The sequence below is a fragment of the Eleginops maclovinus genome, chromosome 23 (genome assembly GCF_036324505.1).
Source record: "Eleginops maclovinus isolate JMC-PN-2008 ecotype Puerto Natales chromosome 23, JC_Emac_rtc_rv5, whole genome shotgun sequence".
Lineage (NCBI taxonomy): Eukaryota > Metazoa > Chordata > Actinopteri > Perciformes > Eleginopidae > Eleginops > Eleginops maclovinus.
Window position 1 is genome coordinate 3,784,542 of NC_086371.1, and position 144,179 is coordinate 3,928,720.

General features: G+C 42.5%; 2 protein-coding genes and 1 long non-coding RNA gene across 6 annotated transcripts; all 3 read right to left on the bottom strand.

Annotated features, from left to right (window-relative positions):
* Nucleotides 1-8,333: 8,333 nt before the first annotated feature.
* fat4 (FAT atypical cadherin 4) lies at nt 8,334-109,981 on the bottom strand. The gene is given in 18 exon segments (XM_063876904.1): nt 8,334-11,408; nt 13,701-13,962; nt 18,043-18,260; nt 20,295-20,419; nt 20,851-21,030; nt 21,875-21,960; nt 25,991-26,298; nt 26,696-26,800; nt 28,311-32,660; nt 32,934-33,184; nt 35,532-35,712; nt 48,116-48,290; nt 49,821-49,982; nt 49,984-50,744; nt 53,112-53,462; nt 54,062-54,323; nt 59,936-60,067; nt 104,635-109,981. Coding segments are annotated over 18 exon segments (14,919 nt in total). The 5' UTR covers nt 109,738-109,981; the 3' UTR covers nt 8,334-9,501.
* A 2,097-nt stretch (nt 109,982-112,078) lies between these two features.
* LOC134859302 (uncharacterized) lies at nt 112,079-119,036 on the bottom strand. The gene is made up of 4 exons (XR_010165074.1): nt 118,987-119,036; nt 117,128-117,254; nt 116,717-116,798; nt 112,079-112,467 (listed from the first exon to the last, which is right to left on the bottom strand). It is a non-coding gene; the product is annotated as an uncharacterized LOC134859302 (long non-coding RNA).
* A 16,894-nt stretch (nt 119,037-135,930) lies between these two features.
* On the bottom strand, nt 135,931-141,968 carry LOC134860172 (asialoglycoprotein receptor 1-like). Of its 4 annotated transcripts, none has more exons than XM_063877022.1 (9): nt 141,862-141,968; nt 140,964-141,073; nt 140,670-140,728; nt 140,135-140,221; nt 139,850-139,951; nt 138,366-139,730; nt 137,771-137,913; nt 137,567-137,676; nt 135,931-136,911 (listed from the first exon to the last, which is right to left on the bottom strand). In XM_063877022.1, the coding sequence occupies exons 4-9, from the start codon at nt 140,205-140,207 to the stop codon at nt 136,776-136,778; spliced, it is 1,929 nt and encodes a 642-aa protein (XP_063733092.1). In that variant the 5' UTR covers nt 140,208-140,221; nt 140,670-140,728; nt 140,964-141,073; nt 141,862-141,968; the 3' UTR covers nt 135,931-136,775. The 4 variants fall into 4 exon arrangements, with proteins under 4 accessions (XP_063733092.1, XP_063733093.1, XP_063733094.1 ...); XM_063877023.1 differs by having other exon boundaries at nt 140,670-140,731; XM_063877024.1 differs by lacking the exons at nt 140,964-141,073; nt 141,862-141,968 and having other exon boundaries at nt 138,366-138,450; nt 139,261-139,730; nt 140,670-140,754.
* Between the last annotated feature and the right edge of the window lie 2,211 nt (nt 141,969-144,179).

A 144,179-nucleotide genomic window follows, 5' to 3' on the forward strand; every position in this document is an offset into this window, starting at 1 on the left:
GTATATGTGCAAACACCTTTGTGTGTCTGTGTGTGTGTGTGTGTGTGAGAGTTTATGTACGTGCTTCACACACACATTCACACTCTGGCAGCGGCACGCAGGCGGGAACACTAGGGTTTCATAAACATCACAACAGGCAGGCTGCTCAGAAATATGTGGTAATTACATACAGTGCAGAGCAGCTGTTTCTGTGTTTCATAATACGGTCGCTGAGAGAAGACATCAGCGTTGCATTAGTGCGGCTTGTTGTGCCCCGGCTGTAAAATAACTGGGAAAAGACAACAATAGCAGAATGTGAAGCTCTATCTGGTTCCTTCAGAAAGGGGTAGACTTCTTGTTTGGACTGTGCCATTGTTTTTGCACCATGTATCCCAGTTTGAACTAAACAATTATGGGACAAGTTGGAGGTTAAGCTTACTTTGATTTCAGGGTTCATTCAATGACCGTTGAAGGTTAGATGGTTGGACCCATCATCATAACAGGATTTCCACAATGGATCTCAGGTTCCTTTGTTTTTAGCTTGAGACACTTCAATGCACATCATCTTTGAGAGGAAAGTCTAAGAAGTAAATGAGATTTTGTGCAGAAGAATATTGTCACCTCCTCACTTAGTTTTGTTCCAATTTTGCTAGAAGATAAGTCCACAAATAAAGCGTCTCTTGGATTGGACAGCTTTAGGTGCTGCAGTGCTTGGAGGTAAATGCTACAGTAAAGCTGAAGCTGACGGCACTGTGGTGTGTTGGTTTACCAGATATTTCATCATTAACCAAAGGAAAAATTGACCTGATTATGCTGCTTCATAGGATTTAGAGGATCAACAATGTTATTAGAAATCATATTTTCTTATACATGATTGACTTTACCTGATTGTATGGCAATCCCTTCAATATAGTTAACGGTTTTAAAGGTTTAATATCAACCTCATGATGTTCAAAAGTCAGAGGATAACCATGGTCTTTAGGGTTCATCCACTAAAGCCCGTGGACATCTGTGTTTCATGGAAATCTATCCAATTGTCGTAATGTAGACCATGCGAAAAGTTCACCATACAAGGAATAATCACAGTAATAATGGGATTATCTTTGGGAAGAAGTATTTCTTGAAGGCCGCTTTTGATTTAATCCAATATTTGTGGTTCTAAGGCAACAATATAGAAGGTATTTACATCAGTTTCAGCTCCGAAATGTTTAGTTTTGTGGTTTGTTATGGGACATTACCACCACCAGATGAAGCACCATGCACCATGAGAGCAGCAATCCGCATATAAATAAATAATAGGATGAAAATGTATATCTGTAAACCTGTGTTAACAACGCAGGATTCAAAACATCTTTAATCATTAAAAAGCTTTGGAAACGTTCGATCAGATGCATCAAGGTCTTTGTTCAGCATTAAAGGAAACACAGTGTGTGGTTAAGTGAGGAACTTTTGAAGTTGTTTGTTTACAGTGAAACTCCACTGGGTACCTTTAACAAGCATCCGAGTCCCTGCTCGCTGCTGCTGCTTGTTTCTGCGCTCTGATCCTCTCAATTTCAATTCATCTTTATTGTCCCTGCGGGGAAATTCTCCTTGTAGCCAGATGCATTAAAGCATATAACACAAAAACAGAGCCTAATGCCCGACTCCAGAGTGGAAAAATCCTGCTTCCTTCATCCATAACGCTGCACTAAAGTACAAAAGCATTAACGATGTTCTTCTGTTGGTAAGAAAATAATCCCTGACACAGTTAAAGTGGTCGGAGGGAGGAGAAGGAACAAATAAAGCTTGGTATGAAAAAAAAACATGTGTCTATTGTGTGGTTAACGTGACAGTTCAATTGTTTTGATATTATATACATTTGAGGTAAGGTATCCCTGTCCTACATTGCTACATCTGCACACACTTTTTTCCGTCTCCAGTTGACGGTCTTCTGATTGTGGTTTGGACTGAACAATAACAACCACCCTGAGTTCATCACGTATGTTTGTTATGCTGAAGTAAGAACCTGGCAGGAGTACCAGCATTGTTTTCAGTTCTCGGTAATCTTCTCCCTAACTCAGCACAATAAAATAAATGCTACTGTCCAGACTGAAAAAGTGGACACGAGTCCACAATAAACCGCAGTAATCCTCAGGAAATGTGTGTGTCTTTAGATGGAAACACACAGCTCACCTTAAAAGGGGCCCTATTCTGCTCATTTCCAGGTTCATATTAGTATTTGGTGTCTCTCCTGGGACATGTCTCCGTGCTTTAATGTTGAACAAGCTCTTTATTGTTCTCATACTGCCTCTTTTAACCCTCTGTCTGAAACCAGAGCCTAGTCAGCTTTCATTGGTTAGCTGACCTGCTCTGTTGTGATTGGTCGACAACTTGGAGATTTGAATCTCATTGAGATTAAAAATCTCTTTTCCAAGAGAGTCCTCTGTCTCTGTCCTGTTTCTTAGCCTATCACGTACAATGTGTTGGAGCGCTAGCCAATAGAAGAGCACGTTTTACGTAGTGATGTCACCATGTTCCGGAAGTAAACAAAGGAGTCCAATGGAGGTTTCAATTTGGAGGGAACTATGGGATTTTAGCCTTTGCAGAACATGTACACATACACAAAAACTATACAACACACTACAGGAAAGGGAACCCCCCCCCCCTCAAAAATTAAAGGGCTCCTTTAATGTAGAACAAAACCCACTTAATCACAGTGGATCATAAATGGACAAACTTTATTTGTCGTCATTAAAAGCCACACAATTGCAATATTGAAGCATTTAATTTATGTTCCTGCGTTACCACTGCAGTTGAAAACAATCAAGATGTTGATGCAAGTTGCAGAAGAGCAATTAAGTAATCCACTTCCTCAATCAAAGACCAATCTGGACTAATCATGGTTACAATATCTTATCCTGCAATCAGGAAGATAAAGCTTAGACTTAAAGCTTTAAACATAATTGCTTACCCTTATGGTTTTTAAATTAACTTTCATACATTGTAAAAAAAAAAAAACAATTTCACTCTTTCTTCTTCATTAAACTGAAGTTGAGGTCTTCAGAGTGGCCGTTCCAGCACAGCAGTGGCTGCAGGAACAGTAAACATTTAGAGAGCCAGTCCTCCCACACCAGGCATATTTGGCCACATGGAGACTTCTGTGTGTGTGTGTGTGTGTGTGTGTGTGTGTGTGTGTGTGTGTGTGTGTGTGTGTGTGTGTGTGTGTGTGTGTGTGTGTGTGTGTGTGTGTGTGTGTGTGTGTGTGTGTGTGTGTGTGTGTGTGTGTGTGTGATGTTATATTCTGGTCTTGGGGTTTTGGCCCTGCCTGTGTGATTTGCTTGTTGACCATCATTTATGCAATGTTTTTGTGTGCAAAGCCGCGGATCATGAGTAATTCGTAGCAGACCCCCTCTTCAAGACGGCTGCATGGAGCTGTGGTCCAAACTGAACTCCAGTGTGATTAAAGAACCGCTGTCACAGAGTTTAAAAGTTGGATAAGAGATGAATCCAAGTGTCCACCCTCCGGATGTATGAACTGGACACTGCATGGACAATATATACATACTCTGATGTGCCTCAAGAGCTCACCATTTTCTTGTCAAGTCTGTTAAAGATCCTGGCAAAATGGGGTTGATTGCACTTCAAGACATAATTTCAACCCAAATTACAAAACAGAGAACCATATCATAGTCTGGACCTTTTGTTTCTGGGGTTTTTGTTTTACGAGTTCACAAAAAGAGGGTGATTCAAGAAACCAACACGGAAAATGAGGACTCAAATGAGTCACAAATACACTAATGTTGCAATTCATCAGCCAACAAAAACGTTTCACTTGTTCAAAAATAAGATAAGAAAAGCAGGCAAGCAATCATACTTTATATGGCAGAAAGCAGAACACACACAGGGCTGGGAAAATGAGGCAAAGTAAGTGTTCCCTCACTGGTTTGTATATATGCAGAGGCTGATGAATAAATGTGGAGCAGGTGTGAGACAGGTGAGTGTTCAGGTGTGTGGTTAAATACAGCTCACTGAGGACAATCGGTGGCCAGGTGAGGAATAGCAGGGTTTAAAATGAGAAAAGGTTAGTGCTGTCTTTCAAAAACACTGATCAGAGCAATTACACACAGAGTCTGGTGAAAATATTAACCCAGGTGTCATAATAACACCATAAATAAGTTATATATTTAGATTATTAAATGATAAACATATATTTCATAAATGGGTTCAAAGGATCATTTTTGGGGGCCACAACAAAACCTTGAGCCATTATACCTGTTGAAATTAGCAAACAATTAGTATGTTGAGCAGATAGGATTAACATTTGAAGTTGTGATCCCAGACAGCTGGCCAAATAAATCCATTATTTCACTTTCTCTTAAGCTCTGTTTGGTTTTCGGCAAACCCTGAAGGGAAGCGTCAGGCTTTAAAGAAGCTAAACCTTTACTAAGAGCAAAGTTAGCTACTTGCTGCTTACTAGCTAGTAGCTATCTTCCCTTGTCTGTAATTGCTGTGCAGGTATCTCAAGAGAGGGTTTTAAATCTGTTTAGATAAAGACAGGTTAATGTGAGCAATGAGGCTGTCACAGATCAGAAGAGCCAAAAAAAAGCAAAGCTAAAAGATGCTAAAATGCTACGTTGGGTGTTAGTTCACCACTGGTTTTGAAACAACAAGCTACCCATTTCACACAACTGTGATAAGGAACTTTTTATGATCAAAACTTGATGTTCTGGTTACTATATTCCACCTATAGCCTACTTCTTCTGCAAACAGTGCATGCAGGTTATCTAGTTCATCCCCCTGTGTTTTATTTGTCAATGTAGACAAAAGCAACATCTGCTTTGTCAACGCAACAGAAACCAGTGGGACCAACTGGGAGAGTCCTTTTCTTTCCCAACGTAGCAGCAGTGCTGCAGGTTTGCCAAACTCACAGCGAGCAAACCAGCTCTTTAGTCAGCAGCATCTCCCCGAATTAGAAAACAAAACAAAAGTCAGAAATCGCTGAAGCAGCAGAATGCCACACGTGGGATCAGAAACAGATGTGCAGCCTGACAGAGCGACTCCCTGACAGCCCGGTGACACCCGAGCCAGGGGTCGCACGATGTTGTCTGTTTAGCATTCATCATACACTTCTATAAATGTTCAGCTGCTTGTGGCAACCAGAGCCGCGCTTTAACCAGAGCCCCTCCACGCTGGAATCAAAACCGCAGAGTTTAACGTTCGGAGACCAAGAAAGGCGCCTTCCAAAGATGGGACAGCAATCTTTATCCTCACACACACACACACACACACACACACACACACACACACACACACACACACACACACACACACACACACACACACACACACACACACACACAACACACACAGCACACACACACACACACACACACACAGACACATCTATCTTTCTCTTTCATTTCCCAACAGCTCCGGTTCGCTGGAGCTTTCATGTGCGTTGAAAGGCACCGGCTGGCTGCAGTACACACAGCATTAAGGAACACTTATCGAGGACGAGCCCCGCAGCTTTAATGCAGATGTGAGAATGGAGAGCGGGGCAAAGAGTCGGGCGATAACTTGTGGAGCGATAATGTTGATTCAAGTGTAAGCCCTCAGACGATGAACTGGCTATTCGTCCATCAAGTAAAGGAGTCATAAGACTTTTCTAATGAGGGGAAACACACTGAGGCGATATACTGTACCGTGGGGAGAGGTGTGAATACTGTGACCCCTGACATCTTAAAAAAAGGGATGTATGCCGTTTGATTTTTATATCCAGAGTGCTGCGAGGTATGGAGGTTGACCGTAATGAAGGCGAGAGGACATTTGTAAAAGGATTGAATGATACTTGAACGCTTTAGCATTATTTGTAAGGTCCTCTGGTTGTGATTTTAATGGGAATTACTGCTTTTTTATGGATTGATAATGTTCCCTTCAAGGTAAGATGACAACATGTAAAGTGACAGAAAATGAACAACACTTTTTAGTGAGAAAGATGAGCGAACAATCTCAACTGAAGGTCTACTAACACATCTATATTTAATGTTATAATGGATTTATTTTTCTGGTCCTTCTCTTACAAATTATGTTCTTTGACCGTGTTTATGCATGCACCAAATACACAAAGGCAAATTCCTCTGATGTGTTAACCTACTTGGCATTAAACCTGTTTCTAATACTAATACTGATTCTGATCCTGATAAAAGAGACATGTCGGGGCTTAAAAGCACCAGAAAAAAAGAGCAGTTGACCTTACCAAAGGTCAAGGAAGATTTATCAAATGGTTAATGGTTACCTGTTTAACAATTTAGTTTAGACCTCTTGATTTGTCCCTTTTTTGTAACGACAATAATAGGATGACAACATGGAACTTGAAGGAGTGCAAAAGCACAAAAGACCTTACTTATTATCTCCTAAAAAACTTCCAAAACAAATAGAAAGGCTACTGCTACTCACCTACTGTCCACACTGTTCCTCCAAATACTATTGTGAGTTATTTTTAAACAAGTTGCACAAGACCTTCTAAAGCTCCTTAGGTGTGATCCTTTTATTAAGGTCCCTGACTGATGATTGGCCGGCTCGGTGTCTAAGGGAACCAATGAGCAGCATTGAAGGACCGCACAGGTGGAAAACAACTGTCTTGTTAGCAGCTAAAGGGGAACCAGGGGAGGGAGAGAGAGAGAGAGAAAGGAAAACAGGAAGTGGCGCCAGGGAAGCCCATCTGGTGAAGCGGAGGTTTGACCTAAAATCTTTCACAAAAACACCTTTTTTTTTGTAGAAGATCTGCATTTTATAGTGTTTTTTAATTAGTTTGGAGGTTTTGTGGAAGTTCACTCTGCTGTTTAACACACATGCACAATCAAAAGTCGCTTAACACCAACACATGAGAGCGAGAGTGAAACATGTGCTTTGTTCCAGGAAAGAATATGCTTTTAATTATGAGTCATTTAAATGAGACTCGGGAAGGCGCTGCAGCTGTATGAGGACACCGAGGCTCAGAATAATCAATCTCTATAAACAAGCTTTTCAGGAGGATTTTTTGTGGGAGGAACTCTCTGTTTCAAGGAAGTCACTCACAGCTCAGTGCCACATCCTTTTATAAATACTGGGGGAACTCTTAAGTCAACATGGAAATCATCTTAATGGGAATTATGTTTTGATGACATTTGTGGACTCGGGAGGGGAAACGCGTCAGTGGGATGTCCATGGGAAAACCAACGCTGCTTTTTTCGCACCTTCATTGGAGATGAATGCATCCAGTGTGGAGATCTGCAGAACACATTATGGCTGACTTATTGGCAGCTAACTTTTGGAAATCACTTTGCAAACATCTATGAAGCACACACATGATAACTCTGCTGCAGCATTAGCAGTTTCTTTTGTCATTGCTCACTGAAACTGCACCATTTGCGTCGACAGGAATAACAGAAGTTGTATTTTTCTAAAGGCCGAGTCCTATAATTTAACATGCAGCGTTCGCACTTAAGCTAAACACTGTGATTAATCCTTAAACACATCATAAGCCCTTCTGCCATTCGGTGAAGTCCAGCAGCCGCCTGGACAATATCCAAAAACAGCACTTGTGGGAAAAAAAGAAACCCCCTGCCCCCCCCTGCCCAGATGAAAATCAGGAAGACAGATTCATGTCAGTCCTCATGAGTGTTTTACATCCTACCCTGATGTGGAACAATGTCCTCTCTGTGTATACAAGCCTCTCCTGCGTACCTATAGGGAAGCTGACTGATACGTCTCAGTCACAGCAGACGAGATGCTGTGAGGTTTATTTGAATCCATCTCCTATTTACTCGCCCCACCACCCACACACACTCTCATTATCATTGCGAGTGTTATTATTATCCCAGCATCAGCGTGGTACGGCCTTCCCAAAGAGGCTCCGGTCAACAGAGCTCTCTGCATGAGCGAGCCCCTCCGCCAGCCCGGACTTAATTTAACCAGATTCAGGCTGTCACTCTGCGCCGGGTTCACGGCTCCCTGCGTTTTCTCTCGTGGCCCCTCTCCCCCCGATGACAGAGAAGATAAGCATGTTGCATACCGAATCACTGAGCTATGACAAAAAAGAGGTTCTGCTCAATAAGCCAGATGTAAATAATTGTTGAAAGCAATATAGGGCCCTGCGTCTCGGAGTCAGCTTGATGTTTTGCTTGGCCGAGACAGAGATGTCTCAGTTTCGTTCGGGTCCTGAAATGCCTTGTTTTGCTCAGACCCGGTTTTATTTAAAGACGGCACAGAGTGAGCCTTGAATATTAAATACCTTAGCACCCAAAATATTTAGGATGGGGTATATTCTGAGCTGACCATTTTTAGAAACTGCCAGCGCGTACATGCATCTCAATCAGTTTCAGAAAAAGTGAAAAGATTTTAAATAAATACTTTTTTTATTCTGTTATTGGCTTTTTACAGGTACAAAGCATACAGCATGTTATAGTTTTATCAAAAGTGGAAAATACTGATGTTACATATGTAACAAATGTAAAAAATAAGTCTTCAATCTTACTTTCCCCGAAAGTAAGAACATACATTTCAGCATATGAAAATATCCATAAAAACACAGCTTAAGTAATTTAAGTTAATAAACAGTACAAAAATGTAGAAACCATACATGTCAAAATAATGGACAACAACAAATGACTCCATGATTTCTCATGAATTAAAAAAAAATGTACACAAGTTCATAGTGTTTTAGTTGGGGTCATGTTTATAGGACTCATACATCATCATTAAACGCTTGGCTGGTCAGAAAATCTGTGACAAACAACAGTATCCCGCCAAAATCTGCTCTCCTCCTGAATGAACTCAGGCCAGAAAAACAGAAGAGGAAAAGTCTGAACTGAAATCCTCAAATGTCTGTAAGGCAGGCGACTTTATTAATCCTCACTCTTGGAGCGTTTAGCCAGTCTTCTGTGAGAAAACACACCAGGGCGAAGAGAAAAAGGGATCATATATGGTTGGGTCCGCCATACCGTGCGAGCTAACTTACACACCGAGGGGCCGTGTCCCGTCACACACAGGTGCAGGCAGATCAAACACACATGTTTCCTTTTAAGTAAATTAAAAATTGACCCCTAAAAAAATGTTCTTCCTGTGAGTGTTAATATTATCTAGCGTCTTATCTCTCAGGTGCGAATGTGACAGAAATTTCAGGAAAGGAGAGGCAATGTCGGTAATAAAAAACAGAAATGTTTGATCAAGATAATGTGAACGGAGCTTTGCTAATTGAATTCAGGCATGGATTTCTTTTTTTTCGCGAGCCATTCAGGGTCAATGGATACGTTGTAATGAGGCCACAGAGACATGAATGCACAGTTGACTTTGGACCTAGAAAAGACTGGTAAACTAAACCAAGGTGGCTGAAGACAAAATCTGTCATGTTACAGGTGCCATTTTTCTGCCTTACTGCATTGAAAGTCGTCTTGTGAATAAAAAAAAACCATGTAGTCCAATGTTCTCTTGAAATATACAGTCTTCCTTTTTTTTTTTAAATGGAGAACATCACCATATTCTACAACAGCGTAATAAATAGTCTCATACATATTGCTCAGCTTCTCCTTCGTTCAGGATGGTCACCGAGCCGTCCCCACTGTTCATCTCAATGTCTCTCGCTGACGCGTTCTCGGGCAGCAAGGCTAAGTCTTTGAACACGTCCACATAATGTCCAAAGCCGGGGCCCCAGTTCAACAGATTGTCCCAGTTGAAGCCCCCTGGCTGCTGGCCCAGTCTGTGGGGCAGCGTGTAGTGCTGCTCAGTAGGAGGCATCTGGGGAATGCCCGGCCCTCCTTCTGCCCTCCGACTCGAGTACCGCCTCTGCTTCAGCCGCCCGCCGTAGTCCTCGTCGTCGGCGTCGGACTCGTTGACTTGCGACAGCTTGGGAACTCGGGAGCCGTAAGACACTGGCTTCTCCCGGTCATACTCCATCTCCGAGCAGGTGAAGGAGTCGTGTGAGTCGCTCTCTGATGACGACTCCGGGGCAGGGATGCCGTCAGCGGGGTTGCGTACCCTGGACAGCGGCCTGCGGCAGTCCTCCTCTGAGCTGGAGCGCCCGTGGTCCGCGCTGCAGATGCTGGGGTTGCGCGGGCGTGGAGTGTTCAGCCGCTCAACTTCCTCGATGGACAGCCCCACAGGAGGCCCCGTCTCCAGGGGGATCTGCTCGATCGGCTGCTTGAGCCGGCTCCCGGGCCTGGAGGTGTGGCCGTGGCTGGCCATGGTCTGCGGACTCTTGCTGCGCCTGCCCAGCCGGGTGGCGTAGTTGAACATGGGTGGGGGCTGGCACATGTCATTGTGCAGGTCCAGCGGGCTGCCCTCACGCCGAGCCAGGTTGAGCTCTCTGGTCGGAGTGTTTCGGTAATAGGAGGAGGGCTTGTTGAACGGGGCTGGGGAGTGCCTGGAGAGAGGGTTGGGGGTGGGGCAGGCTGAGTGGGAGTGGCTGAGCGGGGTGGACCTCAGTGCTTGGGTGTACTGAGGCTGGTAGGTGTAGCTTGTGGCTCCGAGGGGTAATGGAGACTGTCTGGCGAAGCCCAGCGGGCTGTGTCTCTGGATGGAGAACTTGGGCGTGTGGCTGCGGAACTGCTTGTAGTGCTGGATGATGTCAGCGTCTGACGGGGCGATGCTGCTGGCGTTGTCTATGTCGTAGTGTTCAATATCTGCCTCTGGGCCGTTACAGGGGGCGCAGGGAGCACTGGGGACGGTCTCATTGTTGTGGGGAATGTCTGTTTCATCGTAGATCAGATAGGGGTTCTCCCTCTCAATGATGTCCGGTTTGGGGTTCCCTTCTGGTTGTTTCCGTACCGTCATGTCATCACCATATGGCGGGATGTTATCCGGGTCATCGAACGCTACGTTCTCGCTTCCCTTCTTTTTCTTCTTCTTCTTCTCCTTGGGTTTCTTCTCCTTGGGTTCCTTTGGCACTTTGGTCTTGTTGCGGCCCCGGCAGTGGTTGCACAGGATCAGGCTGAGCACCACCATGGCGAGGACGGTGGCACAGCTGCCAACGATAGCGGGCACCGCCCAAATGGGAAGGACCATCGTCTCCGCGGTGGGGTTAGGGCTGCAGACGAACCCGCCGTTGTTGGCTGACTTGCAGACATTGCCCTGAGGGCACTGGACACCCAGACACGCAACCAGGGTCTCACAAGTCTTGCCTGTGTAGAACTCGGAGCAGACGCAGGTGAATCCTGAACGGGGGTCCGGTACGCAGCTGCCGTGGTTCTGGCAGGGGTTGGAGCTGCAATCACCGGGCGGCACACACTGGTAGGTGTACCATTGGTTGACACACATCAAGCCGTCCCAGCATGGGCTGCTCTCACACAGGTTGGGACCCCTGCAGCCGATCTTGACCGAAGAACTGGTCTTGGTTAAGGTCACCAGGCTGTGGTCTCCGGTATATGGCAGGTTCTCCCCGTTGTACTTCACATAAGCCATGCAACCGTCGAAACCTGCGAATGAAAGAGGGATTAAGTTCAGATAACAAGAAGCAGACACCAGCAGCTGAAAAGGACATAACATCGGCCTGGAGGGGAGTCATTTCCGATTGCCACCAGACTAATTTTCAAAATGTCTGCCAGAGCTGGATCGCTTCCTCGTAAATAGGAACTGGGAGCTATACTCAGAGCTAAAGCTATTCTGTTTAGACGGGTAATTGGTTCAAGCTTAGGACCAAAAAACACATATTCAAACAATCGATCGCTGGCCAATTTGAAAATAATACAGAAAATCTTCGAGCAGAGAATCCATCGTCGGAGCTTTTTATCGCTTCGAGACACACATCTGGGTCGGATGAATGTCTGTGTGTATAATTCAATCTTTTTCTCCGTGTGATGCCCAACAGCACTGCCTCGCCGGTGAATTCAACCCCGGAGCAGATTAAATCCAGTTGGGCCTTTTTCATTATCTCTTGAAAAATGTATACAAAACACAACAGTTCAGACACACACTGATCATCTGAAGAACCACAGGATTTCATGTATGAACTGGTCTTTATAGTTAAAAAAAGACCAGTATAGTGTTAGGTGAGTTTTCCCTCCCGTGACATTTCTAAACGTTACTGTGTTTCATTACCTCCCTCTGGAAAGCCTCTCTTTCACCTTTTCCAAACTGTTTCCAGCTCATGCTCGAGGACATCTGATCTGTGATTTAGGTCTAAACTAAAATAAGGAGTCTGTGGAAATAAGACCAAACAAAAAAAACACGAGCGGACGTTCCGAGACAAAGTCAAATTAAATCAAGTTCAGTAATTTTGTCCATAAATGATATTCTGATAAAGAAACATTTATGTAACAAATGTAAACTCATAGCAGCTAAATCTCAGCAGCGCGGAAGAGAAACAGATTTCAGGGCCAGGTTTTTTGTTGGACTGCCACCAAATATGGTCCGCAGTTTGAAGCAGCAGACTATAAATTCATTTGGAGAGGGGAAAGAAACGGTGTGTCCAGGATTTATAAGGCTCAAACGCTGCTCCGTCACACACTAGTGCCGTACGTGCATGTGTACACACTTTAAGATACGCTGAAGAGGTTTCCATACCATGCTGCATTAGTAATATACAGAAGGTAAGGAGTGGGTGCTTTAGCATTTGTTTTGACACGTAAATACACATGTACATTCACACACATACATGTAAATAGAGGGTGCAGGTGCAAGACTATCATGGGTAGTTTTGAAGTGTAATTATGCATTATACTTACTGTTTTGATCAGTTATAATGTGAGTAATGGTTCAGTGAGTAATGTCCAGCATTAATGAAGTATAATAACACTTCAGGGTTCTGTCGAAACCGGGTAATTTCTTTTATAAATACTCCGAAAAATATAAACATCTTGTCAGGTGTCTGGTCAGAGACAGAGACAGCTTACGGAGAATAAATAGGGAATGGATGTCCGGTGGGTCTGCCGGGGGATGAGTGGCAGGCAGCAGGCTGACACTGAGACTGAGATTTCTGATCCTTTCTTTCACTCTCCTTTTTCTGGAGAGGAAGTAAAGAACCGGAACTCTGGATTTATTTCTTGTTTGAGGCATATCTGACTCAGCAGCTTTAAGACATGAAGACATTATTATTTTCTGCTTCTCTAATGCAGGATTTTCACCGGAAAGTGGGCGGGGCGTAATTTTGGCGGGAAGTGATGTCAGCACCACATGCTATATTTTAATAGAAAAACTGAACTGAACTATAAATCATTTAAAAAGTTATGAAAAGTGTTTTGAAAGTTGTTATAAAGCATTTTGCATCTTGATGAGTGCTTATAAGTAGAATTATCCAATGATATTTTAATGATTTCTTTTTAATTGTTGACGTTTATTGATCAGGGACAAATGCATTGAACATGATTTCATATGAAATATAAAACAGATGTCAGGCATACCCCTGTCCCTGGTGTTAACCAAAATCTGTTATGAAATCTTTGTCTTTGGAGAATTGAATTCAACAAACGTTTAATAAACAAGAAAGTATGTTAGGTTAGATTTCACAGCATCAGAAGGAAAATTTCCCTACTTTGTGTCTGATTGCATCATTTTGGGTCAAAAACCTCAAATATTATAGCAAAATAGCTTCAAACTTTATGATACGTTGGTTCAGAGGCCTGCTCAAAGAAGCCACTGCCTCTCGGGGATCAAACTGGCAACCAGAAGTGTCTCAGCACTCAATAAAAAAAAAGAAATGACTTGAACCCCTGACCCCCTACCCTCCTACTCCTTAACCCAGACACATAATGAATCCTCTGTTGCCTCACCTGCTGCAGTCTTCTGCTGAGCGGGTCCGGGTGGGATTCCTCCGAGGGAGAAAGTCAGGACGCCGAGGCCTCCGAAGTCCTGCGTGGGGTGCTGGATGAACCGGGGATGGGCGCCGTCCACCAGCAGCACCGTGGCCGAGCCGTTCTTCAGCAGATGGAGCGTGTGCCACTGACCGTCCGACAGCACGGTGTCGCCCACCGTCCGCTCCACCTTGCCCCCGACGCCGGCCTCCGAGATGTAGTGGATGTTCCCGTTCCTCAGCTGGGAGAAGGGAAACAGATCGTTTAAGTGATGTCTGGATGTTAATATCCACTTTAAACTGCACATCATGGGCTGGAGAAGACAGCCGGGAGATGAATCTGCAGCTTCTTATAATTAATTTCAAGCGTTTGATAGTTAATGTTCTCTGAGGAGAGTCGCAGGGTTAAAAATGCAGTGTTTTAATGCAATGAGTTATCATGTCAGCATCAATCACGAGCGATGAGAGGAAGTATTCTCCCCGCAGAACTACAACCACTCTGCGTTCACAATCTGATGTTGAGGTCAGAGATCGAAAACAAAAATGCAGCTCGACGCTCATAAATCTTCCTCCCGGCGGGACGCGCCGCACTAAATCATGTTCTCACAACTCGTGTGCAGCTGATGTTATTCAGCCAGATGATGACCAGGAGCCTGCTGACAACAAATTCAGAGGAAACACGCTCATTCAAAAACGCCCACTGGTGAAGCCTCTTTCCTGAAGAGAGCGTCTTTAAAAGAAATTAATCAAGCTCACTTTGGCACGGGCAACAAATTTGCGGCTTACCGTGCGTATGGTAATCTCATATGTGTACTCCCTGTTCGATGGAAAAGTAATCCCCACTCTACTCCCCTTTTCAAAGACACAAAAAAATCAGCAATGATAAGTAGCTTCCGGAAGAGCTGATTTAAAATGGAAAAGCGGAAAGTCCCCAAAGCCAAAGAAAACCTGCTCTCAACCTGGAAAACCAATCATCAAGTTTATCTATTAAACATCTTTAAACACGCATGTTTTTTTTTACATATCAGTATATGTAGTCCAGACTCTCAACAAATGTACATTAGGGGTACGTTTTCCCCCGCGTCTGCACTTTGTTTAGGCGTCATGGTACTTGTAATACTTCCCCGAATTGTTTAGGAAGCTGTGATGGCGACTCAGGCTCCGGAAAACAAATTCATAAGAGAGGAAAGGCTGATGCTAAAGTGGGAAGGGGTCGCTGGTGATGAGGGCGGCGAGGGTCTAAGAGGGAAAGTTGAAGAGGATGAATGAGCGCTTAGGCCTCTTTGGGAAGCTGCCCAAAATGGGTCAGGGGGAGGCGGGGTGAACAGGATGAGAGAAAAAAAGGCCCACAGAGTTAGCCTAACGTTAGCGACAGATTAAATATGCTAATGTTCAGTTTTCAGATTAATATTTAGTATCTCTCCCGGGACATGTCTCCATGCTTTAATGTTCAGAAAGCTCTTTATGTTTCTCATACTGCCTGGGCTGCAGCACCTCTGTTCACCCTCTGTCTGAAACCAGAGCCCAGTCTGCTCTGATTGGTTAGCTGGCCGGCTCTGTTGTGATTCGTCAACTGTTAAGTGATGTCCCGCCCCTTAGCCGATCACGTACAATGTGTCGGAGCGCTAGCCAACAGAAGCGCCAGTGATGTCACTATGTTCCAGAAGTAATTTTTGCATTTGCATGCACAAAAGCCTAGACTTTCATTGTCCCCTGAGGATGAAGCTTACTGACTTGTGATTCCTGAATTGTTTTCTACTTCCTCACAATTTAAAATGAGTATTTTAGAGTTTTAAATCACCCATCAAGCTTAATATTTAATATTTTTAAGAAGGTATTAGGTTAATATAAAAGATGGATTACATTTTTGTCCCAACTGGTTTGACTTCCCCTCCCTTTTTCTCCTGAATGAAACTGTCCTCCAACATGAGCATCAATTCAATTAAGATGTAGTTAAACATGTGGTCCAGTCTGCTCTGATTGGTTAGCTGGCCGGCTCTATTGTGATTAATAAACCAATTAGAGTTGTCCCGCCCCTTAGCCTATCACGTTCAATGTGTTGGAGCGCTAGCCAATAGAAGCACAAGTGTTACACAGTGACGTCACTCTGTTCCAGAAGTAAACAAAGGAGTCCAATGGAGGCGTTTCATTCGGGGGGGGGGGGGACCATTTACATGCACTTGACTTTACTTTTATCACACAGGAAAGGGAAAACCCCAAAAAGCATAATAGGGCCCCTTTAAAAGCAAAAGCATGCAAGCAAGAATTCCTTATGTTGGTATCAGCTTACTGTATGTTTGCACACATCACGCTCTTAAAGGCCTTCGGTGATACAACACATCATCTGGCAGCCATATTGCAGAGCCTCTGCTGTGTCATTTCAAACAAATGGATGAGCCAGAAATGATTTGTGTCTTGGCACCAGAGGCAAATCACGATCATGAACTAATTATAACTCACACGTTTCGCTAATGAGCCGTTCCAAGTCTGCGAGTGCGGCTGGTGGCGGACGCTTACATAAACAGTTGTTGCTCTGATAAATTAGCGGGGCCAATTAGCTGATGCCAAGCTTAGCTGAATTGTAATCATAGTGCTTTTAATTTAGGGAAAAACCACTGTCAATACATGGGGACGTGTGTGGCTGAGTTTGTTTGTGGAGTTATGTTACTTTGGTGTTTTAAAGGGAAAGTTTGGACACAAAAAGTCACACAGTAACAAACAAACCAACCGATGGATTCAGAAGTAAACCAGCAACTCCTGTCTTATCTTGTCAATGGAGTTTGGGGATTTTGAAGAGAGCAGACACAACAGCTTAAGCTTACTGATTGAAAAGGCTGTCTGACAGTTAGGTAAAGCTGTGAAAATCTCCTAAATAAAGCCACAAATTGACTTTTTTAGGTGACTCAAATAGGTTTTGCTGCTGTCCCCGAGCCAAAGCCTTTATTTTCCGATTATTTCTCCAAAATGGGAAGTATCACACTGACTCTGAGTTAAGTACAAAATCCCTTTAACACCCCACACATTATTGGTGCTGACCCTCCAAACAGAATAGTTGAATGTGGTCTAAGCTAGACTTGTGGTTGGATATGGGATGTGCATGCAACGTTTCTTTTGGACCTTGTGTGATCTATCTGGAGGAAAATGGCCTTTTGCTTCACACAACATTAAAATAACACTATAAAACTGCTGAGGTCAAACAGCAGGGACCCTGCAGGTCGTTGGCAGGATTTACCTGGACTGACAGAATAGAGTATTTTAATGTTTCAGCAGGAAGCCTCTTTTGATCCGCTGTTGGCTGTATTAAGTTGCTGTTGTGTGCTGATAATGCAAACCCCAGACTTCCTGCCATGAACACTTGCAACAGTTCAGCGACGTTTACTTCCCTCAAAGGCTTTTATTTTGAAACTACTGCCTGGGGTGATGTGTTGCATTATTCAGAGGTATTCACAGCAGCGCTTCTGTTAAAAATAGAGAGCATATGGAAGTATTGGGACGTACATAGTGATGAATTTACCATGTGACTCATTAAAGCGCAGTACAGACTGTATACTGATTATCAGCGTTATGTAACCAAGTACAATTACTCAAGTACTGTATTTAAGTATTTTCAAATCTTTTAATCCGCTCTATTTTGTAAGCAAATATTATTATTTTTCACATTTATTTTACAGATTTAGTTTCTAGTTACTTTGCAGATTACATTATAATAAAAAATAAATCAGTATTTATAATTATTTATTAAGCCAAGCCGATTGTGTATAAAATAAATTAAGCACACCCTAACTTTACCAAGTGCAACATTGAAGTTCTGAACATATTAAAGCATGATAATAATAATAATATTATAATCATTATTGTTATTAATAATAATAATCATTATTAATATTATTAATAACAATTATTATTAATTATTATTATAATATTAATACCATAATATAAACTATATAGGGCTTATTCGTTCCATTCTGCACGATGAATACTTTTACTTTTGGTACTAAAAGTATATTTTGGTGCTCATACTTTTTTATTTAAAGACGATTTTGACTGTTATAATCGAGTATTTTTACACTGTAGTATTTCTACTTTAACATACTTGTTGACATTAATTTTGCAAGGATCGTGGAGTATTATAACTGTTATAGTTGTATTTCATTACAATCTTTTAATTATGCATTTAAATATGTTTTGATTATTATAATGTGAGTTACTGTTTGAAAATAAGGCCAGTATCCAGCTTTAATGGATCTTAGTACTTCTTCTACCCTGCTGTTCATAGGCAGAGGCAGCAATGTTAAAATGATTTGATAATTCCTCTCCCTCACCTTCACAGTGGTGTAGTTGCTGCTCTCCTGCACGTGCAGCAGAGTGCCACTCTTGCTCCGTGTCCTGAACTTGACCTCCAGGCTGCTGGGCAAGGCGGGGTCAGAGGTCGGGCCCTGCAGGGACTGCCTCAGGAGGACGTCCCGCTTAGGGCCCTGCTTCAGGGAGTAGTCCAGACGGCCGGTGCCATCCAGGGATAGGGCGGTGTCTGCTGACATGTCTGCGGGAGAAAAGATGGAGAATACACTTAATCCTTTTTCACAGAAGGCTGTTAAACTTGTACTTTTCCTCTTAACGCGGAAATTATTTTCCTAGTCCGAGTGCCATAACCACTAACTGGTCCTTACATTCTCACAAGTGGTTACAAATATGTTCCCTAAGTGGAAGAGACAATGAAACTGTACTCGCCTCAGAGTTTTAGGAGCTTAAGTGTAAATGTAATCCAACACATTTCTGGTCATTGCTTGATGAAAAATAAAGGGTGTGAATTCAAGTTGTGCTTATTGGCTGGTTTTATACATCTTTTAAAGTCACATCAAATCACTCTATTTCCATTCAATAAAGGCTATGTATGCCTAAACAAATACACTATGAACTGTGTTTATCTATGACCAGTTAAAACCTATTATTGCTTGGTATTACTCCTCACTGTATACAACTCCTTACGGAAACAGGAAGTGAACTACCATTACCATTTCCTTAATTTCATATTCATAACAGACTATGTTTTTCTGAAGTTAAAATTCAAGATTCAGCCAAAATAAAAAGGTTTCTTTAAGATATTATACGGTAGAGTTCATAAACAGTATATCCAGAAAACAATCCTTATAATTTTTGTTTCATACGATGTTAGATCAACCCAAAAAAGTAAGACATTTGCAGCCATTACAAATATAAATGAAGCACTAAAACAAATATATTTCAAATGTGAATCAAAATAACCTTCTAAGATGTATTTAAATCCTCAATTAAACTGAAAATATATGTTTTGTTTCGAGTATTAATGTAAAATGGTTGATGTTTTTAATGTTAATTAGTGCCCGTCTCCTTCTCCCTCCCTTATAATCTGTGGAATAAACTGCACAGAGCAATATGAAGCAGAACCGTACGGTCACTGAGTTTGCGGCTGGATTCAAGATGACGCCACGCCAGCTTTGAAAATGTCAAAATTGCTGTGGCAAAATCTGTTTGGTGAATCAGGGGATTTTTACATCTGTGCAAATACTTTGGTGGACAATGACACACACATTTGTGCTGCCGAGTAAAAGCTGCATATTGAGTTGGGTTGGATGAAACACTTTAATATGGCGCTGATGTGTTGGAGTTCACAAAATGGACCTTTATTGTGAAAATCCATCTTCTCATTGTTGTCAGAATGAGATAGTACTTAACCAACCAGCCCTGGACAAAGTTGCAAAGCATTAAGCAGCACATTTTTGCTGTAATGCAGGGATAAGCTTTGCTAAGACACTGACTGATGGGTAAGATTTACATCATTCACTGTAACCACAACATGAAGATGACTGGTTGGATCTAAGGCATGGCACTGGCTTAACATTTTTTACATTTCTCTTAGACCTCATTGCTTCCTTCTGTGGAGAGGATGTTCCTACTTGTCGTTCCTTGCACTGTTCTTCCTGGCATGTTTATATTTTGCTTTTCTGAAGATGAAACACATTTTGTTAAAGGAAAAGTTCTGTGATCATCTTTCATGCCTTGAAGCAAATCAAAGATTCACCACAAGCTCAAACCCATCGCTGAACGGAGACAAATGAAGTGCAGAGATAACCGGACCTACCGTTAATAATAAGGTTTCAAAATAAATGTGGTACTGATAATTGGTAACATAGCTAAGCCTAATGTAACACCTCACACAGTAGCGTCATTTTGGCAAACTTCAACGCCCCATTTTCGGATGTGGAGTATTTATAAATATAATAAACATTTATATATTTTGCTTTTGGATTCAAGACATAAGACAAAGCTTGTTTTTTTTGTCTTGTTTTTGTACACTTTATGTTAAAAAATATGTTGTAATTTCAACAAAGTAGTCAATAAATAGAACGTAGAAAAAAATATGTATTTATAAAATAAAATACACAAAAATGTTGAAGTAAAGCTGCAGTGATGTGGTCTATTTTATTCTAAATGGTGCAGTTTGATGAGTCATGAGGGAAAGATCATAAATAATCATGATAGAATATTCCTTAGTAAGTGCAGACTCAGCAGTAAAACTTCAAAGGCATGTTCTTACATTTCTCACAGAATTTGCCGGTGAAGCCATCCACGCACTGGCACTGCTGCCAGGACCAGCGGTCCAAACAGGTTCCCCCGTGTCTGCAGGGGCTGGTGGTGCAGGCTCCTTCCAGTCTCGGACATCTGCACACACAACGACAAAAACACAACGTCAGTTTGACAAGGCAGCCGCACAGTCTGCAGCCGGGGGGTCCGCTGCAAAAAGAAACTCAGAAAGAAAACGGGGCAGATGAGCCTTGATTTCTCTCCTCGTGCTGCAAAACATAAAGAACCCCCATAGAATTTGCATATTAAAAGATCTGTTCTCGCCTCAGTATTCACCAGCGGGACAGAAAAGGAAAAAAGAAATCTCCGGAATTCTGCAATTGGTTTCCCCCGTCAAAAATGTGTATTATGAAAAAACGTTTTAAAAACTCTTGAGAGGTTTGGGAGTGTGAACAGATGTCCAACAGCGAGAGTCGACAAGGTTAGAGAAGACGGACAGATAGGAAGAAGAGGGAGATGATGGAGGGGTTGGAAGAGGGATTAAAGTGGGGGGAGGGGGCTATGCAGACCTGTCAAGGATGCCCCGCGATGCCAGCGCCTGACTGGGCTCCAGCGGGCGGCCGTTGACGGCAAACTCCATGATGCAGCCCACAAAGTCGTGGGTGGCGATTTGACCACGCCGGTGAAGGACGGGCTCTATTGACCTGACGCCTCCGACCGAGAGCCTGTTAGGCTGCACGTCCAGGATCCTGCATACACACACACACACACACACACATGAACAGAGGCACCAAGACTTAAATGCACGCAAACAAATTACATATGCACAAGAATTCAAACGCGTACAATGCATTCAAGTATGCACGCACACACACAAACAGACACACACACACTTCCACAGAAAGGTTCCACAACAACATGGTCCTGAGACCCTTACAATATAAACCGTCTGTAGACCTCTGTGCCCTTTCTTCATCTGCCAAATCTCACACAAACACACACACACACACACTCACACACACAGTATCAGGGCTGTGAGTTTAAAAAATGTTCCATCATACTTGCCCCTAATGTTCTTATAAATAACTATAAAGGACTTTTGACAGCCCCTAAGCATGTTCATATGAAAGCATTTTAAAATGATAACGCTAGTCCTTTGATTTAGCTGAGAAGTTTACCTACTATTCTCAATATTTAAACTTTACTCTCAACGTTTGACCCTTCAATTTCATTCTCCAAATGCAAAAATAGAAACAAATCTTCCACCTCTCATTTTCTGCTCTACTTGCCTTACTTCTCTTCCATTAATATTGTCTCATGCTACAACATGGGGTAAAATAAAACCCTCAACTTTAACAGAAGAACAATTGTTTCCTTCAAACTTTCCATTATTTTGCCAGACATGGACAATTTCATTATGCATTGAGTTTTCCAAGCCTCGGACCTTAAACTGTCAACGCTCTTTCAATGTATACATTAGGATCCTAGAAACAGAACATCTGTGTACTGCATGTGTGTGTGTGTGTGTGTGTGTGTGTGTGTGTGTGTGTGTGTGTGTGTGTGTGTGTGTGTGTGTGTGTGTACATTTCTTACCAGTCTGTGTGTACTGCCACATTGCTCACAGCACAGTAGCCTTGTTCCTGGTCATCACCACACAGGTCCACGGTCAGTGATGCAGCCTAAACGATGATAGAAACACACACGTATGTCACATGTCAGAATAACAGCGGTGAAGTCGGTCAATTATTCCTCCATTCAGACTCCTTTAAAACAAAAACTATTTCTGGTAGACTGTGGTTGACAGTCCCTCCATTTCACCATCTTTATAATCAGTGTCATGCGTGAGTGTGTGTGTGTGTGTGTGTGTCACTTGTGCTGGTTTAGTTCAAACATTGTCATGGTTCTATTCCAGATGTTTGACAGAAAAAAATCGAACTGGAAAGTCAATATTTTTGAGGAATAATGGAGAACATGCTCATTAATCAAAGCAAATGAAAACACACACATGGTGTTGGAAGGTGGGTTTTGTTACCGTTTGATGGAGCTATGCTAGCTGTTCCCCCGTTTCCAGTCTTTGTGCTAAGCTAAGTTAGCTCTGACCAGCTAGCTTTGTAGTGGTATTAAAGCAAAGGAACACAAATGGTAACAAGAGATGATAGGTGACTGTAGTTATTGGTATATGAAGCCATGCTAGCTGAGTATCCAGCCTTTGTGCTAAGTTAAGTTAGCTGCTAGTGGTAGCTTTGTAGGCCTATATGTAAATACATGTGAGTGGTAAAAGCCAAAAAGAACAAACATTTTTAACAGTGATGTTAGCTGGATTTTGTTATCCTTGTATGGAGCCATGCTAGCTGGTCCCTGTGTTTCCAGGCTTTGTGCTAAGCTAAGTTAGCTGTGAGTGCTAGACTTGTATACAGCATACAGACATGAGCGTGGTATTGAAGCAATGGAAAACCAACAGGTAACAGAGCTGGGGTTTGTTATCCTTTTATGAAACCATGCTAGCTGAGCATCCAGTCTTTGTGCCAAGTGAAGTTAGCTGCTAGTGGTAGCTTTGATTTTAGCATACAGACATGAGAGTGGTATTAAAGCAAAGAAGAACAAACATATTTAAAAGTGATGGTAGCTGGATTATGTTATCTTTGTATGGAGCCATGCTAGCTGTTCCCCCTGTTTCTATTCTTTGTGCCGAGGTAAGTTAGCTGTGAGCGCTAACTTTGTATTTAGCATTAATTCACGAGCGTGGTATCAATCCTCCATTGTTACTCTGTCAGAAAAACAAATTCAGATTGCTAAAAAAAAATATTGAAATGATCCATAAACATTGGGAATGGTCTGGAAAAGACAAAGCGTGCATCCATCCACTTTCTGTAAATGTCACAATGAATGACAGTCACAGGATTCGCACATGCATTTGCATTTTAATGCTTATTTTTTTGAGGTTGTGACAGCAAGACTAGATTTAAAAATCCTTTGAAAAATGTTTTTGTTTGTTTTTGTGTGCACATCTTTTATGACTGAAAACCTTTTTTCCAGACCGAATATGTTCTTATGCACGGCAGCATAACTCTCACTGCAGGGTCTCGCTTCAACCCACGAGGGGCTACTTCAACCGCTACAATTATTCCTCCCTGAGTATTTGTGTAACTAAGCCCTGTTGTTAGTTTGAGCTTTGCCCACCAAAAGGCATGTAGGCCAATTATTTTTCATCAATTCATCAAAGGGGTTGATGGGAGACTGGCATAAAAAAATGCCATACACTACAGCAAAGCATTTCCCATTTCCCGTTAATGGCACTAAAGCTTTTGTCCAGATGTGGGTTATTCTTTTGCTCCCTCTGTGTTCTGAGAGGGAACGACCCTACTAGGAAGAAAAGAAATGGGCTGGTGAGGAAAATGTCCGGAAAATTGTGTGAAAGTGTTGAAAAACCGGGGCAATCATGCTCAACCTCTCCTGGATCTTAAGTAAACACGGACCACACCAGCCCGGATCTCCAACACAAATCATCCAGGGGAGCACGACCCCTACCAAGCGCACACTCATTCAGACACACACTCCCAGTACACTTGAGTCACACTTGAATCAGACACATGAACACGTATACAGAGGAAGAATAAAGCACACATAGTGACAAAAGCAAGGCGAGGAACAACCAGACACATTTGTCTCAAACAGTTTGGAGACTTTTTAAAGCGCCATAAAGAACGTCATATCCACATGAACATTTTATTAATGTCTTTCCCTGGGATCAAAGGGACTCAAGCCATGACTTAAATACACTGCAGTTACTGTCAAGTGTCTCACTGTAGTGGAGAAAACATGAATCTCAAGGTTCCTCTTGGAAATGAATTCCGAATGTAACACGAAAAGATGAGGAGTGTGCTTTTGTCCTTGGCTAACATCTGAGAAAATATGAAGAAAGCGCCACTGGAGATCTTTGTATTTCGCCATGACTAATATAATGGACAGACCATAGCATCGCTCTTTGTTGTGGTGCAGGCACTGAGTAATGACTCTAAGGCATTAGTTTTCAGCTTATTTCTGGGAAGAATAATACAAGGGTTGATGATTAGCTGCCAATGCTAATCAGCTACGCCGAGTCCTAATCTGTCAAACTACATTTTGCAAACTTCGTTTAGAGAAGAAGTTGTTGTTTGTTCCTCCTAAGACCATCATTTAAAAAAAACAAAAAACAAGCAGCTGGGCTCTGGCTTGGAAGTTCTCATCTGTGATCTTTTCTAGTTAGTTACAGTCACATGATTTCTGTTACTGTGACACTAATTGTTGGTAATGTTATTTCGCCCAAATGTAATTTAGTGTTTTCTTTCTCCCCCCCCCCTCAGTCGTGCAGATAGAGGAATAGATCGTGATGCTTCTGCCCCCATCCCACTATATTAAAAGTGCATCATTATTAATGTTATTAACAGTATTGCTCTTCTTCTGCACGTATTTGTATATTTTTGTCTTGAAGTCGGTGGTGGAGACCAAAACTGAGTTAAAAGGAGAGTGAATATTGGAATTTCATTGGCTCAACATGACCCAAAGTAAAGGTCAATCTTATCTTCACCTGCTAAATATAGAAAACTGTCTGCTTACACAATCATCATATCAACTTCTATAATATGATCAATTTAGCTGCTTTACTCCTGGATTCTTGCAAATCCAAAACTGATGCCACAAAAATAATTGGCATTCATATATACATCCATTATTTGATACTTGGTCATACTGCTTTATTATTCCTACTGCTGTGAAACTCATTGTGCCTTGGAAAGTTATGTGTAATTTATTGCATTTGACAATTAAATGGATTTGGACTCTGATTATAATTCCAATTGTAACAGTATCTGTGAACTCTTCTGCTCCCTCTGATTACTTGGAGCCTCCGCAGTGAAGCAGTGCATGACCGTGTCTGTGGTTTCAGTCTGCTTTTGACATTGGCTCAGAATTCAGGAGTCAGGAACTGAGAGCAGACCTCAAGCCTGACCACCGAAATGACCCACAGCACCTTCTGCAAACACAGTGATCAGGTTCACTTACACCGCCCGAGGGACTCGCCACTTGAGTCACGACACACTCAGATTTTTTGTCTCTCTCTTCAAGAGCCCTTACATTGCCACCACTGCATTTGATTTGCAGGGCAATATACGCGGACAGACTCTCCACGTTTGCTGTATTCCTTTCCATCCCATCACTCTGCACCATCTCAAACCTGACAATTTAACGATTTTACCAGCTTCCTATGAACGTCTCGGTGCATGGTGGGAAATGACAGATTTGAAGTCCAGCAGGAGAGTTACATTATAGAAGCTTTGACAGGCCCTGCTTGGATTTTTTTCCCCCCGTCTCTTTGCTTGCCACTGTATTGCTGGCAGGACGAAGCCTCTCATTCAAAGCACAGGAGACAGAGTTTCAACCTTCAGGGCCATTTTGGATCCTCGAATTGTAAATCACAACGAGCACTAAAATATAATTACAAACCTTGCAAACCATAAGCTGAGCTACCCATGGTTTGGGGTAAAGTTTAATTATCATCTGATGGTGTAAAGGAGAATATAAGGCCAAATGTGGAGGCAGGTTTAAGCTATAAAACACAGGACCTAAATGCTATAGATAGTGCAGCAGACGTCAGTCCATACCATGTGGCGTTTGTTTAAAGAATGCAAGATGAAAGAAGCTAATATTTACCATAAAATGAAATGCTCTTACCATCCCAGCTCTCCTGGCGATGACTGTGTGGAACTGCCCGTCCGAAACTTTTATCATAGTCATCAGTTTATAAGTTCCACTTCCCAAGTTGAAGGAGAAGCGCATCCGTCCCTCGAAGATCTCCAGAGCCAGGAACTCCGCCTTGTCTCCGGTCTGGTTATCGTGGTTGTACATAAGCAGCGCGTTGCTCTTCAGGGTAGCAAACTTGATATATATGTAGTTATTGTTGGGATCCAGAGACGGAAATTCCATGTAGGAGAGCTCCTCAAAGCCGTAGCTGTTAAGTTCACAGTGTTTGCCGAAGACCCCTGAGGACAGAAAAGAGGAATCAGAGGGGGAAGCCAATGAATGATTCACGGTACTGCTGAGAGATAAAAATATCTGCACATAAAACAGAATCTTTATCGAGCAATAATATTAAGGTCTGTATTAAGTGGTAACAAAGCAGGTATCACTGAGGTTGGATCATAATCTTGCACCCTTAAAATGTTATATTTTTTGCCCATATTTGAAGCTAATGATGACAGAAGAAATAAAAATCATGACAAATGGAGACACAAAACGACATGACAGAAGCCCCTTTTAAGTAATGGGATTATTATAGCATGACTTTTGGAGAATGGGAGATTGCATGTCTTTAACATCTTGCTTTTCAATTTACCCCGGTCTCGCTAATACCCTCAGAAGTTTCCTACTATTACTTACCAAACGGACAATGACAGTAATATCCATCCACCCGATTCTGACAAGACCCGCCATTAAAACAGGGGTTACACTCACAGTGATTGATGATGGAATCACACGTTTTGCCTGGGTTCATAGAACAACACAAATTAAAATGGATGAGGTGGCAGACAACACAGGAAAACCTTGAGGGGAACACAGTGCATTTTCCCCCCACAGGCCAAGTCATGCAGGCCTTTCATCGCATCACAGATGAGAAATGCACTGCAAAAAAAAAAGGAACAATTTGGGCTCCAACACTTCATTTTAGAGTGCGTCTTAAAATCAGAGTCTTGTCATACAACCATAAAATACTTAATAAGAATATGTAATTTCATCTGTTTTTGTGAAGTTTCACTCCATCCAAACTTCAGAGATGCTATTGAGGAATAGACATTGCTTGTCCAAGATGACATCACTTGATCCAAAACATCTTGAAACTTTCTTTCGGAAAAATAACATGATCTCACTCAATTGGCAGATTATTCTCAGATTTTCAAATTACGTTTGGATAAGGCTTTTTTTTTTGCAGTGCAGAAAGAGAAACAGTTGCATTGTGCATACATCACTGTCACATATATATGTCAACATGACAATGAGTTGAAAGGTACATCATGATAAGAACTGTGACACATGTTACAAATAAAGGGGCAGACATGGCACAATACAACAAAAAACTGACAGAAATACTGCAAATATATTTGAGTCTGTAAATCCAGAGGCAAGCTGCTTAATGGAGATTGATTCCAGTGGCAAAAACCACGCGGTGAAAACAGGAAGTTGAGAGTTCACTGTGAGGGTATGCAAACTACTGTAAGTCAATAGGTGCATTTATCCACAAGGGTAATTCATCTTGATGAAACGAAAGAGATTTGAGGTAATTTTTTTATCGTCATAATATAAAGGGACAGTAATGACTTGACTCGAGGCAAAATAGCCTGCCATGGCCCTGCTTTGAAAATGTCTTTCAGATGCTGCAGTCAGCGGCAGGACAACATGCAGGATCCAAATGTAAATCCACTTAAAATCTACTCCCCTCTTATCAAGAGGTAATGATACAGTGTTTTCATTAAGCTCCAACTCAAAAGGCCTGATTGGATCTTTTATAAGCCTGCTCATTCATCATACAACTCACAACCAAGGTACATGAGAAAATGTTGATTATAAAATCCATCTGTGTACAGTTAGATCAGGAGTGTATCTGTGTGTGGTCATAGCTGCAAGCACATGAAGGCACAATGAAAAGTGATACTGGGGAAATGTGTATGGAAACTACACTGAAGTCTTCACTAGGGTCAGCTTCACCTCCTTTTTATTAAAGCAAACAGGGCAGGCTGATACGCATCGCAGCTGATACCCCCCAACTAGTAATCCAAAAAACAAACTGTTTGGCAGCCACGATTGACCGCTGTGGCTAAAACACTGCTTGGAAACATTCAGAAGCAAATATTTTCATTGGACGCAAAGCATATGCGTGAACACATTATTGTGTGAGTGTCAATGTGTGTGTGTGTGTGTGTCCACATGTGTTTTTTCCAAGCCTAACATGATTGACTGTGTAGGCAGATGTAAAATGTGACTCCTGCGTGTATAGTACCTGCAAAGCCAGATTTGCAGAGGCAGTTGAAGCCGCCTGGGAAGTTCTGGCACAGCGCCCCGTTCTTGCAGGGATTGGACAGGCATTCGTTGACATCCCTCTCACAGGCCATCCCAGTGAAACCTTCCGGACAGGTGCAGGAGAAACCTCCCACCAGATTGTGGCAGGTGCCGCCATTGTGGCAGGGCGATGGCTGGCACTCGTTTATGTCGGTCTCACACAGAGCTCCTGCGTATCCTGGCCTGCAGCTGCAAGCGTAGGGCTGCAGCGGGTGGTTGGAAACAAGGATCACTGGGACACTTTCTTCTGTCTTCATATCAGGCCCGACACTGAGACGCCTCTTGCAGCTGCCTCCATTCTGGCACGGGTTACGTGTGCATGGATCATGGTCCACCGCATCTATTTGCACCCCGCTCTGTCTATATAAAATTTCTTTGATACTCTGGAAGAATGTGGCCACACCACTGGGGTTGACATATTGTCCGTGGCCTCGTTTCACAGCTGCCATGAGGAAGGTCTGATTGTTGAGTTCAAACGCGCCATAAAGCAGCACCCCGGTGCCTAGGCCTGCAAGCTGAGAGTTGGCAATACGTAGAAAGCTGAGGTAGTGGTTGGTAAGGAAGCTTTTGACTCCTTGAGAGTTGAGTCGAATTAATATGCTATTGTCCACTGTGGCATTGGTGAAACCCATGAAGAGGACTCGAGCTGTATTGCTGACTGAGCCGTGGACGCCGTCACTGCTACGGACTGTGAGTTCAAAAGTGCCATCTGTTGAGCGAGATTTGGAGTTGAGGTTGCACGTTCCAGTTGGGATATTAAACAGACCGGAGGACGGGGGAATCAGGGAGCAGTGGAACCTATCCTGAATGTCAGGGTCTTGAGGTTTGACATCTCCCAAAGATCCACCAGGAAACATGTTCCCAAAGTAGTGGACAAAGATTTCTACAGACCTCGGCTCGGAAGGATTGTCATTCTGATCGTTTATTTTGACGTGAATGGTTCCTGTGGAGGACATCTGAGGCACACCAGAGTCCTTGATCACAACAGAGAGGTAGAAGTCGCTAATCTGCTCCCTGTCGATCTCACGACTGGTGGTTAGCACTCCAGCTGGACTAAGGCTGAAGTAGCTTTTGGCAGAGCCAGAACTGAGAAGGCTGTAAAGGAAAGGGCCTTGGTTTGGTGCTAGATCTGTGTCTGTTGCTGATAGTGTTGTGACTTCAACGCCTGCTCTCTGATTTTCCATCACCTCAGCATAAGCAGTTGTCAAAGTTGGACCGTTATCATTGATATCTTCCAGGTTCACAATCACTGTGGTGCTTCCAGTTGCAGGGGGGGTGCCAGTATCCACAGCAAGAATGGTGAGATTATACACAGGAGTTGCTTCTCTGTCTAGCTCTGCAGCCACAGACACTTGGCCAGATTTTGGGTTGATAGTAAACACATTTTTATCAAATTCAGGAGCAATGGAGTATGAAAACCTGCTCCAGCTTGGGACAGAGTCTGAGTCCTCAGCACTCACGAAGGTTACCAGACCTCCAGGTGAGAGACCTTCGCTGATCTGCACATCATAGAGTTCTTGGGTAAAAACAGGAGGATCGTTGGCATCCAGGATGGTGATGTTCACAAACACCTCGTCGATATCAGCCCCACGGATGCTTCCCGTGTTCTTTGCCAACACCTTCAGTGAAATCTTTTCATCTTTCTCACGGTCTAGACTACCTGTGACATAAATCTGGCCTGTTTTCCTGTTAATGCCAAAGCCTTTCTTTCTGCTCCTCCCAAAAATGAGGTAGTAAACCACTCCGTCATCTCCTTGGTCTCGATCACTGGCGAACACTTCCCCGACCACTGTGCCTTTTGGAGCGGCTTCAGAGATTTCAAAGTAGTACTGTTTTGAAACAAAGCGGGGTACGTATTCATTGGCACCCTTAAGTTGAATGTTGACGTTGGCAAAGCTGCACCGCTCTTCGTCTGGGACATTGAAGGCTTTCACTGTTAAATGGTAAACCTGCTTAGCCTCGTAATCCAAGAAGCCCTGGGTGGTGATGGTCCCGGTGTTCGGGTCGATAACAAAGAGGTCACTGTCTGATGACTGTATCACATAGGCCATGACCGCGTTGGCTCCCGAATCACGGTCTGTGGCGTTCAGCTTGACCACGGTGGTGCCACTGGGAACATTCTCCTGTACAATGGGGAAGTACTCCTCAGGATCAAACACAGGGGGGTTATCGTTCACATCAGTCACGTGCACTACAACAGAGACATAGCTTGTTTTTGAGATCCAACCACCATCAGTGGCTGAAACCCTGAGCTCATGCTGTTGCTTCTCTTCAAAGTCCAGAGGCTGAGCTAGGGATAAAACTCCAGTTTTACTATTAAGTGAAAACAGACCCCTGTCGTTGCCTGAGGTAATATTGTACGTGATAAGGCCATTCATTTCTTTGTCTTTGTCTCTGGCAGACAGAGTCCTTATAGCTGTTCCCACAACAAGGCTTTCAGGTACAGACGCTGAGATTTGGCTTTGTGAGAACTCAGGGGTGTGGTGGTTTTCCTCCGTGACTGCAATGCGCACTGTCGTCCGCGCCGACAAAGGAGGATTTCCTCGGTCGCTCGCTGTGATGTCAATGAGGAACATTTTATTCATATCAGATGTAAGGGAGGAGGCAACAGTAATCCATCCACTTGTTTTATCTAGTTTGAACTTACTGGAGCTATTTCCTCCTGTTATTAAGTACTCAACAACAGAATTAAGGCCAAAGTCTTTTTCATCCTGAGCGACAACCCTAATCAGTCTGGTGCCAACCTTGACACTTTTAGTGACAGGCGTAAAATAGCTGGGTAAATCAAACTCAGGGGGATTATCATTGCTGTCTACGATGTTTACAATTACTGTCGTCTCACTCATCAGAGGTTTCACTGCCCGGTCTGAAGCGGTGACAATGAAGCTGTGGCGATTTATATTTATACTACTAGCACCTGTCGAGTTCTGATATTTTAACTGCTGCTTCACAAATATCTCTCCGGTGCTGGCGTTAATTCTGAAAAACTCAGACTGGGACCGGATAAAATAGAAGATTTTGCCGTTAAAACCTTCGTCAGGATCTGTTGCGGACACCTGCGTGACCAGGGAGCCCACCTCAGTGAGCTCTGGGTGGTCCAGATAGTAAGAGGGACGACTAAATCTGGGAGCATTATCATTAATATCTGTTATAAATACGGTGACATCTGTGCTAACTGTCCAGCCAGAGTCATGGGCAGACACTTTGACAATATAATGATCCGTGTCTTCTCTATTGAGCGGTCTACTTATCGTTATGTCTCCTGTGTTTGGATTTATACTGAATGGAAGGCTGGTATCTGTGATTGAATATTTGCTAATGGCGTTTGAACCAGCGTCCTCGTCTGTGGTGGTGACTCTGGTGACCGTGTAACCCACTGGGGCATTTTCAGCCACTGTAGAACTGAAAATCTTGGAAAAACGTGGAGCATTGTCATTTACATCCAGGACGTTGATAAGCACTTTGACTGCTGAGTTTTTAGGTGGCAACCCCCGGTCAGTGGCTTTGACTTTCAAAGCGTACTGGGCAACTTTCTCCCGGTCCAAAGGCCGGGTGGTTCGTATTTCACCAGTCGCTCTATTAATGCTGAAACTGTTCTCCTTGTTGCCATCAATAATGGCAAATTCAAGCTGTCCATTAGGCCCGCTGTCCAGATCAACGGCAGAGACGATTAGCACCCGCTGAGGTGAAAGGTTCTCCAGTATCTCAGCATGGAAGGGATCCTTATCAAACACTGGGTGATTGTCATTCACATCCAGCACGGTTATTTCCACTTTCTCATAAGAGGAATACGGTGGGAAGCCTTGATCTCTGGCTTCAATCCAGAGAACGTACTTCTGTATGTGTTCATAATCTAGCGGATGCCTGATGGACACCTCGCCTGACAGCTGATCAATATGGAAGGCATTGTCCAGGTTTCCGCTGGCGATGTAATACGACAAAGGTCCGCCCCTCATAGATGACCCGGTCACCGTTGTAACAACGTGATTGGTCGCCTGGCTCTCAGGGAACGTGAAGGCGTGCTCCTTCAGTTTGATGACAGGGAAGTTTCCTCCGGTAACAAAGCGGACAGTCACGGTGGTCGTGTCTGTTTTGGGGTTGGTTCCTCCGTCTTTTACTCGAACTGTGAGGGTGACTTCGGTGGTCCCAGTCAGCTTTTCATTGGCAGTGATGGCGCCTCGGACGGGGTCGATCTTGAACTTCTCAGAGTTGCGTCCAATTAGGGAGTAGTGCAGCTGGGCGTTGGAACCCGAGTCCTCGTCAGTGACGGTAACAGCGAAGACCAGGGACCCTAAAGACATAAAGGACATAAGTATTTTGAAGAATTCATTTGATGCATAAGCCTATAAATATTTAAATAGAGGGAGAACAAATTATTGAAAGTGGAAAAAAACATTAAGAAATAGCTTAATAATAAAACCTTACATACATCTAAAAGAGACTGTTGGTGCACTGTTTAAAAAAAAAGAAGCTAAGTGTTCCTGAATTTTGCAATAGTCTGACACATAATTTGATCCTGGTGTAAGAGCACAGTGACAGCGTGAACAGGTGTTGATGTACTGACCTGCTGCAGTATAGGCGGGGATGTGGGTGACATAGGGGTGGTGGTGGAAGCGAGGTGGGTTATCGTTGATGTCAGCCACCGTCACGGACACGGTGGCGGAGCTGGACAAGCCCTCGGGCTGCCCTCCATCTGTTGCCACAACCAGCAGCTGGTAATTGGCTCTGTCTTCTCGATCCAGCAGGGAGCTGGTGATAATCTGTCCTGTAGCCGGGTTGATGGAGAACTGGCCGTGTCCTCCGGTCAGGCTGTAGCTGTAGGGAAGATAAAGTGGGAAAAGTCTCAGTGGGAGCTCTGTTAAAGCAAGATTAAGTTGGAGTATTTGCGATAACATGAATCAGTTCTGACAGTTAATGCTGATAAATGTCCTGAAACTGAGAAACCATGACGATTAGATGTAATAGATTTGCATTCGACTGCTTTTACTCCTGACTATCATCAGTCCTGTCTAATTCCCAGTATGTACGTTCAGTGCACATCAATCTTTGCTTATGGTGTGTTTAATTTGTATAAGAGAGGCAGAGAACTACTTCCAGAAACAGAAAATAAACAAAAAGTCAAGCAAAGGACTTCTGCATCTGCAAATAGTTAAATGTTTTATATGTTCCAAATAACTTATTACATTTTGAATGGTCACTAAAAAGTATAAAATTCCACATAATGACTATTTCAGCTCTTCCAATTTCCATAATTACTTCTCACTTGCTCTTGAGCTACTTCAATTTCTGTATCATGAGCACATCTTGTGTTACAGTGAGGTAATTGTGTTATTACAGGTGTTTCTAATGTAGAAGCTGACCGCCAGGTGTTACATAAGCCATGCTCTGGACACAGCTTCTACATATTGTATGCTGCACTGCCACTGACTCAACGCTTCAGTATTGTTAAGAGTGTCGGTCTATAGAGGGCACTGTTTCAAGCTTCATTAAAAAGGCACATCTAACAGAAGAATATGCCCTATAATGGTCCCCACATTGCACTGGCTTGACATCACAGCAGTTGACTGATTGAAGCATCCAGATACAGAGTCTATCAAACGCAGCCACTGTTTTCTGCCTCACTGCTCACAGAGAGCCACTAACAGACTGGTTACAAAACTCCAGAATGATTCTGTGTATTCATCTTTTATTCGCGAAGATGATATTTATCTAAAAAAATACACATTTTAATAGCAAAAAGTACATGCATGCAGACACACATAACATACACGTGTCCAGGACTGAGGGGCCACAGTCTTTGGCTCTCAAACTAATATCATGTTTCAGCAGAAGGACCCAGACGTAAATGTAAACTGACACATACATGTACACACCAGTGCATATTTTGAAAAGGCTTTTTTTTTTTAAACGACGACCAATTACAGAAAGACGTGTGACTGCAGACGGGATGCAAAGCTTATTTGGACAACAATATAAACAGAACTGAACTGGACAAAGCCAAGTGTGGGACTTTCATTTGTAGTGGGAAACAAAACTAATAACTGAAGGTAAGCAGTTTTGGGCTCCATTAAGGGCCTCTAACCACCCAGGACCCCTGATGGGCACAACTCATACTGTCACGGACAATTAACATCCTCATTACCATGTTTTGGGAAACTGGAGCGAGCTGCGGTACCCCCCAATATGCACCCAGTGGGGTTACTGAGGAAAGAGGAGGGGCTGGCCTCGAGTCAGTGTCCGGCTTGAGAGAGACTGGCCAGAAGCTTTTACAAGCTCCCCCGTGCAGGGGGGCTGTGAGTGTGAAAAAGCTGTTGTCCAGCTTGAGAATGGCGGCCCCGAACAATGATTCGAGTGATGACTAAAACTCTACACTCGCCTAAACTCCTGTCAACAATTGCGACAATGGCCTGGACTCTCACAAAGCCGGTGATGAGGTGAAACGATTCTCTGAAGGCGAGAGCCAAAACCCAGCCCTGTACGGCAGCTGAAAGGGCATCTTCACACCAGGCAATCAAAGAGGAGTTCAGCTGATCTGATTATTCACAGGAACTACATCTCCTCCGGGTGTAAAATTGTGAAATGTGGATTTATTTTCCATGCACACAAAATATTTTATTTCTTTGTTTCCTTTAGGTGTCTCTGGAAAAGAAAAAACTACACTTTTAAGGTTGTTTCTATAATGTGTTATTTGGGTATAAATACAAGATTTAATGTAATTCTACTTAAAACATTTACTCTTGCTTTGTCTATCCAGTAATTTGCATATTTTCTTGGTAATTACTTTATTTTGAAACACATTTTAAAGAATTGTAGTCCGTAGATCAGTCAAAACTACTTATGTGCATGAATTGGACTAAAAGTGAACCTTTCATGAACCCTAATGTCACCAGTTTGAGCTTGACGAGGAAATATTTGGGGATTTAGTTACACATTTCTGTCTTAACTTTATGATAAAAGCATCCATTTCTCAGGATATTGCAAGCAGGGCAAAATGAAGACTTTAGATTCTTTTATGGTTTTCATGAGGGTCAAAGGGTAAAAGAGTATGAAGGAAAACTAAAATCATTTCGGCTGTTAGTTCTAAGTAAACCACAAAAAAGGTTCCCTAATAATCAGAACATAGGTGTAAGGTCATGAGAGAAAAGTGAAGGCCTTTGGGTACCTTATAACACCGTTGACGCCCACATCTGCATCGGAGCTGTTGACCAGCAGCACATCCGCCCCTGTGGGAGCGTTCTCCATGATGGTGGTGTGGAAGGCGGAGGCGGTGAAAACTGGGACGTTATCGTTCACATCGTCCACCAGGACCGTCACCGTCCCTGTCCCGCTCAGAGACGGATTACCTGCGGATGAAGAGAGAAGAGCAAAAACTGTTAGTGAGGGGAAAACAGAAGCAGCTCATTAAACCTCGGACATCAACATGGAGAGTTTCCTAACCGACGGAATAAGGAACTCCCTTTTTGTGGTACAGTGAGCGGGTGAAGGGTAAACCATGTGAGCCCCATTAGGACATTCTGACTTTAGACGCATGGTGATTTATTGGACATGACTTGTCATTTGCAGCGAGATCCACACTGAAACGATTCATGCTCCTGTGAGGGTTCAGCCACAATATTCCTGCTGCATTTAATGCAAGCAAATTCCTCTGGCTGCAGTTTTGGGTTTCCATCAGCAGCACAGCCACATCAACACAGAGCAGAACACATCAAAAGGGCTCAATGTCTGTGAAACCAAATCTTTCAGGCGTCCTTCCTGGGGTCTTGGACACTCAAAGATTTAATTTCCACAGCGAGGTATCTATTTTAAGGTGCATGGCACTGAGCGAGTTAGTCTGTGGAATTCGAGAGAGGGAGAAGTGCTATTTTCAGCAAAAATCTAACCGTTTTCTCCCAGAGCGGGTGACGAAACGGGGCTAGCTTGCCCCCGGGGTTGGATTTAAATCAATAGCAGATGAAAATGAGCCGCAATGCAGAAAAACCTGAAGAAAAAAAAAGGTTCAGACATCTGCCTCGCTTGAGATGGCCTTTATAATCCATCCTTAAATGGCCCCTGAAATGTATTCCAAACATAAACACAAGTTCAGCTTTATTACTGAAAGTCACAATTTGGGATTTGGGGACATCTTTAAAGGCTCGGAGTTATTTTAAACTCGGAATGATTTGCATAACTTTATGTTTTTTATGAGGAACGAGAGCACCAGAGGATTGAGAAAAGCTGAGGCTGAAGGGGGCACTTTTCCCACCTCTAATTTGTAGTTGTTCCCTCCTGCAGCTCTCTTCAGGAATCTATGCGAATGTGTCAACTATAATAAATAAAAACAAGTACAGTCCCGAGCTTGTGTCTCCTGTGCCTGTGTGTGCTCAGCTGTGGAAAACATCAGATGCTTGAACTTGCGTACCGTAGGGGCCGGGATTAATAAGAGATAATAAAAAACACTTGGACGACGGCCACCAGAATCCTCTATTAATGCGGAGCTGTGAGAAATCAAAACACAAGGAGAAAAGATCGTGTGGAGAGTCAGGACAAAAGCCTAAGGGACACGAAGGCTCTGTTTCTCAGCCAGCACGGATTATCTGATAAATTATGAGTTATACATTTGTGCCAATTCTTCTTGTTTGGAAGTCAGATGAATTATTTTTCCTGCTGCATCCTCCTGAGATGACACCGCTGATCAAATTACTCCTTTCTGTCGTGCTGTACTATATGTCACTGTATGTCCAATCAAGTACTGCTATTTTCATTGTGACTTAAACACTAGGTCCTTCACCTGAGTATTTCCACTTCACTTTTTACATCTGACAGAATAATTTACTATATAAATTCATATAATTATTAAAAAATGATGTCAACTTTAAATGGGACACGTATTACAACCAGGGACCAATATGTATATAATATAAGCACTGAATAGTACTTACATCTTAAGTATTTTTTGTTCAAACAGTTTGTTTTAAGACCGTTGCTTACCTTTATACAATTTGTATTTTCATGTATTTATTTGTTATCCCTGTGTGAACCTGTAGTGTTTCTTTCTCTATCTGTTGCTGCATAAACTCCTGAATTTCCCCACAGGGATTAATAAAGGCACATATATCTTATAGTTCATTTAATTCAATTGTTAAAACAGGACTTTTAGTTTCATCAGATTATTTATACACTGTGTTATTACTACTTTGTACTTAGTAAAGGATCTGAGTACTTCTTCCACCTCTGCATTTGCCTGATAGTACTTCTACTTCAGGATGTTTAAATGTCATGGAGTATGTTAAGATCGTAGTATTTGAACTGAAGTACGGTATCTGAGTGCTTAATCTACCTCGTGGTATTTTAGCAAAGCTAACGTCATAGCTCTCTGGATGGAAATGCTATTCCAACACTTTCCTTCAGACTAACTGACTCACTATTAAATGGATTCCTGCAAACTTTAGTCCAAATATCCATCTCCCAAGAGGATGAATCCTAATATTTGGTGGTGCTCTGATTATTTAGTTTTGTAGCAAATAAAATACTGAGGACTACCAACATCGTGTCCTTGGGAAAGAATTGAAATTCCCTTTGAGCTCTGCGGCTGCTGGTAAATTGCTGACACTAAACTGTGACCTCCCTGTGGGCAGAGAACAGCTTTTCCTAAAGAAGATCAACAAATTTGAACATTGTTGTGGGGTTTGGAGACCACCGTAGCTCCTTTCGAAAGGCAGGGGAATCCTCGCGAAATGAGATGCGAGATGGTTTACTGTAACATCACTTCACTGCCCGGCTGTGTGATAATAAACAGACATCCGACCTTAGGCTTGTCATGGGTCCAGGTTTTCTGGTCAGAACAGAAGTGGCCGACATGCGTGTTTAGAATAACCAGAGCTGGAGCAAAATAAATGACACAAACAGAGGTAACAGTAAACAGTTTCAATCCCCGAAAAGGGGCCCGGAAACCATACAACACTAATCTCTTCTGAATCGTTACCAAAATGAGTCATGTTGTCTGCAGTTAATTTTTTTCAGTTTCGAGGATTATGACCAAATAAAGGCAGTGTTCAATTTTGAGGTGCTTGTGCGTTTCCACCTTTACAAATATTTGTGATGAATAGGATACTGCTTATAAATAAAATCATCGGCGGTTTACACTGGAGACGGCTGACGAAGAAGTGGGTGTCAAATGCAAAGAACTAACGGCCGAGGAAACACAATCCAAGTGGAAAATATAAATCGTGGTATGCGATTTAGGTAGCATCGAGTCCATGCTGCATAAACACAGAGCTATTATGTAATCAAAGCAGCACAGCATGTAGCTAAGTGCCCAAACAACAGTCAGCAGGATTACTCAATCAACAGCGTACTCGATGCCACCGTCTAATCCAGCCACGCCTGCGGTGTCACCCGTTCAACGTGATTGGATCGACAGCGAGTCGTGATTCAGCAGGTTGTCATGGCAACAGATTAAGTGCAGCTCCTCTTCACTTGATCCTCTTAATTGAAGAGCAATCCGAGGTGCAAGATGTCTCGTATCTCTTTAAGTCAACCGGTGCGGAGCAGCTGCTGAGAGGCAAAGTGTGTTTGACAGTCAACGACTCACTAAGACTGTTATAGATCAAAGATGTTTTCCGGTAAAGCTGCCGGCTGATAAGTGACTCAGAGAGCGAAATGGATTTACAAAAAAACATTAACTCCAACTGAGGGACAGAAGAAAACATATTTGGTTTTGAACATTGAGACAGCTGCTACAGTATATTTTTCTTAATTTAAAGGGGCGCTCTTACTGCTATTTGGGGTTTTCCGTTTCCTGTAGTGTGTTGAATAGGTTTTAGTGTATGTAAATGGTCTGCAAAGGCTAAATCCCAAAAGGTCCCTCCAGGGAGTTTCTCTCCCACCCCCTCCATTGGACTCCTACTCCGGATAACATAGTGACATCACTATAAAACACTAGCGCTTTATTGGATAGCCCTCCAACACATTGTACATGATAGTCTAAGGGGCGGGACATCTCTAAGTGGTTGACCAACTGAGCCTGGCCAGCTAACCAATCAGAGCAGACTGGGCTCTGGTTTCAGACGGAGGGTGAAAAGAGGAGCTGCAGCACAGGCAGTATGAGAAAAATAAAGAGCTTTTTGAACATTAAAGCATGGAGACATGTCCCAGGAGAGACACTACATACAAATATGAACCTGAAAATGAGCAGAATATGTCCCCTTTAAACTTCCTTCTGTTACAGAGTGGTTGTTGCATTTCAATAGCATTGTTTCCCCACTAAGAGCGGAAGTAGGCCAAGAAGATATTCCAGTATGTGTGTGTGTGTGTGTGTGTGTGTGTGTGTGTGTGTGTGTGTGTGTGTGTGTGTGTGTGTGTGTGTGTGTGTGTGTGTGTGTGTGTGTGTGTGTGTTTATGTTGAGTACACTGCCCTCCTTCCAGGCGTTTCACTTCTGCACAGGATGTGATGTCACAACCTGTTTACTGCCTCGGAAGAATGAACAACCTGCTCCACCGCCGTCACCACCACTTGCCTGACCTTTGACCTGCATTGCGTCTGTCACCGAGCGCATCGGGGATTCTGGGGCACAGGACACCCCAGCTAATCCTAAGCAAGCATAGAGCAAAAGACTACCCCACCCCCCTTTTAGTGAAGACCTATATTTCGCTCACAAGCCCCCTGACGCTCCTCTCTTTGACCCTGAACCTGCGCTGACCCCGGCGGCGTTTTTTCTGCGTCTTTCTTTAGTATCTCCGTCCTAACAGCATCATGTGCAGCCTCAGGACGTGCCTTCTTAGCCTCCCGGGGCTCACTGATATCACATAACCCCTGGCAGCTGTTTCCCCCCCAAAACCTGCTGTCCAATGTGTAAATAGTTCAGATCTATCGCGTTACATCGCGTGGGCTGACGGATTTAGTCATCAAGGGAACACTATATCTTGGCAGGTATGCAAATGTATGTAAATGACAGTTGTTTCAAATACTTATGGAAAGGGTGAGACATTCTGAGGATCATAAGACGGCGGCTGCTAAATAACGTGGTCAACATCGCAGCTGAGTATGCCCCCGGTTTCCGATTCCTGCCTTTTCACCAAAATAGTAAGACAAGCAAACCAGGAATAGTTTTTATTATGTTGAAAATAACTTCTATCCCTTATTCTTTTCTTAGGAGGGAGTGACTCAATAGCAGAGGAATGCTCTCCAGGAGTGCTGAGAAATGCCAGCATCTTTTCCAAATTGGAATCTGGCAAAGCCCAGGACATAGCGTCAGGGTCGATGATTCAGACGACTGCAGTCGGGGTGTCACCTGGTGCGCCGTGGCTCAAGAAGAGGAAGGGGGTGTTCAGGGGCATCGGTGGGGATATGGCGAGGAAATATGCTCAATCTGGCCCGACACTATGTGACAAATGATTTCATTTTGCCATGGAAAAAGAGCTGGTGGAAATTTGCAAAGGGAAGTCAGCTGCCAACCAATGGCTGCCAAGCACTGTGGTCAAAAAAGGCATTTTTCCATTGGCAAATCCTGTCCCCAGACCCCGAAATTCTCTGTATTTCAACAGTAGTTTTGTACATTTGACATTCTTCAGAAGGTATAAAGCTAGCTGTGTTTACTGACATGTTAAAGAGGACATTTTATTCTAATTTTCAGGTTCATATTTGTGTTTAGTGTCTCTCCTGGGACATGTCTCCATGCTTTAATGTTAAAAAAGATCTTTATTTTCCTCCTACTGCCTGTGCTGCAGCACCTCTTTTCACCCTCTGTCTGAAACCAGAGCCCAGTCTGCTCTGATTGGTTAGCTGGCCGGCTCAGTTACTATTGGTCAACCGCTAACCCCTTTGCCTATCTCATACAATGTGTTGTGCACTAGCTAAATGAAGTGTGAATGGCACAAAGGGATGTCATTGGAAGGGAACTTTGGGGGGGATTTTAACCTTTGCAGACCATTTACATGCACCGAAACCAATATAACACACTACAGGAAAGCAACATCTTTAAGCAGGCAGTAATATAAACATAAGAAATGCAGAAACATAATTATTAAAAACTACACAGTTAATTAAAGAGATCATTGAATGAGATTAAAACAAGATATCCAGGTCCCTGTTTGTGCATGATTGACAGCCATGAGAGTCTTGTGTTTGCATTCTTCCTACCATTATGTTAAACACCTTTAATTTGTAGATCACATGTCGGCCAAGACAGATGAGGCAATCAACGCACTACCTCTCGTCTGTTTTAAGATTGCGCCATGAGCATAATCTTATTTCAGGGGTTAATCTCGTGTTACTTAGGAAAGCAAACCGCCATGACCCGACACTGCTCTCCTGGTGATTACAGACTCACATCATCGGTATTTACCTCACGCCAAGAACTCATCAACGTCATCGCTCGAACATCAAGACAAACTCTGTTCTTTGCAAATGTTGCTATGGCTGGAAAATGAAGTAAATGCCACTCAGTCCAGACGAGCTATTTGATCCACATTCATCTGGGTTGTTATTGCACATGAGAAAACGGGGTTCAGATCCAGAGGAGCATGCTCCCTCAATCAGTAAAGGAAGTGTTTCCGTGAGTTGGTTTTGCCCTAGAGAGCTGCGATGCAGTCACTGAGCTCTGAAGCAGTATGGATACCATAAAGGATAAGTCCGAGCTAAGTCCTGATGATAACCCTGTCTCCAAGACTGGGGACACTGATGGGAACACATCACGCTGATGGTATTCAGATAACAGTTTTCTTTTAATCCTTTGAGCAGCCATTACACTATGGGATGAAATTTAAAAAGACGCCGGCGTCAGTGCACCTCGTTTTCACACAAAGCGGCTGAATCCGTCGGGGAGCTCAAAGCGCTGCAGCCACATGAGGATTCCTCTGCGCTTTAATTGAATCTTGAAACACCATTACAATTTAATTAAACGCAGCACATTCCCCCTCAGGTCTGGGAATGACACAGTTGGGGCAGTGACAAGCAAAACACAGCTCTGTTTGATATTTCAGAATAATCCCAAAGAATTCAAAGTGCTTGTTGAACTGGCGGTGGGAATGACATCTGATTCTGCGTGCTAATATTTCATTGCTAAATCCGAGCTCTGATCCGAGAGGTTTGTTTCGGTGAGGATCACGTTTGGAGAAAATAGGAGAACCCAGAATAACCCCAGAAGTCCAAATAACAAGCTTTCAGGACCCTGAGACTAAACTAGACCAGATGACCATCTGCTGCCTCCTGTTGCATCCTAAAGACCCACAGACAGTTTTCCCTGTAAGCCTCTCAACCCAGAAAGTATTGTCTAGCATAGACATATGGCAGGGTCTAAGCACCTTATTAGTGTACATTACCACCGGACAAATCACATTAACCTCCAAGAAGGTGCCGCTGCCATACTTTCTGAACCGGAGGGGGTACAAATACATGTGTTAATGACGATTAAGCGATCTGTTTTTTGACCGCCGCAGCTGCTACAAGGATGCACGCTGCTGAGAGCGCCTCGCGGGGGGCTGATCTGGAGGACACAGCAGCACCCACCTCCTGGGAAAGGCTGCGAGTTGCCCTGACTAGCTCGGTCTAAGCCGCGCTAAGTAGCAGGTTTGAGTGTCTCTGCTGGCACAAGAGATAATCTCTTCCTTCAATATATGATTGACTGATGTTTTATCGAAAAAACTGACAAACAAGGATAAAGCTGGGATGTCCAAACAACCGGATTCATTAAAGTGGGAAGTCCAGGACAGGTTGACTTAGGGAAGACGGATGAATCTGTAAATTTATGAGACAGCCCATCTGTAGGCTGAAGCTTAAGGCTAAACGGTTAATTACAGTTTATGGACTGCGGCTAGATTGTGCTCTTAAGGGACAGCGTAAATAAAACACATCATTACTCAGGGGGAGAGATTTGGCCGCCATCAAGGCAAAATTGACATTTTTCTGCGTCTGAGAACCTGTTGCTTTGCAACAAAGCTTCTTTTAATGCGACCCCGTCCAGCACCCATGAATAGCCTCGGCGGAGCTGTGTGCAGGGTGTGAGCGGTCCCAATGCTCAGTTTGCCAAACATAACAGAGTAAACAGAGGTTTTCTCACACTTAACAAGCAAGGGAGTGAAAGGGATATCTGAGTAGAACACTCAAAGCAACCGGTACAGAGCGAGAGAATATTTCTAATAATACTCCAATCTCAGAGGCATTCGTCAAATTAAACCTAATGTTACACAGCTCGCCTGTTATTTATGGAGTGCCGCGTCTGACTGCTTTTGCATAATTTCTTCCCCATATGTTACGGATAGGGTTTGGCGGTTTGCACGCAGGCAAAGAAAGCATATCGGCAGACAAGAAGTGCTGCCATTTCTCATATTTTTAAGGCCTGTGGTGAAATTGTATGAAGTGATTTGCCTTTTGTTTTATTACAATAGTGCTTTTATTTGCTCTGTTGTTGGAAATCCCAATTTAGCATTGCATCTGTGACTGTTCTCTGACTGCTTTCCATTTTACGGTGACACGGCTACACCAGCAGATCATAACCAGTGTGGGGAACACATACTGGCAGTATAACTCCTCATAATACAACTCTATAATGTTCATACGTGGGCTACATAAAAACTGAAATATGTCTTTGGAAAAGGGCAAAGAGTGAAAGCATGCAAACATATTCACATACACACACCCAATGCTGCAAGGTATTTAAAAAAGGAAAGCAAGCCATGAACGGCAGCAAGGAGTTTTGTGTTTTATACTAAAGGTCTCTTTTTCTTTCCAAGGCTGTTCCATTTAGCTAACACAAAAGCATCTGGAAACTTTATTTACTTGTTGAGAAATCAGTTTCCTCAGAAGAAGTTGAACCAAGTACCTCCATATTAAAAGTATTAACAGTGAAAAGAAAAGAAGTGTTTAGAGAATGAGCAGAATGCTTTCTAATTTCTTTTTGAGACTCATAAAGGTATTTAAAAAGGAAAGTAAGCCATGAACGGCAGCAGCGACTTTTAATAAAATCAGCTTTGTGAGGACTTTGTGTGCTAACCAGAGTCCTCACAAAAACACAGCAAATAAACATCATTAAAACGTGGATTCTGCCAGGCTAATCATCCAACCAAAACCCCTTTTTAAAAATAAAAAGCTCACCAAAGCTATTAACACAAACACTCGGATTGACTTATTGTGAAGGTTTACCAGGGAGTGGAAAACAGGCGATAGGAAAAACTCACAACGAAAAAGCCACACCACATTGTTGCTGTTGTACAGCTTTTTGAGAGCTAATCCACAATTTAACTGCTCTGTAAAAGTTCATTTGAGGAACCTGATATTTTATTTGGCTGAGTCTTGTTTTTGCCACAAGACTATAGACCTTCATAAATACACCCCATTAAAAAAGGGCCTATAATGTTCATTTTCATGTTCATATTTGTATTAATTTCCTCTACTGACATGTTTCCATGCTTTAATGTTCAAAAAGCTCTTTATTTTCCTCATACTGCCTGTGCTGCAGCACCTCTTTTCCCCCTCTGTCTGAAACCAGAGCCCAGTCTGCTCTGATTGGTTAGCGGAACACTGGGATTTTAGGCTTTGCAGATCATTTACATGCACTAAAACCTATAAAACTCACTGCAGGAAAGGGAAAACCCCAAAAAGCATAAAAGGGCCAATTTAATCTAAATTTCCATTTGCCTCATATGCCAAACATGAATTCGCAGGTTAGGTTTTCGTTGTTGTTCTTGTTCAAAACTCGATGACAGGAGATTGACAGATCATTATTCAAAGGATGAAGTCAATGAGAAAACAACTCAAGAAGACTGGAGGGTTTAAACACCAGATGCATGGGAGCCATTTAACAGCATAAAAGATCCTGTTTTTGGGCAGGAATGGTCATTAAAATTCTTTATCGGCTAAGCGGCCGTTTAGCCCCCCTTTAAAACTGCCCCTCACCCACCAGCTAAAAGGCCATATACAAACAGCGTGGCACTATGGAGCGATGTGCTGGAGGGATGTGAATGACATGGGATTTCTATGAGGGCACGTGCGCCATAATAGACGTAGGCCGAGGGATTTAGTGTGCCTTCCCTTTAATAAATCTGACCAAACCCGAGGACCCTCTCACCACCACACACAGAGGCAACAGACGTAAAACACAGATACAAATGGATGCAGAGACTTAGAAAAACAGGGAATACAAGCATGTACATTAATGTGAGGGCACAAGCACCAGGACCTGAAATGCTTTTTGGGGGTTTCCCTTTCCTGTAGTGTGTGATATAGGTTTTTGTTCTTGTAAATAGATTCAAAGGCTTAACGTTACCCTCAAACCTCTTTAAAACAAAAGTCCCTTTTTTTTCCAAGGCTGTTCCATTTTAGAAAGCCATACAAAAGCTTTCTGGCAACTGTATTTACTTGTTGAGAAATCAGAAGAAGAAGAAGAAGGTGAACCGAGTACCTCCAAATTAAAAGTATCAACAGTGAAAAGAAGGGAATTGTTTAGAGAATGAAAATCATGCGCTCTAACTTTCCTTTTGGGACTCATAAAGGCTAATCATCTGGAAAAAAAACACACCTCAGCAGCTGCCAGATGCATAGAAAATGTATTTTCTTTGACCTCAGATGCCCGTTTAAATCAATTCAGTACACACAGAGCATGTTACTGTGTGGCTCCGATGCAAATCTTGTTGTTTCACGTTCTTCCCCAGGGGCGGAACTAGCCATGCTAAGCAGTGGCTCACTAATCTGATCTGCCTGCAGCTGATCCCAGATGTTGGCCCGGCGTTAGCATCTACCTCAGACCCCGCAGCACCCCGATGTCCCCCTGCTATCTAACTCAGAAACGCTGCACACAACTTTCCATAAACAAGGAAGAGAGAGGGAGAAACACCGAACTATCCTCTCAACAAGACGCCTTGTAAAACACCTTTAAGCAGCTTGTACGGATGCCACATTTCGGGGCTGTGCACAGATTTTCAAATAATGGCAGACGTTTGCCAAATTCGTCTGCTTTACTGAGCCAGAACCCATTATGGGAACCAGCACGCGGTGAGCTCTTTTGTTTCCATCCGTTTCATGACAGATTTCGGTCGGCACAGCAGGCAGACAGGGTCCTGAAGCTCTGCTCAACGACTTTACCTTCAGTGAAATGACTGGAAATGTCCAAGGAGGATGGAGCACTGTTAGCATGATACCCAGGCACACAGCTCTGCCTGGGTACGTGGAAGTCTATGATTCATTCGCAGAACAGGTTGAAAAAAAAAAAGGTTACAAACTGATCGTAAATCTTGCTCTCGGGTAAAGCACAAAATTATCTCTTGTCTCTCATGATGAAGTGTCTGCAGGGCATAGAGGCTACTACTATTCTTCCTTGGCTGTTGAACATTTGACAATACAACATATTTCCTGAGAATCAGATAGTTTAAGACTAGATAATACTTTTGAAGTCTGAAGTTTAAGGGTAATAAATCCTCCTGAGTCTTTTTTCCTCTCCGCATTTTGTAGCAGAACTAGTCTAATGTGGTAGTACAGGAAGATAAAAGCAGGCGTGAAGATGTTACCATGAATGTCTGTGGTTGAAAGTGGGTCACAGTAGAAAGCAGACTGTGAGACATGTCTGCACCATCCACCTTCAACGTTTCCTGTCAGATAGCGGTTGCACGGGAGAACCATTTCCCCCCCACCGTCTCAGCCGAGGCCTCAGAAATGTGAAAAAATGCTGCTGGGTAATTTGGACTGTACTATGATTATGGGCTTTTTTGATATTTTGATATTCTAGTCCAAATCCTTCTTTTCTGCTTCATACCAACATTGTACTGAAAAGCTCTGTCAAAATATTTTGGAATTGTTGTCAGGGATCTAAATATGGAGTCTTCTTGAAGCGTACCAAAAGGGATCGAATCCTAATTAGTATGTTGGGTAACTTGGTCCATGTGGCGCAAACCTCTGTATGAAGCAAGGAGATCTCAACAATGCATGAAGAAAAGACACTTTTACTTTGAAAACGTTTGATTAATACACTTAAAAGTAACCAAAAATGTAACTTCCTGCCCCACAAATATACAAATTATTCACAGACTAGGCAGTGGAAAGACTCCACAGTGTGTTTACGTAGGAGTATGTAACATTTTTCATGCAACATTGTCCCAATTCTCACCGAAGCCTGAGCAGTGTCAAAAATACACAGCGTTATGAATGGTCACATGGTCAGTCCAGGAATGAAACAGAACCACCCTCAGACCATGACGGCCGTGCCAGAGCAGCTCGGGGAAACATATACTTAACTGTGAACCATGTGATTTGGCTGCAACAGGCATACGCACGTACTCCTTCAACTGCACATTAACCGGCCTCTATGCAATAACAAGTTAACCTTTTATCTGGCTATAACAAGCTCTGCCGCCGTATCCAAATAAACAGAGGATGCTGTTCAATCGAACCCGCTGAAAGGACTTCTAGAGAACGGGTCAAGAAACACCCACTGTTTTGTTAAGCTAAAAACTCCAAGGGTTGTTTAGCTTATTGTACCACACGAAAAAGAGGGACTGCACACAATATGAAATCAAAATGCTGTTTGTTGACATTGCTGTTAGTTTATGAAAATATTGTTTTTCAGCTTGGTTTTGCTGGATGATTACAAAATATGTTTCTAGCTTTGGTAAAAATTAAACAATGTCCATGTCGGGACAGATTACACAGCGCTTGCATCAGATTATCCTCATATGTTGAAACCAAAATGAAGATCAAACTGACTTTGAAACACTACAAAACTGAAGCACAATAACTCATGTTGTCCTAAAAAACATTTCAAGATGGTACGGCGGGCTTACCTGAGTCAGTGGCTGTGATCAGCAGGGTGTATTTCCCCTGAGCTTCGCGGTCCAGAGTCTGGGTGAGGCTCAGCTGGCCGCTCGACGACAGACTGAACGCGCCCTCGTCATTCCCGCCACTTAGCATGTAGCTTAGTTGACCATTGGCCCCTTGGTCGTCGTCTCTGGCAACCACCTGGAAAACCAAAAAACAGGTTCTTTAGACTTCTGTGCTTGAGTCCTGGAAGAACAGGTTTTGGGGAATTAAAGTGGACAGGTTGGGGAAACTCCAAAAAACAATAAATGGTCTCTTTAATAGAAGAACTGGAAAGTGAGAGGTAGCTTTAATAGCATGGCAGCAGAGGCAGAAAGAAATATCTATAATAGACGCTTTTTACTTCTCTGATTCAAGTTCAAAACCGCTTACTTACACCAGAACGATGTAGCCTTTGAGAGAAGACACACACAACACTCAACACACTCAGGTGTTTGTGGCTTCAGCCTTGCTTGGCCTGGTGTGACCGGTGGTTTTTGTTGGCTAACGTTGGCTAATATTGGCAAACTCTTTGTCAGGTTGTTGACTGTAAGACTATTACACAATCCAAGAAAGGTTCTATAGTCTCAGTTGACGTAAAGTACCTCAGAAAGGATATTTAAGTACAGGTTTTGCGTCAATACACTTAGTTACTTTCCATCACTGGATACAAACTTCTGCTTTAGGGCTTTATAAATGGTCTTGACTTGATATTTCAGAGGATTAGATGACAATTGAACTCTGGAAACAGCAGTTTGTAACTCAAAACATCACATTTTTAAGAATTCCATCAGTTTTGTTGTTGTTTTTCTCCTTTGCCATTTTTTTTGTGGACTATCATTGCTAAAAATACGTTTCTCAATTATCATATACTATACAGTAGCTGGCATTAAGCCACTACAACCACCATCTTTCCATTGAAGCAACTTAGAGGTAATTACCATCACGGTGCTGGGCGGCACCATGAAGGTAATTGTTGAGGGAAGGAAGACCATTACTTATTCACTTTGTCTAATCAGACTTTCATGGAATCCGTATGAACAGGGAGTACAAATCTATACGTCAGTCTGACTTTTCCCCATGCCGCATTTTACTGGCCCTCTACGCCGCAGACAGCCATAGCCAGGTTAGCATACAGATGTCTTCTGATGTGGCAAAAGCCCACCACGTCTGGACCCCTTCCGACCACATAAGTGTACCCTTATTTCCTCATAAGGTACACAAGCAAAATAAAATGGAATTGTGCCGACACTGGAGATCTGCCCTTGCCCTCCGTTTATTTTATATATGGCTCAATTAGTCATCAGGGCGGCAGGGACGTTAATTTCCCTGTCACGCAATTTAGCCCGTTTCATATTTCGGTGAAATATTATAACGTCCTAATTGTGCAGAGCAAATTGCAGTCATATATCATTTCTATATAAATTTAGTCACCTATTTGTCATGGCATTTCGAGAAACCAAGACCACCATGCTACAGTAAGTGGTTTAGAGCAGTGGTACCGCTCACATACCTGCACTTATTAAGTTAGTATTACTACAAATGTAATAAAGGCATTAGCTTATTTGAGTTTGACAACTGTCATTCAAAACACTGCCGTCTTTTCACTCAAGCGGTCCAGTGTCTGTGAATGTTAATGACATCCGAACTGCTTAAATGTCTGTGACAAAAAGAGAAAACAAACACACTGACCTGCAGGATGTTCTGGGGTAGGTTCTCAGAGTCCTCCAGAACGTTGACGGTGTAAGGAGAGAGCTCAAACAAGGGGGAGCAGTCATTGACGTCCAACAGAACAATGTTGACCGTTGCTCGGTCCACCCTGGGGCTGCTGCCTCGATCGGCGGCCTGGACCACCTAGCGAATAGGAGGAACGCGCCTCACGGTCCAGCTGCTTGGCCACAGAAATCACCCCTGTCACCGAATCAATCCTGAAATCAGAGTTGGTGTTGCCTCCTGAGATGGAAAATCGGATCTGCCCGTTGGTTCCCTCGTCTGCGTCACTGGCGAACACCTGGATGACATCAGTCCCAGTCAGGGTGTTCTCCTCAATCTCGATGTCGTAGATATTTTGCGAGAAGCTTGGCGTGTTGTCGTTGACATCCAGAACTATCATAGTGACATCCATCGTTGAAGACAAAGAGGGCTCGCCTTTATCTGCGGCTACAACTGTGAGGGTGTAGTTGGAAAGCTCCTCGCGGTCCAGCTCCCCGACCAACCTGACGTCTCCATCGATCGTGCCGATGCTGAACTTGTTCCCGAAAGGCCCTTTCAGGGAGTACTCGACGTAGCTGTTGGGTCCACTGTCAGCGTCCGTGGCCTTTGTGGTGAACACGACCGTGTCCACCGGCGTGTTCTCCTGGATGTAAGTCATCCTCTGAGAGGTGAAGGTGGGCGGGCAGTCGTTGACGTCCAGTAGAATGATGGACACCTGGGCAGTGCTGGTGAAGCGAGTCATGGGGGGAGGGGCCAGGTCGTTGACTGTGACCACCAGGTTGTAGAAGGATTGGGTTTCTCGGTCCAAGGCCTTCTTGGTTTGGAGGACTCCTTCCTTGGTGATGACAAAATGGCTCTGGGGATCACCAGATGCGATTTTGTAGAGGAGCTGAGCATTTGGGCCTGGAAAAGAAGAAGCAAGGGAATTAAAAGACAATAATAACAATAAATAAATGTGTTTGAAATCAATAACTCCCACGCAAATAAAATAAAGGATCTACTGCCAAACATTTTGGTATAACCTAATTATTTTTTCATTGTTGACTAATTCCCTTATAGTTTTATTGATTCATATATTGATAATTGTGTCAATGAAATTTCAGGAAATAGCAAAAAATGACTGTTAAGATTCCCCAAATCCTAAGGCGACATCTTCAAACGTCAAAAAGTTAAGAAAAATCTCCATTTATATTTATGTATGAATAAGAAGTGTCATGTTCATTTGTTTGAGAAGCTTCATCCAGAAGAGTTTGTGAAAGTTGCACAAAAGAGACAATTATTTGCTTATCAAAACAGAAATAACTGTCTGTTGGATCGAATAAAATTCACCACTGTCAATCCAAAGCCCTTGATAGCAAAATATACCGAAAACCAAACAACAAATCTACTCTCTGTGATTTTAAATGGCACTTGTATTAGTCTCTGAAGGTTACACGTATTACTCTGCCTGGCTGGAGAATAAACAAAACCTGGAAACAACATTTTATTTTGGCAGATAGGAGGATGGGGTTTTTTTCAGGGTGAGAGTTTGGATGTATTATTTACTACGAACCTTGTCTTGTCACACAGTGCCAAGAAGAAATGAATCTCCAAGACCTTGAATGAAATAATAGCCAGATAACAGACAGGAGGATGTAGTAAAGGCTGAATGTTGATATTGGCATCCATTGTTCCAGATGTGATTGTTCAATATTCTGAATAAAGCGCTTATATGCCTTATCAAACATCCATTTCCACATATTGTACATCATGTGCAGCAGCTGGAGCTCTGGCTGCTTCTCTTGTCCTCCAAGTACACGATCCATCCATGCAGCATGACAGATGGCTATCAATAGAGAAACTCCACAGCTACCCACTTCCTAAACTGATAGTGTGGTTGTGACGTTTTGGAAACATGTATTTAAATCATTTAAGCTACAGTGTGACCGAGTACATGGTTGCAGTGATATATCTATGCTTGAAATCAGGCGTAATCTGCAGCCCTCCCCCCTGGAAGTTGGGGTTAAAATGGGGTTAAAATGAACTTAAATTAAGCGTCTGTAATTCAACTCAACGGGGTATTCATGTGGAAAGCGTCGGCACCTTCCCACACTCCAGAGCGTATTTACAGTATACAAGTAATCCCTTATCAAAAGCTCGAGTGCTGCTCCCATCCGAGTTGAGGCTACGCCATCGGGAAACAAAGTCTGGGGGTCGGGGGTCAGGGCTTTGGGAAGTGCTAACAATGGCGGCGTTTTATTTTGACAGTGGGACGCGGCAAGTATGTATCTGACAGGACGATGTGGTCCGATTCTGCGGACAGTGGGGAAAGAAGCCAGACTCTGGTTGGAGAACTAGGCAGCGTATTTCCCAGGAATGTAGGTCACAATAACCACATTAGGTCTGGGTGAAGCGGTAATTACAGCGGAGGAGAGTAGCGGTGACTGTTCGAATACCACACGGCACTTCACAAACACAAGAACCCCCACCACCTGAGACGCAGGAATAACTCAGGCCACTTAATCACACGGTGAAGATGTATTTCATCGAGTCACTCATGCCTGGCGAAAAATAAAAACAAAAAATAAAATGTAGGTTTGTGAAACCGACTGTCATAAAGAAATGACAGACGTACAATAAATTAATCTGCTTTGGCTCACTAACCCTTGATTTATACAGTATGGGACTACATTACTGTTTGCTTTAAATATCCGGACATCTCCCGGATACTTCACCAGACTTGATTTATCTGGGATCCAACTACACATTAAAGTATCTGCTGCCAAACGTTTCTAGTTATGTTATATAATTAAAAAAACATCTTTTATTGGCGGTTAAATCCTAAGAAAAAGACATCTGAAACCTGGTATGGAGTCAAACCAGAGCCAAATAAGATGTTTTGGTTAAAAGTTTGACTTTCAATGGTTGATGACTCAAGTAATCAAACTAACAATTAAATAAAAATGTATTTCTAATTATGTAAACCTTAAATATTTATCTTTAAAATAAAAGCTTGTACTTTTTTTATTCCTCAGAGATAAATAATAAAAAGATCTTTTATGCATTTTATTTAATTAAATACTTACATATATTTGACACATTTTACATAACGAATGCATTAAAAAAATAGCTTCAATTTTAAGTAGTGTTTAAAAGCTGTTGTCTTGCAATAATGCAAATACAAATATTGACACTACTGCTTGAATCAAAACTTAAACTAATGCTAATGTGAGTTTTGTTTAATCTCAAGTATTTATCTTTTAATTCCCAATCCTCCTCACAGTTACTCACCATCATCAGCATCACTGGCCCCCACAGTGACGATACTGGATCCGGACGGCAGACTCTCGGAGACGGACGTGCTGTACACGCTGGTGTTGAACACGGGCGGGTTGTCGTTCACATCCAGGACGTTGAAATACACTCTGACCGTGCTGGCCTGCCCGCCGCCGTCCCTAGCCTTCGCCGTCAGAATATAGAACTGCTGGGTCTCGTAGTCCAGCGGACGCGTCACGTTGAAGACTCCCGTCACCGGGTTCAGGCGGAACGTCTCGTCTTCGTCGTCGTCCTCCAGCGAGTAGGTGACCTCCCCGTTCACCCCTGAGTCAGAGTCGCTGGCCAGGATCGCCGCCACGATGGAGCCTGTGAGAGTTGAGGCGAGAAGTTAGACAAAATAACTTTAATATATCTACAGGGGGTTATTAGGGCTCTTTATTAATACCACTGTTACCGCCAGTATTGCTTTTTCAGTGAACAAAAACTCGTCCAATGATTGTTATTAAACGTATGACCTTTAAACATAGTGCCATGATGAGGTGTGTTTTTTTATATTACAGTGTAATTAAGTCCTCGCTTGAACTCTTTGATTTTCCAATCGTATTTTCCCCCTTTCTTGTGATTCATGCGGTGCCAGGAAGTTGTCAGTATTATTGTAAATCATGCCGGTCGCTGATAGATTTCCATATAAATCAAATATCAGTTACTGTCCCTTTGACCTAATAAACCCTTAGTTTTCCCCCTCACGGAAGATAAAGAGGATTTGGGAGAGCTACCACTCTCATATAAAATATTCGTATAAAACATTTTACTCGTATTCAGAAGCTGCTCAGATAATTTTGAGTCCTTGATGACCTTAACAGAGCTAGAGTTCACTCGAAGGGCTTTTGCAGAAAGCATAGTCTAAACTAGATGCATTTAAGTGTGTTCTAGTCACTAATTGGATGGTTCTTTGAGTGACTCACCTGACGCCATGTCTTCGGGGATATCAAAGGAATACGTCGCCCGGGAGAACTTGGGCGAGTGGTCGTTGACGTCCTTCACGGTGATGTTCAGCCTCATGTCGGACGACTGTTTCCCATCGTCAGCGCGGACCAGGAGGGAATACTTGGAGCGGCGTTCCCGATCCAGCTTCTTGGTGGCGATCAGATCTCCGGACTCGGGGTCGATCCGGAAGCTGTCGTCCGCCCCGCTGATGATGGTGTACGTCACAAGAGCATTGGGACCCTGAGGTTAGGAAGAAGAGTAAGATTATAGTTTGAAACAAATACAGTAACCTCGATTCAAGATCATTTGCATATTTATTCTGCCTGTTTATGGCAGATCAACATTTGTGTTTACGCGGTCATTGTTTCAAATGGATTAGCTCATCGCAAGCAACAACCCAAACCAAATGTTAGGTCAATATTTGCTGGCTTCTAGAAGTTTTTCTCAGGGTTTGGAGAGAAAGAAGGGGCCAGCAAGTTCGTTGTACTCTGCTGAACCCGGGGCCACGGAGAGGAAGAGCATAGTGATTATAGCTATCAAAGAAACTCTCTCTGGAAGGAAATCAGTTAAGTATACATGGTAGCGTGTCAAGTCTTCAGATCAAACTACCTTCTTTACTCGTCTAGCATGAATGAAACCCTTCGTCAGGGTGACACTACATACACAAAAAGGCGTGACATCGACAGGAGAGGAAGGAGAAAACGGACGTAAAGGAGTTATACTGCTGGTGTGAACAAACACTAAGCTCAAAACTTCACGAATGTCTAATATTAAAAAGAAAAGACCCTGATTGTCATTTATTTCAGGTTTAGCAAGTATGTACATGCATGTGTTTTAGGTTTTTATCATTTTCTTTGTTCCTTCATTTAATTTTGTAGCTTTTTTTGGAAGAAATTAATAGTAGGTAACATGTTGAAAGTTGAAGGTAGGATATTAAAGGGACAAAAAAAAGAGTAATATATTTCAATCACAAACACATACAATTTGGAGGAAAAAAACAACCCTCTGCTACCAAATAAAAATTGAAGAAAAAAGCAAATACTAATGTCCATATTTTATTGAAATAAGACCATATATATAAAACCAATATATTGGATTTTACAGTATTCTTTAAAATATTTGTATTTGGACGGGACAGAGGTTGACAGTATGTCAGTAAATTGGTAGATAGCTTCACTTGTTTTTATAAAATACGACTTCCAGCAGTCAATGAGACACCACATTCTTGATATAATGGAGATGTTAGCAGAGCAGCCATTCTGCTTTTACTTAAAGCACATAATCTGCAATAACATGCCTCATCCATATCAACAAGAGGTCAGGTCACACCAGCCAGAGAAATAAAAGCAGAGGCTGAATGGCGACGCTCTGGTGAGACTGGCTTTCAGTCTTTGAACTTCTGTGAGCTATAGTGTTCCTCTATAAATGCAACTAATAGATCCCCTGTTCCCTGGGACGAGTACAAGCGCCGTGACACATGTGACGGCTATAGCGAGAGGCTTTGGAATAGGAGAGCGGGACTGAATGGGATATGACAACTGAATGAGTCTGACGACAGCGCTTGACATTTATATTTGTGCCAGGGACAATAAGAGATCAGACAACTGTCTCACTCTGTGTCTTCTGCCAAAAAAGAAAACGCAACATCAAAAAGCTACTGCTATTCAGTGCCATGTAGCTCTGGTTACAGCTGGTTAAGAGCTAAGCTAGAAGAGACTCTTTCAGCCCTGCCTGATGTTTGTGTGATGCTTTTTGATCCTGCCAGGACAATGGGAAGGCTTATATGGGGAGGCGCTGCATTAAGCTAATGCTTTATCTATATCTTGACACTTTTACTGCCCCGGTAGACAATGGCGCTCACATAACAAGCTATATTTACATTAACTGTATGCAAGCAGCAATGTTGGAGGGTAGCATTAGCTGTGGCTCAATTTAACATCTAGCTTTAAGGCATGCAATCTACATATTCAACCCCTCGTGAACAATTGAACAGTTTGTCTATGGAAAGAGAAGTGCTGTTTTTAGCATATTGGCGTGAAATTCCAGTTTGTCATGGTTTATTAAAGTCCCTGTTGTTGCGCTGCTCATCACTACTTAGCATCTTTGCACCTCTGATGCTAGCCCCTCCTCGTGGAGAGGGTTTCAATGAAATCTCTCTGCCTTTGTTTATGACTTACACTGTAGACAATTTATCTAGATTGTTATAGAAAGAAAGAAACATGTACTTTCATGGGGAAATTCAATTCTTCACTCTATTTTTAGTAACACACATAGGTAAAATACACACATTAGCTGATGCTTGGTGATGCCCAGGAGGTGAACTCAGTTTGTAGTTGGTCCCACTGGGACTTGAACCGGCAACACTTTGGTTCCCAAAGTCCCTAGACTGAGCTAGCAAATATAACCCCAACTATACCAAAGCACTCTTTTAATAGTGTCTTATTGTTGGATACAGGTATTGCAAGTTTATGCAACTTCAAGTTATCAGTGAACGTTCTACCTGCTGCTAGATAAAAAGTGACACAAAATAATGAAAAATAAGTATTTATGGAGCAGATATTTCATTATTTGAGTTGTTTTGATGATGAAAGACACCAACATCAAGCTAAATTCTGTCTATCACAAAGCCATATCCAATATTTTTCTTTCCCTTCCATGTTCGACAGGCTCTGTGTATAAATGTTAATGCACCACCATGTCTAGACACAGTTGTCGCTCGCCAAAAGGTTTAATAGAAGTCAATATCGAGAGACTAAGTCCATGCTTGCTCTTGTCTTTTTCCCGAGGCTTGTTTTTACGACGGATAAAACCTCTGTCTCCGTGACCCTGTCCCTCATTGCATTACCAGAGACCCGGTCAGACATCCAGGCCCAGTAAAAAAAAAAAGAAGAAAGAAACGAGGGGAGGATGAGGAGGACGAAGCGAGGCACCGCTCATCTACAAGATCCTGCTGTCATCAATCAGTGGCTCCAGATCTGGCAATCCCATCAGCCACCTGGGCCGCAGTCCGGAACCCAACACCCGCAGTTTGCCAATTAGTTCTTCTGATAGGGTTCAAAGGGAGGTGTGAGAGCAGGAGGTCCTGCTCGGCCACAGTCCAACACACACATACAAACTTTTTACATGCATTAATATCCAAAAATATCTTCACCGTCATGGGCACACACTCATTCCTATCTCTTCTAAATTAACTTAAGATCTCACACACTTGCACACGGGTTGCCCTCTTGACCTTGACTGAAGGGTTTGACTACTTTACAGCTTTGGTTGTTTGGGGAGGGGAGGGTGAGGGGGGGCTGACCAATTAAACAGAAGCGTCCCAGCGAGCGCAGCGTACCAGACGGGAGCAGGAGGAAACTCATTTAGCAGATGAGTGGTTTTTGGGAGCAAGCAGCCCCTGTGAGAAGTGAGAGGTGCGAAGCAGACAGCGCCGGCGGGGATAGCGAGCTTCCTGTATGCAACGGTACCGAGAACTCCGGCCAATCATAATACAGACACGCTGAAAAACAAGCAATGTGTTGTCATTGAGAGCTCACATATAGAGCCTTTAAAAGGTTTAGATGGACTGGACGCACCGCTGCTTTGTAAATCTGGTTTAGAAACTGCGAAATATATACTTGCAGTGGTTGTGTAAGCCTCTGGAACACATTACTGTTCATTTGAGGATAAGAGACCACTCCTAAAACAACCATTGTTGCACTTTTTCTTTATGAAGTAGGTTGTTTTTTTTCTACCTGTGACATATTTTCCACATTAGGTCAGAATTCTAATAAAACAACAAAGTCTTTCCAAAGGCAGCAGTTTTTTTGTTTTACCTCAAATGAGGTGAGAAACATTTGCAGAGAGGCCTCGTCTGCATCAGACAAACGCTTTTTATCGATTTTCTTTCAACCCTATTGAACCCGCTTTCTTCTTTTCGGGGGTGGAAATGGGCAAAGTGCGGAAAAAACGGATGCGTAGAAACAGCACTTTAATACCCTCACACATGAATCCCACATGTAGCACTGTTAAATTGGGAGGGATCATTATGATGTCTGAATTCAGCCGTCAGCTGGCCAACAGCTTGCACTCTTGGCTACTCTGCACGGGCTCACACATGTGGCTTTCTCAACAAGGGCTCCAGTGCGTTTTGTGCGCTTAGTGTCAGCGCAACTTAAGTTTCCTGCTTTAGGATGTGGGCAAAGACTTGGCTGGCCTCGTATCTGGCTCCCAGTGAGAGCTGGAATGAAGTACAGGCTTCTATTTAGCAACCTATTCAAGGAGGCTCTGAAGTTTGGAGTAAACATCTCTAGAATCTGTAGGCCTCAAAAGGCTCCTCCGCATTTATTTTAAGTGTCTTTATGTTTTCTGTTCCATTTGAATCTCTGCCTCAGAAGCAACATGGGGATTCTCTTGAATTAAAGATCTTCAACTTGATCCTTTGTGAAGATATTTGTACGTGCGATAGTAAAAAGCTATGCTTATTTTTCCACAAATGAACAAAAGCTTATGTTACGGATCACAGCTCGGGCGAACACTCAGGAAAAAGTGCGCATTTGATTCAAGACCATCTGCTTTTAGGATCAAAGCTGTGAATACTTGGCGCTAAAAAAAGAAAATAATCAAATAATGTCCTTAAATTTAATCCAAATAGTATTCCGACCAAAGAAAAATGACCAGAAGTGAGACTTTATAAAACTTTTCTCACAATCGGAGCTGAGAGACGGGGTGAGGGTAACAGCTGTGCAATAAAAGACGTGCGGCCTCATAAGTTAAACTTCAAATTTGAGTCCGTTCTCACTCTTTCTGATCTCTCTCTCCCCACTATGACCTGACTTTTTCCATTCACTTCCACTGTGTCCTTTGGCTTGTGTGAGGAACCGCAGACCTCGGAGATGCTGGGCCTGCATTTGACTCACTGCAGGATTTAATGTCCATACCCTGCCTGAAGCAGCTGAAGATGGAGCCTTTAGCTAATCGAGAGTGATCCCGGTGATGTAATATGAACTAAGGAGGCCGCGGAGGGACTATCAGAGCGGCCTGTGAGCTCTCCTCCAGGCAGCGTGACACCAGTGGCCTCGACGTGTCTCAGAGAACGTCAACACGAGACAGAAAAGGACAATGTATGACAACAGATTGAATCGACGAGGTCTTTCTTTTTGTGTTGCTCTGTCTCTGCCACTTTGTTTCACTGTGTGTTGACAAAGTTAATAGGTTAAACTAATCAATTAGACAACTTATTTAAGAAAAGTAACGTAAAATAATTGACTGAAAATTGCGATACCTGTACCTTTCCCAGAGTCCAAGGCGATCTCAGTAATTGCAAAGTTTTGGATGACCATTGGTGAAAAACAGTATGTGTTCTTGCTTTGACAAATAGGCTCTAATGGATTATCAAAACAGTTGATTATACAGTATTCCCACCATAAATCTATTCATTAATTCAGCTATTATTTCACTCCTGCTCAAAATATGTTTGTCTAAGCACTCCTAAAACACCTCCTCTTAATGAAAAACCAACAAATCTCCTCTAATGTTCACTCCATCACTCTTATGCACTACATTTCCATAATCCCTTCAATGCTCTCAATGTTGTTTCAATGGCTTTTCTGCCCTGAGTAACTCCTTTGGCACGGTCCAACGTAAAGATATTAAATGTTGACCAAGTGTCATTTCATTATTGACAGCTGCATTGGCCTTAAAATTCCATTCGAGTCTATAGCGGTTTCTACACCGTCGGAACAAAAATGTAGAGCTTATTTCCAATTTGAATCAGTCCCAGGATATCTATTCAAAAGGCAGTGGAGTGGAAAACGGGCACAGAAAAGTATAAAAACACTGTCAGACAGAAGAGAAACTGAGGGAGCCATTACCTTGTCTGCATCTGTGGCTGTTAGCTGCATTATCTTGAAGCCATCTCCAACGTTCTCCTCAATGGTCACATCAAGAATGTCATTAGGGAAGACAGGCGGGTTGTCGTTGACGTCCTGGAGCGTGATCTCCACCTGCAGAGCGAGAATAAACAACCACAGTTTCCGTTAAAGCTCTGCCAAACTCGGCCCGCTGCAGCCGTTAAGATCGCTGCAAAGGAAAACAAAAAAAAACCTGTCCATCTTCTTGGATTTCAGATGATGAAGAAGCTGCACAGGAAGGGGGAAAGTTATAATGCTCTGACTCCAGAGAGACTGGAGAGGGAAAGCTGTGAAATATTGAAGGGTGGTATATTGACGTGAAGGGTCAACAACTCAGGAGAAATATTGCTTTTCCCCAAGTGAATTTTTCTGGATCCAAGAGGAAAGTAGTCTGCATTTCAAAATTAAAAAAACAGCACATGTATTTTTTGATTGATGTAAAGTCAGACCATTATCTTCTGCACAAGATTGTTTTGCCATAATAAGTCAAATAAGCAATTACAAGAAAAGGTAGAAACCAAATTACAGTGACTAGCCAAAGCTAATTTACCCTATTTTCCAGTTTCCTGTCATTGAAAATTCAATTTTTTCTGCTGTAAAAGCCTCATTGAGTCTGTTAAACCATATACACAAAGCTGCAGCTAAATTGAACCATAACAGAGAACAAAAAAGTAATTTAGCCAAGGTTAGCAACGGTAATTTAAGCTTAGTCATTTCAGCCTTTGACTGCACACCGGCCAGCTAGAGCTAGCTCGTCATAAAGCTAATTTATCCACTTCTTCCTACCTGTTTTCTGAGAATGGAATAATCAGTAGTGATGCTCAAATTCCTAAATAATTGAGGTTGTTTAACCGCATAAATGTAGGAAGTAGCAAAATGAAATTATAATGGAGTAAGAGAAACACCTGACAATCTTAAAGGTAACTAACCTAGCTTAAGGTCAGTGCTATCTCTGTCTAACCTCTATTGAATTCATGTGACTGGAGGGGATAAGCTGCCTTTCAAACACTTATCTAAACTAATTTAGTTAAAGACAAATGCAATAGAGAAGAAAGCTGGGAAACAGGATCATTTGTTTGTTGATAGTAGTGTAGTATAAAAGGAGCATTAGCACCGCTCCGTATACAAAGCCAACATAAACCAACATAAACTAACATATATAGACAAATGCATTATGGGTCTATGGTAGAACTCATTTACCCTCGCCACTGGAGCTCATGGAAATGTTACAATTTACAAATTGACTTGAGGCTCTTTTCCGTAGAGATTTACAGCAAGTGTAACAGCAGAGCAAACTAACTGCAGCTCAGGGATTTTCACTTTCATGTCTTAGAAGGCAAAATAAACACACATTACTGGAGACCACAGACCCCCCATGTGGAAAAACGGTGTACCATATAGTGAGAACTGTTCTGATAACCTAAATTTAAGACAGATGTAAGAGTGGTAAGAGTGGAACCTATGATTAGATCAATTGTTTAGATAAATTATGTCATTTCAAGAAAATCAAAGTGACGTTTAACTTTTCCTCATTCTTTCAAAAAGACCATGTGAGCCCACTTAGGGATCCCCAAAGGTTTTTCCACCAACCCTTCATCACCGAGGTAGGATGGTGCAAGGTCAAAATGTAGTGGAAAGCCTCTTTTGTGCTTTTGTTTTCATAGTTTTAAGACCCGTAGTTCAAATAAAGGAAATGGTAATATAACAGAATACATTTTTTAGACAATAGAGTGCTTCCAGACAAATTGGGGAAGGCCTTGTCCAACATTTTTTCAACATGACAAAGCCCGGGTGCAGCAAACCAAGGTCTTTATATGAAGTGTGACTGGGTTTGTCCCCTCCTAATACAAGAACGTTTGCATTAAAACAACTGCAAACATCAAATATGTTTACTTTCACAGTCCCAATTGGACTCAGAGAAACCGACCACACGCTTCCACCTAAAGCATGACACATAATCAGTAACACAAGCTCGGCTATGCAAATGTCTGATGGAAAGTGGAAACCCCGGAGACAGTGAGAGTGAGAAATCTATGGTTTCAGATGTTCTCTGTCTAGTATGGCAATATTACATTTCCAATCATATCCCACAACTTAAACTGCAGTCCCCTCCACCTCATCCGCTAACCCAAATATGCATTTCAAAGCCAGTAAACATGGCTCACTTTTGAATCATAACAGACATTTTGCTGCGCGTTCTCTGTTTATTGACTCTATAAATATGGAAAAGCCGTGTTTAAATTCTCCAGCGATAGGATCTTCATTAATGTTGACAGTGATTATGGTAATTCTTATGTCTATGCCTCAAACTCTCTTTCACAACCCCTGAAACCCGCACAGATGAAGCTACGTGTTAGTGAGATGAAATAGGAAATGGGAAAAGAACAGTTGTCAAAAAGTGTACAATGGGTGCAGCTTTTTGAAGGCAACAAAAGTTTCCCAGCAGGCATTTACAGAGCAGACAATAGACATCAAGGCCGTACGACCACCAAGGTGGGGAGTCAGATACTGCGACCTATTCATTCCCGGCCATCGACAGGAAAAGCAGACTTTGCATGTCCCGTAAATCTGCTTTGCCACAAACAGTAGCAGGAAACTATTCGTAACAGCTGCCACAGACCCATTTTTGCAAAAAGCTCAGTTCATTAAAGATGACCCAGAACAAAAAGCTTGAGGGAGACTCAGCTGAAATGGTGTCAGAGTCTGGCTGAATAAAATATGTTCCTTGCTCTGACACCGACTGCAGCGGGGCAAGTTTCCGTATGGCCGCAATTACAACAAATCATCTCTGAACACTCAGCTGTTCGGCTGGTGCCAGGATGAGGATGTTGTCCACTTATTAAACTGACTCCGATTGGCCTGCATGAGTGGAGATAATTACGGAAGAACAAACCGGATTATGTCCCGGGCAACAACGATGCAAGAGCCTCATAAACAAGCCACAATGACAGCGGCTCGCGACTCGACCCCAGGGACCGGGGCAAAGTCAACAAACAATGAATATTTATCTCCCGCCCTGTGTGTCCCCTTGATGTGTAAATAATGCAAGGCCCACTTCTGAGGAGTGAACTAATTAGGGTAGAAGTGCAGTTTTGAGAAATAATTACGCCTCACGCTTCCAGTTTGCATTACCCAGGCTCCCACGGGACAGGAATATATCAAAGAGCTTTGGTGAAAAAAATTCAGAGGAGGAAGAGGAACCAAGGTCAGTGGGCGGGGGGGGGGGGGGGGGGGGGGGGGGGACAGAAGAGGGAAGAGAGGTTTTGTTCCCTCTACCTATCTGCTGCCGACCCAGATGCCCCGGCAGAGGCAGGTGAAACACATTAGTTTACAAGGTAAAAGATTGTGTTTCACGAACTACTGTTTCAAGTTGCAGGTGCTGCTAACCGGCTGCCAGGGTTTTATTATTTATGGGGGGGTATAAATGATTCACGCGTCAAGTGGTTCCTGAGCGCTGACGATTATGAGACCTCAAGTGATGGACGGTATTTGTCCAAGAGGTTGAGACTGGACCTCGAAACCAGCAGTGATAATTCATCTTGTCATAAAATTCCCAAAGTAAATATGATAAACGCAGGACTGACAGGTGGGATATGTTAGATATCTGAGTGTATGTAATGTTAAAAGTCTCATTTTCAGTCATGGAATTTGGATTTAAAGGCTCACTTCTGCCATATAAATATATATTTGTTACCCAACCTCTGTAGTTTTTAGCCATGCACATAGTTTTGTCGAGGTCTTGAACTATCTTCTACTTCTGCTGTGACCCCAAGTTAAATGAGGAGAATGGATTTGTATTTGTGTGGTGCTTAAAGGCTACATTAGAAGTAATCAGCTGGTAAAATCGCCCCAGTTTTAGAGAAATGTTCCCTGACTTTTCTTCCCACTAAAGAAATAGTGCATTTGAAAACTATTAAGAGGTAGGATTATGATAAAAAAAGATAATCAAAACATTAATTCTGAAAATAAATGCTGCTTTTAAGTTTCTTCGAGGAGCCATTGAAATCCCATTAACCTCCACTGAATGGGGGTGGAGGCAGGAGTATTGGCAGATGACACCAAAAGTATCTGTGTGGCTTGAGATGGTCATAAAAACCCGGTATGTTTTTGCAATTTAGGTAAACTGAACTCTAAAAAGTATTGCCACATCCTTCCCATGTTGTATTACTAACATGCTACATTTAGCCATCTCCATCTTTAGAACGACTTGCTCGTGGAAGCAAAGCAGACATCAAAGCACAGACATTTACCTCAAGAGTAACAGAATATAACGAAAATAACACTTTCATCCCACAACACTTTAATATCTGGAGAATTAGAAACAGTGCTGGTTACAACTGAAGGTAAAAGCATTACCTGCTTCCCTGAGAACAAACAATTTTCCCCACAATCTAAAAAGCGGTAGGACAGGTTTTCATGTTTCCCATTAAATCTTCTCTTACTTGCAGTTCAGCCAAAACCTCACACATACAGTCAGACGGATAGACAGGGAAAAAAGCTGCAGCAGAAGCATGAGATCTTTTATTTGAGGACAATCCCATGTAGGCCGTGCACATAATATGTCAGTTACCCAATCAGTTATATGTCTCATAACCGGTAGAGAGTGGGATTAATGAAGAGAGGAATGGTTTGCATTACAGATGAGTAATACGGTGCCTTCTCGCTCCAATGAACACAGTTATAGTCTAGAGGGCAAAGGCTGAAATTCACATCATTAGCTCTAAACATTTCTTCCAAAGCAGAAATAAATGTGAACTCTGAGTGCAACCGATGCACAGTTGGCCTGTAAAATGTTGAGCTCATCTGTTCGTAAAAAAAAAGTGGAGCAGGGTGCGCCTCTTGCAGGAAACAATCATTTCAAAATGATTAAATGTCTCATTAGATACTGTTGACGACTTAGGGTCAAGGGTTGGGGGAAGCACCGACTTCCAGCTCTCGTTACAGTTGGCCTCGGAGATTGAAGGATTCCACTTCATCCATTTTTTACCGATGAGCACATGAGTCCGTTGGAACAAATGTGTCAAAACCGGGATCACAAACCTATTCCAAATATAACACCTTTTCATAGAGCCAGAGCCAGAATCCTGTGCTGTTAAAAGGAGTTACTCAGCCTTTGGCACAGTATAAACAACATAATGGCACAAAGGAATTTTTGCAATGCCATAAAACGGAGTCAACACTGAAAGTCTTTAAAACGTGCTGATTCCTCTACATATGAAAAATATACAACCAGATCTAATCCAATCAGAGGTATGATGGGCTGTTTATTTACAAAGACTTGATGGTTATTTACGGTTACATTGGTCCAATGCCTCAGCTGGAGACTTGTGTAACGTGAGGACCTTGACCGAGTTGAAGGTTGGTAGCAGAGTATTCTAACAGAAGCAGAAACACACACTGGCTTCAGCTGCTGTGCGTCTCTGAGGGGAACAGGGGAGTCATCGTTGGACCTTCTCAGACGCAGATGGAGAGGTTTCATCTCTTCCAACCACCAAACATTTAAAGAACCGCACCCAAGCAGATCGGTAAGGACGTCCAGACTAATTCCCACGACTGCTTCAATGAAGAAATGAACTCCCAGCGGCTTCTGAATACATCCCAGAGACTTTGGAAAATCATACTTTGCCGAAAAGTGCTGGCTTCTTTTTAAGAGCAACTGTATTGTACTGAGAAATCTGTCGTTTTCTCAACTTTGAAAATGGATTACTGACTGTCTAGAAAAAGCCCAGACCCATGTCTGTGTTTGCCTTGCTTAATCTGAAAACCGTATGGTTTGATTCACACACATCTGCGTAGGAGAGAAAGTGGGTGACAAAATGCCACATTCAATATAATGAATTTTCTGCTACTCTCAAGATATGCAGACAAAGACCTTCGCTTGTTCACTTAATCTTCTCTTCCTTCTCTACCTCTTGTTTCAAATGTTTAGAAATAACATCACGGACACTTGGTTCCAGATTTATGGGGAGTTAGGATAGGTTCAGCAGGACAAAGACTATCTCTGCTCTGTCTGTACACAACAAAAGGAAACAACTAAAAAATGAAGCAAAGGTCAAACTGATCTCAGCTGTACGGTTATTTTAACACGTGTACAAATGCAACCGGCTCCATCTGTCAAACAAACGCCTGCAGAGTAATTCATCTTCCAACCGCAGTCATCAGAGCCCGGCAAAGTGCATGCGCGCTCTGGAGACAGGAATTTGAGCGTGCCGGAGATGGGAATGTGCCCGGGAAAAAGCAGACAAAGCTGGACGTCAGCCAAACCTCAACGCACTGTGCAAGAGAAAAGTAAGGACACGATCATATCCCCCCTCGATTCCCCCCAAAAATCCTGTGGAACGAAAAAAACTGAGTGAGAGTCAGACAAAACAAAACAGGAGGGCCTGCGAAGCATCACAAAGCACCTTGGCCTCATGTAACCAACAAGGGGAGAGACAATGTTGGACAAGTGGTTTTAATAAAAGGGGATCACTGTCCTCTCTGCGGACCACTTCTCCAACTGTTAAGAGATTGTTTGTCCACAGCAAACCTCTTCAAGCCCCCGGCGAATCCTTGCCAAAGCGAGGTTCCCTCTGAGCATTTCTGATGGGATATATTATCCAAATGACCCACCAGGTCATCAGGACCAGGGTATTGTTTCACAGAGATTCTGGGCTCTCTCCGCACACAGGAGAGTGGAAACAAATCGTGATTGATTGCCGTTTTTAATGGCGCCATATCCGGCCATGGGTAGTGCAAACTGGGGTTCTTTTTTTTTACTATAAACATCCATAACTCTTTCGCTCTTCTTGCTTACCTGAGAGAGTTGGATGGAAAGTTTAATTGTGCAAGATCAGAGTTGAGTTTATGGCTGCTGAAGGTTTTCCTTGAAGCTGGAAAACAATTCAAAGCCATCACTGAAATTACCATAGCATATTAAACGCGGCGTATCCCTGAATTAAGAGGTTAGGAGAACATCAAAACGAGCACTTTCGGCTTCTTGTAAGATGAAAGGTAAAAAAACAAAATAGTTAGCCTATTTGTGAGAAGTATGCTTTGAAGATGTGAGGGAAGAAATGTACTTTTATGATCAGTTATCTGTCGGTGTTTTGAGGACTTCTTGAAACATGGAAGGAGACCATGACTGGATATCGGTATCCATGTTGGTGCCACTGACTCTGCGTGACTCTGCGGTCTTATCACATGCACTTTCTCCACTATTACCTCCAATTATGGCCTTTGAACCATGCAAAGGAGAAAGAAACAAAGCACCTTTGAAATTGTAAAAAAAAAACTCAAAATACATCAAAAGATTTTCAGATTTTTCCCATTTCTGGAACTGATGACCAGATTTGATGGGTATGACCATGTTTGGACACTGTTGCTCCTAAAGGTTTCCAACTTAATTGTTGTACTTCTGATGCTTTGGTTGTCACTTTGCTGAAAATAACTACTTATTCAAACTCAAGATAAGCTCATTTTCTGGCACCACTGTCAGATCTTAAGCAGCCGCCCCGTGCTAAACTTGATGGCGAGTCATTTTCACAAAGGACAAGAGGTACGAAAATGTATTCCAGCCTGCACAGAACCATGTAATCCTTTAACTGATACCAAGGGAGGGGTAATCCCCTGAACTAGAGATACAGCTTTCATCCGACAGCCCCAAAATGACAAATTGCTACAGCTTTTACTCTCCAGGTGTATAATGAAGTTGTCAGACTCAGAAAGACTTGGACCACTTACAAAATATATAGCTTACAGGTTAATAAATCATTAATTTCATACTCTAAAAAGGGACTGTGTATATATTACACTGTTCGTTTGTACGTATTTTCCAATGCGGCACGGACACGTTTCTAAATGAGAGATTTGAGAACCACTGGTGAAGTCCAAAAAATAATATAATTGTCGTCTTTTGATTCAAATTTGATGTGATTCGTCAGGAGCCAGAATGAATATACATAAGCCGAGTTGATTGTTCCAGATGGCCCGGCATGTTCTTCTCTCAGCCTTTACATCAGTGATGTTTTAACAGATAAATGCTGAATCAAACATCTTCCTCTAAAGCCAGCGTCTCTTTCCAAGACTTGTAGGGGATCTGCGAGAGACTTTAAAGACTAATATGGCATCCATTTCATAGTTGCTGTCGACCAGTGATAAATGCATGAGATTTACAGGAGCTGAGGGGTCGGGGGGAATAAAGATGCATTAGCATAGCATTTCAGTCTGGATTCGACCTCATTACCATCAAGTCACGTCTGTGGTGACATTTCCCCCCTGCAGTTCTTAAACTTAGAGATCTAGGTTAAATAATTAGTCTACTGTAATGATGTTTGTGACTGATTTGATTATCAATTCATTAGATCTGGTTTCCATTATGCCCAGCCTTTGGTTGGGAGTTCAGACGGCATCAAAGGAAATGTTGTTCCGAGACTATTTCCCGTCTACTTGTTTGTTTGTGACTGGGTTTTGATCGAGGAAATGTGTCCCCATTTAGTTACAGCACAAAAAAATGTGTCTTTGAGGGTTTCCACTGACAATATATATTAGCACATGTTCAATAAAGAAGACTGCTCTGCCAGTTTGTATGTCACAGAGTTCAGTTTTATTATTAACTTTGAACTGAACAGGCTGGCAGAATTCTGTATGAAAAAAAATTGGAGGCGAGTATTGAAAGAAGATGATACTTTTAAACAAGTGAAGGAGTGAAAGCTAGTCAGGAACAGGAATGCAAGTGCATGTGTGTGTGTGTGTGTGTGTGTGTGTCCAGCGATGTGGAAACCAGCTTTAATTTAAAACAGGAGTGGGATTGTTGTGTGAACAGCTCCAGGCACCCCCAGTAGCCCCTGTTTATGTGAAAAAACCCTGAAAACATTAATGTGGGGAGGAGCAACGTCATGGGGGTGGGTAGTGTGTGTGTGTGTGTGTGTGTGTGTGTGTGTGTGTGTGTGTGTGTGTGTGTGTGTGTGTGTGTGTGTGTGTGTGTGTGTGTGTGTACGGAGGGTAATGCAGTTGTTGAACTTGTGGCTGACCTGCGCTCCGGAGGAAGCCCTACTACCACCAAAGCTTCTGCTGATTAGGCAAAAAATAAGATTGTAGCTTTGAATGATAGTTTGGAACAATGGACATTTTGATAATGGCCGATTGTGTTATTAGGGTTAGGGGTTAGAGGGCTGGTTTGCCATTTTGGGAAATATGCTTGTTGTTGCTCTTAGTGAGAGTCAGATAAGAAAGACAGAACTCATATGTCTGTTGCGTGAGGAGCGAGAGCAGGGAAGTGGGTCGCTCAGTTTAGCATAAAAACTGAAAAGACAAAGAGAATGTGAAAACAACAATTTGGGGTTTGAGGAGAGTTATGTGGCGAAACTTCTCCTGAGCAAAAACAGTGCACACATCCCGCTGCTGCAGCTGCTTTTTCAGTTCTGATGAACTCACTGTACGCTAGATTACAAGCCGGCAGAGAGTTAGCTAATGTGCTAACGAGATAACGATATTTCTCTCAGGTTTAAGGTTTAAACGCACATCCATCAAGTGTAAAACGACTCCAAAAGAATAATGATTTTTGTTGGCTAATTCATAGCATTTTTTATTTATGGCGCACGGTTATTTTATTTATTTCTGTCCCTAGTGACCTCATTGATTAATCAGCTCCTACAAATTCTGCAACACACCACATAAATCTGCTTTCTCGATGCACGAAACAACCATCGCCACGAAAGCGAATGCTCTTTTTGCCGCACCATACATCTGCCGCGGTCATTTAGTGCTCAGCAGGAACCAACTTGGCAAGAGAACCTAATCTGAAGACTTTCAGAGGGGCAACAGGAGAAAAAAATGGAGAAATGTTGATGAATTTAACATGAGGTGGTGCAAAAAAAAAGACTTCTGCCAAATGACTTGACAATGAGGGACAGTTTCCCCCTGCTGAGGCCATTCATGGAAAAACACTGAAGGCCCTGAGATAGCTCTGCCTCTCCTTTCTCTTTCTCACACACAGATACAAATGGATGAAAATGCAAAACCAATCACACGGTAGCGTATGACATGCTCATTCATACATGTGTGATGGTATGACGACGCCTCCCCCCGCCACCACACATACCTCCACACGCACTTCCTCTCTAAAAAAGGAGCTCTTAAAAGGCTTCACATGTTTAACGCTCTCTTATTATCATGAAGATGGGTCCTTTAGAAGTACCATCCATCTTAATTAACAAGCCATTTGTATGCACTTCAGCCTGCAAGACAAAATAGCATGGGAAGAAATCCTGTGGCCAAAGACGAATGCTCGGGCTCTAAGACATCATTAGTGGATTATAAAAAACTAACTTCCATGGTTCATGTCGCCTGAACATTTCATTATCTCCCACTGTTCATGGCGATTCCCAGCTTCTTCCTTTGCATTTTATGCAGCCGAAACTTTCTCCATGGAGCGAGGGCCGTGCTTCCTTTAGAGTTCCACGTAACTTGAAGCACTCTCTTCCTGATTTAGGGCCTTAACATCACTGTCTGAAAAGCAGAACCGACTGACGTATAGCATTCTGTGGCTACTGAAACGAGCAAGCCTTCAGAAGTACAAACAAATATCAGCTCCAATATGATCTGTTTTCCATCACCAGTCCAGGGGAGAAATAATTAGCAATGAAAACAGCGCAGATTTCTGGTTGTCGATATGGTCCATTTACTGGCTTATGTGTGTGTGTGTGTGTGTGTGTGTGTGTGTGTGTGTGTGTGTGTGTGTGTGTGTGTGTGTGTGTGTGTGTGTGAGGGCACAGCAGTGTAGGGGGGGTTTCCCATAGGGCCTGTGCCTCCAAAACAAAAAGGAAATGTTTCAAAAACAGCCTTATGGGTGATTCGCCTTCACAGCCATCGCTTTTTTCTTTTCTTTCTCTCTTTTTGTTTGGCGGCACGCTTGAACGCAGCTGAATAGCCGAGAGACAATTCGTCTCAATTCCCTATTCAGGAAACCTACAGAGACTATTAATTGTCAACTCATAAAGCCCCCATAGACGCTGAATGAGAGAGGAAGACTTTTTTTTCTCACTCCCCTCCTCCTTCCTCACTATCATCCATAACACCTTTAGGTTTTTCTCCAGGGTTTAGAGGGTCAGCGCTCGAGGTCAGAAGGTGATGATTAATTCCTGGGAGGAGTTGCATTGTGGGAGTCCTTGGTTACTCTGGGGTCAAACCCCGAGTTTAGCACAAGGGTGTCATTTGTTAGTTGACCTCTCCTGCAGATCTGACATGTACTTTGTGGAAAGCATAAAAAAGAGTTGACTTCTCTGCTTCATTTTTATAACTTCTTGTTTAAATAAATCAACCAGACTTCACCCAAAAGAAAGAGACCGGCTGCCAAGACAAAAAACACTTGTGGGCATTTGGGAATTTGACAAAAAGAAATACTCAGACAACAAAAGAGCAATGCTGTCCTGCCTTGGGAAGTAAAACCAGCAATCAGCAATCACTCAAACAAAGGGCTTCTTAAAACGGTGAACACCAAAGTCCTACAACGTTGGTGTTTACTAGCAGGGAAATTGTTTAGTCTTGCAGCAAAAGAAACAACAAAAGAACCCTGATGTCATTATCAATATCTGCGGCAGAGAGCGTGGAGATGAAACACAAGATATACAGTGCAGCTCAAACTCACTCCGCAGCCGGGCTCACACACAAACAGAGCCCTCACACCATGACATATTAATTCAACATTTACACAACATTTTAAACAATGCATCCAGGAACAGGCGGATGGGTTCGGGAACTCAAATCTTTACGAGATATGTTTGGACTGAACAAAACAAATACACACATTTCTTGTAGGAAAACAAGCTAAAGGGAAACATCTTATCCTGAGTGTGTACAACATTGTAAAATCAGATCTGCTTTTATTTTCCCCGTTAGTGTGTTTGGGACAGCTTTAACAGGATGTCAAATGATGAGTCTCGCGTAATTAAAACAATATTTGCCCACAAACAATCAGAACCATTTTCGGGACTTTTTCGCGGATCCGGGGAAAAAACCGTGGCAGTATCAGTACCATACGGAGGTCGTGGACCCAACGAACAAAAATCAAAACATTGGTTTGACGGTTGCACGTCATCCAGGGCAAGAGGGGAAACAAAAGCTTTGAATGTCTGAGCCTTTGGACGTCTGGCCACTGTCAGTCAGTGCAGGGAAGAGGATTTAAGTAGGGCCGCGCAGGGGTAAAAGGGTTTACAGTGTCACATATGATCTAGTCCCCGACAGAAACAATCACCACCTCTACCTCCACCCGCAGCAACCCCCCCCCTCCCACCACCACCACCACCACCACAACGGCCCGGTATGCATGGATGAAACCAACCAACTTGGCACAACGGGACAAAGAGAGAAGGGGAGGGTGGGAGAGTGAAAAAAGGGGAATGAGGGCAGCAATTGAGAGACAAGAAAAAGACAAGTGAGGCCCTAGAGTCAATTGGGCTTCCTCTCTGCTTCTTTTCTCTCTGTACTCCTCCTTCCTCTTATCCTCCACTCTTTTCCTCCTCAACCCCCACCTCCACACTCTTTTTGAGTCCCTCTCTCAGTGTCCCTAGACCGATATTGGCTGTTGCTGACATAATGGATATTATTTCTCGAACACAGCCTCAAAAAGTTTGTAGGATTCATAGTCACGTCTGTACCAAATTTTATGGTAATCTATCATAACCCAATGATGTTGTTGTTGGCTCTTTCCTGCCTTTGATCACATTTGCTGGTTTATTTATCCGACAGATCCCCTCATTGTATTATGTCCTGTCTGCACGGTATGTCCACACAAGAAAACATTGCATTAAGGAGTAATACTATTTGCTTTCGATGCTTGACAACATCTAAATTCTACCCCAAAAAAATAATGATAATGAAAGACTTTCGCTTCATAAATCTCTGCTCGTATCAGCCTTTCATATCCACTGTCTGTCAACATAAAGTCCAATCCAGTCACATGAACATCCCTTCAGTCTTTGGCTTTTAATTCCTGCTTCTATTTTTCCTCTGCACGCCATAGCTCCTCTTTCATGTGACCTGTAGTTTAGTTAGTCCACCACCGTTACGTGTTTGAACAATAGTCCAAGCGTTAGGAACAATAATGAGATATTTCCTGCAAAATAAATGCATGCTGTATGTCTCCATTCCAACCAGACTGTCACACAGCGAGAGGTTTATTTTCCATGACGGTGATATAATTTCCATCTGACACGAAATTGGGTTTGTCAGTAGACCATTGAATTCTCATCTTTCTACCCAGGGAAAGGTTTTGCTGAGCAGACATTCAACTCGTCAGCTTCACATTCACACAGTTACACACATTCACACCTGGGAGCTCTGTCAGCGCTAGCAGAGCCATCTACAGTTGGCAACCAGACGCTTTATTTGAGCCGCTGTGGCTTGAATAAGTGGGTAAGTGCCTTTCTCAAGGGCACCTGAATATGTTTTATTGAAGAGGTGTTTCTTATTCAAGTACTCATGTTTTTTTCCTGATATTTAAGCTGCTTGTTGTAGTTTTATGAGACACTTTTCTGACCTGCTCTCATAGCATTAGCAACGTCTTTGGATTAGATAACTGTCAGATTTTGAATGTACTTAATATAAGCCCTAATTGAGTTTTATTGGACCTCTGCACTTACAATAAAAAGGGACCTCAAAGATGCAACTGTGAAGCTAATCAATTGATTAACATAAACACACAGTACATGTAAAAGTATTTCATACCTCACTTACAACCATGTAAGATGTTGCAAGCAAGATCAATACCTAATTTATCAAGACAGCTGTAGGCTAGAAGGGCTTGTTTAATTTTTGATAAGTGATAGAGTTTGCTAGCTTCTTTGAGTTAGCTTAAAGAAACTACCTAAAAATAGTGCTATCTCTGCTCTCTCCACTCTATCTTCTCAAAGGGGCTCCGCGGTAACATGATTTATCCACTGTAAAACTGTTCTTTGTCTCAATCCGTAAACCTTTAACTCAAGGAGAGAAAAAAAAGTTATAAGGAATGTTTTCATAGTTAAGACTTCAAACTGCCTTTCAGAGAGTCTCTGTGACTCTTTAGTTACTGCCTCTCTGTATGTCTCCACATTGTCTAGGAATGCTTTTGCAAAGCACGGTAGACCTAAGACTCGGTAGGCCAAAAAAAAAAAATCTCTCCAGGCCAGATGGTTTGGCCGGACAGACGAGGCAGTCCAGGGAGGAAACACAGGAGCTGGAGCTTTTTCAGTTTTGCTACAAGCTCCAAGCAGTGCTTTGTAGTTCTGTGATTCAAACTCATTGGGCTGCGTGAAGTTTAATCGAACCACGAGATGTTAATCCAAGGAAAGAAATCAACTAATCCAGATTAAGGTCAGTCAGACGGGGAATGGAATTGTCAAAAGAACCTCGCTGGCCCGCTGGGTACCTTTAAGGATCGGCTCATTACTAGAAAGCCAAACGTGCTCACGTGAAACAAACACCCAACGGACTGAAGGGGGTTTTTGTCGCGGCGTGAGAAGATTTTGACATAATCCCACACCAATGACTGCTTGTTTGTTTGTTTTCTGCTTAACTAAAGATCCAAATCAGGAAGAGATCAGTGTGAGAAACGTGTGAATGGACTGATCCATGAGTGGAATTTTAACAAGAGTCCGAGCAGAGTTATTTGATATCCTCTGCAGATGCTTTTGGCATTGGTTTCGCTCTCTTATCTATTTAAAATACAGGAACACACTCTTTCACTCAGTATTTTTTCTCACACACATCCTGACTTTATTTTCCTTGAACTATCTTTCTTTCATCGATGCTCTCATCTTCTAGAAATGAGCCGGCCGACGGCGTTTCCCTAAGAACGCGGTGTTGACGGGACAAATTCGCAAATAGTTTTACATTGCTCAGGTGACAATCCCCATTTGAGGATGACATTGTAACATGATGTGTTTTCTATTCGACGCGTCAATGCAACAGCGGGATATTTGGTGGAGGCTCACACGGTGTTACTAAGTGTGTGAAAAAGTGAATGCATTAATACAGCTTAAAAAAACATAAAGGATAAGAATCATAAATAAAATAAATCCTCAACTGTCTACGTCAATAATTGGCAACACGATTCATTATGCGGCCCTTAATGCTCATGTTATTAATAAACAAACTTGCAGACAGTCGTATTATGTCTATCTGAATCAATGTGGTCCGTTGTAGTTCAGTTATTAGGGCATATCATGCACACTGCCAGGTTTATAAATGTCCCGTGGCGCTGTGATTAATCCGTTGAACAATGACAAATGGCGTCAAGTGCTGTACTCTAATTTTTTTTTTTACGAGTTGGCCCCCTCTGGTATGCAGTAATGACCACAGAATGTAAAATATTTGGAGGTAAGGCCACATTAATGGGGAATTTCATACCAAAAAGACATTTAAATGTAAATCCGCTTACATAGGACTCTGTGGTTATGGTCCACACATAATGTAATAAGGCCTAAAATAAAAGCTATTATTTATTATTTAACAAACAGACCTCTACATGTTTTCACGTCTCTCTCAAAAAATGGTTTTACCGCTTCCATGCAACAGATGGGACGATAATTTACAGCTGAGGACATGCATCCCCCGCTGTACCCTATGCAGCACTTCTCCATCCACCATTGAGTGATTTCAGGTGGGACTGGAGTGTAACATTTATACACAATGTCTTCGTTTTTCTTGGGGGGAAGCGGCGAAGATGGGGGGAAAGAAATGACTCGATTTTGGCTTCGGCAGCTGTGTTTGGGAAAGGAAACTATTTATCAAAAAACGGGGAGTGATATATGCTAGCCTTTCGGCGCTCACCCCAATTCCATTGCATTTGACGTCACATATGCGAATGGTCTCTTCTGCAAATGTTGTCAGAGATCCATCACAGCCTCAAAGACAGATTTGCTGCGCTCAGAGGCCTCCGCAATTAGTGCATCAACAGCTGGGGAGACCATTAGACACTCCTGGGTGTTTGCTTCATCTCCTTTGTTTAGAGAAGGCTGAACAGCACACTAATAAATGGTGTCTGTCACCGTGAGTGGGGACGCCTGGGTGGGAACCGAGGAAAGTTTTTAAGGGCATGATGTGAATTTTGGGACAAAAAAAGGGCAGGGACGGGGGCCTGAAGTGACGTCAAAGCAACCGTGGAACGCCGTTTGGAAAATCTTATTAAGACATGTAATATTTGCAGATGTTCATTATACTTTGGCAAGGTTAACAAAATGAGTACTCATGCCATTCGTCTTTGGATAATAGATCATTGAAAGAAGTCTTGAGCTATTTGAGGCCATTGTAGCAAGGCAATCAAACTCAAATGTGGACGTTATGCTGGCCCAAAAAATACAGTGTAGTCACTGAATGGGTCACGTTATGGCGTGTGTGGGCGCTTACAACACTTCAGAGCCCAATTATCTGCATTAATACCAAATTCCCACCGCCGACATTAAGTCACTTTCAAACTACAGGTGGGATCCAAGTCAGTGACCACGGTGAAATAGTGAGAGTGTGGGAGCCTGAGAACTGTCCACCTTATCTTCCAGAATTAAGATAAACCAGGAGTGAATCACTCAACGTGGCCTAAACCTAATCCAAGCCCTGGCTGACGTATTCTGCATTATCTCACCTACACTCACACACCCTCACACACACGTATGAAAACAAACACAGATTACAGATGCCATTTATCCTCCATAAGTCAAACTGAGGGCACGGTACAGTGTATGCTCGGATGATAAAAACCTTTACTCTAAATGTGGTTAGGTCTGCTTTTAGGAGATGAGATAGTGTTTGCACCGTGCTGCCATGGCTTCAAAACGAGTGACAGAGATCTTTTTTTTTTCTTGGGTGGAGTTCAACAAAGATCGTATATGTAATCCATCCCAAAAGGAGTGCACTCCTCTTTGCACCCCCTCGATGTTATTGCTGGCAAACGCCCTGGAGCTGGCAATCGAAAACAGTGATGCTATTTTCTGTGAAACATGCTTTTCTTTTCTTTCTTCTCATCTATTCCTGAAATGTTATACAGCATATATGTTGTTGATTCTTTGGTCAAGTGCGGGCTTGAAATCGAAGGCCTGTAATCAGTTTTCTAAACCTCTCTCCGTCTTCGCTTGCCCAGGCTGTTTATTTCTATCTCCATGACATTGTCCAAAGTTGGTTCAAGCTCTAAGTATGAAACGTCAGGAGCTCCAAATCCATGCTTCTGTATTATGGTTTAAAACTGTCAGAACAGGCCTGCTTTGTGTTAAATATAAAGCAGCATAAATACTGAGAATAAAAAGGACTTTCTCCTTTCCAGCGTGATCAAGATCTATTCGCTGTCAAATTTAACGGGGAATTAATCTTGGTCAGTTTCCATACATTCCATGAGTGTATTTATGCTGCCCATAATGTATGATATGGAAACTAATGGCATAATTAAACCACTATTGACACTAATTAAACATTCTCCAGCATTCAGATATAGAAGATAAACAGGGCTGAGCCAGATTTAGTTCAAAACGTAATTGACCGTGGCCATCATGTCTGTAAATCAGCTTTTACAACCAGTTCGAGATTTACTGCCAAACCAATGCTACTCACAACTGAACGATACATAAGTCATGCTTTATGTGTGAAGATTAACAGCAGACAATAAGAGGTCCAATTTCAGATTTTTAAAGAAAATATTATTTAAAAGTCATGGCAAGTTTGGAGACAACAGCTGGCTTCATAGTCAATCTGAGGACTGTTTATATAGACTGAAAAACCTATTAACTCATTTGTTTGCTCAGTGTCAATTGTGATTTAGACAAAGGAAATGTGACAGTTTTCTCCATTTCAGAACAACGTGCTTCAAAGGAAGGAAAGCTTTTAGCGGACCACTTGTACAAATGACTTGGAAGGACTCTACATGGAAAATAAAACTCAAGTAAGGAAGAGCTGAGATGGCACCAAGAGTTTCCAAACTCTCTACAGTCATACTTCTGCAATAGGAATAATACACACAAAAAAACCCTGACAAAGAGCAGCTGATGCTAAAACACTAAGCTACATGAACCATTAACCCTGCAACAGTCCAGAGCACATATATGGTTTCTCTCTATTCCATTGCCTCTTGTATAATAGGAATTGTAATAACAATACTTTTCCTCCGTTGGTCTTTGCTTCTAGAAATGAAAACTGGACAAACAAACAATCCCTGAATCTCAATGTGATGGACACAATACCCAGTGGCCCTGCTCCATGTTAAACCACTTCAAGCCAGACCTGACCAAGGCTTAAGGAGGTCGTAAATTTAAGTCAGAGAGAATAAGGGAAGGAACTACAGACCAGGCACAATGAACCATTAATCATACAGCAGTTCAGCACACATACAGAGGATGGTTTCTCAATATATCACTGCCTCTTATATTACAAGAAGTTGTGTACGTTCGCCAACGGCCCCTTCCAAAACTTTTCCTTCATTGCTCTTTCCTCCTTGAAATGAAAACTGGACAAACAAACAATCCCTGAGTGATCGAAACAATACCCAGTGGCCCTGCTCCATGTCAAACCACTTCACGCCAGACCTGACCAAGGCAACACAAGGCTTAACCCATTTAGGCCTAAAACGCCTGCTAAAAAAGGCCTTTTTATGCCTAAGTACTTTTCTGTAAACCTCCTCTCAAAACCTGAGGGTTTTCAGAAAAATATTCAAAGTTTGTCAACGCCTACTAGAACCTTAATTTATCAGGCTCTATAGCAGATAGAAACATGAGATAAACAGCATTTGAGAGCTAACTTATTTGGCTTTCAACTTGGCTGACATGCTTGGCCATAATCTATAGAAAAAATAGTGTTAGCCAACAGTTAGCCACGTTAGCTTGGGATAGCTTGTGTTCCTGTTAGCTCCTGGGCGGCATCGCGTTAGCGCCTGTAAGCTCTGAAGCTAACCAACGACTGTGGGCCTGAACCGGGCGGATCGATATGATGAAGGGCGAAGCATTTCATTAGTCACATGAGTTTAAAAAAGATGTCCAAGCATCTCTGTCACTCAGACCAAGAGTATTTCAGCAAATCACAGTGAATATAATTGGCTACGTGCCTCGAAAAAGACGACACCGCTCAAAATGACACAGACGCGTTTGCCGGCCTTAATGGGAACTACGCATAGATGCGTGATCCGATCTGAATGGGAGGTCAGAAATGTAAGTCAGCGAGAATAAGGAAGGAACTACAGACTTATCATAATGCACAGTGAACCCTGCAACAGTCCAGAACACATGTAGGTTTCTCAATATCCCATTGCCAGACTTGCTTTAACTGACCTCTTCCAATACTTGAACTGTAATAGTCTTAGCTTCTAAATAAGGCAAAGACTGCACAAACAAACAATGTGATAGAAACAATGCCCAGTGGCCCTGCTCCGTGTCAAACCACTTCAGGCCAGACGTGACCGGGGCGAAGCGAGGTCGTAAAGTTAAGTCAGCGAGAATAAGGGAAGGAACGAAACACAAGGGTGGGGATTGTTGGAATTCTCACAGCGCAGCCAGCACAGCTTCCTGTTATTTGTTGTGTAGTAAATGCTGACTCTCGGGGGGGATATGAGTGGCTCTGCTGCCGGACACAAGTCACAGTCTGTCCTCGGACCGCTGCTGCATGCATGGCTTGGAGTGTTAAATGCCTGTGTAGCAATGTGAGCTAACAGTGTTTAAGTCTGTCTGCATTTACCTCACATTCCTGAGTTGTGTTTGTTTGTGCAGTTTTTCCAAATAAAAGGTAAACGTTGATACTGTTCACGAAGACTGATGTTGACACTGAATTTAATTTGTTCCAAAGTTATTTTTATTTGATGCTCGTGATCTCAGGTGCCTTTAATCTTTCTTTTGTTCCTTTCTGGCTCCTTAGAAGCATAGTTTGAGACGTACAGTTTGTGCACCTTCCAACATTTACTGCTATTTATTATTCATTAAAAACAAAAAGCATATTCCGCAGAGCAAAATATCAGATCAGAGTAAACATGGTTTCATGACACTTCCTCAATTATACCTCTTTGTGAGAGTATCTCCAGAAAGCATTTGTATTCTAATAATGTGAGGACTAGTTTAACAATATAAACAGCGTTCAGTGCAGAAATAAACAGGCCTTCAGAGAAGCTAACAGTCTACTTATATGCAATCTTTGCATGGCTAAATTGGATTCCATCTTTCAGCATGTCAGTATGTTTGCAGTTTGTTTGCATTAAAGTGAGTCAGCTGCTTTCCTGCATAGAAATCTAATGAGCCAGGACCCTTCCTCGCTTCATTATCTGCTTCTGGTCTTTCTCAGCAAAATAAGCGTGAAGGGGAAAACATATTTTAAAGGGGCCCTATTCTGCTCATTTTCAGGTTCATAGTTATATTAAGTGTCTCTCCTGGGACATGTCTCCATGCTTTAATGTTCAGAAAGCTCTTTATTTTTCTCATACTGCCTGTGCTGCAGCACCTCTTTTCACCCTCTGTCTGAAACCAGAGCCCAGTCTGCTCTGATTGGTTAGCTGGCGGGATGGCTCTGTTGTGATTGGTAACCGCTTAGAGATGTCCCGACCCTTAGATTATCACGCACAATGTGCAGGAGCGCTAACTAATAGAAGCGTGAGTCTTACGGTAGTAAGCAAAGGAGTCCAATGGAGGCTTTTACAGACCATTTACATGCATATAAACCTATATAACACACTACAGGAAAGGGAAAACGCCCCAAAAAGCACCATAGGTCCTCTTTAAATCAAGAAAGATAAGATAGGAGCGATGCTAAAGAAAAAGAGTTGAAACGGTACAAGGAGGGACGTGGAGAACCACAGTAGGAGGGAGTGAAAAGAAGGAGAGTGAAGAATAAATAAAACGATAGCAAGAAAAAACTTGACAAGACAAGCAGGGAAAAAAGTGCAAGAGATGATAAGTCGAATAGAAAGAGATAATAAAAAGAGTGACAAAGAGAACCTATGAAAAGAAAGGAAGAAAGACGAGAAAAACAAGGACAAAGTGGTGCAGGGAGAGCAGGCAGTGGAGGAGTGAGCAGACTCCACGGCGTGAGTTTTATTGTCTAACTACTTAATTGTAAATAACAGGCCTCGGCGATGTGAACGACCATTCATTCGCCCAGACAGAGTGATTAATCCATGCTGGGCTTTGGGAGAGTGTGCAATGTGTGTGAGTATGTGTTTGTGAAAGAAAAGAGCCAGAGAAAATAGAAGGGGTCTTTCTTCCCCTTTCTTGTCTCTATCTCACTGCCCTGCAGGTCCTAATTGGTTAATTTCATAAACTTTTCAAAGGGGCGCTCACTGAGGCCCTTCTTGCCTTTTATTGAGAAAAACAGGACTCGGTTTCAGCATCGCTACCTGCAGCTCCTCTGGTCTTTGTTCCAGAGTGGGGTGGGAGTCAGAAGGTGACCGCAAGGGGGTTCCTTCACAGGGAAATACAGCCGGGAGATAATGGCCACGTCGCCCGGGGCCAGACAAGGAGGGAGCTCTGCATGAAGCCGGACACTTCGCAGTGTTTTGTCCCTGGGAAGAGTCTGTGACCTGCTCGTTATTTCTTTCTGGGGTGCTGCCGTGATATCATAGCTAACAAGCTGGCCGGGGGAATTGAGCAGATCAGATGTGGTGCCTTACGAGGTGCTTTTGGACGCCGCGTCGTATATTTAGTTTCATATATCTCAACACAATTGCAAGGAGCCAGTTGCGAAACTTGGCCCTAATAACATCGTAAGTATTAGTTTCACATCACTGAATAAAAAAGGGTTGAACCTCTGATGACTATGTGTTCATACACAACTGTCACCACAATAAATGATTTTCTGTCCGTTTCACTTAAAGCAAATCCAAATAAAAAGTTGGCGCCACTACATTACATTCAAGCAAAGGGAGACATTTGGCTTCGTGCACAAAAGCTTGAGCGTTTATTTGCCAACAACCAGGGAAGTTGTTCCATCTTTATGAGGCTGAAAATAGATTGGATTCGCTTGAAATAACATTGAATGAATGAACCATAATTGTGCATTACCAAAAACAGCCAACTATAATCACTCAATAATGCCAACATTAAATAGCCGCCTTCAAAATTGGTGCAGCCAGACATTCAAACGTCTGCATCAGTAACTCTGCCTGCACGCAAATGCTGCTCTTTTAGAAGAAAGGCATCATGGAAACCCCTCCTATCAAAGCTCGGGATCAGGGTCTTTAATGTGTTTTTTGCCCCGAAAATGAAGCAAGCGGGCTCCGAGGCCATGTTTAGACCCCGAATGAAGTCCGGACAAGGAAGGAGATACGATCAAATGTTTTTTTTCATTGCATGCAATTGCCTTTCTGCTGCCGTTCCATCCACCTTCGCCGATTATTCCTTTCATTTATTTATTTACGTAATTTTCTGCCGCGGTATCAAGCTTTTTACAAGAGGAATTCCAGCCTTTGTTCCGTGGAGGGCCCTTCACCGGCAGATAAAACTCAAAGTATAAACACGCTCCCATTAGAGAACTGGCGGCCAACCAGCCTCTACCTCAAAGGGATCTGCGCTATCTGCAAAGCGGCCTCGGTCTGGGTCCGAGTGATTCACTGCAGGGACTGCTTCAGAGGAATTTGAGAAGAGCCAGGTCTAGGTGAAGCCGTGGCCTAAAGGCCAATCTGTCTCCATAAAATGAACTCATTCACTGGAAATGAAAGTACAACGGGTGTCAGCGTGCTTGGATCCGTGAGTATCTTCTGCCAGGGTCATTCTAAACTTGCTATTTGTGTGCATTAAATCAACACGTATGAGCCTCACCGATCATAAAGAGAGCCACATTCTCATGAAACTGCAAGACACATGCCTAAACATACTGACTTTCCCTCAGGTGGCCATTTTTCTTTTAGCTGTTTCACTTAACGGTTGATAAATATTGTCCCGGGTTTGGTACTGAAGGGGATTTTAAATTCCCCCCCTCTCTGTGGTCATGTGCAACACTAGACGTACTGTACTGCAGCTGCCATCCATCAGCATCGACGGGGCAGTTTACTGTTCAATAAAAGTGTTGCTGTGTCTTTGCCTATCTGTAAATCAGGTGTGTGGAAGACTGACATCATATGTAACATTAAACTAATAAAGCAGCAACTAAATCCCATGCAGTTTCACGTATAATGTTTATTAAGAAGGTAGGGTGGCAATAAAAATGGAGACTGGTGCGCCATGGGAATGCTGTCCTGCTGCTGATGCAATTTTGGATTCCTTGAGGAGTTTTTTTTTAAAGGAATTTATAGAGATTGAGCTAAAATTAGCTTCCAGATTTGCAAGATGGGTTTTAGCAAAGGAGCAAACACACAAAAAAAGTCGAAACACAAACACGTCTGCAACTTTCTTTCTTTGATCTTAACTTTCTGTGCCGTTAGCCACTGTTCACATTTGCATTAACACACACAGCTCTGCAGAGGACATTTTATTTTTTACTTATCAGTTGCTGTTCCAAACCCGGCATAAACCCTGAGGATTAAAGGACTTCAAAAAAAGACGTTTTTTGAGGTTTGGGTGAAAAAAAGTGGGGGTTTCAGAGAGGGAGGGGGGAAGCCGACAGGATGAAAAGAAGTTGGGGGCCCATAGAAATGCTAAGGAAGTGGCACTCTTTCCCCCCCCCCCCACAAGTCGCTCAGGGGTAGGAAGTTCCCAGCTCCGCCACTTCATTAATTCATGCTATTTAACAAGCGGGATTGTGGTGGGGCTTCTTCGGCCCCCTTCACACTGAAACCAACAACAGTGCCATCAGTAACTGACAACCCCCCGGGCGGAGGGGCTATGGCCTCCGGGGTCCACGCTGCAAACAGAACCACGGGAAGCAGAACCTTGCCATTCAAGAGTTCAGCCTTTATTTGTCATCCCTGGTTTCTCCCCACCATACACATCCCCAATCATGGGCCTCCGGGGGTGGACGGCCGATTGGAGGGATGAATCTCCCCTGTTTCCTATTAGGACAGAATAGAGAAAGGGGGGGGAGGCTCGCTCATCAGAGGAATCAGTATGCTCATCCATAACTTCTTAACGTTCGCTGACCACAGGGTTTGTGAGACGAGGAGGAGGAGAGACGAAGTGGCAAAAAAAAGAGGAAAAAAAAAAGCAAATCGTCCAAACTTTTGTGGTGCATTTTGCTTTTGTGGGTAAATGATTCACGGGGTGTTTTCTCTCTTCCAGGAGAAATTAAACAACCAGATCTCTGTTCAAAAGAAATGCACAGTCTGGGAGAAATGCACCAGCACGAGCTCATTTAGACAATTCTCCACAGACAGAGCTAAGAAAAAAGCAATATGGGCTACTGAACTTTTTACTACTTAAACTTAAGGTTGTTAATATGTTCACAGAGACTCAATAGCCGAGCCTTTCTAAGCTAAGGCTATGGACCCATCAATGGGTCACAAAACTATTAACTAAATAGGAAAAAAGACTGAATTGTCAAGCTACTTGTTATACTTTCTGTACCCTCTCTATAATACTAAGCAAATCAACAATCTCTCATCTATATTCAAGTGCCTCAAGATGAAGCTGTGAATGTGAAATAATGAACTGGGATGTTCTTTGAATAGATGGAAATAAAGAAGCGTTAAAGTTAATAGAAGCGTTAAAGTATTATATGCATGTTGGTGTTATTGTGCCATTGTATGGGTACTGACAATTGAACATTTGGAGAACTGGCATATGGACACAGATTAACATGTAGGTTTTAAAGGAATAACCCCGAAAAACAAGACATGATAAGGATTTTAAAGTAGAGTGCCTTATTTTTAAACTCTCTATATGTAGTGCATACACACTCTAAAATAACAGTGCCCACAATATGCTGTACATGTGGGTTTGATCCATCAACAGCTTCATGCAAACATGCTGAAACCCCCGGGGAAGCTTTCTAAAGACCTAAGCTAAAATATCATCGCGGCCCGAGAGGGGAGGCTTGTAATTTACCCCGAAGAAACCTCCATGTGAGGTTTCCTATGATTATGGAATAAAAAGCTGGGTTATCCTCTTGGTGAATTATTCAAAATCAAACTATGTCAATGCAAAGTATGTTACCCAGAATCCTTCAGGAGATCCTACCCTGGGCCCCACATCACTCACAGGGCCGGAAGGTGTTGAAATCGAGGGTTAAATTCCCATATCTGTAACCTTAACCTCTGAATTTCAGTCGGCCTCAGCTGTTCCGTGATCTGCTCCTTTATTATCTTACACAACCGCCATGGGACGGCGACTGAAAATAAACAGCGCGCATGGTGCGATATTGTCAAGTGACATTATCTTGAGTCTGTTATCTATTATGGTGAGACCATAATGAATGAGGGTTAAGGAGAACATGGACGGTGTCTTCTCACAGCCCATTAAGCCCCGGCCACAAAGCCAGTGAGATGAAGGAAGACGGTACAATTTGCGAGGGCGGCTGCAGGCTCCGATTGCGGCTTCGTCTCTTAATTGCTAATACAGTTATTACGGGATGCCAGTGGGGAGACCACCATGGAAGGATTGTCCCTGAATGATCACAGTTGCCTTTCAGGGCCGTGGAAATCCTCTAAAGGCCGGCAACTCAGTGTCACACAAGGCTTTTATCGTAGTACCACTGGGGCCCGGGAGGATCCCCACTAAGACCTACCACACACACACACACACACACACACACACAATACGTTGTCTAGAACTAAATTGCTTAGTTGAATCAAAAATTTGAAAAGAAGACCAGTCGATTGCTCTTTTAATAATCGATTATTCCTTGAGTTAAAGTCTCAAACTAAATTGTAAATCATCTTGTACTTTCTGCTTCTTTTCTATTTTCATTTAAAATTGGAAATATTTGATGACAGTAATAACATTGGTCTTTGGTAAAATGCAATTTAAATATATTTAATTATATTTTGTAGAACAAAGTAATAAATAAACTAACAAATAAAACCACAATTAAAACATATATTCACCACCAATCATCAAGATGTTAGAAAATACTATGAAAATCAGTTTAAAGTACAATTATATTACAGATTTCACTTCAATACAACCTATTTTTTTCTCTAAATCTGCTGTAAGATAGGGATGTTTAGTTACGAATATAATTGCGTCAGAAATCCAGAACTTTCTGACAAAGCTTCTTCCAAAAACAGTTTTACGTCTTTGAAGAAGACAGCCAAAATGAATGGTGCAATTTTACAGAGTGTTTAAAAAGATCTGAGTAGAATTAAAAGTGCTGTTTATTCTTCACATGTACTTACAACCAAATGGAAATGTTCACAATTAATATATACACGTCTCCTCCTTGAGTAAACTTTGTTCCCATTACTCGGAGTTAAATGCTTTGTGACAGAAAGAATTTAGATGGAAAGCCTCTTGACTTTTTCTCAATTTCTCAGTTTTTTAAGGCATTTCCCAGGATGGGACATCTTTTCTGAATGAAGTAATGAACAGTAAGGAGGCTTTTGCACAAATTGACCTCAAATTGAGTTTATTCTTAGTGTTTTTTTCCAACTGGCTGATGACTTTAACACACACCGATGGGTCGAATGGGCTTCTTTTTTCCCCCTTAGCCAAACAAGGGGAAATGCCTGGGAATTACCTGTTGGACCCGAGAGATCTTCACAAACCCCATGCCAGGGCGAGGAGGGCCGCAGTGAAAACACTCACTTTAACAAACAAAGACAGAGGCAGCTCAGGCCTCGAGGGCAAAATTTGCTCATTAATTCCACTTAGCTCAATTTGGCACGGTTCTCACTGAGCACTGACAGACAGTTTCCGACAAAGACAGCATTGAGACATCTTCACGTCTGTGGTGGGAATCGTTAAAGTTTGATAAGACTACTGTCACGCTGCTCAAGCGGAGAAACTGACACTTTGACCACCAATTTGGCAGCGAGAAAGTTTCCGATCCGCCTCCCCTCATAACAACTGAGGCTCAAAGAAGAGAGTCTTTAACACACTTTTTCCAAATTAAATGCAATATGGCGTTACATGTGATTGCTGGTGTGGGATTCGCTCAGCTTGGTTTAGTTTACCAGCCGAACGGGTCACTGCTTTTTATTTGTAACTGTGTTGCCAGGAAGGACAGCAGAGCTCAATTAATTGTCAAAGGGAAAGAGGAAATCCTGAGTTTCTAGGACAGTTCTGTCATTAGGCTGTAAAGTTGAATGGAAAAAGAAAAGAAGGAACATTTTGGCTGAACTGATGTGTCACAGTTCATGGCTGCTCTACCCTAATTCTGCATTGTTTCATCTGAGTCACTGTGATAACTAATGGTGGAAAAGACTGACCAGGCATCCCTTTGAAGGCAACAAAAGGCCCCCCGGGCTTGTGACATCTCAGCCTAGTAACACGTAATCTCAGCGGTCCCAGGCTGTGCCACTGTTAGCATGGCAGCAGCGGTGCGCAGAGAGCAGGCTGGCCTCTGCACTTGCACAAACCTCGGCTAAATCTGTCTGATTCTCATCAAACACCAAGGGGGGAGAGACCCCGGGGGGATAAAAAAAAACAAAAAAACTCAAGCCTAGACTCAATACAGACACTGCACCACACAACTCGCCTGGCAGGCAAAGCTGTCACCATTCAGTTTACTCCAGTCCTGCTAAGAGACAAGCCAGCTACGAAAACAGTCTGGAGTTATGGTACAGAGAGGGGAGAGACAGGGGTGAGGTAATCTAATGGAATATGATAAGGAAAAAGTGTCTTTACCAAAACAAGTCAAGAGGACAATTGCAAGGTTGGGTTTAATGGAGTTATCTTGGAGGGTGGAGGATCCTTGACGCCCGTGTCTGCAAAGTTTCATTTCTTCTCAAGTGGGACAAGACCTTTTTTCCATCTTTTGTGTGACCCATTTTACCACCTCTATCGGGCCACTAGGCTCACCCCGACTGCTTTTGTATTTTCGCCCCCTCCCCTTCCTCTCCAAGGGTTTAACCCCGGGTCACCGCCAACTTCTTAATCAGTTCAGCACATGACCATTCTTTTCAATCCCCACATACCAGGAGAGAAGCACTCCCTGATACAGTAAATTACGATAAAGAGCTCACGACCAGAAAATCGAGGGACCATATCCCCATATGAAAGCAGGGTCCCTGATACATCAATAGAAAGATTTGGGTGTGGGGCGGCAGGGAGGGGCGAAGCACTTCTCCAGAAAATCCACACTTCAAAAGGAGGCAGTATTAGATTGAGGGGGAGAGGGGGGGTTGGGGGATTGGGTGTGTGGGACGTAAGGAGGATAGAGTCCCTCTACTAAGTCTGCCATGCCAATCCACTGTGGTCACCAAGAGAAAGAAAAGAGAAAATCTGAAGGGATGTTAATGTTCATGAAATTCTTTGAAGGATACGGAGTAAAAAAAACCCTAATGGTTTCCAGTTGGCTTATCGTCAGTCTGATGTCTTGAAACTAAAAATCATGGACTATGATCTCCCCCTGTCAACACTTTATGATATCTTAAGGTTGGACTCTCCATTGTGTTCCTATTATGGTTCTTTTACCAAATGTCAGAAAGATGGTACAGTGTCGACTGGCTGTCAAAAAGGGGCCGAGGTCATTTCCTGGCAAAAAAACCTTAAGGTTAAAGGTCAAACAGTGCTCTGAAAGGTTGTAAGCCAAGTCTGGAGGGGTCATAGTTCAGCCTGTGCAGTTGTATTTCTTTTCCTGGTCATAAACCTGCAGGGTCAACCCCCCTTTTCTGCTTAAAAACACTAACAGAAAAAACTAGCGGGATCGCTTTTCTTCTAATCTGTTTGCAAGGCCTAAAGACTTAACCATGAAAGGGGATGACATAAAAAGGCCTGATGTCCAATGTCAGACCTCAGGATTATGTCACGCTGATGAGCAGATTAAAATAAGTAGTTTCTAACTGGGGTTCTGTATAAAATAATGCTGCTTTCAGGTCAGAAATTGGACCAAATCGGACCAACAACACAGCCTCAAATCAGGTCAAAACTATTTTTGGGCAAAATGTGGGAATATATTACTTTTGATTTGAACCACATTGGAAAAAACACAACCAGAAAAGATTCCATCCTTCACACTGCTTGGACGTCTGCCCAGAGTAAGCCCACATACAGTATTTATCAGGAAGAAAACAGAGCCAGGGCTTACTTCAAACAGAGGCTTTGATAAGACTGACCCGATAACCTTCAGCCTAGACTAGTGTAGTACACACTCTCAAGAGTGGACAGGACTCTTTGGCTGACACAGACTTGTACACACAAGAGCAAGTACTTGACACCTCACCAGTATTGATCTGTGTTTTATGGAAATTATTTGGGAATAATGGCTGCCAACATGCACATATTTTCAGCCATTATTTAGGCTACTTCAAATAGATACTTGACACATGATTAAAGACCTTGGTATTGGTATTCAGTAGCATAAATGGAAATATTACCATTATTATATCCTTTGTGATAGATGAATCCAATGTTTTATCACAGTTAAAAGGTAAAAACCGGCCCAAATTACAAGTCTAACCTTTACTTGTGAACACCAGCGAGGCCACCCGTACAGCCCGCGACAGACACAAGTGAAGAGCAGCCACTCTCCTGCAAATAAAGATGACAAACAACCTCTGCACTCGGAGGCGATTGGACTCAGAGGGAGGGTGTCAGGGGTCAGAGAAGGAAACGGCAACACCTCTGCAGCCACTTGACAGCATGAAAAAAGAGCGGGAGCCAGAGGGGTGGCGGGGTGTTTGAGAGAGGGTGGGAGTAGCACTTGAGGCCAGAATGGAAGACACAAGCCTCCCAGCAGCAGCAGTCAGAAGCAAGGGGACACAGGGGCTACTGTTCCCATTGAGGTCTTTGTCTCCAAGGCGCTCTCTTGTTTTTCCTCAGCAAACCGTGGGTACAATGAAGGCGGCATGCTCCCCTCCCCTCCCGCAAAAGGCTGTCAATACTGGACCTATCAGACCCTGAATGGCCGAATCAGCCTTCCCATGAAAATCAAGTCAATGACCTGCTTCCCCTGGCTCTCCTCCTTGTGAAGTGGGTGACAGCTATAATTTCAATAAGTAAAACAGAAGGAGAAAGAGAGTGAGAGAGCCGGTAGAGAGTAATGTTTTCTCACATGTTGCTGAGGGGACTCTGCCTCATTCTCGGCATCCTCATATAAAATGCATTAATTCCTTCGCTGTTAGCTCACCGTAAATGATTCGATTGTGAGCGATTCGACATAGTTTTTTTCGAGTTTCCCCTGAGCGCCATAAAAAAACAGAAAGAGAAAAACATGATGCTGGGAATGCTAAGACAATTTCGAACCAAACATTTAACTTCAGCCTTCTGACCCAATCAAGTGGAAGAGAAGACAGGCTTTGTCCACCTTGGCCCATCCAAGAGAAGTTAGCCAAAGGGAGGGAGGAGGAGGAGGAGGGGGGAGGAAGGAGGAAAAGAAATGTAAAGATTTTGCCAAGCTTTTGTCACGCCTTAAGGACTGGCTTAGTCAATTGCTGTCAGATCAAGAAGACAGAAAGGAAGACAGCCGTGGTTGCCTTATATAAAAAAACACTTTCTCTCGCAGCCAAGTCGGGAGAGTCCCCATAGACAGAATTACACAGTTACTTTTAAAGGATTTGCATTTAAAAGATTGCGTTGAGGCCTGAATGCGGGTCGTTTCCCCCCCGTGACCATAGAAACACTAGAAAAGGTGGAAAATTCAGTCCGCTGAACTTTAAACGACTTTATTAAAGTGTCACTAATCAGACGTGAAAGACACAAGGTTTTAGTGTTTGGGCAAACTTACAGAAAAACAAAAAAAAAAGCTTAATGACCTGTTAAGAGCATTACTTTGAAAAGCCTTGTTGATGTCCCATTTCATAATAAAGAAAGGACAATGGCTCATGTCAGGGGGAAATTAATACCTGAAATATTCAAAGAATTTGACTTAAGCATTGTGATGAGGAATTATGAAATCAGGCCAAAATATGTCCATTAAAACCTGCTTTTTGTGTCATTTCGTCATTTATAATACAGCTTTTCCATACATTAAGCTAAATATGCTTTTACATTTAAATACAAGACATCACTTCCTCAATTTAAACACTTATATTTGCTTCCAGACGACAATGTAGTCGTGGAATGAAATATAACACTTTTCTACAAATGACTGATGATTAATGCTTGATTCAAAAACATTCTGGCATGTATTTCCCTGCAGAAAAAGACAAATTCCTAAGCAGAAAATTGCAACCATTACAGCATAATGGGATAACAACCCAAAGAATAATCCCTCGCTAACAATGAGGAGGTTTGAAAAGACTCCTGTGAGTCCTGTGTGGTGTCTGCCAGGGGAGCGCTGCATTTACAGCCACCAACCAGCTATGTAATCTCCCCTCAATGGAGACCTGGAGAGACAGCCTCTGCACCGGGGTCTCTATCCCCTCTATCCCTGCATCCATTGATCTATCCATCCCATCCCTAAAGAAATGGCTAGACCTCATTTCCATTCGGCATCCAACTGCGTGAAGGCGTTGGGGGTCTTATGATGGGAAAGAATAAAACCGCAACAAGACAGGAAAGGATTGAGGGAAGGAGGGGGCGGGGGGGGTGGTAGATGAATTAGCATTGGTGCTCCAGATTAAAAACAGCCTCTGATCTTCCAGGCTGGTCCTAATCATATACACTCTAAACGAATCATCCCGGGACCTCTCCCAAGTTAATTTCAGTGCAGGAATTAATTAACACGAGAGCGATCTGATGTATGCAGAGCAGCGGGAAAACAACAATGCAAACAACAGCAACAATGGGGTAATGATTGCAGAGGGCTAATTTGTGTCATAATGATATGTATTTGATTCATAGCATGAATAATGAGGGAAACACAAGTATTTATTTTAATACGATGAGAGGTTTTCATATGGTATGGAAGGGATGTCTGTACTCCTTTCTTCTGCTTGGCATAAATCCTGAATAATGTGTTCAAGATTGTGCAAGAGGTGCAAGAATTTAGCATTCTGCTTCTGTGAACCCCAGCTCTGACAACCAGTATTACTACTTATATTTGGCACCTTGTAATGTTTTGATATTTTTGATTGATCTGTCGTTCTACTTCAGTAACGTCTGTACAGTTTGACATGCCATTTGCAGGCCAATCAAATCGAATCAACCCTCAAAGTTGGGTAACCCTTTCTTATATGACCCGAACCCTAACCCTACAATGCTGTTATATGCTGATTGTATTCTAACTGTCACTTTGACATCCAAAAAATACGCAGTCTTGATGTTTTCTGTAATGAATTAACAATGTTTTCAGATCCACTGATAGATTTCTGTATCACTTGAATGGAAACCAATGGTCGCCTGAAATGATAAGCTATGATTGGTAGTAAATTAGCTACAAAGATACAAAACCAAAAGGACTTTCCTCGTATTAATACTCCCCACGGCCACAATATTGACATTATTGTACTACTGGCATCCTCATTTTCAAAGACCAGCACACTTTTTCATGATTCAGCTAACCGTCTTTAGGTCAAACTGCTTTTAAATAAAGTTGCCTTAAAAGGTGCAACATAAATTTGGGTGATTATTTATACTTTATAAATAGTCCAACCACGAGGAAAAAAGTTGGTAGGAAGACAACACAAGGGTTAAGGTTTTAGGCCAAGAAGAAGAGTACAGACACCTCTTCCACAGCGCTTGAAAACCCTCATCTTTAAAGAGAAATGGCTTTCCTTAGTTTTTCCTGCTCGGCTGACAAAGTCAAGCAGCAGAAGTCTTCTACAGTAAATTCCAGAAGTTGAAATCTAGAATATAAACCTGGCGTCAGTGTCAAACCCAATTCATATTTCAACATTTGCCCTTGTAGTCATCCTACCCCACTGTGGGGAATAAAGAGGCAGACATACAATCCCAACTCTTGTGAGAGACTGGAGCCGTTGTTGTGTTAATACCAAACAGCACCATGTCCACGCAAGCCTCCGAATGAAGTTGAACACCGAGGGCAGAAGGGGCATTCAGGATCAAACTGGTTCCATATGACCACAGCTGGCATTACTCCAGGCCTGGGGCAACCACGACTTCCTTACAGCCCAGAGAAGAGGGATCGTGCAAACCCAACAGCGGGGGCCGCGGTATAAAGCCGTGGAATAAATCTTGGGTTTCAAAGACGATTGGAAATATGATGCCCATGTCCTATTACTGATTGATTTCCATGTGAAGGATTTTAAATTCCCAAAGAGAGGTACTCAGGATTCAAAAGGGAAACACGTCTTACTGTAAAATACCCTTCAATCAAAACTTGGAGTGAAAAACAATACCGCCGTCCCAAGACATAAAAGGGGTGTTCCCATTATTGAGAGGATAATCTGCAGGAATCACACAGCAGGATGGAGAGCAGCTTTTGTGAATGAGGTCCCATGAGTGCGTCGGTATGTTTCTCAACAGAGTCACTACGCTTCATAAAAAAGGCAGCAAAGTGCTGGTCTCAATAGGCAGCCGTTGAGGGACAAAGAATATACCGCACTGTTTTACGGCCCGGCCTGCAGCGAGGCATGATGGGAAGTAATAACCACATCATTACTAACAGCGCCTCAGCCTTGTCAGACGTCAGAGGAATAAAGGAAGCATGCGGGGTTCACACTCAGGCTGCCAGTCTACCACACTGCCGGACCCTGTCACTCATTTATGCTACATATACACAAACATTTATCGGCCTGATGAAACACTTCCTAGAAAGAGTGTATTCACACACACACACACACACACAGCTGGTTGTTGTGCTGCCAAGACGAGAGGCAGTGCTTCCGCTCAACTTCTGCCAACTGAGGTCAGGGGTCACATGATTCACTGGGAAGAGGCTGAGAGTGTTCCTTCCCGTTGGATCCCCTCGCTCATTATTAAATAACTGCATCAAATGGCACGACGCCTCTGCAAAGATCATGTGTAAATGTCTGGGAGGAGGGATTAGCACCGAGGCAGCTGGGTGATGGGTGTCTGCAGTGATCTTAGAGGGAGATGCAAACACACTCGCAGTATTCACAAGCACATGGCTGACGTCTCGCTAATTCGTCTGGGATTTCTCCTCCGCTCCCGCCTCTTTGGCTTTCTGCAATCTCTCCATTAAAAAAAAGAAGTCTCCAAATACAAGCCTTGATAACCCTGATGACATCACGTGTCACTGCTTTTTTCCAGACTTTGATAGAGCTACTCTGGAGCCACGGAAAACATAACAACGTCAAACTTAACTGTTTTTATAGGTTTTAAAATATGATCTTCTGAGAGAAATCTGCCAATTTAGATTTCCAATAAACACAATCATGTTTCAGTGTTGCCTTAAAGAAAATATATTATTTTTAGCTCAGCTACTCTGTCATGTTGTCAAGACTATTAAAGGTCAATTTATATTGGAAGAAAGTCTGAATATCTGCAATGCATTGGAGGATTTTCCATTTTAGAAATAACTTAATTCATCATTCATAGATTTTTTTTGTTACAGGTTTTAAAGCCCGTTAAGGTCGATTTGAGTGAGATCAGTATAAGTTTCATGTTGATGTGTGCACCCCCCTCTCTCTCACTGGTTTTTGCACTCAGTCAGCGGACTTTCCTGCAAGAAAAGCCCCGAAAGCAGCAGGCCCCGTGTAGGACACAGAGACACAATGTAATATCTGATCACCCTCCATGTAATACTATAAGAACACAATGTCCTGGGAGGCAGACTTCATTACGATCTGTCCGTCAGCAGCAGGCCGGCCAAGTTTAGACAAAGTTTTGGAAGATTCGTTTTTCGGTGGGTTGTTTTTTTTTCATCCCGGGGAGCTATGTGTCAGTGCCAGAGACGCACAGCCTGATAACTGCAGAAAATGAGGAGAGGGCGCCAAGATTTGGAAGATTGTGCAAAAAGTATGCAAGTACAGCAGTGTTTAAAGCTGAAAGCATGCACTGTTATAACAGACGCACACACAAACAAACGCATCGTCAGAATAGCACAGTGTTTGAAAGAAAATACCGTAACGTCAACTTTCAGAACAGCACTTTGTCAAATTACACCTCGACACCTACACACAATAGCGCCTGCTGAAATTAGGCCACTTTCATAGGAAAATCACAGCGTGCGAAAAAAGAAAAGACACAACAGGAGTAAAAATAGCACATGTCAACGCATGTAATCGAAACCAGGGCTGCAGCAGGGACATCGAAACAGTCACACTTTCCTTTTGTATGCAGCTTGAGATATCATCAATAAAAACATATTGTCTGAGAACAGAGCCGGGGGGGGGGGGGGCTAAATTACCCCCGATTGCGAGCGAGAGTCTGAGTCATGACTGGACGCGCACATCGCTGCCCAGATCCCTCCCCAGCTGGTTTCAATTAAACAGGCGAGGGGAGAGGAAGGCCACATCCACCGAAATGGCTAGCTATTTCAAGCCAGGAGTTCTTTCTGCTCTCTGTTTCTGACAGCAGATCAGTTGTTCGCAATTTGTGTAAACACAGAGTTTTGTTTGCCATCGAGGGCCAGTTCTTGCTAGCTCCCATGCTAGGCCCAAACAGCATACCGTGCTAGATGAAAATGTCTGACTGCAAAGCTCGCATCCACTGGAGGAAAAGATTCTTTAGGATTATTGCTTTGGGGGCCGCGCCAGCTAAGAGCCACCTCTCTGATCCAAGAATCTCCTTGAATGAGATAATAATCCCCCGAAGTGAGGCTCACGCGCTGCAGTTATTGTCTTGGTGACCGCAAGCTATTTTTTTGCAGAGACGTTCCACTCGGCTACGTGCTCAAAAGACCGCAGCCCCTCTCTGCAAACAGACTCAAGGGAGGATGATGTGCGTGCGCAATTTAACGAGGAGGGAAGCTGGAGTTCTGAGGAGGTTTTGCAGGACAATAGTGAACACCTGATAAGAAGCACCTGTCAGTTGAATGAAAGCTTAAAGGGTCAGGTCACCTAAAGCATGTCATCTCACGTATAATCTGCACAGTGAGAAAAAATATTGCTGCATTCAGTTTGACAATTTTATTTAACTGACCATTTAACCTTAGGTTTTCATTTTAATTTGCACTGAAATAGCTTCTGACAGTATCACATATAGTCTGCATAACTGGTTCCAACTTTTCAATGAAGATATATGATGTTTACACTGAGGGAAGCAGTCGAACCCAAGAGTAATGGCTGCATTACTCCAATACATGGGAATGTTCTAGGTGATGAGGACATCCTTTTTATTCACGTTTTCCTTAAAGTGTGCATCACAGTTTTTAACAATTTCTACCGTTTTACAGAAGAAGTGTATAAAATGTTACAAACAAAGGGCTGAAAAACAAACCCAGACAGGATTAAACTCCATTAGATCACATCACATGACTTTCCAAGGACCAAGACAATATCAACAAGCTGTCAAATGAAAAAAAATAAATGGAATTATCAGCAACTATTTAAAAACAAAATCGAGCAACGTGCATGGAATTTGAATGCTTCGGGGCAATTTAGAAAGCTGAAATATTTCAATTCCACAATTGAAAGCAGCTGCAAATGGACTGTGGCTTGGCTTATTTTTAGAGTTAAGAACTACACAGCGGGGGGAAAGCAAGGAAAGATTTTTGTAAGCTTGAAAAGCAGCAATCACAACAACTCAACGAGACAACATCAAAAATAAGCTTCACACAAATGCAAAATCACAATATGGTTAACCTCTTAATAAAGTGGGAGCGTGTGCTGCACGCAGGGCCAGAGCTCCCGATGGAAAACTCATAAAATAAGAGGGGAGATAACAATAACACGGGCTCTCGCTCTCTGGTGCCAGTCTATCTTTGCTTGTCTTCTGCCTCTGACACTAAAGCCTCAGCCCTCCCTCCCGTGCTCCCTGCTCAACCCTCACTGCCCTCCCTCCCTCTTTTTCCTCCCATCTTGCTCCTAAATTATCCGTCCAGGCTGTGGGAGATACCCTTTCCTGGCCGGGGTCGCTCGTCCTATACCCCAAGCTGTGATGATATGAAGTGTGTGTGTGTGTGTGTGTGTGTGTGAGTGTGAGAATAGTTCTTCAGATGCAGAAACACACATCCTCCCTCTGCTTCTCGTTTGATGTCCCTGGAGGCGGGAGGATCTGTGAGGGAGGTGACTGCACTAAATGTCACTTTGGAGATGCCGCTGATGGACGGTCAGCAGGAAGTGAGATATGTAAAGAAGCAGGAGCTCTTTTTTTAGTCTTTTTTTAGACAGTAAGCAGAGAGACAGGTCAAAGAGACAGCTTAGTGAGGTTTGAGCTCTGAAAACAATGGAAATTTGCGGTGTGTATTTCTGCATTTGGATGTGTTGGAGTGTTTGTTGATGCTAGAGAGCTCGGTAAGTCACGTGTAAGAACAAATCACTCTGTAGCTGGGATCCATTATTACCGCGGGGAGCATGTGCCAAAATCAACCCTCCACTCTCTTTCTTTCTGCCTCCCTTCGTTTTACAAGAGAAAGTAGTGGAACATTTTTTTTTTCCTCGAAGCTGGACAGAATTGGGCATTTTTTATAGTCCCCTCACAGTCAGAGCAGCACAAAGAAAAGTGATGAAGAAATGGCCGGGATGTGGTCATACTCAGGCAGAGATTCATTTCCCTGTGTAGCTGTTGCTCGGGGAAAAATGAACAACCCAAATCATTGCTATACCTGATCATTCACACTCGAACAATTCCCAATCAACCTTGCCGCGGTTGAGCGACTTTAAAGCTTGGAAACTTTAGATCAGCTTCTGATGAACCTGTCTGATTGCACTTAAAGAAATCCCTCCCTGACGGTACAAAAAAGGTAAACGTCTACCTTTTCATCACGCCTGATCCTGCGCACCACAGGAGAAAGGCATTTAGTATTTCATTTGCACATTTGGGTCCAAGCATGTGTGCTTTAAAGGCGGACGAATGACCCCCCTCCCCAAATGAGGCATGACAATCAAAGTCCCAGAACAAGAGAAATCTATCTCTGATGTGAAAATAAACCCGATGATGCAAAACTCTGCGGAGCATGCACAGCTCTGGCCGCATTCATTTATTATTCTAACCCAAGGTCTTGCATCGACTTTGCATGAGGCCGAAAAAAAGGTGGTGGTGGGGGTTTGGGGGGGGCAACAAATGAACGCTGCCTGCGGACAGTCAACCACACAGCTAAACGACTTTTCTTTTAATACACATGTGCATTCCTTTTATAAACATAATTTAGTGGCAAACCAAGTTTAAAAATAGAGTGTGTAAATAATTTTTGCTCTAACCTGTTTAGAGAAGCAGCAGGGTGGAGTTACCACACCAGGACAATTCAGTACGCCACAGCAGACAACACAATGAGTGCTACAAAGTCAAGACAATGCGGTCGAAACGCTCAAAGGTAATTCGGTGTACTTTTACTGTAGTTCACTTCACTAGACTTAAAAATATGCCAAAGATTTTGCTCACCCCAAAATCTAGGGCTGTGTGTTAAACTTGGACAGGAATGTGTACACAGCAGCATCGAAACCTGCCAAACCTGGGATTATACAGTCAGACGTTCTTATTTACACTTTCCATCCAATAGTTCCTGATTTGAAACACATTTTGACGATTTTATACCATTTTACTAACGCTCAGGCTGTTTGGTGGAACTGGTCACAAACAAAAAGGTAGTTTGTTCATGTTAGGAATCAATTTTGGCTTTAATTTAAATATAAATGATAATATTTTAACGAGTGGGTGGAGCTTCGTACTCATTGACTTTCACAAACTTAAAAAAACCCTTAAAAGCTTAAAGTTCTAAAACATGGGAAAAAACACCCAAACCAAACAACACGTGTTTGCTTTAATCACAACGTAAACACACGGTCATCTATTTTAATGTAGATCGGGACCATGAAATACAAAAAGAACATCATGCTGGATAGAAAAAGTCTCATAGCTATTCATTGAGGCCATAAACTCGAAAGGAAAACGTTTAAAGAGGAAGAAATTCAAGTTAGGAGTAGGGGCATTTTTTCACAGTCTTCTATATAACCACACTTCTATTTGCCATCAGTGGAGTTGACTCCTGTGGGCCGCAGTTGTCACTTAATCAAACATCTTTCGAAATAAACTGCTCTTTATCTTTAACCTATTATAAAAAGGCATCGTGCAGGTTTCTGTAAATACTCAGTTTATTGAATTTTTTGACTGCATTTTACGCTCTGCTAACAATTTGGTTTTAAACTTTATTTATTTTATTTTTTAGCAAGTTAAAACAATTGATCAACCTCAAAAACAAGGAAGCAACAGCATAATGTAACTTAATGGTGTTGAGAAACACCGCCATGGATAATGAATGTGTCTCCTCGGTCACTTGGACATGTAACCAGCCATGCACAAAGAAGTTAATCTCTTCTGAAAATCTTTTGCCAAAACTGACTGCTGAATTGTGGGATTTAACATTGTTTGTGGCTCGATGCCGGAGAGAAAGTACATTTTTCTATTTCATTGCCTACGTGACACTTGGCTCAACTTTAAAGAACCTGGCCCAGCACAACTATACGACCCCACTGCTGACCTCTCAGACCCGAGCTTGACAAACGTGTTCCGTGAGCGGTGCCAGTCGCTGATTTCTGAGAAACAACGTCCAACATGGTGAAATGTGAGACAGATTGTTATACAACTACAGTTAAAATTTAAGAGAAAGCTTAAGAAAGAGCTTTATAGCAAAACACCATGGCTTTAATATTCATCTGAGATGGTCTAATGGGCTGGAGAGCAGCCTTTACTCTCTGCATTTCCAAACAGCTGTGCCACAAAATAAATGGAACATGACAAACACTAACAAACAGCCTCGTAATAAAGGAGGACATAAACGGCTGCTTTCATTAACCTCTCAGTTGGAATCTGCCATTTAAAAGTCACCCAAAGATCTTATTTGACAGGACAAAATCACAATAATCTAAAGGAAACTGAATTATTTTGACTGGGGCTACCATTTCAAGTTTTCCTGCACTTGAGGGGGAGTTTGAACTTGTGGTCAGTGTGTGTGCGTGTGGGTGTTTTTCTGGCAGTATTTGCTCGCATGCATCTGTGCATGAGTGAATGTTTATCCAACTTTTATAGCGATCGTCTCGTAAAAACGGACAGGCGCTCCGGGACAACCTGTGCTCCTCGGCACCGGCTCACCCACAGGTTCACCCGGAGCGACCACCTACCAGGACGGCGGAGCAGATGCTCACCTCGTCGATGACCATTTCTAAACTTGCGTGTCCAGACGGATTACTGAGTGAATTATTACCGTGGCTATGGCCGCAATAGCCTGTTACCACCCTTTCCCAAGCATATGTGAATGCACACTCAAAAAAAACTCAATTAGACCGTGAAATACAATACACAAGAGGTACTTTGTTCTGCATCATTCCTCTTCCAGTTGTTGTAAAACGTCTCTTGTGAGGAACATGAAATTTTAATACAGAGCTTGTGTATGAATCTTCTTCTTAGTTTGATTTGACAAAGAACATTAAATGCTGCGCTCAGAGGGCTATCAGTATCACTGCTCGACCTTTCTAGGGAACTGCAGTCATCAATATTTCACTTTGTGTTAATACTCTCAAACTATCATCCGTATTCTGTTGTCCAATTTTATAAGACCTTCTCCTCCCTTTCTTGTTGACCTGTCTGGCTTTAAGGTTTTTATCTCGTCTTCTATCTTCTCAACGACTTCAATACCGCCTCTGATGTCCTAATCACATTACCCTTGGTGGTGGAGGAGGTTTTCAGCATCATACAAACAGAGAAAGCAGAACGAGGGAATGAAAGAGGGAATGAAAGAGAGGCAGAAAGAAAAGCAAACTTTGAAGTAGCTTGCCAGTGAGATTTATGAAATCAGACTGATCCACAACACAGAGAGAGACACAAACAGATTCCCAGAGACACAAAGCAGACATAAAAGAGATGCAAAGACACAGAGATATACAACTTAACAAAGAGGAGGATGAATAAAACAGAGCTCAAGACAGTCATAGCAACAGACATCAACCCTGGTTTCTATATATGCCTCAACAATCTGCAATCCCTGTGATCTCCAAAAGCTCTGGATAAGAAGAATGAGCACCCTCGCTACCTGCTTAGGACATGATCAAGAGCCCTTGCCTCTTTCTTCCCATGGTTCCTTGCAACTCTGGCTGTGTCTGGCCCTCCTAAAAGAGATTCCCTCCACCCCTCCTCTTCCTTCATTCCCACAACTCCCAATAACACCGTCTGACATGTCCAGAACCCTCCCAAGCTATTTCTTTCCTCAATCCAACAACTCCAAACACTTCTGCCGTACGTTCCTCACTGGTGAGGAGAGGGGAGGAAAGCTGGCTGACAGGGGCATCCATACACACTCCTAAATCTGCCAAGGCAAGACGCTGGCACAGACAAAAAAATAACAAAAGCCTGCCCGATCCACGGCCGGGGCAGCGCAACACTTTATCTGCGAAGGCAAAACAAAGGAAGGCCTGTTGAACACTCCGACTGTGTTTACTTTCTAGCAGGGGAACAATGCCTTTAAGAGGAGGGGGCAAGGACTGATGTGGCACTTGAGGGCCTCTCCGCAAAAAAACAGCACTTCATTTTGATTCACAGTGAGTGTAAGAAAACAGTGGTAGCAGTCCGTAGGGGCCGCAGGGTTTCAATGAGAGGCGGCGGATCAAGGGCGGAAACAGTACAGAGGACAAGAAAGTCAAGCTTCTTTCTTTTACTTGTCCTCTTAGATGTATTACTTATCACAGGGTTGTAATTCTTTCTTTCTTCCTTTACCCCATAAACCATCTTTTGGATAGAAAACAGGTTTTGAAATGTGAGTCTTACACATTTAGCAGCAATTACTTTCACTTTTGTACACAGATTCAAACACAAGCCATAAACATACTGTAAAGATGTCTGACGTTTAAATTGTGCATCTCGTTAGATCTCAAGAAACCACAATTGTCAAAAAAAAGACATTTTTTAAACATATTTTTGGGCAGAAACGTGTGTTGGATACACATTGAGCCTATTTATGGACCATGAGAACTATTGGTACACATATTGGTACTTTTTTGTAAGCCTAATAAAAATGTTTTTCAGTTTCTTAAGTGAAAAATGCTTTTAGGACTTCCATATCATACAACATCTGTCTAGCCGTAAGCTTTGGTAACTAAAGACCATTCTTCATGTAAATCAATGCAATTCTATAGTAGGCTAATAGCTTTTCTAGCACATTGGCCCTCTGTTCAGAATCACTGAGGTGCAGGTGTTTGTCCTTAAACAGCTGATGTGAAAAACCTGCCTTCACATCACTGATGAAGCTGGGGCCAGAGAAAAGTAACTGATACTGAAAATGTCAGCTCATGGAGAGACTCCGGTCTTAAATGATTCAGCGTGGATTTATTCAGTGTGATATATGGAGAGGGAAATGCTTCTCCCTCCACCTCTAAACGATGACATTGAAGGATGTGTCGATTCAAAACTTGGGAGTGAAATTAAAAAAAAAACATCCTCCTCTGGATTCCCCAACAATGGATGCATGTGCTGCCAAGACCTTTTTTTTCTAAACATCTCTGTCTGCATCAGCTATTAGGAGGAAGAAACACAATGATTTTTGGGTAAGGACGTCATCTGCACGACATACCAAACTGACATTTGTAGTGAACAGCCAAATACGCTTATATGAACTTCTGTAAGGCTTCGCAGGACCACTGGTTAGTTAAAATAATTGCCCATCATGCTGTATATGACCCAGATGTGAGGCAAATGTCATTTACAGCCCTGCAATGACAGATCTAATAAACAATCACAGACAATGAAACTCTCTGAGAAGCCAGGCTCAGGAAGAAAAAAACTCTTTCCACTGTTTCCACTGCAGGCCCAGCAGGGTCTTGAATTGCTTAAGATCAGGACCGTTGATAACCCATGTCCAGCCAAATTCTCTTTGTTTGAGTGTTTCCAAAACATCACACATGGCGCATAGAAGAAGAAAAAAATGCCAACTTTCCCCTCATGCACCCAATCAATGGGGAGAATGGGAAATGGAGAATGTGAAAGGGTCACAACCCCAGGGGTGAAAATAATCCCCCAGTTGCTACCGGGTATCTGGTGTATAAACACAGCACTGGAAAAACATTAGTCTAAGTCTGAAGGTTTACACTATTCTACCACACAGTCCTTTGAGATCTCATTGACAGAGGATATACAAATAGCATGAATATAACTTGCTCACTTACTACAACTAAAACAACAGCTATTACATGAACAACAAAAATAGAAAAACAACTTGAGCACAAAAACACCCCACGTTTCCAAACGGTCATTTGAATTCCTCCAAGTTATTAGATCTCACGCTATTCAGACTGGAGAGACTGAATACTCAGCCAGGTGGTGTGGTAAAGTCATCTCTACGAGGGGTGAGAAAGTTCATGCTTAGCACGAAACCAATCTAGAATTGAAGGTTTGGGAACAGAGCGCTGAAGCACTATATTCTCTAATTAGCCCCAACAGTAGAGTCTGCAGGAAAGCAGATTGCCATCTTTGCTGCAGGCAAGAGTGAGAGAACATTTGATATTCCCATTTGGCCTAAGCAAACCTTAACGTTAACTCAGCTAACACGATTTTGCCAAGTAATCCTTGATTTCAGTAATGTGTGAGATGTCTCCAAATAACTGATTGCCGTATTACATTTCAGTTTCAATAAAAGGCATCAATTACAACCGGCAAAGATATCCTGCTTATCTTAAACTGAGGTAAGGAGAAAAACTGATTTGTTTTCATTCATAAAAACCCAATTTAAATGCAATGTGTGTGTTTCATCAAGTTTGTATTAACAGAATTCCTGGTTAAAAAGTCAAATATAGACTCACTCACATTTGTTTTTCATTTGACTGGCGGCTAGGCCTTAGCCCCCCAAAACTGGATTTAGGGTTCCTGCATTACACTTCAGAGAATCTAACTCGGGGAAAGCCTGAAAGAAAAGTGCATCGCATAATGCAAACTCAGTGGACAGCTTAAGTTTCACTCTCTCTGCCCTCAGCGTCTTTTCACAGAGTCTTAAGAGGTCACCCGATTTTAATGGTCACTTATTGCCTGTGGAGCAGTTCCCGGTGGTATAAAAGGTACCCCAAGACCACCCCGGTGCCAAAACAGCCTCAGGTTCAAGGGCTCAAAGTAATACTGGCACTGATGATGCATACCTGCACTGAAAGACCTTATGAATTTCTCTCCTTTTCATTTCCATTTGAGACAGTGAGGAGCCCATCGTGGGCCTTGAATCTGAAACAGCAGCCCTGAATGATTTATGTCTACAGTGGGGGAATTAGATAGGGGTCCATTCTTTTTGATTTGAGTCGTTCATATCCGCTGATAACAATAGAGAGGAGCTTGTGCAGAAGACATGCAACCCTCCTTTCACTTTCCAAGACATCTCAAATATTAGAAGAGACACACTCAAGATGAATTGTAATAGCTAGTATGTTTTTTGGAAAAGGGACAACACATTTATCGCGCCAAAAAACAAGGCCTTCTAACTCACATCCAAGAAAATGGATATTTAATATATTGCAGAGACATGCATAAAAAAGGAATTTAATTAATGAGGAGACAAAAGCAATAGGTGGCTCCGTTTGATGTGTGACTTGGACAGTCTCATTCCCAATTTTCTTCCACTTTAAACCTTGATCTCATTTCACTTATTCCATCCAAATGTTTATAACAAATGCCAGTAAGTGAGTTCATGCCCTCTCGCTGCCAAACAGATAAAATAGACCAATACAGCAACATATAAGGTGGCTTTCCAGTACCTGTAGAGAATAGAGAAGTCAGCTGTGTACTAACCTCAGCACGCTGTGTTCTGGGCTGGCTGGCGTCTGTCTCGATGGCGTACACATCCACCAGGTAGAGGTCGGAGCCTTGTTCTCGGTCCAGCTCCGCAGCCGTCTGTATCACTCCAGTGTGGCGGCCGATGGTGAAAAGGCGTCCCACTGCTTTCCCACCACTACGAACCGCCACTATGAAATACTCCACTTTGGTCGCTGATCCACGAGGACTCGAGGCATCCAGGGAGATGACGTTGGTGCCCGGCGGCTGGCCCTCTTTCAGGATAGTGATGTATTTGGGCTGGGAGAAAACAGGCCCATCCAGCCCCTGAAGGATGATGGTCAGATCAGTCCTGGAGGTCTTGCGGCTGCTACCGTGGTCGGTGGCTGACACAGCGAGGGTGTACACGAGCCGGGACTGCACCAGCTGGGAGGCCAGACGAATATCTCCGCTGTACCTGTCCATGATGAAAGTGTCCGAGTCCCCTTCCAAGAGCTCGTACTCCACCTCTCCGTTGGACCCTTCATCGGGGTCAAAGGCAAAAACTGTCGTGAGGATGGATCCGATAACAATATTGGGCTCTGCCACGAGAGCATTCTGCGATATAAAAGTGGGAACGTTATCATTCAAGTCTGTGACCCATATCGTGACATTTTTCAGGGCGAAGCGGCGGAATTCAACTGGAACTGCTTTGTCAGTGGCTTTGATGGTGAGCTCAAACAGGTTTGAAAACTCTCTGTCGATTTCTTTGCTAGTGTATATGAGCCCGGTGTTTGAATCGATGCTGAAGTGGCCCCCCCGGGGAATCTGCTGCACAATGGAGTACTCCAGCTCCCCGTTTATGTCTGCGTCCGTGTCATGAGCTGCTATTGTCATGACCGAGGCTGAGAGGGGAAGATTTTCCGTGATTGATTTGAAAATGTCACCAGGGGTAAATATGGGAGGGTTGTCATTAAAATCCCGGACTTGAATGACCACGGGAATGGACGAGGAGCGGGGCGGCCTGCCATTGTCCTTTGCAGTGATGTTGAGTTTGTAAAATGACTGAGTTTCAAAGTCCAGCTTTTTAACTAAGAAGATGCTGCCAGTGTTGGGGCTGATGCTGAACGTGCCATGGTTGTTTGTGGCTGTGATGCTGTACGTTATGTCTGCGTTTTGACCAGAATCTGCATCCGTGGCGGTCACCGAGGCCACCAGCTCGCCTATCCTCATGTTCTCCAGGACGTCCACAGACACGGAGGATTTAGGGAAGGAGGGGGAGTTGTCATTCTCATCCAGGATGCTGATACTGAGCATACAGGAGGAGGACAGAGGCACGGCTCCATCATCGACAGCTATTATTTTCAATGAATAGGAGAACGTAGATTCATAGTCCAGCTTGCCTATTAAAGTCACCTGTCCAGTGCTGCTATCGATAGTAAACTGCCCTTCCTCGTTGCCCTCAGAGATGTAATAATGAACCAGTCCGTTCTTGTTCTCATCCACATCGGAGGCCGAGACCCGCAGCAGTTGTGTCATGTTCTGAGCCGACTCTGAGATGGAGGCCTGGTAAATGTCTTTGGTGAATTTAGGCGGGTTGTCGTTGATGTCTTGAATGTAAACCTGCACTTTGGCCTGGTCTCTGAGGGGCTTGGGGAGACCCTGGTCTGACGAGACGACCACAAAGCTGAACACGGCGGCGCCTCTTTGTCTCATGAGCGACTCGCGATCAAACTGCAGAGTGCTGGTCAACTCCCCTGTGATGGCGTTCAGCTCAAAATTGGACTGTGGAGTCTCAAATGTATATCTGACCTCACTGTTGGGGCCGTAGTCTTTATCCTCGGCAAAAACATGCCCAGCCAGCGACCCCCTCTTCTGCTCTTCCTCAAAATGAAACACGTAATTAGTGCTGTTGAAGAGCGGGCGGTTATCGTTTACATCATCTAGAATGATGCTGACATTCACAGTAGCGCTTAGCGGCTCCACAGCCCGGTCTTTGGCCACCACCACTAAGTTATATCTGTCCTGTATCTCTCTGTCCAGCTCTGCTTTGATGTACAACTGCCCGTCTGGAAAAATGCCAAACACATCACCTGTGTTGCCCCCAGCGATGTCATACATAATCTCCCCGTTTAGTCCAGAGTCTTTGTCGGTGGCCTCCACTTTGAAGAAGCGGCTGTTGACAGGCTCCGACTCCAGGATGATGACCTCATATGAAAGCTGGTCAAACACGGGCGAGTTGTCATTGACGTCGTAAACACTGACGATGAGGATGAGGCTGGAGGTGTGCTGCGGGACCCCCATGTCTGAGGCGATGACCTCGACCTCGTAAGAGCTTGTGGTGACCTCCAGCGGCCCGGTCAGCGTGATGAGGCCGTGCTTCTCATGAATACGAAACAGGCCTTTGGGGTTTTGTTTGAGGCTGTAAGCCACCACGCCGTTCGTGCCTTCATCAGGATCTGAAGCTTTGGCCTGGAATATGACATGACCTGTGCTCCAGTTTTCCACCGCACTCACATGCTCCACGGCGAGAATAAAATGAGGGGCATTATCATTTAAGTCCTTCACAGTGATGTTAACAAAGGCCTCTCCTGTGATCTCCCCAGCTCTGGCTACAACTTTAAGCTGATAGAAACCCTGCTCCTCTCGGTCTATCTGGCTCGATGCTGTGATCTGACCTGCACTGTTTACAGCAAAAAGCCCCCTCTGGTCCCCTGAGGTGATTAAATATGAAATGTTTGTGTTTAAATCCACAGTGGTGGCTGACACTGTCCCTATAACTGTCCCAATGCCGACATTTTCAAACATGACAAAAGTGTACACTTGCTGGCTAAAGACTGGTGGGTTATCCTGGGTGTCGATGACGGTCACAGTGACGATGGCCTGAGTGTCTGAGCGCAGGCCGCTACCATCTGCAGCTGTCACCTGCAGCTGGTAGGCAGTTTTCTCCTCTCTATCCAGGGACACAAGGGTGCTAATTTTTCCCGTGTTGCTATTAATGCGGAATTTAGAAGCATCACCAGCTGAAATTATATATTTGAGCGTGCCATTTCGACCCAAATCGGGGTCTGAGGCTGACACGGTGGTCACAAAAGAACCCGAGGGCTCGTTCTCTTTCACATTAGCAAAATACTGGACAGGGTAGAACACTGGCCTATTGTCATTGATATCCCTCAGCGTGATGTTGACTCTTCCTAAAGAGTGCAGAGGAGGGCGGCCTGCGTCTGCTGCCTGAATGTGGAGTAAGTATGACGCCTGGTCCTCCCTGTCTAGCTCAACGGCTGTGCTTAATCGCCCTGACAAGGCATCCAGGCGAAACAGCTCCTGGACACTGGCTGGAGTCTCGGCATCAAATGAGAACCGGATAGTTCCATTAGCACCGAGATCGTCGTCTGATGCAGACAGCACCATCAGCTCAGTGCCTGCAGGAGCGTGCTCCACCAGGGAAACGTGATATGTGCCCTGTGTGAATGTGGGCACTTGGTCATTCACATCAGTGATGTTGACTATGAGTTTAGTGTAAGAAATCTTGGGCTGCAGCCCCTGGTCTTTGGCACTTATGTTGAGCACAATTTCAGATGCTATTTCCCTATCCAACAAAGCAGCACTGGTAACCAGACCACTGTTTTCACTGATGGAGAACCAGCCCAAAGCGTTTCCAGACACCAGGGAGTAGCGCAGGTTGGCATTCTGCCCAGAGTCTCCATCTGTTGCAGAGACCCCTTTAATGTAACTCCCTTTTGGTATGTCTTCACTGATATCTACTCTGTACAGCGTTTCCTGGAATATAGGTGGGTGATCGTTGATATCATTCACAAAAATAACCAGACTGGCAAAAGAGGAGCGAGCAATAGGCCTGCCATTGTCCGACACAGACACTGTCAGGTTGTATGAGGAAATTCTCTCTCTGTCTAACACACTGGCCACTTTGATCAGACTTAAATTGGGCACAGGAGACGTGTGCACTTCAAAGTGTCTCTGTTCGTTGCCTCCTAAGATTGAAACAGATATGTTACCATTAGCTGTGGGGGAGTCTGAATCTGAAACAGTGAGCAAAGCAACAACTGTGCCAATCTGTGCATTTTCATCCACGGAGGCAAATTTAGAAGTTGTGGGAAAATACCTAAACTTCACCACTGGGTCATTATCATTCACATCTAAAAGTTTAATAGTGGCTTCTGTCCTGCCTGACAGAGAGGGCACACCGTTGTCTACTGCATGAATAGTCAGGGAATACTCTTTCTTACTCTCATAGTCCAAACTCTCTTTAATAATAATAATGCCAGCTTTGGGGTCAATTTGGAAAGGTGTCCCTTCATCTAAAAAGTACCTGATTTCAGAATTAGCTCCCTCATCCTGATCTGATGCTGTAATCTGCAGAATACTAGACCCTACTGTTGCATCCTCAAAAACACTGGTTTGATACTGATCTTGATCAAAAATAGGGGGGTTGTCATTTATATCTTGAATAGTGACGTTTACTTGCAGGTAACCAAACTTTTTCGGCTCTCCTTTGTCCTCCACTTCGACCAGGAGCTGGTAGAAGGGAGAAACTTCCCGGTCCAAGCCTCCAGTGGAAACAAGGTGCAAGAATGCCCCCTCTCCACTAGGATTGACTGTAATATCCAGGCGGAATTTCCTCTGCTCGTTGCCTTTCACTATTCTGTACGTGGTGTGATCAACTCCGTTACTTCCAATGTCTGTGTCTGTAGCAGTGTCCAGGATCACTTGCCTGCCACTGCTGGCGTCCTCCTTAAACGAAACCACTATAGACGCGTCTGGAAACACAGGGGAGTTATCGTTGATATCCAAAACTACTATCCGGACCTCAGTGGGGTACGTGGGCTGGCTGGACAGCACCACGATGTTGACGACATCACTTTGCAAAATCTCCCTGTCAATCACCGTGGAGGTGTAGATGACCCCGGTGGTTCCGTTAATTGCAAAAAGTTTGTGGTTCTCGCTGAAGCGGTACGTGAAGCTGGGCTTGGTCTCTATCGTGCCCACGTAGGTGCCGATGGGCTGCTCCTCCAGGACTTGAAACTCTTGTCGGACTTGGCTGGATGCTGAGTACTGCGAGAGAGTCCATAACAGGAGTAAAATCAAATGGAACCGGCCAAAGCCCCTACCTGTGAGCGCCATGGTCAGTGAGCCAGTCCACCTTTCTCAGACAGAGTCCATGCCTATGATACATCAACTTTACCGAGGAGTCACAAAAGCATTATATTCCAGCAAATGTGAAAGAAAAATCAATGGGAAACACAGCAGCGACTCCTTCCACAGTGTCCCAAAAGTACTCCAGAAGTGTTAGCTTATCCAATGCAACAAAATCCTCTGAATGGGGAGAGAATGATCAGGGAAGTTTCAATTCAACTCCGCAAAAACAAAAAGCATTTTCAAAACGGAATGTGAATATTCCCTTGAAAGACAAAACAAAACATAAGTTCCTGGCTCCTTGGAAATGCGTGGAAAAAAAGTGTATCCAGAGTTAGGGCGCAAGTGAGCGGCTGAGCCTACGCACCGTCCCGTGGAATAACGGTGCAGGCACTTCAGTCATATTGTGCTCAGGAGTCCCAGTAAGTTAGGACAAAGCTGGAGTTCCACAAACTCCCTCCCATCACTGATCCCATTGGATAGCTCTGCTCCTGCCCGCCCCCTCACCGCCCTTCCCCTCCATTGTGCAGCGCAGCCCGTCATCCCCGCTCGTAGGAGAGGGTGTCAATCAAAATAGACAGGTAACGATGCACGAGCGCTTTTAATCACTTTATAACTAATTAATGTGAATTAAAACTGTTTCGATGAGTTCAGGATAGGAGAGTTTATCAGAAAAAAATAGGGGAAATGCAGATTATATTGAACACAAAGAATATTATGACAAAAGGTTTAGCTAAACGTATGAAAAGTCGCTTTTAAAATCATATCTGAGAAGCACAACGTCTTCCTTGAATTGGAAATGTGAGTACCATACTATAATGCCCCCCTTAAAATATCATACATTGTGATTAAGTGTGGAAAAAACTTTGAAAAATCTAAATAAACCAACATTTGTTTTGCTTCAGTTTTCTGTAGATAAAACATTGTATTTCATTTAAATGGTCTACATTGGAGGGGTAGTTTATTTCATATGCATTGGAGATTGTACAATTTCTGTTTAATACATTTGTGTGTCTTTTGTCATTTTGGAGCCAACATGTAATTATTTCTTGATTATAATTAGGTGTCTAATAAAGCTCAGAATGGTTCATAATGGCCAGAGCGATAATTGCATAATGGAAGGTGCAGGGAGCTTCATATGCATGGGTATGTAGCGCCATCTAGTGGACAGACAATGGGACCTCCAACCCAAATACATTTCTGTTCAAATCTCTAATGAACAGGGGGCAGACATTTAAACTTATTTAGGAGCCTTTGATCACGTGGACATGTACATTGATGGTAAAACATAGTTATGAGAAGAGACTAACTCATTGGTAGCATTGGTTCTACATACAAAACTAAACCTCACTTCAACTGGGGCTGGTAAACACAACACAGATTATCACTCTCTGCAAATTATAAAATAGAGATATAACCAGATCTAACTTTACATCCAAAAGAGTAACACTGTTTTCTGTGCACAAACATCTTAGCTTCAACTTGGTTAACGTGGCAGAATAACTTCAAATGACAGCTGTTGAATAAGATATCGTATCTGTCGTCCTCCATAAAACAAAATCCTATATTTACTTTCTATGGAAACCAGCGATTAATGTTCTAAAAAGAATCAAAATGTAAAAGCTAATTCAGTCATTGTTTTTCTGCACTGAATAAATGAGCTATTTGCATGAAAGAAATCCTGTGTTGGGAAGATATAAATATATCATTTATTTTATTTGTTGGACAGTTTATAGATACTTTATCTTCATAGTCAACTGTGTATATATATCTCTTTCTATTTTGAGCTATATTTTAGAGTTGTTTATTAGTAATTATGTGCAAGGCCTTGTTTTGTTTTATGGTGCTGCAACAAAAACATTTCCCGGTTTGAGATGAATACAATATTTCTTCTCTTATATCAAATTGGTCAAAAATCAGTGTTTAGACCATTTCAAATGCCATGCTTTACAATTGTTGCTGTTCAGCTGTCTAAATTAAAACTCTGTTACTTTTTAGTCCAGCAGTGGCTCAGTCAGTAGGGGCTTGGACTGGGAATCGTAGGGTTGCCGGTTCAAGTCCCCGAACAGACTTGAAATATGGAAAGTGGACTGCTACTTGGAGAGGTTCAGTTCACCTCCTAGGCCCTGCTGTGGTGCCCTTGAGCAAGGCACCGGACACCTCCAATCCCCCCCCATTGCTCCCCGGGCGCTGCACGATAGCTGCCCACTGCTCCTAGTACTAGGATGGGTTAAATGCAGAGGACCAATTTCACTGTGTGTGCTCTGCTGTGTGCATGTATGTGACTAATAAAGAGGGCTTCATCCTCCCATTCTATCTATCTTTTAAATAAAACTGTAGTCATGCAAACCTTGACATTTACTTTACATTCGGTTCCATACTGTACATGTTTTAGTTATCTAAGAAAAAAACAATGTATACTATCCATTCCTGCTTCATGCACAGAGATTGGCATACTCTTATTACTTCAAACATTACAAATATGGTCGTTTTATTCAATAATTATATGCTGACATGTGAGGCTGTCATTGTTCTACTTCCATCGATTACAACGTGGTAAAAGACTTGATCACGTGGTATTCAGGGCATCCATAATTTCCACAAACATCAAGGATAAGTTGTGTCCAGGTCACCGGAGTTCATTGTGAAGTCTAATTGCAGAACGAGGAAATGTTTGAGTTTCCACATAGATGCTGTGGGAAGTGAACTCCGGCTGTCCTGTGAAATAACATTACGGGGCATAATTACAACCCTGCCAGTTTTGAAGGACTTAAATGTTTATTCAGGTTTGCTATTTGACAATTTGTGGCTTCCGTAATCAGTTCGCCGGCAGCCTGGACGTTAAGTAGGACATGAGTCAACTAAAGTAATTGAATTAGAGCGCGGGCAGGACCGGTGCAGCCTGACGCAGATTCAATGTTTGGGTAGCAGACAGGGCATCAAAGCAGATTACTGCCCCACAGGAGACGCTAACCTGATTACAGCGGCTAAGCCAAGAATTCTCAGGATGCTTTTGATATAAATATCCAGTTGTTGTTATGTTTGAGGTAATTCCCTTCTGCCGATTTCACGTGCTGTCACTGATAGCAGCACTAATTCTGACGGGGAGGAGATGCTGATCTGATTACGGGCCAAATAATGTGTCAGATGAAACATTCATAATGGAATTTGAATTGCTCAACTTAAGAAATTGCATTAGATAATGACATTAAATGCATACATTGAGTTTGTATTGTTTGCATTGAATAATAGCACCAATGAAAGATGTCTGGGTAATATCCAACTGCGCCGATAACTTTGGCAGGAAGATAAGGCCTTTTTCCTTCTGACAGAATTGCAGGGTAATGATAAACACAGCTGCCATTCTCAGGGCATCAATAACTTTGCCAGTATTATTTGTAAAATCCCATCCAGCTACATTTCTCTTTTATGTTCATTCCAGATCCAGGAAGTTAAATGGTTTGTCAGCTGGAAACACAACATAGAAAAAGAACATCAATCACTGGATTAGAGAGCTGATATTAAACAATGAACTGACAAATAATGTGAGGTCACTGGTTTTATTGTTTGTCTTTTGAAGTATGCTTAGGAAGTGGTTTGATGATCCAATACAACAAAAGATGGCGGATGATAATTGAAATTGGTTTGAACTGGAGCTCCATCCAATGTGTGAAATAATGAGTCAGATATATTTTCAAACATTTAAAGTGGCTCAGTCAGTAGGGACTTGGTCTTGGGACCGAAGGGTCGCCGGTTCACGTCCCGATCGGACAAAAAAAAAACAATATGGAGTGAGCTGGTAGCTGGAGAGGTGCCAGCTCTCCTCCTAGGCCACTGCCGAGGTGCCCTTGAGCAAGGCACCTAACCTCTATCTGCTCCCTTGGTGCCGGGTACCTGGCTGCCTCTCCTCTGCATGTGGTTGTGTGTGCATGTATTTCCTCTGTGTGTTTAATGTGTGTCAACACTACAGAGTAGAGAAAGCAATTTCCCTGTAAGGGATTAATAAAGTATGTCTTCTTCTTCTTCTTCTTCATTTACATGCACAAAAACCTATTTAATACACTACAGGAAAAGAAAACTCCCCCAAAAGCATAAAGGTCAAAAGATCATGCTGCTTTAACAAGGGTCTTTGTTGTTTCTAACTACCATACATTTTCCTAAATGCTCTCTATTTAGATCTTGTTATCGAAACTCCAAAAGAAATCAAGTTGCAAATACTGTTGCAGTTATTTTACCATGACTTTATGATCAAATATACGATGTAGAGGGAGTGTTGAGACTGCTGAACGACGTGCACTGTCCTGTAAATCCATCGTGCATCAACTGAGTAGTTTTGTTGTCATTAATTCTCGCCTGGAAGTATCACCTCTGAAGCTTGGCAGAGAGCGGCATGCAAAACAACTTTATGGGGATGATAAAATGATAACCGAGCGAGGACCAGGCAGGCAGATGTCAGATAGAAATGTGAAATCCCCTCAATAAGATCAGAGCATCAAAGGCTGTTTCCTCCACAGTGCAAGTACGCAGTGCCTACTCGTAAAATCTATCAACAAATTGTAAAGTCAAAGCTCGGCCGTAAAGATCAAATGCAGGAGTCAACGAGGAGATGAAGGGCTGCAGTAATCCAAAGCAGCCACTCGTGCACCAGGTTTATCTCCTGTGATGTGCACAGAACCGGTCTGACCTTAATGAACTGCAGCGGGGAAGATCAGGTAGGAACTTGAGTTAATTAAATATGGAAAGATAATGTCATGAAAATCATCAGCTTTTATTAGTGCGGCACTTGAGCGGAGTTACATGCTTTCTCATCTGTCAGGGGGATAACGATGATCAAGAGGAGGGTTTATTTCTTTACAGGCAAGTTTCAGTCTCAGGCACCAGGAGTTTAGGCTTTTAAAAAGTGAGCCACAAAAAGGTTATTGTATGCCTCGGGGGAAGTGAGAGCCAGCAAAACAACACGGCCCTCTTTTTCTAATAACCAGTTTGTGAACGGCCAAGGCCTGACAGTGGATCTATTGCATGTCTGTATTTGTTTAACATGGGGTTTTAAATTGTCGTTCTTTGCAGCAGCCTTTTTTCCCCAGAGTCCTCTTGTGGAGTCTAATGTGAGGGCCTGCTGTTCCCTCGCGTGCTCGCCTTCTCCCAGTTTCCATCTCCGTCGTCTGCTCACGCTGAGCGAATCGCAGCGCGGGGAAATAAATATCAATCAGTAAACTCGCTGCTGGGTGCTTTTACTAGGGCGTTGCGTGAGATATCGCTCGCTCCGGCATTTGCCAAACAAACCAAACAGTCATTCGGGGTTTGAGAGCCAAAACACTGCAGCCATGTTGAAATGTAGAATTACAGAATACAAATCTTTCTGGTGAAACATACAGGAGGTATTCCAGTGTTTTCTCACTGGAGGGGAAAAGGGTGATGAAAATAAGACTGAGTGCTTAAACCCATCCTGGCACTTCGGAGCATATTCACTTAAGGAGCTGCCAGTTCTGTATGATCCAATGTCTGCTAACTTTATTCACTGTGTGACAGCTGTGGTGGATAGATATATTACATAGCTAAATTTCTGTGGACGCCTCAGCCTGTTGAGTATCTGCCCTTCCCAGTTTGGTGTGGAAGAGCTTTACAGAGGCCTGACTTCAACACATTAGTGTCCAACCTCTTTATGGCTGACTAAAAGGTTCTAGGAACAACTCCAACTCTTAGACTTTAAGATGAATTAACCAAGAGAAAGGTCCAAGCATCTTCCCAATCGAATACTGTCTTCATAACACCTGAAACTCAAAGACCTTTCCTTTTTATCACTTTCAAATTTGCCTTATATCAGAGTCTGCTATTTTGCATTGCCATGTTTCTACAGTAGCTCAGAAGGGACAAACACAACTCAAAGCTTCTCTACTTAACCTGAAGGCCACTGTAGTTCTATTACACACTAGTAAATCTGCATAAACACCAGCGTCCTGAATGTCGTTGCTCACAATGTAGGGTTTGGGTAGAGATTCCTTCGCGTTAACAACGTTTTTTGAGGCAAAAAAGGATATTCAGATGACTGTAATCTGCAACCCCAACGATAAATCCTACACACTGAGCCTTTAATGCTAGTGGAACCTGTGTTTAGCTTGATGAGCAGGAAATTATTTGCCATTATAGCTTTTAGAAAAACAAAAGTGTTGTCCCCTAAAACGAAAATAAGTACATAATAAGATGAGTTATTAATTAATCACAGATTCTTGGTCCTTAATGATCTTGTCGCTGAATGAGAGCCAATCCCTGCAGACAGTTTGACAATTAAACTTTAATATATTTAACAAACTATAAAAGAGTGAAGGCTGTATTTTGGGGTGAGATAAAGTTAATGACTCATCAGCAACTTTATGAGGATGCCTTGAAGAGCCGTGTTCTAGGACATACACTCTTTGAATGCTAATTTGTGTTAGCAAAAATAATTATCAAAAATGAATAAATTACTAGATTGAAAATCTATGAATATGCTGGTATATGTAATTTCTAAAGTGAAACTAGAGGACACAATTTTCCTTCCTACTTTAAGTCCATCTCATTATTCTCTTCCAAAGTTGCGATGTCACAAAGTCCTGCTTGTGCTTAACGACTTACTCTCATGTGACGACCCCCGCTTCGCCCCTCGCTGTAGTGTGTGCACCTTTAATGATCCTCCCTTTTTGTCTTAAAAGGAAGCATTGATTGCGAGTACCTGGGGATAAAAGTCCCGATCCAGTGTCTCGCCTGCTCTCTCTTTGCTGGCAGATCTCCTTCCTGAGAGCCTGTTTTTTTGTCCTTTGTTTGGCAATGTCATTGGTATTATGCTCACTCAGCCACACCTACACTACTGGCATACACACTTCATATTGGTAGCTTTCCTTTGGTTGAGGTTTATTTAGTTATAATAAAACTCTGACCTCGTGTCCTTTTCCCATTCTCTCCATGACACATATTTAAAATGAGGATTTACCCGCTTCCACAGATGGATGTGAAAACAGCCTCTACTGACAAACACAGCACATCCTTCAATCTGCACGAAGACGGCAAAACATCTGAGTGAAAAAATGTAACAAACAAAGCAAATTACTTTTTTAAATTGATCTGGGCATGTTTCTTCTTAAAGACTAAATTAAAATACATTAAATAACATTCATAAAACAGAAAAAATGCACATTAAAACAGGCTAACATACAATAACTCATCGTAAACACTACTGACGTTTGTTCTTGCATGTGTTGTTCTTTTTTAGATTGTTGTAATGTGTGTTATCTTGGCTTGGTAATTCATGCTTTTAAATGCATTATATCTTAATGCTATTTAATATTAAGCAAAGCATTTTAAATTGCTTTGTTGTTGTGATGTGCTTTGTAAGTGAACTTGCCTTGCCTGCATCCTGGGAAACATTGACGTAAAGGGCTGCCGCAGTACCTGCAGTACCCCGACTGACCCCCAGGTGTCACTGTTGTATCATTGAAACCGGTCAGAGCTCCACCCCAACAACGAATGCACTGCAAATAATTTCCCCCATGTTTATTCCTTGGGACTCTGGTCTGTTTAAAGCGGAATCATGCTTTTAGAAACCAGATGGAAGGCGCCAAATATGTGTATGAGCACACAGAGGAATGACTAGCTGCCTCTTCATCTCACAAGCCTTTCCAAAACAGTGACGCCAAAAATGCTACAGACAGATTATTCATAATATTGACATTTTTCTATAACTGAGTCACAATTAAATGGCAGAAATAATTATTCTAGCTAATTAACAAATTATGCTTTTTGTTTATTTTCGCTTAAACGGTCACTGCTGTGTTTTGACTGATTAGACACAATCTGGCATTTGCATATAGCCTTATAGTCACATGGGAATGCTGCAAAAAGAATACATATTTCTAAGTAAAGATGATAAGCATTATGAAACACAAAGCAGAACCAGAAAGAGATGTTGTTTTGAACACAAACCAATGAAAAACAGCATCTAAATAAAGTTTTCAATGGATATTATTTGCACGATTCTTCAAAGGTTATCTAAATATCTTTCTGATGTCGGTTGAATCAGTTTCTTTGCAAATGTATTATTAATTCTCACTCCACTGCAATTATAATGAAAATGCTCCCAGGTAGAGATTCTCATCCTCTGACGCAGGTAACACAAAGGAAAGAATCAAGTATCTGAAGTCATTTCAATAACAATCTGACCTGTGATGGATACCGACGGGGATTATACAGCAGGGCAGCTTCCGCACACTCTGAGAATTGCTTTGCTCAGGCAGTTGATCTTCAAGATAAGAAAATGAAGAAATCTGTGCTCTTTGAAACTAAAATGAAACTCCACGCTGAGGCTGCAGAGGAGTGAGGAGGACAGTGCAGCGAGTGAAGTGTGCCGCTGATCATAAGACCCTTTATTCAATTTCACACTCACACCAGACCCTCTTTTTTTGGATGCCCTTTCAAAAACACACCCTGACGTACAATTTTGAGATACTTGTACTTTAGTTCACCTGCAGTAAATCCAGCAGCTACCCTGCAGTATTTCAAAGCCATTCAAACTAGCTGCACCTTTACCAGCTCTGAGAACACTTTAATGATCAATCATTATAAAACATATCAGATATTATTCTGAAATGGACCAATCAAACAATGACTACTTTTACTGTCGCTACTTTAAGTACATTTAGAGGAGAGTACTTTCTACTTTCACTGGAGGAACATTTAGAATACTTTTACTGTGACAGAGTATTCCTACACTCTGGTACTTCTACTTTACTCAAGTACAAGACCTGAGTACTTCTACTTTATTCAAGAACAAGATCTGAGTACTTCTACTTTACTCAAGTACAAGATCTGAGTACTTCTTTACTCAAGTACAAGATCTGAGTATTTCTACTTTTACTCAAGTACAAGATCTGAGTACTTCTACTTTACTCAAGTACAAGATCTGAGTACTTCTACTTTACTCAAGTACAAGATCTGAGTACTTCTTTACTCAAGTACAAGATCTGAGTACCTCTTCCACCTCTGGCAGACAGTGATTATGTCATTGAACAACTCTGGGTAAAACACAACCAAATACAGAGATAAATACAAACAAAACAAAACAAGTACTCACAAGTCTGAACCATCATCCCTTTAGCAAGAGAAGGTTTTGGTAAGATAGCTAGTGCCAACTTTAACAGCCAGCTTGCACTCACTGGATTTAGACAGATATATAACAGGTAACAAATCACATGTTTTCCAACCTACCAGGAACTCCATTTTTCCCATTCATTCCTCTAAGTTTTAACTGCTCCTGCTGCAGGTGAACTGCTACTACCTGTTTGTCCTCCATTTTGAATCTCTGTTGCACCTGGCTAACCCAACACTGATTGGCTTACAGAGCAATGACCTCACGGAAAGTTTTGGTTCATTAACCCCTGATATTTGCACCTCAGATGGTTAAAAATGCACTTACAGTTACAGTATTACCTGCTTGCCTCAGTCCATGTGCTTAACATGTAGGTTGAAGACAGCTTTAGTCAGTGTACAAGAATCAAGAATTCATTTAAAGTTATAGTAACTTTAATTGGTGGAGAGAAACTAATAATCAATTAGTCAAACTTAACTTATTTCAATTTCTTCCGTGTTAATGTTTCTGAGGTGCTTGTATGGCTGACTTGAATACTGACGTTTAACCCCCATAAACTGGAAAGTAAATGCCGTTTATTTACCATATATTCTCAATAAGGAATTAGAGATATTAAATGGTGAAACATGATAGAGTTCTCACTGGGAGGTTGTTTCACAGTTTTTTTTTAAGTCGTTAAAGATGTAGTCTACCTCATTTCACAAACCAGCTCCCTCGTCACAAATAAAGGTAATGACTTGGCAAAAACTGAAATGGAGGCATTATGTACCATATCAGCAGGGGCACCGTTTTCTAAATCACATACCAGTTGCAGGAAAGGGTACTTAGGAGGGTTTATGATGCTGGTTTAATGACAGGCTAATGGGAGATGTGAACAGCACACTGGGTTTGTATCGGGCTGATATGGCATCTTGAGTTAAGTACTAGTTGGAATCCTTTCAGATGCTCAGGTAATCACTTGGCCTGATTGCCCTTTCAGATGAGTTCATTTTTTTAACTATCCCGGGGACTTGTGTGGAGTAAAGAATCAATGCACTCGATTTCAGGTAATACCAGGACTTGGCCTTCACTTGTAGATGTGTTTTACTGATAAACAATCTTCACTGGAAGGATTTTAAAGCAATTCCTGCAACAAAATGTTAATACTGGACTTGATGTGGCATCATTGTGAAGGGATTATACTGTAGTTGTAGCTGAGTAACCTTGAAATGAACTAACACACACTCATTTCCTCCAATAAGAATACACTGTATTGTAATAAAGTGCATTGAAATATCCCACAGTGTGTCAGATCGTTAAAAGCAGCTGCAGAGACAACATTAACACTATGAAAACACAAGAACGCATCACTAATTATTCTCAAGTGTAGCATTAGAACACTGAAGTGGGCCATGATGCATGTAAAGTACATCAACCCTCTTCATAAATGTTTCTATTCTTTCGTAAAGTGCTAACAACTGATTTCCAAGTGGCATTAGTGTAAAGATAATAACATAACACTGATATAGTTTAGAATGATCCCACCGCTGGAAGGCCTAAATTAAAGATCGTACACAAGTGACACCATTCAGCCTACACATATAATCACTTTAGCTAATTGTTTATTAATGAACATTACTTAATAGAGTTTTAAACACAATTCAGTCAGACAACTCCCGTGTTTCTTTGATATGTTTGTTAGAAGCAGCATGTAGTCTGAGCGGGCGTCTACGCTCTGGCTTCATCACTCCACAGATTTACAGAGAACATTGAGTGATGAATAGATAACTATCCCCCCGAGCCTACAGGTGGAAGCTGAGGCATGGAGATCTGGCGGCTTAAATAGAGCGGCAGGTTTAGGAGGATGTGTTTGGTTGGTTGTAAGAGTAAATCTATCATTGGTGCTCGAGTTGACTGCCTGAACTAGCTTGCAGGCTTCGCCCCATTTGTGGAAACTTTCTCTTGTAAATGTATATATTTGTTAACCTTGTGGTGTATTATCTGACAAACGTAGTGCCCTAGTTAAGGTTTTGGCTTTGTGTCCCTTGTATTAATCACCAACCATTGTGTGTATATACACTACAACACAAACTGCATAGCGTTATCTCCAAATAAATGAAAAACACCAACACCGGCCGTCGTATAGCTCAGTGGGTAGAGCATATACTGGGGTTTGATCCTTACCAGGAACTCCATTTTCCCCATATGTTCTTCCAAGTTTTCTCCTTAAACTTTAGAGATGTTTAACTGCTCCTGCTGCAGGTGAACTGCTACTACCTGTTTGTCCTCCATCTTGAATCTCTGTTGCACCAACACTGATTGGCTTACAGAGCAATGACCTCACGGAAAGTTTTGGTTCATTAACCCCTGATATTTGCACCTCAGATGGTTAAAAATGCACTGGGTGGACCCAGGTTCGAATCCGGCCTGAGTCCCTTTGCCACATGTCTTCCCCTCTGTCTCCCCGTTTCTGACCTGCACTGTCACTGTATTAAAAGGCACTGGTTGCTCAAAAAAATCTAAAGAAAGAAACACACCAAATTAAAGAAACTGTAGTGATATTTGTTCTGGTAATGGCAGGGTTAAACATCATAAAAGTGCATATTTGAGGGTCCTGATCTTAATTGTATCACGTTCATAGTTAGTGTCATTTGTTTACTCACAGGTAAGTCTTACTAAGAGCTAGAAGGAGTGATCCTGCTGCAAGTTCCAGGAAATAGGCCCTAATTCATAGTGAAGTTGCTGTTTAAAAAATAAATAATATTTAGTGTTTTTCTTACTTCCTCTTTTTGAGAACCCATATGGATGGATGCCGCCCCTAGCATTAGCAGGTACTATATTACCACTCTCCAAGACTCCAGTTGTATCCACTAGGAGGCTGTAGAAACAAGCTGTAAACTCAACAATGACACATTATCAATTTACTAAATGTTATACAGCAAACGTGTTCGCAATATGCTAACACGTAGAGCTAAGGGGAGCTGCACAGCTGATCATTCTCTTGAGGTTTGACACAGCAAGCTGCTGATTGTAGTACAAATAGTTATTTGATCCTTTGTTGATATAAAGATATTGATTAAAGCATGCATTATTCGTGAATGCTTTGTGCTTATCTATTTAATCCGATGTAAAGCATGCAGCTCTGTAAACCGAGTGTGTGATCCTCTGAGGGCATGTGAGAGTGTGTATCATACGCAGATAAAAGCCTGTAGCTGCCTGAGGAGAAGTGTGTAAATCTCTTACTGTACATTGAGCCGCCTCTTTAAATGCCTCCCGCACTTCCATTATTACCCGGGCACAGCTTTCATGTTTGTCAAGGCGGAAAATAATAGCTTTGAAAGTGTTATGTTCATCCCTGAAGAATTTGACAAAGGAAAGCTGTGTTAAAATGTGCTGACTGTGGGCGAGCGAGTCCTGCACCTCCCACCAGGGGAGAGGGGGATCCCTTGATTTGTGTCTCTTGATTCAGCGATCACATCATGAATGGTGGGGGTGAAAGAAGCAGTGCTGCAGATGGATTCCTGAGGCACCCCATTAAGCAGAGTTTAACATCGTAGGCATTTTTTGAGTTACAGTGGTATCCAAATGCGCTGTGAGGAGCCTTGGGATACGCTTTTCAAGTATGCATAAAAGGAACATTCAGACTTAAGCCTTCAGCTACCGCTAGAAAAATTGTTGAATCAGGATAAAATCTATTTATAACAGCACATTGAGCATGAACATAAACGTCCCTGCCCCGGTACGATAAGCTAGGAACAACCCCAGGACAGAAAGGTCTATTTAGCCAGTGAGAGAGAGGAACAGGAGATTCATTAGGCTGCAGGAAGCTGGTTCCAAAGTTGGCAAACTCCTGCAGAGAGTTCCACTGAGGTTGGGAGATGTTCTGTAATTTCCGACCCCGAGCTAATCTGTACAGCATGCTGTGTGGTGAGTGTGTGATTTCCACTCGGGGCGGGGGTTGACAGATTCGTTGCATTTGAACTCCCTCATGTCTTCCTTGTCACGTCTGTAATTAAATATGTGCTCCCTGGGAGACAGTGGGGTTCTGGGTAATAAAAAGGCTGCTTTGTGAGCCTCCCTCTGTCTCTCGCCGGCTACTCCCTCTCTTCTGCTGTTTTAGTTTGTGTTTGTCGGCATAGTGACAAACCCCCAGACACGCTTTACATGGAATTTTAATGCCTGCAAAGTTAATCTCTAGATCTGCCAAGAACTGTTTCTCCTCAAACCGAGCCTGCGTGAGTTTTCATGCAGCTGAACAATCTCGTCTCATCTTAACTAAACGACTCTAACAGACGTCTTCTTTCATTCGACTCGGAATGCTAAAGAACACGTGGAAATATTGAGGAGCTCAGCACTGCACGTCCTCATGGCATTTTTACACTAAAGGTAAAGTTTTGACAAAAGTCGTTTGGTTTTAAAACGACTTCCCTTCAATGCCATTCTTTTTCCTTGTGCGACACCACAACTGTTGCATTTCATCTAACAGTTATTGAAGCCCGTCCTTTATTCCTTAAAGGGGCCCTATTATGCTTTGTATCATTTCCCTTTCCTGTAGTGTGTTGTGTTGGTTTTGGTGCATGTCTGCAAAGGCTAAAATCCCTGTTACCTGCAGAGGGAGTTTCTCTCCCACTCCCCCGCTGCCTGAAACGCCTCCATGGGACTCCTTTGTTTACTTCGCTAACATATGCCCTTCCGGTTCAAGATCCACATTTTTTTTCCCCAGGCGCTTTTCTGGTTCTAGCCGGTAGCACCCCTTGTGTTTCCACCGCTCAGAGGCCGAGTGGAGCTCAAGTGGAGCTGCGTCATTGCGTCATCAATTGCGACATGACGTAACCGTTTACGTGCCCCCCTTGTGACTGATTCATATTGTCTGACTGTCACACAAGCAGCTGATGCATACCCCCCCTCCCCATAAGTGAGTGTGTTTCAGTCTGAACTGATGCTGTTTGGCATCACAACACTGTTATGAAAATCTCTGGCATTAGACAGGTGATGTTACCATAGCAAGCGAAGCTACTCTGACTATACTCTTGACTATCTTCACTACTCTGACTACACTCTGACTATACTCTGACTATCTTCACTACTCTGACTACACTCTGACTATACTCTGACTATCTTCACTACTCTGACTACCTTCACTACTCTGACTATCCTATTATAATAATCACAACAGGAGAACGTCTGCCTGCTCTGCACAATGATCAATAACAGTGAACGGATGGTGATTAAAGTAAGGGAAAAACAAACACGTGACGTATTGGTTCGTATTGGATCTTGCCGGGCAGCCGGACGGGGTCAGAAAGATCCGGTTTTTCGGCGCTTAAAGCCGGCGCCGCTGCGGTGGAAACACGGAAACCCGGATCTTTATCGGCTCCAGCTCCGGCTCCGGTTTTGGTGGAAAAGCGGCAATAGTGACATCACTTTGAAACACTCACACTTATTTTGGCTAGCGCTCTGACACATTGTACGTGATAGGCTAAGGGGGCGGGACATCCTTAAGTGCTTGACCAATCACAACAGAGCCGGCCAGCTAACCAATCAGAGCAGACTGGGCTCTGGTTTCAGACAGAGGGTGAAAAGAGGTGCCGCAGCACAGGCAGTATGAGAAAAATAAAGAGCTTTTTGAACATTAAAGCATGGAGACATGTCACAGGAGAGGAAATGAATACAAATATGAACCTGAAAAGGAGCAGAATATGTCCTCCAATCCTCAGAATAGCTTTCCATAATACCCTCTTTATGATGATTATGAGCAATTTCGAACATTTGTCCACAAATGTTGGACAATATGTGAAAGGCCGTCCTTGTGTTACGTGTTTTAACAATGGAAGTAAATTACGTTTCCACAATGGGTGCCTCACGGTGCCCCCAGCATACATAACCTGGCCATAAATCCACTTTTATCGCTGCTGCATTCCTGCGGATAGATGTCCCGTCCATAAAGCAGTATTAGGTAACGCTGTGCAAACACAAAGCCGAGGATATCTCCTCCATCACACGCATTGCTCATACAGTATCTCTGTGATCGGGGGGCTGAGGGGTCGTTTTCACTGAGCGTTTATCTCATATTTCATCTGTTGTTTCTAACAACACAAGCCAGTTTCTGATTCTCCCCACACTTCTTTTGTCAGCAGTTCCATAAAGCGATAATAACCACGGTAAGCTATTGTGTTTTCCCCGACAAATTGCTGTCCTGAATGCACATTTGCCAATGCTTAAGCATAAAGAAGTGTATCTTAATTTCCATCAGAGTGGAAAATGAACACTGGTTATTTTGAGAGGCTTTCCATGATCATATATCAGGTCTTACGCGCGCCTCCCTGCAGCATAAATATTACAGTATATGTGCAAGGGAAGTGGAATTCATTTCCAGCAAACTGCCCAAGCTCAAACCATATCTCCACTTTCATCAGACTGGATAATGCACTGTGGTTCCACTCAGCTGCCGTCGAGATTGGAGTTTGGACAAAGGGAAACCAGTCTGAGGGAAATGCAGTGGCGCTGAGTTTATCATATCTTCCCCGATGCCTGCGGCATGTCCCAAAGCTGACGCTGTGTTTCTCTGTACACAAGCTCAGGAGGTTCGTCACACTTGTTGTGATGGACTTGGGTTTGTGGTGTCAACCCAGCAAATGATCTGTGACTGTCTCGGAGCCATCAGCAAGCGCATACTGTAGTAAAAGCATGTTTAAAACCCTTGAAATAAATAAATATGAAGTGAAATAGAGGACATTAGCATTGTCTTCCTGTTCCTAAGATACTTTTTCATGCGTATTTTACATATATTTCCATAAAACATTTTTCTCAGCGCCAAAGTATTTTAAAGTCTCATCATGGTGTTTGTTAAAAGCTGCTGAATTCCCCCGATAACAGCCATTATCATATTCTGGCAATCCGATCCGATTGATGGTTGTGGTGTTGTCAGGTCATGCTCTTAAATGTAGGCTTGTGTTTCCAACTTTGAGGAATATGTATTCTGCTGTCAGAACCAATCATCGACTTGTTGTCAGTGCCTCATTCCTGATGTTGGATCCAATCTCCATCCTCCAGGAGATTCAGCCTCTTTGTATTAGTGTCATATTTTGTTCCTAACAATATTCTCCATTTGTGTTTCTTGGAGGGGTTTTAGCCGGTCATTTTTCCAGGTTACATGATGGAGAGGAGGTTGTATGTATTCTCCAAAGCCTGGAAGCCGCTTCGATTCCTCATTGGTGTTTTTCTTCATGTAAGGCGTCTTTATGCTGCTTGCAATAGGTTATTCAATTGGTTGGTCAGTCCTAATGTCTTTGACGGACAAAGTTTTTGACCTAGGAGGCCTAAATTGAATGGTGAAGTATGTGTGTGTGAAGGTGTGTGTTTGCTCTCATGCCAATTGGCAAAAATGGGGCATGGCAGTGAGGTTGGAATGCTACAAAAAGGCCCCAAACTTCAAAATTGTTTCAAGGCAAGGCAACTTTATTTATAGAGCACCTTTCCGGATCCCACACCGACTCTCTCTCCCACTTTCCTGTCACTCTCCATTGTCCTATCCGATTAAAGGCAAAAAGCCCCCAAAAGATATCTTTAAAAAAATAAAAGTTACAGTGCAGAATAAAAGTTACAGTGCAGAATAAAAGTTACAGTGCATTGTAAGATAAGGACAGTTCAATCAAAAGCATACCGTGGCCACACCAAGTCATTTGTTGTAGGCTCTTGTTTCTTTTTTTTTGTGAAAAGGTTTGCAGACCTGGGTTACTTTCTGTATATTACCTTTTTAAAACAAAGCAACACCCTAAGAGCAAAACATGTTCAGCATCAATTCCTCAGCTATTCCTTTAGCCAACATTTGGCTGCCTGGTTTCCGGATTTCTGAATGGCTTCCCATGTCTGACACTATTTCTGCGATAACTGTGGTGTTGTGTGGACAGACAGCTGTTTGCCCAGTTGGAGAATCAATTTATCCGGGACCATTAAGAGCTTTGTATGTGGGATTAAGAATGGGGACTTCCTGTGCTCCAGCCAGAAAAATAGTTTATCCATTACAAATCACAACGGGAAGTGAAGAGCAGCATCAACTGATAAGCAGCTGCTCAGTTGTTATAAGCCAACATACAAAAAGCTACTTGTACTGTACTTCTTCAATAATATATTTTAACTGCTCTGTGCAACAACATCAGCTGCAATAACGAGACAGATATATCCCTTACTGGGGCAATAAACAACAACAAATAGGCTCAGAAATGAAGGGAAATTAAATGGCATTCATCTGATTATACAGTTAAATGTCTGGGGATAAAAAAACACTTTTGAAATCCTTTTAGAAAGCCAGTGAAATGCTCTTCTTCTTGCATTTTCAACCACTGAGCAATTGGAAGGTGAAAAACAATAACAAAATTCCTCTGATGGTGTTTCTGTGCTCTGATAGGGAGGATTACCAGTGTGTTTTAACAGTATGTCAACACCAGGCCATAATAATTCAGGGAACAGCTGTGAATAGTGACACAAAGTCTCTTGAATGTTCTCTTCTGTATCGGAAGTCTTCCCAGCCTGCGACAGAAGCCCGAGACTTCTGGGTAATCTTTGAAAGCGTTGTAATGATTAACACTTCACTAGTCTAATCAAGAGTCACCATTCCCAGCTGGACAAACAACATGAGCTTCATTGTTGGAATAAAGTCTGGAGCTGGTCTTTACATCATCCCAAGGTGTGGTTTTCCTTCTCTTCAACCATAAAGTGGATCTTTGTTTGCATCCCATCATCTCCTGCCACATTATTCCTCCATGACTCAGGCCGGTTCAGAGCTGTCTTAATGGACATGTGAGGGCCTAAAGCCAACAGTTGTTTAACTCCACCACTCTATGAAATGACTCACAATTAGCTCCATTGAGGCAACTGTCAGTGCTCTAAGCCCTCTGCCTATTTTTATATATAATTAAAGGAGAAGCTTTCAGGGTGTTTACACAAAAACATGATCAGATTGTTTTGGGGAATGCTGGCCCGGTTGATGAGTGGGAGCTTTGTGTTTGATCCCCCCCCCCCCCCCCCGAGGCTCCGCTGTGTGTCAGAGACTTGATGGACCGTACGGGCAGACAGGTCACCTGCATCAACCACACCAACCCCCTCCTCCACCCCCACCTCCACCCTTCCACCCTTCCCCAGGATGATGAGGGCGGTGGACAGATGAGTGTTGACTAAGTGGTGCTGACACGCCATTTCTCCTCACCCACGTCTGTGTGTCTGTGCCTCGAGCAAAGCTGCATATCTGTGCAAAATGCTGGATTTGAACTTACAGTGTTTTGTGGTGTTTGTACTTTTACACACTGTAAGAAAAATACACTTTTCTTTTGCACACCACAACAGACTGAATATGTATTTGGTAAATTAGGACTTCTTGTTCTTTTCTTTAATGTTCTCCATTTTCCATAAGTTGTTTGTGATGTTACTCTTATTTGATGGAAATTAAACTTCTCCAAATCCAAGAGAAATCAGGACACGGTGCTTACAATATTAGGGATACATGATCAACTTCCACACATGTGAATGGGGCTTTTCTTTTACCAGTATCCCCACAAAATAAGGAAGTGAGTTAATAAAATGATCTATCTGACTATCGTAGGCTTTATTGGACAATCATTGCCTGAAGACGTGACTTCAAACGACAAATACGTGTCAAAAACAACATTTTATTTGTGAAATTCTTCCACTTTATGCCGGTTGTCAGTCCTTTAAAAGGCTAATTTGGATTCTGATGCTGCAGTAAATGCAAATGTGTGTGTGGTGTGTTTGTTAACTCAGACAAAGCTTAAGGAAAAGTGGCACAAGTGATAAGAGGATGTAGGAAGGAAGGAGAGGAGGATGGACACAAAGAAAAAGGAGATGAGAGTGAAGTAGGAAGGAGAGGACAGGAGGAAGGGGGCAGGCATCCTGGACAGCTGTCAGATTAGCTCACCGGACTCTGAGGCTGTCTTTGTGAGGACGACTGGTTGCTGTTGGGGGTATGATACGGTGGGGTGGGGGGAGCCTGAACCTGTGACTCACTGGCCACAATTGTCAATCAAACTCACCCTGCTGCCAGAGGAATGTGGCAAACAAGAGTGTGTGGTCTCAGAGAGCTGCTTGTGCGTTCAGAGCAGCAACGGCAGGCTGGAGGACACGCTGCGGTGCTGGAGGTGAGGAGGACAGAAAATAAAAACTCTTCCTCTGCTATGTGCTTTTTTTATTTGGAGCTGTAATCGTACGTCAGGTCTTCCTGCCTGCAGGCCATGTGAGCAGAGGTTACTGTTCAGTCGTCTCACAGAGCACCGTTCTTCCCTCAGCTGAGCACTTTCATTCGTCTGAGAGATTTATTTTTTTTAGCCGATATTTCTACAAGCTGAAAACTCAAATGCAGTATTTATGCAGCTTCATGGGATTATTAAATTGTCAGTCTTTTAATAAACTAGAAGCATAAAGACTGCTTATTGATTCTGCACCACTCTTCTATATGTATACTCTTATCTTGTTATGTTCTTTTATATTTGCACTGTGGGACTGCCAGAAACGATATTTCAATGTTCTGTATGTATTACACATGTGGACACTTTGACAATAAAGTGGACTTTGACTTTTGACTTTGACTTTGATATCTCCTATCTGCAGCAGCAACAGGGATGTAGCTACCATTGAGGTCATTGAGGTCATGTCCACTGTAAGTCATCATTCTCGAAATCCGTTTCATTTTGAGATCATTTTAAACCTTCTTTTTCAGTAACGACGGCCGTGCCATTGTAAGACTTGATATTCCACACGTATTGATTCCTAAAGTCTGTCTCTTTGGTGAGTTTTACTGTAGCTTACACATCACTTCTCCATGATGCATTTGCTGTTGTGGCCGTGCTGTGGAAAGTGCTGCTCTATGCTCCCGACAAGTAGAGCTTTAATCGCCAATCTGGCATTTCGGAGAACAAAAGAAAAAGCTCATTTTGAAACAAAACATTTCTCAAACTTATTCCACGTGTAGTTTGAAGACTAATTGAATAATTTCTTTCAGTTTTAGCTTTTTAAAAGCCACAGTTACTGAGGGAAATGTTGTCATTATTAAATTAGCGGCTGGAAACAGTGTTGTTGGTGGCCTCAGGTGCTGTGCATTGGTGGGATTTGGACCCTTATCTTTTCAGAAAATACAGCTTGGCAAAGACATGTTGCTTGAACATGTCTATGCCAAGCCCTCAGAAAGTGCGCCTGGCGTAGAGGCAAATCTTCATAGAGGCCAAACAGTGGTATTTCATTGGGCCTAAAACTAATTTTTCCCATTGACTTAGATTAAGATATCAACTAGGATTTAATATGTATATGAAACAAACATGCTTTCTGCTAAAAAGCAAATAAGGTTAAAGGTCCCTTCATTGCCTGTATGCATTTTAATGAAGACCAACAAGCAACAATGAAAATGAACAAAAAAAGGCTTAATTGTGGATTTCAACCAGAGACAGAGCGACTACATGGGGGGGTAACGCTCATACACACATGGGTACAACATCCTTTATAAACCTCCCACCCCTTTAGTCCCTGCACCCACCTTCTGGCTATTTTGGTAGATTATTTCTCTGAGTCTATCTGTATCTATACCTGTCATGCCACCATGTAACTTACTGCTGTTCCTCTCTTATTGAAGGAGAAATAAAATCCAGCAGTGCGTGTCCTCGCTGTCTGGCTGCTGCTCACCCTCAGATGACCCCAAGTAACTGCGGATGTTTCAACATTCAGCTTCTTTTCTTTACTGTCTGCTCTCAGCAGTCACTTTGCTTGTGCTGTGGGAGAATAAAAAGGGACATTTGATATAAATACAAGGTGCCACAGCATAGAATAGGCTCAATATAGACTTTAATAATGTCAACAGTTACATTGTACCTTAGTACTGTATGAACCAGAAGGTCTGATAAATAGGAGATACATTTAAAGCAAAAATAATTGCTGTGATATTTATGATAATTCATAAGTAGCTTTTGGTTTTGGACTCTTGGTATATGACACTTGGACTCTAGAAACTTGAATTGCTGCATAAAAAAACTACATTTGCAGCATGCAGCATATATTTCACACACCAAACCTGAAAGAAATGTTGTTTAGTAGCATTTAATTCAAGCTAACTACTGTATACATGTCTGGAGACTGGCCCAAAAAAACCCCAAAAGTTGGAGTAACTCTGGGCCAGGAACACCGTAGGAACCAGAACTCCCTGCCCCATAAAGAAAAAGAAACATGCATAAACTAAACAAAGAAATAAAGCGGTGAAAACTTGACTACCAGATCCTCCAGACTTAAAGAATCAACAAAAAAACATGACAAAATAAAGAGTGAAATCCATAACTGAGCTCCTTTTCCTCCAGCCTTCCTTTATACTGGCCATTAGTGGAGATCAGGAACACCTGAGCAGAGAGGAGAAGGAACAACAGAGGGGAGCACCAACATGTCCAAAGAGGTCAGGGATACCACGCAGCCTGTTGCAAATCTAACATTTAAAAACTCTACGTGTGACTTCCAAGCTTTTCATGCTAACAGTTAGCCGAGTGTAGCAGCATGGCAGTGACCTAAAAATCCCTCAGAGAAGAGTGTGCGTTCTTCTGTGTGTTTTTCTCTTATATTTCTTTGAGTCGTGCCTGACAAATACTGTAAAAACAGGAAGAAGCAGACACATCAGCTTGTATAACAATCAGGTAAAGTTTTTGCCCGCCTGTTTGATTTTCAGAGCATGAAGGATGATTGGCACCTGCAGGTGTTCTGCTTGTGTCGACACGCATGGCAGTCAGTGTTTGCTGTTAAACACACTCCTGTTTCCCGTCTGTCTTAATGTCTGCACAGATCCATGAAGAAAGTCCATCCTGAAATGCATCACTCCCCACAGCATGATCATGATTATGAAATGTGATTATGAAGGATTTTAACACGCTCAATAAGGAGCAGTTTATTTGTCACCTTGCCAACATCTTTATGGTCTTGGTCTGATGCTCTGTCTGCTCAGTGTTTATGTGATCTTTATTTTATGGGTGCTTTGGCATGCTTCTATATTATTATTATTTTTCAACCCTTTTTTACTGCAGTATATTATTATTTCTACCAAAAGACGTACAGCATGTTTATAAGATAAGGAAATAAGAGAAGATATAGTTTAATGATCCCAAATTGGGAAAATTGTTTCATTGCAGCAGCATGTAAAACAAGTATTGCACATAATTAAAAATATAGTAAACAATTATACAATAAAAACATCTCAAGATAGAAAATAAAACAGAACTGAAACAGTAAAAAATATAAAGGTTGACCGTGAGAAAAATTAGGTAAACTATCTGACACATAAAACATTATTGACCGAATAAATTACAGATAACACAATTTAAAAGTGGGATATTATTTACATTTAGGACATATCAAATTAAATATAGATGTAAAATGCAGAGTGAGAAGTTATCCGTCCAGCTAACAAAAGAGAAATTGTGTTTTAGTGCTTCTTTTTTTAACCGTATAGGTAAAATAAATGTCAAGATAATCTGAAACGACACCGTAGCCCTGTTCCCTTTTTATTCATTTACTATTTGATTTTTTTGGCTGTAGCTCAGGGGTTCATGTTGTACCAATCAAATGGTCAATGGTTCAATCCCCAACCACTGCACTCAACATGTTGTTGTTGTCCTTGGTCAAGCTTTCTAAAAATGACAAATTCTGCTCATTTTCAGGTTCATATTTGTATTTTGTGCATCTACTGTGATGTGTTTCCATGCTTAAATGTTCAAAAAATACAATTAAAGTAGCGGTTGTGTGCTTATTTACCTTGGGACAGAGTGCTCAGGCTCTCAGAGTTTCCTCATAGTTAAGAGATGCCACTAAGTGCTCCACATGGAGGGACGGATCAATACCTAAGCACAGCCCAGCAGCTGCCCTGACAGAGTGATTACTCCCCCCATGTCTAATGCAGCAGAGAGCAAAATCAAAACATCAACTGTTGGGAGGTGCGCCTCATGCCAGCCTGACAACCGTTTCTGTCAGTCTTGAGTTTTTGACAAATGGCTCAGTTTTGGTGGTCACGTTGCTCTGCAGATTTTCCCAGTGTTTTGTTACAGCTGAGGATGATATCTTCACTACAGCTGGACCTTGAGTTCCTCATGCTGATAGCTTCCAGCTGGCCGGTCTTCAATAGAGCAGTGTCCTCAGCAGCAGTGCAGATGGTCAGATACAAGAACAGAAAGATAAGAAATACAAAGAAATGATGGTTGTGTTTTTACGATAGAATGGAAACAAATGATGACAGTCTGTTCGAAACGTGACACATGATAAGAGCTGTTTGAATTCTCTAGATGATGGGAAAGGAGCTTTGAAACTACATGTGGACCGGTTTCATTTTACTTTTTGATTTCAATTCCAACCGTAGTCATGAAGGATGTATTTTCACTGTTCATAAAGCATAAAACAACACCAAAAGAGCACAGGATGTAAAGTATCTAGATGCACTTACAGTACTGCGCTGAATAGAAAGCTGTAGTTTATCCACAGCAGACGCACGCTAATAACATCCGCTGGTGCATCATCAATACGTCAGACAGTGTAAGTGCAGTGCGATGTCTTCTCCTATCCACGATTCCTTAACCTGAGATGTTTCACACAGAGGTCAAGGAATAGAGCGTAGGAAAAGACGATAGGAACTGACAAATCAACCGCAACCCAGGTTTCAAAATCTAAACTATATTTACTTTTAGGACAAACAAGATACAAGACAAAAATCCCTCTCAGAAGCCAACATGTAGTAAAAGTAAACTGCAAAAACACACAACTAAATAAACTTGACTGGGAGAAAAACTACAATGGGTCTTGGATTGAACCGCTGGCACGGGACAAAGGGAGACAAGGAGTAAAGCCCTTTCTCATTCCTCATTTGTTTCCTTTTTTCTAAATTTCGACTTTTAAGAAAGTCCCAGTATTTTCTCATTGTTCTGGCTCCTTCTTCATGTGGTCCTAATCGTTTTGTTTAAAAAAAAAATCACATTCTTTGCCAACATTTTTCCTTTCTAGTCTGTTTTTCGACTTTTTTGAATTTCCGACTATTTCTTTAAAATCATCACTTTTCTCAAATTTTAGATTTGTTTTCTAAATGTCGACTTTTAAAAATATCTGATTATTTTTCCAAAAAGATCTGACTTTTTTTTTTTAATTCCAGAATTTTTTAGTTAAGTTCAATTTAGCCGCTTAGGCAAAATGCAGGGGTTTCGTTCCGACACACTTTGTCCATAGAATAAACAGTAAAAGTTGTAAAGTAAAGATGAACGATGGTACAAGGCGGTAAGTATCATTATTGTTGTTGTAGTTATTTAATGCGATTATAAATGCTCTCTTGTGTAGTTTGTGCGGTCAATAGAAATATAAGGCTCCCCGAACTCTCCCCCCTCTCCATGCCAAACAAAACTAACTATACAAGTATATACAAGTAGGTTCACCGGTGATGCTTTTGACCCCGTGACAATGACACAGCTCCACCAGACACACACACACACACCAACAATTACCTACAGTAAACCAGTGAAAGCACAAAACTCATTCCTTGCCTCTACACAAGACGTGATGTTACACAGTCTGACTGAGAGTATCATGTGCAATTTGTTTTGTTTGATATTGAAGATGTCCTCGTGTGTGATCTTCTTCTTTTTCAATATGTTTAATTCTTCTGAGTTTAAGAGGGAAAAAACCCCCAATTTGCCAGGATAACCGTTTGCTGTTGTAGTAATACTGGTTTTAGCCACTAGAGTAAAACACAGACAAAAATAACTTCCTCTTATCTTGGCAACACTTTTCACAGACGAAGATAATAAATAAAGGGCTCAGAAATATTAACATAAGAAAACAATTGAAATCCGACTTGGAAATGGATTACTAGAATGTGTTTTTTCTCGCTTGCCTTATGGCTTCCGTATAATTGGATTGGACATTTAACAATGTGAAGAATAACACAACCCTGGGTCCAGAGGCCTGAACACTATTACAACCTTCCAAAACAACATCGACTTCCAAAATGTTTTGAACCAGTGCCTCTCAGATTAAGATCACCTGTAAAGCAGGATGTGTAGCATGCACTGCAGAGCTGTTGCGTTGCATTGCGTCACATCATGCAGGTGTTGCTCCCTCTGCGTCACCTCAGCCTGTCCCCCTGCTGAACACATGACGATAATTCACATAATGCCCTCTACATCTACACTAAATGATCTGTTGCACAACACAGAAGAGGTTTTAGGATCGCTGACATGTGAGCCGTGCACAGGGCAGATGTGTTCAGTGCCCAGAGACACCCTGTGGCTCATGGTGGGTGTGGTGAGTGCGGTCGCTCTTGAAGGGGGCATCTCAGCCATTAATTGGACTAAATCCTTTTCATTCCTCCCCCCGCAAGATGAGTCCGGTCCAAACGATCTGTGGTTGGGAGGATGGACAGGGATCCCCCCTCCCCGGGTTGGACTAAAAATAAAAGATCAAGAAGTCTCAACCTGACATGTTGGTTTGGTTAGAGTCAGAGCAAAAAATAAAGGTTTCAAAAACTGTTAAAGTGTGTTGCATGTGATCAAGTATATACATAGCAACAAAAGGGAATGGATACATTGAATAATTTGTAGTAAAGAAAGGGAAATATCCTCATCTGCACAAAGATCGGAAAAAATAAAATAATAATCAAACAATTAAATGAAAAAAAAATAATGAATGATAAATAAAGAATCAAACAAATAAAGAATAAAACATAAAATACATAAATAATAAAGAATCAAACAAATAAAGAATACAAATTAAACATATTTGAATAAATATAAATATTAAAACATTAAAATAATGTGTTTTAACTGGCGGGAGAAAATTGTGCACATAAAACATTTTTGCATGTAATTGTTTGCCCTGGCATTTATTTATTCAGCCAGCTTTAAAATAAAGTACTGCTAGTCCAGATACTGTATTGATTTCATCAGCATGAGTGAAGGTGTCTTCTATTTCCAGGGGGTTTAAATTAAGAATAAAAAAGCAGACATTTCATAATCTTTCCTTCATTTTCGTGGTTGAAACGAGTTAAGTAGGAAATGCAATACCTGTAAACAGGGAAGAGAAAACAAGTTTCCTTTAATAATTAATTAGCAGATTCATTAACACACACATCACATGGTGAATTTCTCCATGAAAATGCAGGGAGGAGAGTTCATTTAATCCTTACACACACATGCAGTTAATTATTCATACCGTATGCAAATGCTGTATGTATGTGCTTTGTAACATACATTATTTGTAATATACATTCATATTCATGCATATTCATAAATCACACAGATGGTAATTTGCAAACATATCTAAAGCAATGCCAAAGGCCATAGAATAATATAGTAGAATAGACTTTGAATAAAAACTAATCATTTGGTCACCGTATGAAATGATCAAGAATGATCTGAATCAAAGCCATCAAAAGTTAATATACAATGATCAATGGCTGGAGGACAAAATCTCTCATTAATAAAGAACAACTTTGGCAACTAAATGAAACAATTTATATATATTTGACAGAAATTCATGTGAACCAACCTTTTAACAGTTTCCTATAAGGCTGACATTATAGTATATTTTGTACTGAAGATAAAAACCTCTAAAAGTTTTCCACAAATATTTAATAATACAACTATAACTTTGGAAAAAGACTAGATGATTTCCTCAAACAGCTATGAAAGGTAGTTTCTAGTAAATGTTCCTGAAACTGGACTACATGTTATATTTGCAAGGGACTATTTTCATGTGCGGATTAATACATAACTGATGTTCTTGTGAGTAAACCTGGCAGTAGCACCGAGAGTACAGGTGACAATGACTTTAGTGTCCCTGAATTAAATTGCTAGTAACTGATTAAATAATTAGTTTCAAGAGTCCAAAGCCACCCTGAAACTAAAACTGTAGATCCTTGTTAGTTTTCACAGATCCAGTTCTGCTCAGCAAAGCAGCCATCATCATTCCACTCTCCGACTCCTTGGTTCTTCTGCACGGTCTCTCCACAGTCCTGGTTCCCATTGTAGCTGTTGGGCTGCCCGGGCTGCCAGAACCTGGTGGACAGGATTGGTTTTGAAAGGGTGTTATATCATTGCATCGCAAGGGCTTCCTCGACAAACAGCTTTGATCAAATAAATGAGGATAATCTCCACATATTTACACTACCTTTATCTTTTGTTCTGATTTAGAATAGATGCAATCCAAAGGAAATATCTAACGAAGGCTATAAAATAACCTCCAGCACGGTCACAGGACTTTACATCACCACCGCTAAGCTAAAGGCGGCTAATGTTGGACGTGGTGACAATTAGTCGTCTCATTCAGACACTTTTATAATAATATAGAAGCGGGCCAAAGCACCCATAAAATAAAGATCACATAAACACTGAGCAGACAGAGCATCAGCGGCCAAGACCATAAAGATGTTGGCAAGATGACAAATAAACTGCTCCTTATTGAGCGTGTTAAAGCAACCGCCGTTTTTAAGATGCATCGGCTTCAGACATTAACCAGCAGGGTATTTACTGATATTGTATGTCGTAGGGCAAATTCAAAAGAAGAGGCTTAATTTCACTGTGTTGGCTGCTGAGTAAAGAGAACTAGGGAGCAGGGAAACAAATGGGATGCTGCTGAGTTTCTAATCATGGACGGAATGTTGGGACTCTTTTGAGATATTTCAGTTCATACAGTCAGGCAGTTTAAACGTACGTTGTGGTGACGTCGGTCCCGTCCACCCACATCCAAGTCCCCTCGTCCAGACTGTCAGTCAGACCAATCCAGGCATTTTGGGCTTCAAGCATCATCTTATTGACAAATTGCTGGCATGTAACACAGAGAGAAAAAGGGAATGATTTAAACGTGTATGAACAATTCTTCCAGTCAAACGGTTTAGTTTTTTTCCTTCTTTCTCACCTGTTCCTCCTGGCTTTCTATGACCACCAGATCCGCTCCCTCTTCGATGCACTCCTCTCTGCTTAGGGTCCAGTTCTTCTCCACAGATGAGACGAAGTAGCAGCTGATGTCGAACTTTTTCCAGCCTTTCTTACAGGGTCGGGCTGAGGGTTGAAAACACGGAGAGTAGAGGTAAAACATATTTTAAAGAACTTAAATATCCACTTTTTCCTGTTGTTTATATATAACTGTGTCCTCTCTTTGTTAAGAGACTCTGGAAGTTACAGGAACAAACACCCTCTCTCTTTTTGTCCTGATCCATTGGTCTGAAAATGAGCTGATTAGATTTGGCCACTCTGTGATGTCGCAATGTTTTTTTATGGGTTGTGCAACCATTAGCCAATAACCAACCAAGGTAACACCCGCCCCCCTTATCACCTGGATCTCCTCCTAGAGCCCCATTGTTTTTTTAAACCAATCACTAATCAGAGGGGCGTGGCCAGCAGCAGCAGCTCATTAGCATTTAAAGCTACAGACACAGAAGAGTATGTAAGAGTATGTTAGGGGACCTTTAAAATATCAATAGAGTGATTTGACTTATTTGAGGTAAACTCACCTCGTATTTTGTCGATCTTCTTCTGTAGCTCATCCTTTTCTCTCCGAAGGATTCTGTGACTGGCTTGCTGCTGACTGTGTTCCCTCTGCAGAGATTTAAACCTGGTTTCCAATTGTTCTTTGTATATCCGTAGTGTCTTGTGCGCTGCATCAAGGAGGTTATTACTCCTACTAAGGGTATTGTAGCTCTTCTGCAACTGGTCCTTCTTCCTATTCAGGGAAGTGTAATTGCTCTGTAGCTGATCCCTGTTTACTGTCAGCCTTGAAAACCAAGTCTCTGACCCATTCTTTGCTCTTTGCAGGCGACTGCAATCGCTCTTTAGCTGCTCTTTGCTTGCAGTCAGATTTTGCTGGATAGTGTGAAGCTGATCGCTCTCTTTTTTCAGATTGTTAAAACTGGTTTTGAACTCATCTCTTTCAGCAGTCAAAGACTTGTAACTAAGTTGCAACTGGTCATGGTTCGTCTTCAGTGAAGTGTAATTGCTCTGTAACTGATCTCTGTTGGCTCTCAGCGTACTAAAGGAACTCTGCAACTCGTCTTTTTCTTTCTGCAAGGTATTGTGTTTGAGAGTTAGCTGCTGTTGTCCCCTCTGCAGAGTGTCATACCTGGTTTGCCATTGCTGTTTGTCTTCGCTCATTGAATCGTAGCTGACCTTAAGAAGATTTCTACTAATACTTAGTGAACTGTATCTTTTCTGCAAGTCGTCCTGACTCATCTTCAGTGAAGTGTAATTGCTCTGTAGCTCATCTCTGTTTGCTGTCAGTGTACTGAACTCAGTCTGCAGCTCGTCCTTTTCTCTTTGCAGGCGACTGTAGTCGGTCTGTAGCTGTTGTGTCAGATCATTTTGATCAGTCTGAAACTGATCGGTCTTTTGTTTTAAGACGGTATAACTTACTTGTAACTGGTCCTTTTCTTTTTGCAGATTCTTGAAACTGGCCTTGAACCCATCTCTCTCAGCAGTTACAGAATCGTAACTAAGTTGCAACTGGTCGTGGTTCGTCTTCAGTGAAGTGTAAGTGCTCTGTAAGTGATCTTTGTTTGCGCTCAGCGTACTAAACTCAGTCTGGATCTCATCCTTCTGTCTTTGAAGGTCACTGTAATTGCTCTGTAGCTGCTCTTTACTTGCTTGCAACACGTCCCTTTCACTTTTCAGATTGTTGAGACTGGCCTTGAACTCATCTCTTTCAGCAGTCAGAGAATAGTAACTTTGGTGCAGCTGGTCCCTTTCTTTAGTCAGGTTTGTCAGTCTGTTTGTCTCTAACTGTTTCCTCTCTGCAGCTGAATTGTTATCACTGCTCTGCGGACGATCTTGAACGTATCCTTCCTGCACTGGGTCTGCTGACGCTGGACGGCTGAATATCTCATCTGAAATGCAAAAGAAATTAAAAACGTTTGATTGGATTTATGGTTTTTATCTTAGATTTTCTTCATCATCATTTTCAGGTTTCTCAAACTAAATATATACATTTTTACATTTCACTTACAGTAAACAAACTGTCCGATGTTACCAGCCAGCAGGACGGCACACAGTAACCCGAGACACACAGACGCACATCTAGACGGCTTCTTTCTTCTCTGGAAATCACCTAAATCAGACATAAGAAATACGGAGGGAATAGAAACACATCATATATCTTGACGCCATACTGACTGTACTATACTCATACAGTAGAGCACAAATGAGATGTAAATGGATCAAGAGGTTAGTTTCCAAAAGCACTTATTCCTAACATTGTGATTTCCAATTTGTTTTTAGGTTGATAATATACCTTTGGTGATGAGGCCGTCCATTGAGAGGTGCTTATTTATATATATGTCGTCATCGATTTCCATTGAGTCCATTCTGTTAATCGTTCCTGTAAAGACATGTATAGATGTTTGCTACAAATACACACAGATTTAGACATAAGAATAAAACCCTTTTTAGAAGATTTTCTAATCAGTATTTATAAGTATGCTCCAATAAATTATTTGTGCTAACTTGGGCATGACTAAGTGTTTTATATTCACAAGTGTGCTTTCTAGTCAGATGTGATATTTACATAGAAATCCTGCTTAATTAAAGCAAATATTCCACGGGTAAGCGTTCAAATGAATTGCGAGCATCGAGCCAACATCTATCATCTCCTTTGCTTTTGGAGAGTGCACAAATTAAGATGGCTTAAGGTTTTCCAAGAATAAAAATGTAAATTAGATGACTTAATTATAGGAGAATAATAATGTGAACAAGCACTAAAAGCTGGATTTACAGAACATTCACTTTAAATAATCTAAATAGGAAAAAGCCTATAAAAATGCACTTACTTTGGATCTGTGAAAGTCAAAAGAAGTCCGTATCAGTAGGACCGCATCACATGAAGTTGCTGCTGATTATTTATTACAGAAAAGGCAAAAATGAAAGCTAATGCAACGGTATTTATTGTGCAGAAACAGGATGCTCCTTTCACCCTGTCATCAAACGTTTGACTTCAACTAAACTCTGATTGGTCTGGAATAATCTTGACCTTTATGTCCACAGTCTCAGTTCAGAATCCAGGTCATTTTCGGCCAAAATTATTCAAACAAACAGACTGGAAGTAACCATTCAGATTCACTTACCGCAGAGTGGTTATCTCTCAGGCTCCACTCTTTCATCCTCTGTGCATTCGGTTCCCTTTTCCCACGGATTTACTTCCCACTGAGGTCAAACCGCTGACAGTGTTGCAAGACTGAGGAACAAGGTAAGTCATAATGCAAATATTGGCAGAGAAATGTGCCGACTCAGCTTTGTTGTGCTTGATTTCAGTTATTTAGCCACATTAACATGACAGTATATCTGTTGCTTTTCGAGCAGATTGCTTAACGGTATTCTCGCCTACGATGGTCCACAGGTGCAAATGCGCTACACAGATTCAAAGGCTTTATTGTCATGTGCACACAAGCTACAGTGTAGAAATGGCAATGAAGCTCCTTTATCAATGCAAACTAGTTATATAACACACAAGACAATCAATCAAACTAAAAAAGAAAGGAAATGCACCTGCAGTTTCAAAAACGATGCAAATATAAACCCAAACGTGTCAAAACTCATGCAAATGAAGAAACGGCTCCACCAACACATGCACAGCATTTAGCAAACATGTACCAACTTGACAAAGCATGTGCAGCGTTAACTGAAAGCACTGCAAATACCAAACACTGCAAGAAGCTCATAACACAATGGAAACGGGGACACTAAACAATGATGCACACAGCTGGGACCTGCGCACTTGTTGACGTTCGGGGATGCTGGCCAACTGTCTGCAGAGTGAGTCTGTTTCATAACTGTAGATGTTTAGTCAGTTTATTTGAAATGCCTTGGTTAGCTACATTAGCTAGCTAGCTTACAGCAGATCTGCAACAAATTGAGAAGGAGTCATGCGGTCAAATTGTTAAAATAAGGCGATAAAACTTAAGTTTTAGGCACATCTCCAGAGACAGTTAGCCAAATACCGCACTTCCAGTTAACCCTACTCACGTCTCATTAGGTTGGTGAAGATATTTCTTCAGTTGCATTTGTTTCGGCACATTTGTGTTTGGATAGTTCTTGAAAGTTGTAGTTCATTTGCCCCTGTCGGCCACCGTAGATGCCAGCTTGAGAGAGAACAAAATTGGTGTCACACATACAGTATATTGCAAGTAATGAAACACAAATACATGCACATGGAAACAACCAAACTCAGCGATTACATGAATTCATGCTCCTGATTAATTAAACATTAACACGTGTGTAAACAGGGGCTGTGTTTGTAAGAGCGTTATCTGTTACTGATGCCATTCACATGCCTTGTTACCGTTGAATGGTGTAAATGGATTATCGTTATCGTTCCCCCTGCAGACAAATGCTTAAGCCTGGCAGGGGTTCAGGATTTAAGGCTGTGCCAGTTTGGTGGTGAGGGGGAGTGAAGGGGTCTGTTTATACAGGTCAAGTCCACATTGTACCGTCAGTAAAATGTTTGAAAATGATTTAATGGTAGAGTTTTTCGTTGCAAAACACAGCAAAGTGATATTTACATTGACTTCCTTACTAAAACACATCACTTTCTTATGGTACATATCTTTATTGTAACCCAAACTCTCACCTTTCCCCAGAATGTACAACATAGTCAACTTTTTTTAACCTTTTCTCCTCTCCTCTCCAATTTGGGTTCAAGAACAGTGTTTTTTAATGATGTGCAAAGAGCTTGAATGTGTGGCATGACACTTTACAGTGATGTGATATTTGCATGCCTTCCTATGAGATCACATCTTTTCCTGACAGAGTGAAGAAGCTGTAACTCAGCCCAGACACTCTGATAAAAATTCAGCAGCCAAAAAACAAGCGTCTATTTTTCGAGGCTGGACTGAATTTCCTAATCACCTCCAGGACTCCTGAATGAATAATGAATCTCTTGTCAGTAATATAATATCACAAAACCAAACCAAGGCTGAGCATCCAAAACATAAGGGATGGAGCCCAAAAAATGTTATGCATCAGTCTGTGGCCCCAGTGGTTATCTCGCAGCCCCCCATCTGAGCTTCAGGAGGCTGTGGATGAGGAGGGTGGAGTTGCTGAGTGTGTGATGGAGATAAGGGAGGTGAGGGACACCATCCTTCAGCCTGTCACACCCTGCACCGCCCATATTAATCAGTCTCAATAACTCACGAGCCGCTCCGAAGAGGACACTTCAGGAAAAAAGAGGGGAGATGAGTTATCGACAGCTCTGGATTCTGTTATCTCTGCACCATCACCGTGAGTCTGCTTTCATAGGACACAGGGAGTGGCACCATGAAGGAATACAACTACAATATATTTTATAAACATAAGAATTTGAAGTAAAAGGTGCAAAAAAAGTCCCTGTAGCCGCTGGTGAAGACATGATGAAGACTCAGGCTCGTGATGAAGACTCAGGCTCGTGATGAAGACTCAGGCTCATGATGAAGATTCAGGCTCGTGATGAAGATTCAGGCTCGTGATGAAGATTCAGGCTCGTGATGAAGACTCAGGCTCGTGATGAAGACTCAGGCTCGTGATGAAGACTCAGGCTCGTGATGAAGACTCAGGCTCGTGATGAAGATTCAGGCTCGTGATGAAGACTCAGGCTCGTGATGAAGATTCATTCTCGTGATGAGACAGGATGAAGACTCAGGCTCATGATGAAGACATGATGAAGACTCAGGCTCATGATGAAGACTCAGGCCCATGATGAAGACTCAGGCTCATGATGAACCTTGGTATAACTCTTGAGGCAATACCTCTTTGCCCAAACCTGAAGCTGGTAGGGATGGTAAGACAGTTCCAAATCGGGCTAAGCCTCTACAAGTTTATCAAAGAACTTTCTAACCCGGCCCATTTCTCATTCCTTAAGATCTCAAAGTATGCTTGACTCTGAAACTCTTACTTTAAAGGCAGTTCCATGTTACATGCAGATGTGGAGAGGCTTTGTCTCCATGCACCTTCACTTCAAAGTGATGTTGAAGCTTTGACTTGCAGATGATGTTGCACAGATCACATTTCAGAACATACCTGAGGCTTTTTATATCACATTAGCAGGACTTAAGAGGATAAGAGCTGCGGTGTCGCCCTCCCCCATAAAGACTCTGCCTTTTTTTTTTTTTTTTACAACCTTGAGATGAGAGCATTCGGGTCCCAGAGGAGGAACTGGAGGAGGGGTCCTTATCATTTTTGGCAGTCCTCCCATGTAAACCCAAAGGCCCTCCTCCATATTCATCAGGGTGATTATGTGCTGACCTCCGTTTGCCATTAATCCTGAGCTGATGCACGCCCAGCAGGCAGAGGGACTGACACCGCGGCCA

What these genes read in the sequence shown, in the direction of transcription:
- LOC134860172 (XM_063877022.1), bottom strand. Translation starts at nt 140,207, where the DNA reads ATGGACTCAATGGAAATCGATGACGACATATATATAAATAAGCACCTC. An exon ending in CATCGGACAGTTTGTTTACT is followed by an intron (nt 139,731 to 139,849) that starts GTAAGTGAAATG and finishes TTTGCATTTCAG; the next exon opens with ATGAGATATTCAGCCGTCCA. An exon ending in GAAGATCGACAAAATACGAG is followed by an intron (nt 137,914 to 138,365) that starts GTGAGTTTACCT and finishes TTCAACCCTCAG; the next exon opens with CCCGACCCTGTAAGAAAGGC.